The sequence below is a fragment of the Bombus pyrosoma genome, linkage group LG5, assembly GCF_014825855.1.
Source record: "Bombus pyrosoma isolate SC7728 linkage group LG5, ASM1482585v1, whole genome shotgun sequence".
In the NCBI taxonomy this organism is placed as follows: Eukaryota; Metazoa; Arthropoda; class Insecta; order Hymenoptera; family Apidae; genus Bombus; species Bombus pyrosoma.
Window position 1 is genome coordinate 4,043,079 of NC_057774.1, and position 121,896 is coordinate 4,164,974.

At 43.8% G+C, this 121,896-nt stretch overlaps 5 protein-coding genes across 17 annotated transcripts in view; 2 read left to right on the plus strand and 3 right to left on the minus strand.

The window, feature by feature from the left end:
* LOC122568011 (dual specificity protein phosphatase 10-like) overlaps positions 1 to 21,736 on the minus strand; it is a 58,584-nt gene extending 36,848 nt beyond the window's left edge. The window contains exons 1-3 of one of the 6 annotated variants that reach the window (XM_043727270.1): positions 21,477 to 21,736; positions 19,308 to 19,493; positions 6,469 to 7,362 (exon numbers count right to left, since the gene is read on the minus strand). In XM_043727270.1, coding sequence (XP_043583205.1) covers positions 6,469 to 7,362; positions 19,308 to 19,493; positions 21,477 to 21,597 — 1,201 coding nt within the window. In that variant the 5' untranslated portion in view covers positions 21,598 to 21,736. Of the gene's footprint in view, positions 1 to 6,468; positions 7,366 to 11,983; positions 12,122 to 12,591; positions 13,383 to 19,307; positions 19,494 to 21,476 lie in introns of those variants that run through there. The other 5 variants (XM_043727269.1, XM_043727273.1, XM_043727274.1 and 2 more) reach the window with 5 other exon arrangements.
* A 9,548-nt stretch (positions 21,737 to 31,284) lies between these two features.
* Positions 31,285 to 51,003, plus strand: LOC122568007 (protein unc-79 homolog). The gene is given in 48 exon segments (XM_043727256.1): positions 31,285 to 31,667; positions 31,732 to 31,851; positions 31,922 to 32,083; positions 32,141 to 32,311; positions 32,391 to 32,480; positions 32,577 to 32,762; positions 32,844 to 33,076; positions 33,195 to 33,409; positions 36,044 to 36,069; positions 36,124 to 36,348; positions 38,174 to 38,315; positions 38,446 to 38,622; positions 38,707 to 38,984; positions 39,078 to 39,220; positions 39,313 to 39,534; positions 39,636 to 39,779; positions 40,088 to 40,217; positions 40,612 to 40,784; positions 40,853 to 41,001; positions 41,212 to 41,369; positions 41,451 to 41,632; positions 41,714 to 41,915; positions 42,002 to 42,196; positions 42,742 to 42,855; positions 43,676 to 43,824; positions 43,910 to 44,031; positions 44,128 to 44,359; positions 44,436 to 44,577; positions 44,661 to 44,850; positions 45,454 to 45,727; positions 45,828 to 46,135; positions 46,216 to 46,523; positions 46,583 to 46,678; positions 46,798 to 46,974; positions 47,050 to 47,141; positions 47,210 to 47,457; positions 47,537 to 47,650; positions 47,727 to 47,867; positions 47,955 to 48,110; positions 48,112 to 48,262; positions 48,502 to 48,753; positions 49,145 to 49,372; positions 49,432 to 49,587; positions 49,673 to 49,848; positions 49,909 to 50,173; positions 50,244 to 50,384; positions 50,457 to 50,579; positions 50,671 to 51,003. Coding segments are annotated over 48 exon segments (8,289 nt in total). The 5' UTR covers positions 31,285 to 31,645; the 3' UTR covers positions 50,860 to 51,003.
* A 241-nt stretch (positions 51,004 to 51,244) lies between these two features.
* LOC122568015 (tyrosine-protein phosphatase non-receptor type 14) lies at positions 51,245 to 53,864 on the plus strand. Of its 5 annotated transcripts, none has more exons than XM_043727283.1 (7): positions 51,245 to 51,294; positions 52,088 to 52,454; positions 52,526 to 52,694; positions 52,770 to 52,931; positions 53,002 to 53,090; positions 53,160 to 53,361; positions 53,436 to 53,864. In XM_043727283.1, exons 1-7 carry the CDS (start codon positions 51,270 to 51,272, stop codon positions 53,757 to 53,759), a joined length of 1,338 nt encoding a protein of 445 aa, XP_043583218.1. In that variant the 5' UTR covers positions 51,245 to 51,269; the 3' UTR covers positions 53,760 to 53,864. The 5 variants fall into 5 exon arrangements, with proteins under 5 accessions (XP_043583218.1, XP_043583222.1, XP_043583219.1 ...); XM_043727287.1 differs by lacking the exon at positions 51,245 to 51,294 and adding an exon at positions 51,349 to 51,390; XM_043727284.1 differs by lacking the exon at positions 51,245 to 51,294 and adding an exon at positions 51,399 to 51,890.
* Positions 53,641 to 56,018, minus strand: LOC122568023 (uroporphyrinogen-III synthase). The gene is made up of 3 exons (XM_043727304.1): positions 55,578 to 56,018; positions 54,856 to 55,493; positions 53,641 to 53,777 (listed from the first exon to the last, which is right to left on the minus strand). The coding sequence occupies exons 1-2, from the start codon at positions 55,762 to 55,764 to the stop codon at positions 54,880 to 54,882; spliced, it is 801 nt and encodes a 266-aa protein (XP_043583239.1). The 5' UTR covers positions 55,765 to 56,018; the 3' UTR covers positions 53,641 to 53,777; positions 54,856 to 54,879.
* Positions 56,019 to 56,188: 170 nt separating this feature from the next.
* LOC122567917 lies at positions 56,189 to 121,551 on the minus strand. 4 transcript variants are annotated; one of them, XR_006316923.1, is made up of 6 exons: positions 121,217 to 121,545; positions 120,421 to 120,450; positions 87,917 to 89,746; positions 87,598 to 87,793; positions 72,126 to 72,252; positions 70,785 to 72,058 (listed from the first exon to the last, which is right to left on the minus strand). XR_006316923.1 is itself a non-coding variant. In XM_043727073.1 (5 exons), exons 3-4 carry the CDS (start codon positions 89,599 to 89,601, stop codon positions 87,601 to 87,603), a joined length of 1,878 nt encoding a protein of 625 aa, XP_043583008.1. In that variant the 5' UTR covers positions 89,602 to 89,746; positions 120,421 to 120,450; positions 121,217 to 121,541; the 3' UTR covers positions 56,189 to 58,982; positions 87,598 to 87,600. The 4 variants fall into 4 exon arrangements, 3 of the variants coding, with proteins under 3 accessions (XP_043583008.1, XP_043583009.1, XP_043583010.1); XM_043727073.1 differs by lacking the exons at positions 70,785 to 72,058; positions 72,126 to 72,252 and adding an exon at positions 56,189 to 58,982 and having other exon boundaries at positions 121,217 to 121,541; XM_043727074.1 differs by having other exon boundaries at positions 70,784 to 72,252.
* Positions 121,552 to 121,896: the final 345 nt, after the last annotated feature.

Below are 121,896 nucleotides of genomic sequence, written 5' to 3' on the forward strand. Positions count from 1 at the left end.
TGCGAAAGATAAATACATTGGTGATGCGACTGGCAGGGTACAACTATTTCAGGATCGCGACAAAGTTCAAGAGTCACGGTTAAACGATCGTAAACTCTAATACCATTTTAAAATACAGCGATTTTTAAAGTGGAATATGTAAAAATGTTGAACCGAGTAACGTTCGACGAGCATCCAAGCTTGAAAACCTTCGAGATCAGATACTTCTTATCTTATCATCAAACAACTGACACGAGGGAAAAGGAAAAGATCCATAATGTATCGTTTAACCTTTAGCCGACTGAAGTAACAGAATGTTCCTAGAAATTCGTAAATTCGAGAAAAAGAATTCGAATTTTATTTACTTGTTCGTTCTAAAAACAAAGATAATCGTCGCGATAGAAAAGGAGGATAGATGGTAATAGGCAAGCTAATCGCATTCACGACGCCGCGTGTAATACACAAGCTGCTTGCATAATTTACGACGAAGACGCACATGCAGCCGCGCGTGCACCGCGTGAACGAGATTCGAATCGCTACGTCCTTATCTGTGGAAGCGATATGGCGCGCGCCTCGCCGCATCGTTCGAGCCTGGTGGCGCTTAGTTCATCGGTGAATTTAGCCGATATTGGTCTCCCCGTCGCGTCTCGTCACCGCGACGTGTCGCTTTTGCGCGACCACGGAACGCGTTTTTTTAAGATGGGACTAGAGCCCAGCTGTTCAAGCGGCTCTACGACTACCATTTTGCGCCACGCTAATAGCATTTAGGTTCTAGATGCCACTTCCTCTTGAGTAATCGTTTTTTGGGACATCGAAATTGAATACATACATCGCATTTTCTAATGTTTTATGCAGTACAGATCGAAAGAAGTAGAGGGTCTCTCGTTATTAATACAAGCGACATAAAATTCTACCAATTTCTCAAACTTCCTATGCGAAGAGGTTTCAAAACGTTTAAAACTCGAACACGATTGGTTCACAAGCAGCACTATCCAGCTGTATTCATAACCTGACGTCTGCGTGGGATCGGTACGTCAATCAGAGAAACATGGAACCTCTGAGTTCGAAATTACAAATCTAGATCTTTTCCTCAATCGTCGATTTTTCCATGCGAGAAAATGTCGTTTTTTAACCCGATTTCGCAAAACGCATCTTCCACTCTTGTGATAAAATTATTTTAATGGAAAAAAAAATCAAGAAGATCGAAAGAACGTAAAAAACGTAATTCTGTTTCGCGAAACACGAACGAAGAAGATCCCAATTTTCTCTTCGACTAGGAATTTCTCGGTAAAATAGACAAACGGTTCGTAGAACGCGGAAGGAGTCCGAGCGTGCGCGTCTTTCTGTTTGTTGTGCTTTCCGCTGCGCGGACGCTTACTTCATCGCTAATTTAACCGGTCACCCTGCTTTCGTCATCCGGCGAAAAAGTCGTAATATCCTTCGCGCTTGAAATTACAGTCGATAACCTTTCCTCGTGGCTCGGTCGCCACAAGCAGATTCGTCTTTCGAATATTTATAATCGCGTCGTATCTCGAGCCTGGTCCGGGACGAAAAATCGGAAAAATCGGAAGAGGGAAGGTTGGAGGAACGAAACGTTGATGAAACAACAATCGTGGCGCGTACAAGGGAACTTCGGTCCGCGGTACGACCGGACGCTCAAACGCTTTTACTGGCAATAAACCGAAAGTGTGACGCAAATCGGAGATAAATTTAAACGACTCCCTGTGACGCGAGCTGCGAATTATTCCCCGGACCGACAGACGAGACACCGGCGAGCACGTGGATTAGGGGCATTTTAGAAAGGTGCCTTCTATTTTTTGCCCCAGCCATTAAGCGTCTTCGCGAGTTTCGTCGGATTTCAGAGAACTCGGCGAGTCTCTTTTTTTTTGTGGAACATCCTGACATTGCTTTCGATACGACGAGATTTTGATTTTAAAGTCGATGGAATTTTTTATTTTACTCTCTTACGTCGTTGATATATTACAGACATGTCGAGTGCCTAGGTTTCCAAGATTCGTAGATTTATTGGGCGTGAAATTCCGGCGATAGAGAATTGCGTACGAAATTGTCAAATTAAGAGTCACGGGTATTGAGCTATCAGCCATTGATAGCGAATAATACTATTATTAATCCGCAGTCAAGGTCACTGCCAATCGCAACAGTAGATAGCCGTATTCGTAAGCATGTTATCAAACGATAGTCGCGCTATGTATTGTATTTTCCAAGCAAATGCTCCATGTATTCGGTGATCGGCCAGGTAAAACGACAATAAAAATATAATAGCTAGGCATCTAATAAATTCTATAGTAAATCCTAGTACACCAATGATCGGGCACATCGTAGCATAAAAAGAAAGCGAAGGTGGAAAAACGATGCATTTTTTTAAGTAATTAAAGCACGATAATACTAAAAAAAATTGCACATTTTAAAGCACGATAAAGCTTTCAAACACTAAAAATGCTGAAATCGGGAAGGTAGTTGGTCAAAGTACGAATGTTCCAAGCCAATCGATCTTTTTAAATTCTATCGAGTCTATTATCATTTCGGTGGGAAAAATTTGCGACGATTGAATAAAAAAGATAGGCAGTTCGCGTTTGTCCCGCAAATATGACCCACTCCGATCATCGATAGATAACAATTAATTAATAACCGTACGATATCTAATAACATTCGGCAATGTTCACCTTGAGAACAATCGGTTATCGCGTATCTGTTTTCGCTCATCAACCGATCAAAATAAGAATAATCTAGCATGATCGAGTTCAAATCTTGCTTTTTATTAACCGCGAGACAGCGCGAATCGTGAAATTTCGTATAAAACCGCGATCTTACGACTTGTTTGACGGCAATACGTATCAACCAACGTTCATCGACCATCCTTTCTCTTTTACGATATAATCTTATCGGTGGATAAATCTCGCGGGTTCAACGAGAATTCTTATCAAAACACGTAGTACATATTCAAAAAAGTGGAATTTTTGCATTTTCTCTCGAGCGAACGTCGTAACGAGTTTCCAAAGAAATTTCTCTGACACAGCACATTTCCCAAGATCGTCCGTTTCTGGAGTAGCGAGGCTCGTTGATATTCCCTCGAGCAGAAAACGAGTCTCGTGATCGACTTCTACGCAAAGAAGTCGAAAGCAGAAGGCCGCGCAAGCGCGTGAGTCACGCGGTTTTTCATAATTCTAAGGCTACGAGTTTTTTCTCATCCGACATTCCGCGTATGCATTCCCGTCTAATGCGCAAATATTCGTCTCATAGGAGCCGGCCACGCTTACCTACGCGCGATCGCCACGGCCTTTCAGTTTTTCCAAGACGATTGATAAACCATTGATAGACTTATGTTCTCTAATCGCTGGAACTATCCTTCCGTCATGGGAAATCGTAAATAACCAACGATCGTCCCATTCGTCAAATTTCCTCTCTTCTCTCTCTCTCTCTCTCTCTCTTTCTTTTTTAATGGATTTTTGAAAATTCCACTCGTGGGTGGAAAAAAAACGTCCTCGAGGATGACGAGTAAAAAACAACACTCCGAAAATATCGGCGGTGACTAAGTGAGGCTTTCGAAAAGATCGCTCGATGTCGAAGGAGCGTATTAAATTCGGTTTTGCCAGGATAGAAGATAGTTGGCGAGAAAAAGAAGACACTTGACGAAGAATGATTGACAGCTGCGATTCAGGGTCACGCAATATTTTGTACTCTCGTAATTTTTTACACTCCGCGTTAATCTTAATTTTCATTTTCTCCCAAAAAAAGAGAGAAGAAAAAAAAAACAGAAAAAAAGGCGAAGACTCGAAAAGAATCTGTTCGAGCCTTGAAAACTCTGCGAATACGCTTCGACATAAAATCCTGAAAAAAAAGTGACAAAAAGACACGAGCTACAGCGTCGAAGGTGAGAAACTTGTTAAGCCTACTGGTGAGCGAGCAGCAGAAAGGAAAAGAGAGAGAAAGAGAAGGCGACGAACAGACAGAATACGCACGACATACGGCGATACACACGAGCCGCGGCAAAAGGTGGGGATCTATTCATAGGAATGACTCATGTCGGAGATGACGCCGCGAATAGTTGGCCAGAATTTGCGCACTACACTATGCCACCGGGCTCCCGTCCCTGATTCCGTTTGCCAAACGCCGAACATCGCGCCATACCAGAGGCGCAGCTCGTGCACGCGTCGTCACACTTTCCTCAACTTTGTTACCGCCACAAGGAGGAATAGCGTGTTCCCTACCACTCGCCATCAACTTCATCGCAATCCCCACTTGTACAGGTTACATCGATGAAGTTGCAAAATTTTGCCGCAACAGTTGGTCCGTTAGCTTTCACACGGCTTCGCGATGTCGTTCCCCTTTTTTCGCAAAATATTTCGAACTCTTGAATGTTCCAGCTGCTGCATACAGTTTGGTGAATTTATTTCATTGTTTCGGGAAAGTGAAATATTCGATATTGAAATATCCAAGCGTTTGTCTATAGAAGGTATAGTAAAGTAGGTGGAATAACAAAGCTTTGATTGTCTGATCGCGTTGAATTTCTTTTTCGCGAATCTAGTGAATCTTTATCGCTGATTTAAAATTTGCACATATTTTTAGTTTGTTCGTTCTAACGATTTAAACACTTCGTCCATTCGTTCGTACAATCGTTTCAATCGTCACGTTTTATGTATTTCGGTTTTAAAGAAGAAAACTCGTTGAAGAAATTTCATTCATTCTTCCTTGAAACTGAATGAATTTGCCAGTAGCCTTCGTACCACTTTCGTGTATTAAATCCCCCTCTATTTTCGCATTTTCCACGCAATCTTCCTCAACCCATCGCACGACCTTCCTGCAGAACTTCGAACTGCGTGCACTGTAATCCAATGCAGCCACGTGCATCGTAATGCACGCGAATAGGAATTAAGTTAACAACGGAATATTCGCCGGCATCTCGAAGCTTCATTTATGACGCGTGTCACTAACGCACGATCCATCCCAATGCAATTGCTAGAATCATGTTTATCGCGTTTCATCACAACGATCTCGTGCGATTCTGCGTCGTTTCTGCAGCCGTTATCGGGATGGCTAGATTCACGATGCGAACACAAGAGATGGAAAAATACGCGCGTTATCAATATCAGATGATCGACTAATTCTTGGCGACAGTTTGCCAGCGATACGATTGTTTCGTACGAAACGCTCGAACTTATTGCGGATGATTCGATCGAACGCGAACGATTCGATTCAATTTAATTGATAGACAGATCTAAGAATAAGGAGAATTTCATGGCATGATAAAACTGCAAAATGCAGCTTGGCGATTGGAGAATGCTTGACCCTGAAGACGCAACCTTTTCGTCAAGTGGACGTGTGACGTAGAGAAGAAAAATAGTTCTAAAAATAGAGATAAGTTTTCAATGGTTTTTTCAATTATCTAATTGCTCTTTTCAAAGGCTTCGGCAGAATTCTGTATTGAAAAAAATTTGTAAAAAGAAATATAAAATAAAGATATGACTTTTGAAAGTACGATGTTGGTAAATCTAAAAGAGAAAGATGAGCAGGAGAAATGGTGCGTACCAGACGAAGAAGGGAGGTTCAACGGCAGAGTCGACGTATACATCGGTAGCCGCACTCCGTAAAACGAGCACGTATCGGCGTATCTGGCCGGAACGAGGCGAGAAAACGCGTTTAGTGGAGTACAGAGTACTGTTACTCGAGCCTCGACAGAGAGGAGCACGAGCCATCGTTGATACGCCATCTTCCCACCCACGTTTCCATCATATTTTCCATTCAGTTTCCCGGTTGATTCACATGTTGCTCTTAATGAAACCAACGAGGCAATTTCAGTTCCCGTCTCTAAATTTTCATTTACGACAACATTTGAATCATTCTGCCTGGAAAAAGGAGTTTGAAATCTTGCTAGGTTAAATTGGAGATTTATATCTTATCTCGTTTACAAGAAATTCGCAAACGTCTAAAATTTTCCATAAGAAAAATAAGAAATTACGCAGCCCTCGATAGAGGTGACGTTTGAGAAATAGTGTGCCGATAAACGTACAAGTTACGCAAGGAATTCTTACGTGTTACGTAACGATGGTAATTGATAAAACACGAACGATTCGTAAGAAAATACATATCTGGCGGGGTAACGAAACTCGTAAATTTTTGGCTCGTGGTTAGCGTAAATAAAGTATCGCGATGATTCGGCATTTCGAGTGAAATATACAAAGGCAAAGGCGCGCAGAAGCGACTTTCGCGACGGTCGCATCATCGTTATTTCCGAAAGTCAGACGTTTCCACGTTATCTTATATAAACAACAAACAACACATATAACGAGAATTGTCATGTATTATTTTTTAACTTAATTAAAACGAAATATATAACGAGAAGTTTAAATCCGTTGCGCTTAATTGATCGTTGGTTACAGAACCAACTGCTTTTTTCGACGAATTAAGAAAGATTCGCCTATGCAAACCGAGTACGCGCGATTAAGATAATAAAAAATAAGAATCACTCACCCAAAAGAAGAGCGGGCTCCCTGTTATCGTCCAGCAACGCAACGAGCACGAGGAACAGCGGATGCTGAACGGGTAGTCGATCCACATCGTCGGTACAATCGTCGTACACGATCACCTCCCTGTAGTGCCTTCTACGCAACAGTTCTTTGCCTTCTCTAGTGTTCGCCAAATCGGCCAGACTCGCTTTACCCAATTGCAATCTTCTCCGGTTGAATCGATCCGAGCAATTCACATTGATGGCGCCCCTTACGTGGTTCACGTTGTACAAAATAAACGGTCGGCAATCGAGCAACACGGAACCACTGGGATCCCGTCCGAGGAGACGATTCGCCAGTTCATCGGCGGTGATGGTCTTAGTCCTCTGGAGTACCAGCTGTCTCTGCAGCGTGTTGTTTTCGGAGCACGGACTCGCTGGGAGGCTGACGGTCTCCACTTTGCAGCGTTTCGACGCGGACAGCTGGTGCTGATGAAAGTGGTGATGATGATGAAGATGATGGTAGTGACGATGAACGTCGGATAAAGGAAGGTCGCAGTCGGTACCGCTGCTTGAGCTACTACAGGCACTGATGCTACTTCCGCTGGCGTTCAAACTACACTCGGTGCCGTCGCTGGCTATGCAACTGTCGACACCGCTGCTGGTCGACGAGCTGGGCGATACCGTGGACGTCGGCGAGGACAGGAACGTAGACGCGCTCGCTGGTGGTCCTGGCTCGCTCAGACTGCGATTCAGAACCAGCTTCAGGTTGTCCCGGGAGCGTCCGGCCGAGACCGGCTCGCAGCACACCAGAGTCGACATCGGTGACAGCGACGATGCCTGCCGATGCTGCTGTTGTTGTTGGAGCGTGTACGTACTCCTGACGTCAGTCGTGGTTATATCGAGACGCGAGCTGGACGCTGCTGCGGATCAGAAGGGTGCTCTCGTCAGATGTTATGCGCTTTCTGACGCGCATTCGATGCTCAGGGAGGTTTATGAAGTTTCGGGAACAAGGTGGGAGTGGAAAATAGGAAATAGCGGTAATTCGGGTTTGTAGATTGGCGGTTTTCTAGAAAATCACAGGCTACAGAGAGGATCTTCGTCCAAGTTAATCTTACGAATGGTGTTTCAGAACACCGACAGAGCCCACTAGGCTTCATTAAACAAACATAAATGTTTTTGTTGCGTCTAAGACAGAGGCAGCAGTTGTCTCTAATCGTATGTTCCATAATAATCTAGCTAATTCGCTCGAATTTGAATCGTTTCCAAAACTCTTGCTTGCGTACGAGGCACGATGAATCAAAGACACAAGCACAATCATATAAATTCGTAGTCTAGTTTCAAGTAACTACTTAGGAGTCTCGTGTTCGCTAGAATTATCGCCGGCAGCCAGGACAGATCTAACGCGTGGGTCAACGATACTCCACGGGACGCGACGCGACTCGACTCGACTCGACTCGGAGAGAACGAAGATGGCGAGAAAGCCAGCGACCTTTAATCTTTCATGGAAAAGCGACAGCCCTCGATCGCGGTCCATGCCACGAATCTCTCGATAGTCGCGTAAGCCATCGTCCAATCAGTGAGTCACTTGTTTCGTTCTATGGCTTATGAAATCTCGTGCTTCCTTATTGCTACGTTTCCATGAAACGAGATAAAGCGTACACACGCCGTGCGCTCGGCATTATATCTGCTCGTTAACTCTGTCAATTTACGAGTGAAACGTTGCGAGGGAAGTTTCACGAGATAGGACGGATTAACGAACCGAGCACCGGGCTCCTGTATAGTTTTCCGTTCTGGTCTTGCGTACGATGCATTTCACGCGTGGACGTAAAGGTTAAAACGACTTCGATTGAGAAACTAGTTTGTTAAAGGAAAACAAGCCGAGGTAGCGTGAAGTGACACTTCAAAAGTGTCCTGGATAGACTCTATGGTCTAAGATAAATTTGGTCTTTAGCAATTTTGTTAAATATCAACGTCAAGAGTAGCAATACGATCACAGCGTTGTACAGACGCGACGATTCTTTTTGGAAGAAGGTAGAAGTAACTGTGACAGAAGACATTTCGGCGCGATATTTAATGGTACTGATCGTGAAAGCGAGTCTTGGCAGCGTGAAACGGTTTAAATTGTTCGTAGAATTATCGGGAGGCTAAGGTAAATACTGGGTTCGATACATCGGTCCGCGACGTTCGACGGTTTTAAATAGCGTTACGGAGCCGATGAGTCAAGCCACCGAAATACCCGTATTTGCGGTCGCTTTACGCAGATCACGTCGACCAAAATATTCCACGGCTTGCACAGGTGCTAAGACACTTATTATGTGATGTAAATGGGAGAACGCGACGCGTCTAGGTGATATATGGTGACGCCGAGCACTCGTATTATGCACCGATTCTCCTCTATCTTCCTTCTTCTTGTCTAATCTCTCTCGTTTTCGCGATAGTTTCGATCAAATATTTAAATAGGTGTCAAGAAATTCTACTTTAGAATATGACTGCTTCTGTTCTGATCGAATTTGCTCGTAATTTCTTTTACGATTCTTACGAAGCCTCGTTCCAATTAGCCAAGTTACCAGCATCGAAGTCTGTTTGAGAGTTTGAGTAACGTGACTTAAAGTGGATACAGGTAACGCAACGTTTAAATATTTTCTTGATACACTCCTTTGTCATCACGTCTTTCAGCAACGTGCCTATAAACGAACGGTAGCTGAAACAACGTCTGTCGTGACACGTGCTTCGCATCAGCCCAACAACCGTAACCGTGTTCTCGAGTCCGCTTAAGCGACACTTAATCCTTTATCAAGCGCGAGTAACTGGCATCGAGGCGAACGATTGACTCGATTAACCTTGGAGGATGTCGTTCATAAGCGAACCTGAAATAATGGCCGCGACTCCGGTTGCATAATAATCGACGCCGCGGCGTGGTTCGTTCGAGAGTGAAAGCACGTTCTCGCCGATGCGAGTCGGCCCGCATTAGAATCGTTGCCGGTTGCTGGTGAGCGCGACACCGTTACAAACCGCTCCGTAATCTACGTACGGTGCAGATAACGCGACGAAACGCAACCACCGGTCTACATTGCTTTTCCTCGCTGCCACGTTGCTCGCTCGTTTCTCGTGTACAACGATAAATCGGGTGAATAAACTCTGCTGGAATGTCAAACAACATTTTTACGTCCGCTGGACGAATTTTTCAAATTCGTAGGTAATTAATTTTTATGCCAGAATCGAGACAGATATTTTTTAAGCGATACTTTATTACTTCAGTTTCAATTGCTCGGGTTATTAAAAATTAGTTAGGTAAATGTGTAATATACTTATTATAATGTACGTAATAAGGTGTTATATAACAAGCAATGTTTCTATACGTTATTAAATTCTACGCGAGACACCATTGACAAATTTACCGAACTTATCGTGCCATTGTCGCGAGAGTGACAGATCGAGCTGTTCTAATTTGGAAGTTGGACGTCGACCAATGGTCCCGAAACGTTACGAAAGACACGCTGCAAGCACCACGCTGGCCCAACTTAGACGTTACGTGATGCCTCCACGATCCTGCAACGCCCTTTTTCGTTTTATCTGCCGCGAAATCGCGAGATCTGTCGGAGTGGCGATTCCGACAACCCGTGGACGTTCTCGACGATGGACGAGCGATGCATAGATATATTTAGAGTTCCGTTGACGTGGATCGAGCGAAAAGCAGCAACGTTTTCGACGTCTGTTTATCGAGCTGTCTTGGCGCGAACGAGAAACGCGTGAAAATCGTTGACGAGCCTTGTTGACTTTGGTCGTTCTTAACGCGATACCGAGAGAACTAGGTGAATTATGGATCTTTATTTTCTGATTTTACGAGAGCAATCGTCGTCTCTGTTATCGCTGTTTTGCAACTTTTCGCCGAGTCTGGTTTGAAATGCGATCAAACTGAATTGCCAGCTTATGTCGGAGATCGACCATTGCAGTTCGAAGCTGTTATTAAATCTCCCTGCCAACAATCGAAACCCCAATCCACGAATTACCAACATACGTCTCAACCACGAACATTCTTTCCAAATTCATTTCTCTCTCTCTCTCTCTCTCTCTCTCTCTCTCTCTCTCTCTATTTATCTATCTATCTAAAGATTCTCTGTGAGTTCTTGAACCAAAACCACCGCTATTGAACGCCTCTAACCAATGCCCGATGACGGAATCGTCAATTTTCGTTCAACAAACGTCGTCAAACACACGCAAACACGGTGAAATTGGGCTGGAAAATCCGTGGACTTCCGCACGAACTCGGCCAGGCATAGGGTTTCGTGTCAATGCCGTGGCAACGGACTCGAACGACACCGTCCGTCGAGGCGACGCACGCCGCGCCGTGCAGGAACGAATCGTAGTGAGTCATCCGACTAATATTAGAAGGTGAGGAAGCTGCTTTGGCCCAGTCCCTCTCGCTCTTTCATTCTTTCTTCTTCCGTTCCGGCGGCTAGCAGCGCCGCCACCGAGTTTCACTCGTCCCGGCCCCGGCGAGTCTTCGGGTTCGTTGTTTGGAATGAGTAAACGCCGTGGAATTCGACGCTTCGAGCGGCGAGCGGCGCGCACAACCTGGGCCCGGGTTCTCTCAGCCTGCGGACAGGTGTAGCGCCAGCACCTGCTGCCTCTGTTCCGCGATTCCTCTCGCTTTGGACCGCTTACACACGATATACCAACTGTCCGAGATTGTTTTCACCGGATGATAAAGAGATTTCCAAACACGATGGTTGAGCAGGTTTTCGAGGAAGTGGATTACTGATTTCTGATTCTTCCGTCGAGTTATCTTGTCTAAGAACGTTGGGACGCTTGCTTCATATTACTTTGGTTTCCTTGTTGCGTTTAGAGCATAGCATAACGACGAAAGTGGTTTCTAGCGACCGTACGCGATCGTTGATTACGTAGATTTAAAGGAAACGGAGTAAACTTGAAATTCTCAGGTGCTAGCTTAAAAATGGTGGAAACGTTTGTCGATATTCCTGATAAATAGATGATAATCGGCTATGGTTTAGGAACCAATCGTTTGCAAATGAGTAGGTTTTCGGGTTAGATGGTTATTACGGATGTGGGGTGTAAGTATTTTGATAGTTGCTCGGTATCTAGAGAGAGAATGAGAGAGAGAGAGAGGCGTTTTTTCAGCCACAGGGTCGATTGAGCAGTCACGAAGTTAACGATCATTGGGAAGGTTTGCCTGCCTGATAATTCAAGTTCGTTATGTCTAATGATGTAATAGTAACGATCGTGTGATTTCGTTCAGGGTTCAACGTGGTTAGCATACTCGGCAATAAAAACTCTTTTCGTCTTGTTAATCATCAACTATATTGACCGATTTAATATATAAAAGACAGACAGACAGACAGACACACAGACACACACACACACACACACACACACACACACACACATACACACACACACACACACGCACGCACACGCGCGCGCGTATGTAATGGAAAACTTTAAGGCAGGATAAAAAAGAAGGTGTTAACAAACATTGGAATTCACATGATTTCGATTGTTTAACAAAGTTATTATTACCCAAGTGAAATCAATTTTCACCGTGTGTAATCCCTGCGTGCATTCCACTTTCGTCATCTATTCCCTTGAAAAGTAGTTTTCAAATTTCTCTAGTCACTCTCTGCTATACGTTTATTTTGCCGCCAGGAAAACGAACGGAAAGAAAATAAACAGAAGAACCGACGCGTTTCGTAATATCGAAGGCGTGAGCGTGTCCTCCTAAGATGTTCCACGGAAGAACAACGGCTCCAAAAGCGTTCGAGGTAACGTAACGCTCCAGAATGATCTCAGCCCAGTCGAGAATGATCTCACTTATCCACGTTCCCGATTACGCTTGCAATTACACCGATCTCCCATCCAGATAAGTATCAGCAACTCCATCCAGTTCAATTAAAGGAAAGACCAGTCGCCGTTCAAGATTCACCAGTCTTTCAGCGAATCGTAACGTCGGCCGCAATCGTTTCAACGACTACCGAACACGCTTGTCGATCAGACGACCGAGAATCAACAGCGGTCAATGATAATAAACAGATGTGCTGGGAATACGTTAAAACGGCACATAGTTGGTTAAAGAAGGGAGGAAAAAATAGGTCCGAACGAAACGTTCCTGCTGGGTTCGTCAGACGCACCTACCTTTCCCGATCGATCGAACCGGTTCGCCTTTACGACGAAACCAACAGCCGCCTCACGAACCGTGCCGGTGACGCACCGTTGTCGTCGTTCGAGGCCTGTTCACCAACCCGTCGTGCACTCTGTATCCCGATAACAGTCGACGATAATCCACGTGCGACCGCATGGAACCACCACTGTCCTCACCGGCGGATTTCGAGGCACAACGTCCTCGAGGACGCGACCGATAACGAGAGGAAAGACTAGGCTGGTACACGGAGAAACAGGACCGAAAAAGAATGGAAAAAAAAGGTTAGGGGGGATTAGGAGAGAGAAAATTAATAAAAGGGAAGAAAGAAGTGACGAAGAAGGAAGGTAAAGTAAGGTGGTAATAGAGGGAGAAAAGAATGGAAACAAGAAAAGAAAAGAAAAAGAAGGAAAGGGAGGAGAAAAGAAGAAATAGGTTATTCTCGGTTACGAGAACGAGGTGTTCAGGAGAGCGTTGGCACGCGGGTGCGACGTCCCCCGTGCCTGGCTCGTTTCGTCAACATTTCCGGTTGCGCTGTGTTACCACGATAGGGGGCCGGAAGTAAACACGATGTTGACCGTGTGATCGACCGAGCGTGCTCGATAGATCCGTTCACGGCGGCCGACGAGCTGAGACTGAACGCCTCGTCCCCACGGAACGCCCGATCGCGATCTACGAGTACTACCAACGCGAGGCCACGGCCCGGCTTGGCCATCGTGTGAGTGCCTTTCTATACGAACTTACTCGTGTGAGTGAGTGAGCGTACGGACCATCGCATCGGGAGGACTTGCCGAGGTACTCGGAGGCGCGCGCGCGCCATCAACATCGAGCAGGTACGTACACTAATGTTCAGCGCAATCGTTCGACCGGATTTTCCAAACTATTCGAAATTTTTTTCAATTTCTTGCTATTCGCCCCGTTTTTTAATTTGTTCGGTCAAGGAAGACCAGCTGGTTTAGTCGTAGTGTTTTGTGCTGCGCAATGAGCTCTTATCTTAGAATTAATTTCGAGACAATTCTTTTAAATATACTTGTCACGTTCCTTCGCACATGACATGTTCAATAAATTTTCGAAGACGTATGTCGACAGATTCCATTTGGCCAGGAAGAAACAATAACTTGGTATTTCGGTAACACGCGCTTGTTAAGTTTCCTGCAACGAAAATGCTCGACGGGGTCAAAGAACCGTCGTTAATCATTTTCCTAACGTTCAAAGCCCGAAGATCGGAAGCTCGACTAATTCCGTCGACGAATCACAGAAAATTGATCATTACTACGACAGTCTGATCATCAATCCTCGTTTTCGTTGCGCGAAAAAAAAAAAAGAAAGTTACCGACAACTTTTGTTCATCCTCCCACGTAGTCCCGATTATATCAGTCTCGTCATAATGCGTGCTGATGTATTTGTTTTGCACACGTGTAACAGAAATTAGTAACTACTTAGCGAGTCTGCTCCACGAACGTATTAATAGATTCATGTATACTTGGTTTCAGATAAAATAAACACTCGAACAGAACGGACACCTTGTCTGTTGGTTAATTCTGTCCAGTCGACTATCGCACGCTTCAACTTTTTTAAACACGACATTCCCGTAAATTTCTTTTATCTACATCACGTTTCACCTTAAAATTTATCACTTCGAACCCACCTTAAAATTATACCTAAAGTCCATGTTTGTAAAACTTTCAATCCTGTACAATTATTTAAAATAAAAGAATACATCCCCGATATTTTAAGTACAATAATTTCTTTCCGATGTCCAACGATCGAACCAGCAAAAGTTCTATCGACGGCGATCGACTCGAAAGCAAAAGTGATTCACCTCGACTAGCACACAATAAGTGAAATCTTTGATTCGCGTTATGTCAGATCAGTAAACGATAAGCATTATCGACGTTACCAAGAATTTCGCGATTTTTTCCAAACGAACCACGATGCTCGTACGGCACTGTAAGGCGAGGCATCCGTGTGTGCATCGAGCGTACGTACAAATGCAGTCACGTACACGTGGAGACACGTACACGTGACTGAGAGCCAGCCAATGAGTCACCTCTCGTTAGTAACACGCGCGCGCGAGTTCGCTGTCGTGAAGCTTCCTTTTTTCTTTTTTTTTTTTTTTTTTTTGAAGGATCAATGACGAATTTTCCATTGATAAGAACGATATCGCGACAATAAACAATAAGTTGATTGATCGTACAATCGTCTCGATTCTAAGAGATATTAACCCCGTCACGTGAAACGTCGGATGTCGATCTGGAATTGGTAAGAATACCATTCTAAGTGTTCCATATCGTACCGATTGTCTACAATTTCTCACAATTTCCGAAATTATGTTTGTGAGATGAACATTTTATTAAAATTTATTTATTAAAATAATTTCCGTTAAACTTTCGAATGAGTACACATTCCGACGTGAAAATCACCGAAGTTCGCACCAAACGACCTCCGCGTAAGTCGACTGGTTGTTTGTGAAAAATCTTCGTGTAAAATCGCGAGTTAATACTCGGATTCGCGAAATACCAGACGATCGAGTTTACAAAAATTCGCTGAGCACGCGTCGACGCTACCCGACAAAAATTATTGCAAGATCGATGTTGTCACCTGCGTTTCTGTCTCGTGCGACGCGGTGAAAGTTCACGCGACGTCCATCCATTCGGACGACTCGAAATCGTCGCGTCCCGAACCAAGCGTCTCTCTCCATTTACTCAACGTGGCGCCGACCAATACGCTATTATTATCGTCCGTGCTGTTTTCTTTTCTGCCTCGTTTCTGCCAATGGCGATTTTTCCGATCGTGGCCATGAATTATTCATCCAACGATCAACCAACGATCAACCAACGATACTTTTTGTCGGTTTGATGATTCTTAAACCGTGACACTTACAATTAGAGTTTATTAGCTCGAGTTAGATGTTGGTGTAATTGACGGTATTTAAAAGACGCAGAAATATATATAGCGATTCTATCTTTAGTTTCTTTTTCAATTGTTTGTATTCCATTTTTGGAATCATAAGCGAGAATTGTAAAGCGACTGTTTAAAAAGAAACTGTTTCTCGTACCATCGTAGAAGGTTGTCTTTGTTTTACGATCGTTTTACGGTTCGCGTGAAAAGCGATTTCTCACGGATCGTACGAGATTGTTCCGATGAATCGAGTCACGGTAATGCGCTAACACGAATTGTTTTTGTTCAGATGAAATTGAGAATCGTTGTCTTGACTCATCGATAACTGGGTTGCCTCAATTTTACAAGAATGTTCTATACTTCGATTAAAAATAACTTCCTTATCTTGCTTTATATATTAATCGTTCTATAATTAGATTAACTAGAAGACTGGTGTAAGTTGAAAAGAACCAGATAATTTCCGAACGAAATCTCGATTTACATTAAGATTCTTTCTTACGGCGCTCTAAATCAGGTTTTGTCGATCTGTTATCGATCGGTGTAAACTTCTTTTCTCGGACCGGTATCGGACGAGAAAAGAACGAAAAATCAGAAAACGGAAATTTCATCAGACATTCGTCACATGGTTCTAATCGATTCGAACAGTGGTGTATCGCTACTGTATTTTCTGTTTAAATTTATCCACCGACCACATCGAATTATCGTTATCAAATTATGGAGTTGTCAAGTTTAATCGATGCGCTTATAAATTCTTGATCAAACCATTCGTTTAGATAAGATTGTCCGTATCGGTGTACTTGTACATAAAATCCTCGTCTATCGAACGAAAGAATCGTTGTACGTGAAAGATAAAAATTTTCGAAATCACATCACGAATTTAGGTAGAGAAAGAGAATCTTAGATTGCGTAGTCGGTTGCGCGAAATGTGCACGTTTGCACGATTGCGTCGAATATCTGTGAAACGAAAAACACGCTGCAGATGAGGAAAAGCAGAAGTAAACGCGAATGACGCGATGCGTCTCTGTCATTTTCACGGTATGACGTTCCTTGGTAACAAATATTCTACAGAATATAATGGTACATGGTGTAATCATTTTCCTATGTACTTGCGCCATTAAAACAATACAAATAACCTATACAAATGTAGAGATAAACGTGTCTCCATAGATCAATCAACCATTCGAACGAAAGTATCCATTTTGATCATAATCGCAAAGCTATATTTTTATCTTGAAATTTTATTTCACGAGTTCTTGCGTCTATCTTTACACCTTTCTTGCCTCGAAATCATTGAAAGCGTTTTGCCCATTTATCAAATTCATTGACAAATCTTCACCTGATCTTAAATCGTCTAATGAAATTGGCGTTAGGCGAATTTCATCGAGATATCCGTATGTATGCGCAGATGTGCAACCCGGTTTCGCCGTGGTCATCTACTCCGCGCCAAAGATAGAGTCTGACATCATACACAGAAGCATCACTCGGGTCGAACGAGCGATAAACATACTTGCACACACGATACCTCTGCACGCGGAAGGTTTACGTTGTCTGTTAGAACTGTCTCAATTGACATCTTCCAATGCACTCTGATGTTTCGTGAGAAATCGTCGAAATAACGAAAATTGGCACTTTACGGGCGAAGATGGCGGAGAATCGTAGAGAAATCGTAGAGATGGTTGGAAAGCAACAAATTTCCATTTATAAGTAGGATATCATGTCGAAAACTCGGCTATGAGATGGTGAAAATTCTAAATGCGTTTTGAAACGAAAGGTATTCGATGAAGGAGGTTTGAAATTTTAATGGATTTTAATGGATTTTGATGGATTGAAACAGAACGATAGATGGATCGATTTCGAATCAAAAGCGCGATCATGTTTCTTCGTTCATCTTGGTTTCACGAATTTCACTTTCGATCGTTCGAACTTATCGAACCGAAACAGAATCGAACACGGTAAATTTAGAAAGACCGTATCTTTGCCACGATTTTGTTTTATTATTTGTCGCCTGCTTAAGCCGTATAGTAGCTCGTAACACTTGCCGCTACTCCGATAACGCACAGAGTATACAGCCTCGATCGCGTGTAAACATGCGTCTTTGTACTATCAACCTGACGTCACCTAGCGTACAGTGTACAGATAATAAAAGAATGGATTTGATGGATGCCTTCACGGCATTACGTTGAATTCTTTTTTTCGTAGATCATCAAACAAAGTGGCTCATGAATTATTTATGCGCCCCACTAAATCAAACAACGTTGACAAATATTGTAACAACGAGGATCCTAAATGCAGTCGACGAATTACAAGATACGACCCACGCAACTTCCTCATTCACACTTCGCTTTCCAACCAATTGCCTTTATCGAATGAGCCAAGCTCGATTATATCAAACTTCATCATCTGTGTCTAAAAAAAAAAAAAAAAAGAAAATAAACGCTAATCGTCCACTGTGATACTAAAGTTAAGAAATTTTTCAAGAATGCAGTTAGTCGGTTTAGCTTTTCACTTGGCTTAACGTTAATATCGCAATGGTTAAAATTCGAGTCGCTTAAAATTCGCTCTAGGAATTCACTCGAATGGCTGAATCGACGGAAAAAGAAAGAAGTGAAGACGTAAAGAATACGAGTTCCAGAAACGCTGATGAAGATCGATGGTCAAGCAACGCGATCGATATGATGAAACGACGAATCGCTTCGTTCTTTTTCTTTCTTCTTTTTCTTTTCTTTTTTTTTTCGACTAAAGAACGTTTACAACCGAGTCATCGATAGTCGAACGACAAGCGGAATGCCGCGAGCGCGAACGTGGTCGATAGAAAGTGGTTCTCGAAGCGGCGCGGCGGAGTGGCGTCACACACAACTTGACTCACCGATTCTGCGTGTCGTAGCTCGACTCGCTTGCCCAACGGTCGACCGCGGTATTTATATTTATGCCGTTGACCAGCCGGCCCGTATACTATTTCCGCGGTAATTACGTATTCGAACCGCGTCCGAGTTTCATTACGCGACAGTCTGATCGACAATTCGCGAATATAGGCTGCGGATATCGATCGATACGGATCGATATGGGTGCAGTGTGCTTACTTAGGACGCGATCGAGGATCGATCACTTTGTTCTTCTTCGTGCTTGATCTCGTGCATTTCAGAAAGCTCAGTCACTTTACGCTTACATGAATGGAGTTGATATTCAGATAAGATTCGAACGGCAACACTCATTCGGTTCTTTGAATATTATCGATAAGCTGATAATCCTTGGGCAATTTCAACATACAATGTAACCATTAAGTGTCACACGAGAAGGAAAAATGCACCATTCGAATGAATCACAAGCTGAATTTCGCACGACATTGTCATGCTTCTAATTAACCCGAGACTGACGTTATCTATTAAAAATCACGCAGGGGTATCCCCGACCCGTAACGAACTTCCTTGTAACTAAATACGAGTTCATCATCTTTCTACGTAATCTTTAAGGCCATATATATTATAATATTAAGGCTATATAGTTGATCTACCTGATAACAATAACTGTCCATTAATAGAAAAGAAATTGAAAATAATTTACGTTCCTATAAATTATACATTTGGTAGAAGAAAAAAAATTCTAGGGAAGCATTTTATCAAATATCCACGAAAGAATTCTATTAATATCAAAATCAGATTTAGCCTCAGATCGAATAAATCTTAAATCCTGAGCAACCGATTTAAAGTATTTTATCGTAAAATAAATAATATTAAGAGATACGCGACGGAAATCCAACTTGATAAAATATCGAAGGAAAAGAAGAAATGTGAAAGTAGCCCGACTCACCGAAGGAGGCGAATTTGAATCTCTTGATCCTCGGCAGCGTCGCAGTAGTGTAACCGCGCGTCAAGGCTGGCATGGTGCTCTCTCTCTTCAACAGCGTGTTTGGACGTGATAAGCTGGACGATCCTTCCACTTCTGGGACAGCGGCTCGTTTGACGACTCTTTCCTCGGTGCCAGTCACCTCTACGGCTAATGAACGCATCCTTCGTTCACTCGTGTAATCTCGTGACGCATACGGTGCGTGTCGTTAAGCTGCACGAATCGTGCGTCATTAGGGAATTGCAAAATTTCCCCGGTCCACCGTAACAGGTGGCCACGCGAACCAATTCAGGAACTAATCGTTTCGAAGTAATTTTGCTACGGTTATTTTTCTGCATTTTATGACCTACTGAAGCACGGTGGAATTTTAATTGAATAGATACTAAATACATAATCGTATAAAAATGTTTGTTTGCCTGTTTCGTTGTGTCGAAATTTTTATTTAAAAAGAGAAAGGATAGATATTTGATTGTACAGAATATAACGTTACTGTGAACTATTGCTCGTTCGAAGAATCTTACAGAGAACTAGGTATATTTTAACTTCTGAATTTTGTACTTCAAATGATTTGATTGGATTAATCCTTAAAACACGCGCATTAAAATCTTTCAATTTAAACGCTGCTCGTCTGCTTTTGCTAAAATCACTGAAGAATCGATTACTTATGGCAACATTACACACGTCTGCCACCAGAGGGGCTATTGTTCGCGCAAGTTCTTGCTCTACCATCGATTCTTTCGTATATAACTTTCCTTAGTCATAGCTAGACTCGTTCCAGTCAATACTTTGACGTATTTCTAGACTACTTAGCCAACTTTAACTTCACTAACGTTGGAATTTTCTCGAATCGGAGACCCCGCCGCCTTAGTTATGTTATTAATAAATTTATCAACAGGTCTACGAGGAAGTAAATCTCCTATATTCAACGTTTTCTTTCTGCTCACGAAATACTGATGCTTGCATTGCGAAATGTATCGCGACGAAAGAATTTGTTGATCTAAGGATTTCCACGTGAAAGCAAGTTCGGCTGGATGTTTGCTTATTCGACGATGACACGCTCGATCGTCGGACGCGAACGAAAACGAAAGCACTGTAGCGTATTTTCGGCAAGGGAACGACCTCGAAATGAAATTTACTCGACTTCGAGGTTGGATCGTCATTGAGAAGGCACGTGAGACGCAGATGTTGCAGCTGAACTTGTTATAGAAATGCATACGCATGGAAGTCACTTCGGTGGATTTTGATTTATCGTCATCCAAACATTTCCATCCATTTGAAATTTCTACTCAGGTATCGTGACACGTATACTTTCGTTACGCGTACAAAATGTCAATCGATTATTCATCGAGTTATGATTGAACGTTAGTTGCGATCTGAAGAATGACTGTGCGATGCCCAGTACGATGCTTGCTTTAGATAATACGTTCTATTTTCTAAATATGACCAACCGTTTTGTTTTCGAAACATTGAAACTACTACGTCAATTTGCAACGTCATCCGCTGTAAACGAGAACTGGATTCTTCATTTGTTTTAAAGAATTCTCATCTATTTGACGCATTTTTAGACGATGACTGGGGGAATCAAGCGTGAGGCAATCAATATAAAAACAAGAGTGAAAAATATACGTACTTACGTAATATCGCGTTATCTATGGTGACGGAAGCGGTAAACACTATCGAATTCACAGATACGAATATTCTAATAGATTGGAACAAAACATTCCAACAAAGATTCACGCTCTTTCATTATTTTATATAAAAATATATAAAAATTCAAGATACTCTAATTAATTAACGCTGACGATATTTTGTGTATTTCCGAAAAGCTCTTTATCGATAAATAAAGATTTATAATTCCCAGCAGACCAGAAATTATTCTTCGGAAAAATTTTCCATCATATCGTCAACTAATTATTCTTTATAAACATGAAATACACGTTTTCTACTATCTAAAATATTATAAATGTAAAGTTACGATTCCAAACAGATCGAAAACTACTCGCCACGAAATCATGCTCAAATAGTCAAAACGATAGTCGCGACAATTTGTCAAACACGTTTGAGTTCGCGGCTTAACGACGCACACGGCACATCACGGTCCACGTGGACCGCTATAGTACTCGCAGGACTTACTCATCGACGACGGCCTCTTGACAGACTTTCCGGCGAGCAACAGCCCCGACGATGCTTTGCCACGATGGTTGACCGGCGACTGCGCCGCTCCACGGCTCGCGAGGGATATCTTTGCACTCATCCTCGCGGAGGCTACCGTTTCCTGCGATCCTGACTCACGTACCGGGAAGTGGAGCTCGGAGGTCGCGCTGGCATGCCACCTCGTTAAATCAAGCTAGACCTTCTGGTCGCTGTCGTTGTTCGATCCGGCCACTGATATGTTTTTCTCGGTCCTCCGTTGTTCTCCTCGACGCTACTTGAGGATCTACAAATGAGCGGCGTAAGACTCTGCCTTGAAATGATACTATTTTGGTGAGGTTAGAGATTCGAACGTTGTAGCATGACAAATGAATCATGTGTACCATTGTTCGAGTTCACTTATTCGAACGTGAACTTGTATTATTTGAACAGCAAATCACTGAGATTCTACCATATAAATTTCAGTAATTCGAACTTCGTTCTTTGAGATCAACGATCTCGAACAAATGAAGTTCTATCGTAACGGTAGCAAGAACAGTTGTAGAATTCAAAGAAGAAACGTGTGTTAAATCGTTTTGCCAATCTTCTAGAATAGTAATTGCAAACGTGGTAATCTGCTCAGGAAATCTGACAGCCCCGATACTAAACAAGTGCACGTAACCACGAAGCTCATGAAAATCACGCTGACACGTTTCTTGAGAAGTCTAGGGTCAGCTTCAAACGCGGTTTATTTAACCAGAAATCATTCGATGTTAACACCTACCAGGAAGACGAGATCAAACGTTTGCCAGACATGTTCCGACGTTGTCCAAACGAAAGTTGTTCGAAAAGGCACACAGATCTTGGTCGATCTGAAACTAATACGCATTCTGGTTATTAGAATCACCATCCATCGCTCGAAAATTGAGATGCAAGAGTTTGACGGATGGTAATAGGCTTTTTCATCGATATTTACCGATTTGTAAATTGACTACGGAATCACGTACAGGGAAGTCGGAAATTGGAGGCCAGACGGCTTGAAATCACGACGGGCTTTCCGTTAACGATCCTTTAGCTGGTCCCTGTTCAGGAATCACCATATTTGACGTATTAACCCTGGACCAGACTTCCTGTCTACCAGCGTTCTCTTACCTCGCTCGCTTATCTGAAAGAATTGGACACGTGGTCTTCTTTCACACAGTTCCAAGAACTTATCTATGATCTACGATCGATTTACACGTTACTGATGCTGTTGGCGTTTTGCTGACACCGATCTAATTCGTTAACGAGTTGAAGATGTTTTTTTAATGATTATTATATCGAGAAGCCTCCGGCTTTTTTAAAACTCGTTTTTTTGGAAATATTCTTCGTGTTTTCACCGAGAGAAAGACTAGATAAATTGTCGAGTGAAAGCTATCTATTAATAACATAACATTAATTTAACGAACAACTATAGCTATCTATACGTGATGCAAATTTGCGTGTGGTCAGCGGAACACTTTCAGACACGAATTTCTAGTCGTAATGATTCATCGATTACAAACAATGTGTGGATAAACACGACTTACTTTGACTCATACTCTTTGAATAGATTAATCAAACTAAATACTCATCGCTTGTTATTGAGTAATCGCTTTTTTCTTTGGACTCTCGACAAATAAATAAAAAGCTCATTCAGATCAGACTCGTTTTGCGTCATTATTTATTAACCAATAATGTCAGTGAATCGACAGATAATAAGTTTTACGATTGTGTGTAAATATTATTCACAGTTCTAGCTTGAAAAATGACGAATCGTAAGATTTTTCCTTCGATAAGATTATGTAAGAGGGGCCAGATGCCAAATATGAAATAAAACAGTCTCTGTATTTTTACGAGCAGGTGTGAAGCAAAACAGGAAGAATGTTTCATTCTTTCATCCGGTTTACGACCAAATAAGGAAAGATCGGTTGATTCTCTGGATGGTCGAATTCCATCCGGCCATGAGAACGCGTCAGGTCACCGGGAACAATGTCCGCGGGTGATCTGTGCAAGAATAACATCGACAACGGAAAAACACGACGAGGGACAGCAGCCGGGAGCGCGTTGACTCGCTTGACTCAGACGTCGGCCACCGGCGGACCTTGAAGAGGGAACAGGAACTTGACAGGCTCCGCGCCAAGGCGAGCCAGAATCCCGCGCGTCTCTTTGTCCCAACTTTCTGTAGCATTAACGCAGCGTCCGCGAGTTTATCTCCATTATTTTTGTTAAGTGCCGCAGACACGAACCGATCGAAAGAACCTGATTAACAGCGTGTTCGGAAAAAGATACAACTCGTATCGGAGATCTTTCTTTTGCTGGCCAATGGAGGAGAGCAGGAAGTAGAAGTTTCAAAGGTAGCCTTATGAGCGAAGATTTATGCTTTTTCGTGTATTTTACGGTATATTTGTGGTGGTTCGACAAGATGGTTTTGTAAGGAGAATTTGGTACGTGTTTGGAGATATAAGTTTAGATAAGTTCGGAGAAAGGCCAGATTTCACAATTACGAGAACGTGTGTCGATGAGGAGCCAAGTTAGATCTGCATCAGGCAACGAGTTATCTTTTCAATTACATGTTTAAACTAATTTGATCTAGTCAATAAACGATGGCGATTGTATTCAACCAATTAATTTTTATTTACTCTTCCTCGCTCGATATTCGTACAAATTGTTTAAATCCAAATATAAATGATAATCCCAAACGACAAACTACCTTTTCAAGCGAATCAACGATGAAACCACTCGACGACAAAGAGTTGGGAAGATCGATCGTTTAATAAACCACATCGTCGATTATTTTAGCGTAGAAAGATGAAAATATCAGCGGAAATCACGGACAACGCGGAGAAGTCGAGTGAAAGAGGCGGTCAGGGAACAAAAGGACAGCGTGGAGCGTAGAAAGAGCGAGTAGAAATGCCGCCAGTTCTACAGGCCCCCCACCCAAGGGTCGCGCGCTCTGTGCCGCGTATTTAAATAGAATTCAAGCCTCAAGGAGAAAACGCAAGGCTGTGGCAAGGACTCCGACTGTTTTATGCTTCGCGCCGGATCACTGCCACCGGTGAAACGGGCTTAAACGCGGCCATCTAAACGCGCGAAAGTAACTCATACATAATTAATCCCGCTGGCCGACAACCGGCCGAGAGATCGAGATCACGCGGCGACGTTCGGCCGCCTCCCGTATTCCTGTCTCCCGGTTCGATTTATGCTCCTCGTTGAATAATTATCGATACCAACGTGTATGTGATATTTTACAAGATAAACAGCCGTATTAACGATAAGTGGGAAACAAAATGAGAAAGTAATTCGGAGTGTTGGAAAATTCGGGATAATTTTGAGATAGAGTTTCGCAAGATTTTTTCGAAAGAAACGATCGAATTTCGTATAATCGGGATCGATAAAGTGTTTTCGATCTTTAGGCTACCATAACCGTATGGAAATCGAGCATGATACAATAATTTCTTGGCTAAATTGCGGCACGACGAATTCATTAGCGTCTCGTTCCCACAATTAACGCGTTTGCAGTGGCATTTTAGCGCGTCGTGATTAACATGTCCATTGTGACGGCGATTAACATCGAGATGCATATTCTCGCGATTGCACAACAATATCGAACGGTGTGCAGCATAACTTCGGACGAATCAATACCGAAGACAAAACTGCCAGCCGCGACGATATCGAGCGGCAACGGTTTCGCGTAACTGGACACTGAGTGCACACCTTAAGGCCACTTTATAACGCAACAGAACCCTGCCACTACCGCATTACTAGGTATGCACAGTGCCGCAGCCAGTTCACCGGGCTATTACTTACCGATACTGTTATTACCGCGCAACCAAAGCGAAACCCCCGTCATCCGCTTAATGATTTACCACCTTAACGAACGATAACCGGAATCCCGAGAGGCCATCGCGAATTGCCATTTAGAATTCGACCGGATCTTCTTGTTCCGGTAATTTTTATGATTAATGCTATATTTTTGGAAATACGATCGACCAACTATGTATAGAAATTCATTTGCAGTTGATACGTAACTCTGTTACTGTACTGTAAATGTCGTCGGATAGGGTAGAATGAAGTTACTCGAAGGAGACTATTTTAAGTTGAATGTCGCACGGTATACTTCGTGGGTAAAACAGGTAAAGGCGAGGTCACAGACCTTTGACACGAAGCAGTGTTTAAGGTCACGTGCGGAACGTCGCAGCGGCCTTGGAGGTGCACCTAATGTCGACGGCGGTCGGGATGTTTGCTTAGACTTTCAAGCTTCAACTTTTTCATAAGATACCCTTTGAAGATCTTTCGTTAACGATCGTTCATCTGTTTTATGAAGACAATCGATTCTTCGATAATGGCAATAAATAAAACGAAGAACAAAAATTGCACGATAAAGTCATTGTTTCGTTGAAGATCATAATACAAAAGTCAAGTTAAGAAATAGAAGTCACTAATATGAAAGATTGAAATGTTGCGCAACGTTTGTCTTTCATGAGTTAATTGGGGCTCGATTATGTTAATCTCCTCGTAAAGTTCGCCTCTCGTGGAAGGATCAGCAACGACACCAATTATTCTGCCTAATAAATACAGCCGTAATAAATCCGGCAGTTTACAAGCGGTGCAGCTCCACCGTCGAGGGTGGAATTCCACGATTAATGGGTTAACGTGGCGCGCGTATCTCTGGCCCGCATCTGCGTCCACGACACGCATTGCGAACACGCATTGCACAGAAGACGCGTTTCGCGTAGCGAACCATCTATCTCGAAAAATCTCAAGAGCGTATCGAAGATGAAAATCTTTTTTCTGGCGAACGCAAGCTAATTTCAGTTCGCAAATCAACCTCTTTCCATTGTAGATCACAGCCGGTTGATCGTACGCCGACCAAACGTTTTCGTCGTGTACTAACTCGATTAGGGCAACCGATTTTCGCGATAGAGTTCGTAAGGCGAATTGGGGACAATTTTGAAGTGTTTATGAATCGTTGGATGGGTTTTCGTCAACTTCTTTTTTCTCTAAACGAGTGCACGGTTCCACGTTTCATGAATTTTTGATAACAGATTTAGCGAGGCATTTTTTTTAACGGTCTAAACTTCGCGAGTACGTTACATCTTTTTTAGTAAAATTACATCTTAACGGTGTATAAAGAATGGTTGAAGATGGCCTGTGTGAAAAGCTGAGAGCCACTGAGAATCTATATTTGCATTTCACATCCCTATGCGGCGTGGCAGCTCTATAATTCGTTGAACTAAATAATTGAGCTCGAAACCGAGGCGACAAATTTAATTCGCCAACATCGTTAGCTAGCATGCACGTCGCTTATCGATTGTAGATCGAAACGGATACGAGTCGAACGATAGTTTAACGAAACGATCGCTGTTTAAGTGATTCAGTTTCGAAGTGGAACAGCGGAGAAATTTTCTGGAGCATCGAGAAGGCTAAATATATTAACGAGCAACCAAAGACCTTCGCTACGTTATCGCCCGATCTCTGATATTTCTAACGATCATCATGACGTCATGAAACGAGATTGCATGCGAATCTTCTAATTGTAACGCTGGTTAGACGCCGTCATGACGCCAATAATAATTCTGACATCATCGTTCGCTTTTTATCTCTACCAAGGTGGCGTAACAATTAATTTAGTTTCAACTAGCATACGCGATAATATCGATCATTGCTTGGACTGCGGACAATTGTGCAATCTCTGCAGGTGAAATGCAGTTGGAACACGTTTTTGTAAAGAAACAATGATTTATCGAGGCGGGGGTAAGGTGGAGGATAGCGGAAACGACAGCCTTAAGGAGGTTCGTCTGGATCGATACATCGAAGCTTTCGACGACCACTTTCGACCTTCCCAAGTTAGGGACGTTTGACGATGCTTCTTGTACGAGTTAAGTTGTTGGACTTTGCGAGTTGCGCTCGTAAAATATTATATATCGCGGAATATTTCTAAGAATAGTCGTATAGTTCATTATCGACATGATCCTGTTTACGTAAATTAAAGTTCGTGAAAACTTCACTCGAGGAAGTTAACCGAGCTAGCCTCGATCTTTTCTTTTACAGAAAAATGAAATAAAATAATAAAAGACGGAGAATTATTGACCAATTTACAAAAGAAAGAAATATCTTCTGAAAATGTTACATAGTCGAGCAATTAATAAGTTACTACTTCGAGCTTCCTAATTCGAAACGATTTTCCGAAAAAGTCCCTTTTTCTAGCTGCGTCGCCCTTCCAGCAACTTGGCGATATTACCTTGTACGATTTTACGATGGAATAAAATTGGCCGTTTCCAAGAGGAAAAATAAACAAGTTACCCTTGAACGAGCTACCGTAAATTCTTCCAGCGAATCGGATTCCTGCGCGATCGTTGCGCAAGTATCGCGTCGTGGGGGGCTGGCCGCAGCAATTAGGGTGGCATACGGAGCGTATTACCAACATAATCAAATCACATGGACCCTTGCAGCTCCGTTATGCCCGTTGACAGGCTACAAAAGGGGGATGGCCACCCTCTCGAGCCCCCGAACCGGGTCCTGGCCGCCTCCGCCTATTGGCCTTGAATGCCGGTTGATTCATCTGTTTGCTTTTTATTATCTCGCCGACCACCGGAAAGCACCAGCTATCTAGCCGAGGGTGGCATTAATCAATTGATGGGATCAGCCACGGTGATGACGAATGCGAGTGCATAAACGATGATCGCGTCCCGAAACGATTTTCGATCGACCGGAAAGAATTATCGAGCAGAAATCGACGATTCGTTCGTTTGGACAGATTTCCTACGCATCGATCGTTTCTCTCTCTCTCTTTCTCTCTCTCTCTCTTTCGTTTTCCTTTACAGAATTGAATTTTTGAAGATATAATTAAATTTCTTACAAAAAGAATTATGAGATAATCGAAATCCCTTCAGGATCAAAATTTGCAGTTAGAGTTCGTAATGAGGAAACGAAACGCAAAGCTGAACCTTACAAATGAAAACTATCTTAAATACGTTCGTCTTTGAGATCGAATTTTTCGAATATTTCCTTGCACTATCCATCTTCGTAACTTGCCTTTCGATATAAAACTAACGCGACAACGTAGGATCAAAACGTTCTACTTGTTCCTCGATCATATTAAAAATAACTTGTACCAGTTAAAAATAATTCCATTTCATCGATGCAGTGGAAGATAACAAGCAAAACAAATTTCGTTACCTTTCTAAATTTCGAACGACACTACGTTTCAATTTTCTACTTTTAAATCGTCATTTGTTCCGAGATTTCTAATGTCTACACACGCGCGCTGAGAGATTTCTCGTACCTTTCTCGTGTGAGTATCGAAGCGTGACGGAGCGCGGTTCACCGCACGACTTTCGATGTGGCCTGCCCCGCGAGCACTGTTTTCTAAGACAGCACGATAGGCCGAGGGTTGCGCGGCATTCCACCCCCATCGCGTCCCGTGACGTCGTAACGCGAACGTGGTGTCCATGTGGTGTCCTAGGCAACCCGGCATTCGTGTGTATATCCATTCTACCATCTTTTTCCCACTTCTTTTGCCCTCTTTGTCTTGCTTTAACCCTCTTTCACCCCATCGCGAAGTCTGTATCTTCTGTTTTCGTTTGCTGCCGTACGTCTCATCTAGACGATTCAATTTTGTCTTTTATTCTCCCTTTCCTTTTTCTGCCTCTTTATTGCCTCTTTCTTTTTAATTTTTCACGTTTCATCCTTTTCACATTCGTAGCGATGCTTATTCTCGTGCTCTTTCAGCTTCTCTTCTTTTCTTGCCACGTGTTCTTCGTTGTTTAATACTTTTTTGGATTCTTAAGATGGAATTTTGTAGTATTTCGTTTTTCGGTGTTTTTTCCTTTTTATATCTTTTTAAATAGCTCTGTCGAGGCGAAGCACGCGATCTCGCGTGGATTCGCGTCTGCGTCACTGCTGCAACCATTCGAACACAGGCGCGCGCCAGATAGAGAAATCGATCCAGTCACCTGCCTTCGCACCCCTCGCGATTACGTCCCCTTTATCGCGAAGTTGCAGTCCTACACTGGTCCCTTCTTCTCCTCCAAACATACCAGAAACATTTATCAGGTAAAATACGTTTCTACTATCGTTTTATCGACCTCCACGCGCGTTTGTTTAATTTCAATCACACCGCTACCCTAAAGCAATTTTGTAATTTAATTGGGTACACGGCTTTTTTTCATATCGATTCGATCGTTTCGTCTTTCGTCCCTGCGAATATTCGAAAATTACCGATCGAGATATCGTTTCCTCTATAATTCGCCTCCCTTTCAACAGTTACTTTCTTCAATCTCGCAACAATTCTTTTGGCTATCAAGATATTAAATTTTTATTTCCATTCTTCTACATTATCAGAAAATAAAAATTCTCGAAAGAATACGTGTTAGCCACGTTTCCACGTAAACGACGTGGCGACGTCACAATGTACAGATTGCTTTGATTCGATTGTTATGACACGTTGACGGGTCGAAGGCAGGTGTCGACGAGATCGATCGGCCTAGCGCGTATTACAGGACACGGAAGGTATATTTAAAGGTGGGTTCCGGTGTCGTCGTAGATATATTTCGATTAACAAGCGGCGCGGCGTAGCGATCGAACATCAGCGCGCAAAGTGCACGTATTCCGGAGAATGACTTCACCGCTCGCAAGTGTGCATCGTATTTAGATGATATCGATTGCGAGTCGTACGTCATAGGTCGGCCTAGAATCGACCCCTCGTGACACAGTTACAGCCTGGTTCACGGTGCTTTAGCACGAAAGTCACTACGAAATCCGTGGGATTGTTTAGCTCGACAACTGTTGCGGATGATCAAGGAACGATTTTTTACAGCTACGAATCCAACAGAGTAATTTCCTTCTTCCCTCCCTCTCAGATTTCCTTTCCCCTGATCCCATCCTTTCTATCTTCCCTCCCTCAGTTCCGGAAAAATGGGTTCCATTAACCTGGCTCTTTAAATAGATACAGTGACGTAACACACAAAGATCATACGAGAAAAATAGGGCAGGTACACTTCTCTTTGTTTCCTGACTTTGCTTTATTCACTCGGTTTTATTATTCAATCGCTTTATGATCAGAGAATCTTAATATGGCATAATCGTAGAATAAAAATAACCGGTTAGGTTGAAGGATGTAAAGTAAGGAAATTATAGAATCTCGAATCACCGATTCAGGGTCGCATATCTAAAATTTAGAGTAGACCACTTAATCACCAGTGTAGACACGTGACTATCTTATCAACGTTTCGAAACGTTTTCCGAAACGAAGTAACGATAACAGGTAACGATCTGGAAGGCTCGTTTACTAATGCAGCTCTGTCGTAAATTCCACGGTACCTGGTAATCTCTTAAAGACCGTAATTGCAGCTCATTGGATCAAGGATAATGATATTACGGAATAATTGTCAAACCTCATGCGATCGAAGTTACGTGATCGCACGGAAGCTTCTTACATAACGCGTCTTCAGACGGCTTTCCGTCATTAGACGACGATAAATATCTCGTTTAACGAGCATCGGTCGACGGATTCTATTTCTTGTTGGTCGGAATGAATTCCCAAACGCGCCAACATCGCTCGATCGAAACGATGATATCAGCGATTTAAAAAATGATAAAGAATAAAATGATTATATAATTTTCATCGTGAAAAGATTACTCAACGAACATTGGTAGCATCGTGTTCGATTTCATTAAGGTAGATCCGTCGCTACCTCTGATTGATTATTATAAATCGAATCTACGTTACAACATCGATATCAGCTATGAAGATTTTTCAGTAGTTTGCAAATTTGTTCGTGTCTCTTAGATTTTCCCGGGAACTGAGCTCTGCCCCGGAAGGGGATGAAAAGATGAGAGGGCGCCGCTCTCCCAAACAGGTCGATACGACCTGCGCGCTCATTCTCCATCGACGACTGTGCTGGAATGGACCCGTGCTGATTCTGCAGTTGCAAAACATATCACGAACAGAGGTCTCGCGTTTTATGTCGTTCATCCTAGTCGCGGCGATCAAACGAGGAAAAATCCAGAAATAAAACGAGGAAATGCAGGTGGTTGACAGTGGCGTGACGTGAAATTCGTGGTGTTTTGATTATCATCTGTATACAGTGGCCTTGTCATTTTAGCAACTAAAATCGAGTAAAGTACAAAAGGAGTAAAAAATACAGAAAATGGGGACCAGATTCGCAGCATGTGAGTACTAGAAAAATGACGCGATGTTTTATATATTTATTTACGTATAACTGCCCTTTTTCAGATTCATTGAAGTTAACTAATCTCCACGACTACTATCAGAGACTTCTTCACGGTAGTCAACCTGTACCTTCTGGTCTCGACATGGCAAACACAGTCAAATTCTTCTCTCAAATGCTGCTGTGTAATAATCGCAATATCGTTTTGTTCGTGTCTGTTAAAAATCGTTTGATAATTTATGCTTTGTTTCACAGCTCTGTTAAAAGAAGTTCGCGAAGCACCTTTTGAAATGATCAAGTCTCAGAAGTACGACGCAGAACGTATGGCTCTTTACCCGAATTTGGATTACAAGCAGCTGTACAACGCGCTCACTCAGCTGATCGATGTTGTTTCCTCCATTCACACCGGTTTGCAAGGTCTGTCCTATATTTTGTTTTTATTCGATCGTTTGCAATTCAAAATCCACGTTTCAGTGTTTGGACAGGCATTGCTTCAGTGTCTCGCGTGTCTCTTGCCATTTTTGGACCACGATATGATCGACAATGTACCTTATCTCACGGCCAGCTCGATCTCGGTACTTCCAGTGGAACTTCATCAAGATATCGTCAACTATCTCTGTTTCTACATTCTACCATTCACCATCAGTAGGTGTCTTCGTTTCGTGCAATAGATGCAGAGACTAAAACATGTTTGATTATTTCAAATATGTTCCTTCAATTATAGCAAGGAAAACCGAGGATGGGACGGAGAACGCAGCTAGCCAGTCGATAGCAGCCGTTATCATGATGATCTTTCAATACTCCACTAACCCAGGTTCTAATTTTCATCGTTACATTTTTATAAGATGCAGAGATGTATTTGTAATTAAAGATTACAAAAAAAATTGTCTGAACGTCTATGATTGTTTAGCTCACCATTGTCAACTTTTGGAATGTCTAATGGCACTGAAACCAGGCGTGGTAAAAGACATTCTTTGCGTGGTTGCTTACGGCACGGCACCGGCAAGAGCTTCAGCAGCTAAATTACTGTTCTACTACTGGCCATCGTTCAATCCGAATCTCTTCGATCGCAGGGCGGTTCTAATGAAATTCGCAAGTGCGTTTCCCCACGGGGTTTTGATAATATCGCTGAAACCTTCGTTCGGTAAAATACAAAATATGAATTTAACATATGCAGATGATTTGGCACCATTCGTCTGTCAAAGAGATTCTTGTCCAAACGCGGGCAACGCCGAAGCTGGCAAAGTTTGTTACGATCATCGAATATCTATCACATTCGCTACAGAAACACCACCACCTATGTATCTGTGTATCGAATGCGCGAATGAAATACACAGGGCGCATCCTAATCAAATGTTCTACGACATTTTGCATCCCATGCAACAGGTGTCGATGATATGCGAAAATAAGGTGAGTCGAATGGTTTTTAGTTGAAAATTAATTTAATATAAATTCAGACACGATAACAGGTCTTTCTATCGAGAATTTAATCCCTTTCACACGTTTCAATATTTCTAAATTACGTCAGAACTGTAAAGCCACAGACAAGTCGGCGATCAGCGTCTGCTTCTCCACCGAATGCGCCAGCTACAACGGAAACCATCCGATTCGCTATTGTCAGAAATGTCACACTAATCGACACGATAAAGGCCGAGGTGAGGACCACGTGTATCATACGGCGTTGCCTCACATATCGAAATTGGATCCTCAGACCCAGACCTATATGGTACAAGCGATCGTCAGGTGAGACACCTAACTTCCAACCCATTTTCTATTTGCTAAAAGATCCTGTATCGCTTAACGTTCGAAAGATATCGGAACAAGGATGGGGACTATGGTTGGGACAAGGGACACTAACAGTCGTTGTAATTTGCACGAGTTTAATGAGACGTTGTCGCAACTAGAGACGAGAGATTCGCTCACACGGATCTCTGATACGTTTAAACACTGAGAATTTCAATCGATTAAATATCCTAAATTTTGAGCGTATGCTTATCTAAATATAGTAAGAAAGATACAGAGTCTCTTGTCTCTAGCGTATCGTCGATGTCAAAGTCCTTTCTGCGACAGAAGCGTTTTTTGATGACGTGAACGTATGCGACGCACGTTGATGCAATTCGATTGGTTTCATTCGTGTTTACCAACCCACAGATCGCGACCATGATCGTACGTTATGTATTAACTATGTGTTAATTTCTGATATACACGGTAACTCTAAAAAATTTAACGGTAAAAAATTTCCATTGAAAAGAAGAAAAATTTATCGTTAAAAATTGTAGTTAACGGGACAGTTAATTATTTATTTAGCGGTAACAGGTCGCATCCAAACGATGGTTGTTAATCACTATCCACGATGTCCAATCTTCGATGTGTTCGAAAGTAACACGATGACGCGTACTAACGAATGATCGCAGGATCATTGTTGCTTTGCGTGTTTGTTCGTGCTGGTCCATCCTGCTTGGTAAGACATTATGCTGTAACTACGTTCAATGGAAACTTAGGATACATCGAAGCAACTCTTCTGATATATTTTCGTGTAGCATAAATTGTCGATATTCGATTACTGTAATTTCCATTAAACGTGGTTAATCGATGCTCCATATTATTGTGTTTGAATATTCACAGAAACGGTCGAGATGTCGCATGTCACCCTATTCCGATCAAGAATGTATCTTCCACGTTCCTTTTTATCGTATAAATAAATTGTTTCGCGCACATCTCGATCCGTCATAGACGCTAAAGCCTCCAGACTTCGAAAATCTCTATAGATTCATCGGGGATATAATCTCAGAATAAGAAATTTGCCTTTGCAAAAATTTCAAAATTCTAGAGATTTTAGAGCCAGCGTTAACGTGATTCGCCGACTCGCGAATTAAAGGAGTCGAGATGCGATAACCAACGTGAACAAACTTTCACTAAATCGCTTCTATCGACTATTGAAAACGTTGAATGAAAAGTGCAGCACCGAAGTCGCCTCGAAAATCGTGGAGAGCGTTCGAAACCGGATGGCGGCTAGCGTGGACAAGTTTTTCTTCGAGTTATCCACAAGCGAAAGACACGTGACTCCGAAGCATTCAGCCTCACAGTAGAGAGCATAGGAAAAGTGCACCTTAAAGTTGCAATGCGAGGACACCACGCCGTATCACGTCCTGGATACGACGCACCAGCAGCTTGGTACCGTTTCTACAAATAAAAACGGACCCACTGGTGCAGGCTTGAATAGATACCCATTACCCGAGACACACTGGTATGCTGCACGAACAGAGACACTCTCTTAACGGGATATCCGGGGATCTGTTCTTTCTCTGTTTTTTTTTTTTTTTTCTTCAATTGTTATTTTCATAATAGAATCGCGGACTCTATGAAACACTGAAATCTTTTTTTTCTGATATTCTTGATATCTTCTATTCACTGATATTTCTTTCTTTTTCCTTTTCTTTCTTTTTTTTTTTTATATAGTTTAGAATGTTACTTCTCGAATGTCGACACATCAATACTGCATGTAGTTTTGATATCTTGAAAGTAGCATGAGTCCCCGTAGTTAGAATTATAGAACACGGAACAGTGAATTACATTTGCTGTCATTTGAGATAGGAATTCTTTCAAGATTTCTCTCGACGATCTAATTGTCTATATACTATTATAAATGGATATAATTTGTTATGGTGAGCACGATCTAAAGTCGCGTCTGATCGAACAGACGTTGTGGTCGACGTAGATTAATCGGATTTCTATTTTGGAACATTTGTAACACAGAATGTCCGAATAGTAGATCGACATTGTCGTTGTTTAATATAGAATTTTATGAACTGTTTCACGATCGATACCGTCACACGATTCTTTATTATCTTTTGTGATACAAAAGGGTGTGACATTTTGCCAAGTATAAGTAAGAAAAGGATCGTGAAGGAATTCAAATCATCATTGAACGTGGAAGCTTCGATTCTTCGACGTTCGGTGCTCTTTCATTTTCTGGCTCGCCTGAAATCGTTAGTGGAAGCTTCGAATCGCAGCACAATCAAGATTAGAAACAACGTCGAAAGTAATAGTTGCACCGAAATTTGTTCCTTTATTTGCGTTTTCGTAAATCTCACTTCCGATCAAATTCGCTCTTTCTCTTATTATTGCCATAACTCGAGATACGAACGAAACTATTTATCGGGTAATATTTCAATATAAAACAACGAGAACCTTCGTCTATCGATTCCAAGTGATAGATTTAACCGAGAGAGTGTCGATCTCAGTTAAAAATCATATTTAACGATCTGTTGAAAAAATTATCGTGTGAAAAATTGCCGGTGTTTAGCCGACCACAACCAGACGTGGCCGTAGATCGCGTTTGACATCCCACTGACCAGGTTTCCTCTCTACTTGCAGCCTGCTTAAGGAAGCTGAACCGCTAAGTATGGATAGTAACCGAGACATCTTGGAAATAAATACTAATAAGGGAAGCGCAGGATTCCCAGGGAGCGGCGGTGGGAGCAGCGGGGGTGGTTCTGGTAGCGGGAGCGGTGGGCAATTCGATTCGGCTACCTTGGAGGAGAGACAGCTACTTGGAAGATACGGTGTCTGGCTGCTGGTCGGACTTTGCACGCCGAATCAAGAAACCTCGATCGAAATACTCGGCCGTTTATTGTCAATGCTATTTCATTGGTTTCATGTTACTGCCTACTCTTTCGATGGTACTAAAAAAAGCCTTATGCACCTTATCTTTTCTGTTGGTAATTTAACACTTCGCATATTTATACACTTAATGAACGTAGAACGTAGATGAGCGGTGAATGGGCGGCGGAAGGTCTTGGATAATGTCGAGTAACGACGGTGATGTCACGATGTTGCTTCGAATCTTTTAAAGGGATTGCTAAATTTCAAATAATTGCGAAACGATATGAATTCCTTTCTTTGACATTTTGAAGGATTTTTAGTTTCTTTAAAACTTTTCTTTCTTTTTTATTAGAACGTGGTTACGGTAAATACATGTTGCGACGAATTGTCCTTCTGACAAATACGTCCAATATAGATTCTTACGAGTGTACGCATTTCGGCGTTCAGATGTTGTTCATCGGTGAGAACAACAGCTCGTCCACTGTAACTGTAGCTTGAGTCGAAGCAACACGAGACACGAGCGTCGCACTCGACGAGATTCGAAGCATCTCGAGCCCATCACTAGACCGTAGGTAGTGTTTGGCCGCGATCGTAGGCACATTCGAGCGGATCGCCGATTTTTCCATTGGTTTTCGTTCTTTTTCTTTCGCTTTGTCTTCAGATGCTTTCGACACAATTACTACTCCATGTTTTACACTCGATACGATGTTTAACGTTAGACAAAGTGGTGACTAGAAAAGAACGAAACAGAGAAAATGAATAATCCTCATGGTTAGGTAGAAAGACAATTCACATGTTACACATTTGTTAGTGTTTGTTTTGACAAGAGCTTAATCGTGAACACTATCGCCGTTCTTCATGTTCCAATTGAATAGCTTTCAATGTTGCCTTCCTGTTTCTCTTTCTAAATTCTCCCTATTTTTTTTTTTTGTGTGTGTGTCTATAAATTGTATCAGTAAATCAATGTATTCGATGTCTCCTGCGTTGAACTCGTTGTCGTAGAGGCGTCAGCTTTGCAGCTGTTCCAGCTTGTTTCTCCAATCTTTCTATATTTCATTTCTTATCGTTTCAGAGTTTATTCCCTTACTGTATAGTTTGAAATACACCTATAGAATTTTCTTCTCTCATAGATAGAATTGATATTTGATGTTACGCGAATAGACAGCCCTCGGCCATCGAGTTTGGACGATTCAAATCTTGTAATAGCAAGTTGAACAGCATGAAGAAAAGAGTATAATTTGCTGTTTGTAACATAGTACTGTTGCTTGGAAAAATGACATTTTTTACATTCGATGGTCAGGGACTGTAGAAAATTCTTGATATTCGACGACGATCTGCTAGGTTGACGCCTATGCGTTAAGTTGTCTTTACGTGTGCATGTCACACACACACACACACACATACACACGAAGAGCTTCCACTGAAATCTCAGAAATAAGGAACAAGAGTGCGTCTGCGTCGCGGCTGATCGAGTCTCTCAAAGATCGATGCATAGAATGACGACGCTGAAAGAATATCGTGCGAAGTTTCTATGCATCGAAGTAGTGATTCTTTCTCGAGAATAGCCATGTTAAAACTCGCGAAGAATTTTCCAAATAAGAATACAATTCGCCCGATCGGTTTCTCAAAATTCCTTCGAGTCGGTGATCGATTCAGAGATTCAACGATACTTTCTGCATGCTGTCGAAGTAACACTGCTAATACAGATTCAATAGCTTTGTACCTTCCACGTGTTTGCTGTGTGATCCAAAATTCCGCTTTTGTATCGTTTCCATTCGAAAACACACGAACTGATAAAGTACCGGGTTTCTACGGTAAATTCGACCAGTGATATTCTCAAACGTACTTTAAGAGGTGTTTTCTTAGGAACAACGTCTGATCTATCGTGATGTTTTACTATAGGGCAAGCAGAGAGTGCATTGGAGAAATTGAAAACCGAATACGTCTGTGGATGGCTGTCGGAAGTGATGAAAACTCATTACGAAGTTTTCATTTCCTGTCTTCTTCCACATCCGGCGGACTACGTTCGAGTTGGAGGACACTGGTGCGAATGTTGAAAATTCTTGTTAGGAATTCGAGGAATAATAAAATTAATTTAGCCATAGAAATTAATTAAAAAAAAAAAAAGATATCTAGATAAAGCTGATTTTGACAAACGAATGATTGCAATTAAGGGAAACATTGGCCTCGAGGACGTCGCACTTGAAAGATGGCCTAAATCGCTTGTTCTGCTTAGTCCCCTACGAAGTAATTACCCCAGACGTTTGGGACTACGTGATGCCACACTGGATGGAGGCCATGGTGAACGACGTACCGGAGTACGAGCTGCACGAATTAAAGATGATTTTATGGTACGAAATACTTCGCTCAAGAACGATTCTTGCCTGGAAAATTCTTGGTGAAAATTTTGAAAACTATTCGATTATCATCTCCAGTAAAATTTTGGATCGGGACATGAGTCCTCTAGGCTTCGACGCTAAGAAGATGTACAATTTCGTGGCGAAACGATTTGTCAACACTTGCGCAAAGGTTCAAGAACAAGCTCTGAATTGGCTGCAAACGCTAACTATGTTGGAGATCAGCATTCCTCTGTGCCAACTGTTTTCCATGTTCAGCGATGGCGTGGCTGTTATGGGTACCATGAACATTGCCGAGTCTGAGCAGAAGCCTAGTAAAGGAAAGAAGAAGAAGGACGAGGAAGGAAATACTATTTGTACGTCGAAATGACAATTACCGATTCGTAAAGGAAGTGAATTTTTCACGTTTTCATGATAGTGAAGGTTTTACTAATGTGTAATATGTACAGGTTCTGTGGTCGAAAACGAATCAGGAAAATCGACGCCATTGTCCGACGATGTTGTCCCAACACCGAGACACATGGAATTCACTACCAATTCGGAGTTGAATTTATCCTGTTGCATTCTTATGCTCGATATATTATTAAAACAGGTGCATCCATTTTTGCGGATACAAATCTAAGAGTAGGATATGATTACGAAGGAATGAACGAGGAATCTAATGAAATGTATCGAATATTACAGATGGAATTGCAGAACATAGATAAGCACACAGGGATTAACACGTGGGTTTGCAGGGACGCGTGTCGATTGATGAAATCGATCGTTGCCTCGAATTGGAACAACTGCCACGTGTGCAACGCGGTCGCCGAGTGTACTTACTGTGAATCTAGCGTGATCTGGCATCAATTATGCCTGCAATTGGTCACTTACATGGCACCGGAAAATCCAGCTTATCCGCCTGACGTGAGTCCCTTACGCTAACATTCGGTGATGATCAGATAACTAGATCGCTTAAAGTCTTTTTGTAATTTTCTGTTTAAATTCAACTGTCTTCTAACGTTCAGAAAATCGTCGACGAAAGTGCGGAGGATCATGGACGTAAAAGTCCAGAGACAGCGCGAAAAGGAGACTCAAAATCCGACGTGGTAATTAGTATGCCAGTGCCGGAAATGCACTCGGTCGGTGGCGTTCTTGCACACATGCCTCAGGTATACTGCCATAATAAACTTCACTCGTTGACAAAATTGAGATGTTCTATTATCTTGTTACACGATCTTGTTACACTGCCTAAGAGACACAGCGTCTTTCTTTCTATCTCTCTGTGCGAAACACTTTCTGCAACAACAAAATACGCAGCATGCTGTTCGTCTAACAAAAACAAAAACAAAAAAAAATACAAACTGTGTGTGCCTCTCTCTGTCTCTCTTCTTCTACTGCAAAATGGCGTTGTGTGAACCATTAACACGGTAGGCTAATCTATGTGACCTGAGGTAGCTACTTTGATCGTTTATATCAGTTCTTCGAACAGATCATGACAGCCACTGTAGAGACAGTTTCGGAGCAGCTGGATCTCGCAGCTATCATGCCAACGGAAAAGGTTATGTCAGCTGTTGCTCGTGCAGTTACCCTTTCTGAGACTGACGTAGGTAAGAAAACAATTCGCCTGGTTCTATCTTTCGTATTTTTGAAATCGATCGAACGTGGTTAATCGAAAAATAATTATCAAATTTCGAATATCGAGTTCGATGTCGAATTTTAAAATTACTAAAAATCATGTAAAATTGCAGTGAACGTAGAATTAACTTAAATTATTTGAAGGCGAATTTTCTGAATTACGTCGATACCTTCGATCAACGCAACTTTGAATTTATTGACCAAGGGAAATCGTGCGTTTGATGCCTGACCAAGCACGGGTTTATTCCACTTCGGTTCGCGAAATATTCGAATCCCATAAATCCACAGATTTAATATTTGCCTATCGTACCAATCTCTCCATAGACATCAAGGACCTTTCGTAAGGATCAGGAATCTCTGTTGTAGCCACAGCCACCGTGAGCGTAGCCAAACCTCGATTGATAGGAGAAAATGATCAACCATTGAACCTAAGTCCAGAAAATGAGGCGGACGACTTCTGGCACACCTCCGTTGGAAAGTTTCGATTTAATATCGAAGATCTTCCTGAACAGCTACAGTATATACACAAACTTTTGAAGGTACAGTACTTGTAAAAACTGATAATATTTTAGCAGATGAAACGGTTTTCTATTTCTCCGATTCATAGGAGATAATGACGATTGACAAGCCTGACATACTCTACTATATGCTTCAATGTCTAAACGTGATGTGCCTTTACGGAGATGCTTTCAACATGGCGGTGAAGGATCATCAAGGATTCTTCATATGGTGCCAAGAAAATTTATTGATAAAAAAGTAAGTAAGATTATTCCTTACGAATCTTAATATGTGAATATAACATCTTCCATGAAAGATGACATTTATCTATTCCTTATCAACAACATCTTTATACTTCCAGATGAATAGAAACATCAGGTATTCGTTGCATCTCAGCAACAATATTTCTCCGTTTTAGTGATTTTAAATGATTTTCTTGAACTAAATTGTGCTTCTTTCCTTCTACAGTCTATGGGAACTCCTAAACGCCGAACACTCTCACATAGCCCAGGTCACCGTGCCGTTGTTACTCCACTGCGTGACTTTACCGTGTGGAACGGACACTTTCTGGCGTCTGATTCAGGAAGAATTCCATAATTCGGATTGGCGCGTCCGATTCGTGGCAGGTATAACGATTAAACACTGTAGGACGAAGGAGGTCGGCTAACTGAAAGAAATCAATTCCTCAATTTATTAACGCTCAACAGTCGAAAGAGTCACACTAATAGCTAGATTCATGGACTCCACTCCTCTAAGAAATGTTATGAGTCTGCAAGCTGCTCTAGCAAACGCGTTCTGTTATCTGGTCGCGAGTATGGACGACAGCAACGTTTATGTTGCTCAGAGAGCCACCTTGTACCTTGGTACCATCCATGATACAGCTATGAGAGTAAGATTTACATACGTAACTAGTCGTATCTATTAATTTATTCTGACACAATATTTATTCCTTTAATTTAAATATCTCTAGTCTCTGATTCTCTGCTTGGAAACTCAGTTCGATACAGTGATAGTCGATCGTCCAATGGTACTCCAATCACTGTATCAGTTACATAATAGCCTCAGCGACAGACATGTTTTAACTTGGGAGTTTTTCTTGAATCGTTTCGATGCTTTGTTTCTCGAGGCTCAAATTAATTTGGAACGATCCGGAGATGTACCCTATCTACGCGGTCAGTTTGTAAACTCAGCTGTAAAATCGAATTTGCCGAAGTGGTCTTAGTACACTATGTATATTAATCGATGAATCGATTCGCAGATCTCAGAAACACGGACCTGAACAGCGAAATCTTCATGAAGAAGGTGCACAGAGCGCAGGAAGCTCTGTCCCAGTCGGATGGAAGCGGGACAAACTCTATAAAGACGCTGAGCGCGAGTTTTGGCACGAAATGGCCCTACAAACGCACTATGTCAGCGCCGGCGTCGATGATTCCGCGACAGGACACTAAACAAGGTACACGAATCTCACGGTTCATGAACGACATATCGTGATTGACTTCAAATTGATTATTATCGACGATGAATCATGAAAGTCTAAAGGATAAAGTAAAGAGTCGGACTCGAAGACATAGGAGTCCGAGTCAGAGAATGTCCCTCTGATCTTGACTTGCGAAGTTGACAATCACGTCAGATTACAGAGTTATCAGGTTCTTTCAGAATACCGTTAAAGTCGAATGAATCCTTAAAGAGAGCTGGGGATTCCGATATTTGTAGAATTATAGTCCTTACACAGAGTATGATCCATGTGATCGATCTGTCGAGATCTTTCGAGACATCCTGTACATTCCAACATTCTATTACCAAAGGAGAATCCCTAACTCTCGAAGGACTTTACAATCGACAATTCGCGATCTTTATCGACTCTCTTGCTGGCTACTTAGCTTTAGAGTCACAGAAAGCTAGTCGATCGTCCATGTAAAAACCACGTCTAAAACCACTTCACGTCCTGACCTGTCACACGCGTTTTTCAATTGTGTTGCACTGTGTCGAACCGCGCAGAAAAGGAGAAGGTGTACAGCCGGCAATACTCGGCGCCTATCCTGAAGCGCAAGAGCTCCAGATTCGGACTGGGTCAGTTGCTGGGGTCCACCCCACCTAATAACAGTATACCAGGTAGAGTAGCGTTGCTGATGTTAGCCTTAGACGTGGCCGTTCTCCTCTGTGTTATCTATGTTCTCACGTATACACGTACACATATACACTCCCTTTGCCCCCTCTGTGTACGCGAAACGCGATAATGTTTGGGGATGTTCGATGTGGAACCTTTGTGGTAAGTTTGATGGTTCGTCAGCCTCCTTTTAAGGAGCTCGCTTTAGACATTTTCTTTTTATATATGAACTAACTAAACTAAAAGGGTTAAAGGTGTTTCCTTTGTCGTGATGATCGATTTGATTATACGGGAATTTGGTTCTTGTATTGCGTAGGTTTTGTGCTATGAAGCTAACTGTAAGCGATGAGTTTCGTTCGAGGGAAATGACAATTTCAGAATTGAGAGTATTCTTTTGTTCCCCCGTTGTTTTGAGCATAGTTTGTCCGTAAGACCGATGATTTTGATTGAGATTTTTAGAAGTTGAAAGAGAATGTTTTCTGTGTAGTTGTAGCGAGTAGAAATTAGCGTGTAGTTTCTTTGGACAATTTATCTGTTGATCGATGGATTTCTTCTTCTTGGTAGTGGGTAGATCGCTTACCCTAATAACTGTGAATGTTCGTAGATAGTTTCCCGGTGTTGACCAACGTAAGGTAGATTTGTAACCTTAGAAATTCGATGATGACATCGAGAGAGGCTTTGCTTGTGCATGATCGCAGATAACGAAAGTCTTAGAAAATTTTAAAATGCAAGCGATGGTGGTAAGATTTCTATGAACTTCGATCGTTTTATTTCACTCGATTAGCTTTGATTAAGGACCATATTTACTAGATTTCGATATTACAGATGGTCATGTTCATTCTTTAAATATGGTGGACGAGGCTAGCGCGTTACCAGGATACACCCACAGAATTGTGGATTTGGAAGAAGCTGACAAAGAAACCATGCATTTGCTGGTCTTCTTGTTGATGCAATTCCTTTCTAGACAGGACCAGGTAAATGAACAATTGTTTTTTTTTTTTTCTTTCACTGATTCATCCAAAATCCTTCGTTATTAATGAAAAATATTGATAAACACAGGCTTATCCAACGGATGAGAAACCCCTGTCAAAAACGCAAGGGATCGTACTACGCCATTTGTATCTTCTACTAGGTTACAACCAAACTGAACGCACTTTTCATACTTCTCCACAACGATTAAGGTATTCAATAATAATAATAATAAGAAGAAGAAGAAGGAAAATAGAAAGAAGAAGCAAGATCAATTACCAAAGTAACAATTCCGTGGTTCTCTTCAGAGTTTCCCCTGTATTCAACGTTTTCATCGCGAATCTTCCTCAACTACTAGACCAGAATCACGTGATGGGATGGGTGATGACACCTCCGGTTCTAGCTATCCTTCAACATTGTCCTTGTCCACCGCAAGGTGTGCCTCCATCTGATCATCAAACACCAACTTACAGTCTTTGGTACCTCGAACCCCATAACAGACGATCTTGGTTAATGTCTCTTCTCGTCATACTGTACAAGGTGAGATGGACAACCTTTTAAACATCTTTCTATCCTTTTCATCGAATTCATTGTATTCATTTCGCATTGTGCCTAGTGTCAGTATGGCCAGCAACCGTGGTGTAGCCAGTTGCAAGTGTTGATCAAGATCGTATTAAACACCCTGGACACGCAGCATCATCAATGCAAAAGAATTCCAGCTACCGTAGTGATGGGTGGTCCGCCATCCAGATCACGTGGTATACACAGATAATAGTTCCGAAATAAAAAGTACATTCCTACAAGAAAACTGGACTTCACAAAACATTCTGTTGAATTTCAGATGTGTCACAACCGTCTCTAGGCGTAGACCATGAGTTAATGGGTATGGGGGATATGAACACCGAGAGTCCTCCAATGAGGACACCCATGGTATCCGTTCATCAACGGAGTCCAGGACCGACGCATGGCCAGATGGAGACTCATTGGGAAGAAAGCACAACGACCTGCCGTTACACGAACAAACACTCCAGGTTATTTGATCTACACATTTCCTAGTTCTTAGCAACACTGCATCCTAGTCAATATCATAGATTCCCCATGGAAAGGTAGAGCATTAGGCTACTTCAGCTTGGAATGTTTCACGTTGACGTCTTTGCGAATTCTGCACTTCTTGAATTCTTTTTCAGATTTTTATCATCATCATCTCATTTAGAATGATCATGTTCTTTTAAGAATAGATGAAGCAAGTTATCATAAGATTATTCAAAATTTATTTTTTACTTTATATAGTGATCTTAGAATCATTTTCACGATACGACTCAAGACCAGGGGAACAAAGATATCGATACTTCCACCATTCTCTCGTATTTTACTATAGGCATGAAACGAAGTAGCAATAACAAAAGCTGAGAGATACAACCTGTGAGGTGGCCTTTCTTACATCAAGTAGAATTTCCTTCCCTTCTTTTAATCGAATAGTGAATCTAGCAGATTCTAGGCTCTAGAGTTACCTAGAGTATCTTGAGAATATACAGTCCAGGACCCAGAGAGAATTACATCATGACACATCTGTGCCTGTGCTTACACCAGTAGCTGCTTGTTACAATTTCCGCTATTGTGAATGCTCTGCAAAGCTACTCGATCAATGCGGATGATACGGAGTCCGAGCTGGCTGCAATACCCGAGAGCCCAAAATCTGACAGCACCTTGCATGGCAGCAGTGGTGGATCGCTCGGCGAACTGGAGGAAACCCCGACTGCTGTTACCAGAAGTGTTTCGCTTCATGGATCTAGAACCACCACCGACGTCTTGACGAAAATGGATTGGAACAATCAGAACGTCATCAGGAAATCTGAAGGGATCAGCCGACCCACTTGGTTTCTTGGTAGCGAGGAGGATTCTCATCAGGTATTTAGAAGATTCACCTTAAAATAATTCAGAATGTCATTTCTTTTGCCACCAATAAACGTTCTTTGACGCTAATTAGCTTTCTATTATTTTTCTATAGAGTACAAAAACTGGTCCCCAAAAGAAGTGGAGCGTTCACGAGGGCGTAAAAATGATGGTGACGAGTACTTTGCTAAGTGGTCAACCAGATCTACAAAGGTACTCTCCCGTATCGAGAATCGAGAAAATGCCAGAAAGAGCAGAGAAAGGGATTCTAGAGAAAGCGATTCCAGAGAAGCCAGCGCCAGAGAAAGCAGCCCAAGAAAGAAACATCACTGTACAGATAGCTTTCAACGGAGACACTGCTTCCTCGAAGCCTTTTGAGTTATGCAGCGCTCTCGCAACCACTCTACCAGCTCAAGTTCAAAAGTAAAATTATCCATTTCGTTACTATAACACGTCACTGTATCATTCTCGTACTGACGAAGATGAATGTGATTACGCTACAGATTCGAGCTCCAAAAAGAAAAGACACCCCCAACAGGCTCCGGTAATTCAGATTCGCCAAATACTAAACAACTGGGTCGTCAGAAGCGTATAGAGCAAAGTGTGACCATAGCTTCGCCTGTGTCTCCAAGTCAAGTGGTTACAGTCACGAGCAGTGACCAGTCGAGCTCTCCAGCAGTCAGTTCGATATCTTCGCAAGTCACGAGCACCGACAATGGCCAGCAGCCGAGCTGGCACGGGCCTCCCCATCCCTTAACCACGCCAACGGTTGAAAGACTTCTACCAATTGGAACTACCATTCGTCCAGTCGGTAAGTATCTTTGTTAACAAAAGACAAATGGAATTTTCATCGATTCGATAATTTTATAGTTCCGCGACCAAGCGTAGGTCAACGAATTCTACGTTGCGATGATACTTACGGTTCGCCTGAATCACCTTTGTCCAAGATGGACGTGTTAACAGTTAGTGAGTATTTGTAAATTTTCAAACGCTATACTGCTTCACAATTCTAGCTACTATTTCGAAGATATACAAAAAAAAAAAACACAATGTCGAATAAGAAAAAAATAAAATAACTTTTTCAGGTTCCTCGTTCGATCAGGATAGTGAAACGTGTATGTCCAGCGACATAACGAGTCCTAGAAGCATATCACAGCTGGAATTTCCTATGCCTGAACGATTGTTACCTATCGGGCCTCACAGAGACTTCAGTGGCTTGGTTGAGCACGTTCGTCAGGCGCTCGGTGTCCAAGAAATCGGCGGTAAAATTATATTATTCAATAGAAAAAGTCAGTATAATTTTTATATTGACAATAATACCCTGTCAAATTTGTCAGATTCCAATAGATTTAGCAATAACAATGAAAATGATAAAGGCGAAGGTTCACAGCCACCGGTGAAGCAAGATAGCACAACGTCTGAGAATATGGTAAAAAGTACTTTTCATTAGGCAAGTCCTACTATCTACACAAAAAATAAGAAATGCCAATTTTTCAGTCGGCATCTCTAGTTCCAACGTCGAACGAGATACACTCAAGTAGATCAGCGAGTCCGAGAAGACTGACCAAGCAGGTAGCTCTAGAATCGCCGCCTCCAGCGATGGAATCCTCAGATTACCCTTCTCGAGTGTTCGATCCTGATCGAAGAGGCAGAGTAAAGGATCACGTTCGTATTCAACGAGACAGGCCTCGAAAGGATAGTATCAGTGGACACGATGGCCCATTATCCAGACGTACAGACTCTTGGTAAACTTTAGAAGACACTCCTAACACTTTTATTCGAGATTTAAGATCGTACATTACGATCTTCTTTTATCGTTCATAGGTCTGGTGCTCAACTGCAACCTAACTTCGATGTCGCATCCCAACAAGCCTACCACGCTGATTTTAGCTTGAAGCAAAGTTTATTCCGCATCGGAGACGATTGCATTTACGAGAGGTAGCTTTTAGTTTGGTGTTAATAATAAATGTTTATTTTTGCATGATGCATAATTTGATTTCTACATTTGTCGTAGGTGTTCGGAATGTGGGACGATAAAGGAGGAATATTCCGACGAGGAACTCGGTTTATGCATCATCAACCTAGGCACGTTCATCCATCGTGAACCATCCTTGGCAGCTCCGCTCTTGCCAGAAATCCTACGTGTCGTGACAAAGTCTGACTCGAATTTTATTTTACCGTTCTATTTCCAAATAACATGACACTGCAAAAACGTGTCTCGATGATATATCTTCGTTTGCAGGGTGGCCCTCAATGCGATGTACCCTTGGCAAAGTGAGACCAACATGCATTTGCCCGGTGGCGCAATCAGCGTTGCGCATCAGTTCCTCCGTTGTGTTCTACATCAACTGGCGCCTAATGGAGTTTTCTTGCAGATGTTCCAAACGCATTTAAATGGTGCGAAGATTTTACAACCTCTTCTATGGAACCTATGACAATCCATTTCATTTTCCAGAATCTACAAGAATGCAGTTCTTCAAGAGTGTTACTCAGGCCTTGGTCGATTTCAACGAACTAAACCCGATAGCACCTCTGCAATTATTGCTCGAGGTACTTTTATGCGTAATCCAAGTCTGCAAGTTTGCTATAAACGTCATGACTAACACAATTTATGCGAGAAATCGCACCTTGGTCATAAAATTCACAAAAGGAGATTGAGACTAAAATCGATAAGACAATCTTTTACGAAACATGTATCCAGATATGAGTGCTTGTTACGATCAATAAGAATTGCCACTGATCGCTATCAACCTATAATGATCACGAATGATCGTATCCTCGTATTTCAGGCCCTAAACGCAAAGAAATCTCTGCCAATGGAGCGCCTGCCTATAATACTATACAACATAGCGTGCTACCTGGACTGTCTGCCGCTAGAAGCAGGTCTGGGTCCAGGTGCAGCAACCTGGAGCGGTCTTCTGACGCAGTTCGATGGCCTGTTCCGTAGGCTGGTGCTGATGCTCTCATCCATCGAAGACACCACTTCGTTATTAAGGATCATGATTTCTTTATTGAAGGTCCCGAGCATTCAACAGTCGAAGGTCAGCTGTTCGCCGCTCGTAAATAACCTGTCCGTGGATGTTCGCGATTATTATCGTTGCGGCGCGATCGTCGTCGCTATAGGGAAGACGTAAATGTGCCGGAGGATTTATTCCTTTTGGCTGGCCGATGCAATGATCGGGAATTTTCGATGACTAAGAGATCGTTTGATGCTCGTTCGAGACAGATTTATGATACGGTTTTACAGCGAGTTTCTATTTTATGATCTTGGGTCTGGTTTAGCTAAATTATTTGGAAACTCGAGTTTTCATTCACAAAATATCAATTTTTTCACCTAACAAGGTCAAGGTTAAACAGTGGCCCAGGAAGGAATTTTTTTAAATGCTTTATAGATCTCTGTTGCAAAAATATCTAGTTGGGATACGTTTACAGGGCATGCTGGATCCCTTTGCCAAGGTATTGAGCTACGCCATTCAGAATTCTACTATAAAGTATAGTTACCTGACGGATCTGTGCTACCTCTGTCACAGAGCCTTCACTAGAGACAGAGACAAACACTTCTTTGGGAGAACCATCGTGTTCGAGTTAATTCAAGCCATCAAATTCAAAACCACGATACCAGATTCGAATTTTCTGTTGCTTCTGCACTTTGTGCTTCAGGTAAGGGGAAAGGTTGTTAAAAAATAATGATCGGATAATTTATGGTTCAATATGGTTAGGACATTGGAGGCTCGTTACCTAACACGATCGCTTTGGAGAACGTCCAAACGGACGTATCGCCAATTTACAATACGAACGCCTCCGAGTCACTGAAGAATCAGCTGTCAGATGTGCTCGATTTCTTGGCAGACTTTCACACTTTGAGTAAAGTGAAGGTAGTCGAAATAACATTAAATAATAGTCGTATCCACGACAAATAACGAGACTGATAATTTTTAAATGAATTTTCTGATGGTGTAGAGCTACAGCAAGGGAATGCAGGCTGGATTAAACGAGGATACATTGGGTGGCATATTGAAATGTGGTCTCGCGCAATATGTAGCGATAGAAATTACTAGAGGCAATAATATAGAGAACAGAGCTGTCGCTCGATATCTTCCATGGCTCTATAGCGCACCTTCGATGATACAACAAGGGTAATTAAAGATGAATTACTAAGATGTCTTCAAGAACGCTGAAGTTAATGTCATTTTCAGAGCTCGAGAGTACGTAGACTGTATAGGACACATCAGATTACTATCCTGGCTCTTATTAGGCTCTCTCACGCACACTGCAATGTATGCTGGCAATAATAATACGCACACCCACGGGCCATCGATTCCATCTGCGCAACCGATACCGCAGGAAGTATCTTGCCATGTCGCAGATCACGTGCAAGTCATATTCTCTGGATTCCCAGAACAATCTAAAGCATCGGTCTTACACATGTCTTCGTTGTTTCATGCTTTCATATTGTGTCAAGTACGTATCTGTGTATATTAATTAACATCTATGGATACAATTCGACAGTATCGTTGTTGTTTATATTTAGTTGTGGACAATGTATTTGGAGGAGTTGTCGAAAAACAATCCATCGAATAGCGAGGGCCATAATATTACGATGAATATTTTATTGGAGTTCTGGGGCAAGATAACGCCCTGTATATTGGAATTGATTCAATTCTCAAAAGTAGTAAGTGAACAGTTCATAAAAGTCTTCAGAAATAGGGCTCCTCTTTTATCAAATAAAAAACTGTCTTTGTAGCTGGCTGAGATGGTGAATTTGCATTTCCTGAGTCTACTCGAGGCTCTTCTTGAGTGTGGGTCCATCCTGTTAAGTAAATTGTTACCCCTTTGGAGTCCCATACTACATTCGCATCATGTTCAGGTGAGACGAATTATTAAAACGGCTTGTTTTCAGTTCCAATAATTCCGTTTTTGAAAGATGATCTTTACATGAAAAATTTATATATAATTAGCTACCAGGACATTTACAAGTGCGTTTGCAAAATTGTCGAGACTTTCCACCCAACAAAATGTCCGAACACTTTGCCTCCTCTCGTCGAGAATCAAATGCCACGCTCTTACGATGGCTGCATCGATTACAGTTCAAGATGGGGCAAATAGAAATGCAATCTTCTACGGCCACGCAATTTTATTCCATTTAAAAGAGATAAGTCGAAGAAAATAAACTGTCTAGTTGATCGGAAAGTGTTTTATAAAGTACGTTTTCGAAAACGTTGATTCCTATATTATTTTAGATGAATGTTGCATTCTGTATAACAATAATAATTTGTTAATTGTTACAAAATATATTTATTATATTAAAATTTCGTAGTCATTTGTTTATTCCATATAATGGAAATTTTGATTATTGCAAATAAGACACGTAGGTACGACGCAAAAACTTTACCAAGTGGAATTTTGCACGCGTCACGTTCCCCTTATCACGAGACTCGTAATTTTATTCGATCCAACGCGATAACAGAATTTTCAATAAAAGGCAAGCGATTAATTTTGATAAGACCATTAGTCATCGTGTACATATTACGTCCAAGGAATTTGAGTTACTTGCATAATGAGATGTTTAGGGAATTTTTTCGGTAACTAGACCTAGTGATATTTATTTCTAGTGAAAACCAGTAGAATTTTACTCTAGTGTATAAGTTTTCGATTTAATATATCGATTTATCCATAACGTAAACAACTTCCAACAATTTCAGCCTAAATTTAACTGACTTTCTAATAAAAAATATAACACTGATCGTGTTTTTCACTTAGATATCAAAAATACGACCAATCTAGTTGGACAATATTTGGAGAACATATCACTTTCGATAAAACTACTTTTATTCATAATCTATATGCTAATTTTATGCGTTTTACGCATTTGATGTATTTCTTATGAAGTTTCTGATGCTATCTTTAATTTGTTTTAAACGAGAAATCCATCGTTTTAACTTCTCGTGTCATAGTAGTTCGGTTTAGGAACTGTATATATACCACAGTTTTGTAACTAGCATTAATGACGTGAAAAACGAGGTTAGAAATGCTTTCGATTTATTAAACGTGAAAAATTATACATTTCTCATGCTCGACAGAGTGGAATGTATACAGTACGTGTATGCATATATATTTCAATTAAAAGTAAAAGTACCGTGGAATGTGAAGCATTTCAGTGTTTGGTCGTAGTTATACGGTACTTATTTTTCTCTCGCGGTCTTAATAAAAGCGCGTCATTGCTGCAATCTTTTGTATTTTATTCGTTTCTCTTTCATTGTTAAATTGTTATCTCCAGCATAAGTCTTTCATTGAAAAATACTTTCCAATATTCGAATAAAAAAATTCGATTTCTATAATTTTGTTTAATATTATACCAATGCTGTCTTTTTCCAGTTAAACGCGTTATTACAATGCCGTTTAAGTTTCATTTGAAGAAAAGTCGACAATATAATGTGGTCTCCAAAAATCAGTATGTGATCTGCATAGAATTGTTGGATACCACCTCCATAGAATGCACACTGAGTATTGATAGCCTTGGTCAGGAGTGTTTGGACAATGTGACTCAACGTTTAGGATTAGGACAGCCTGAATTCTTTGGTTTACGTTATATTTCGAGGCATGATTCTCCATCTCCAAGATGGGTTGACATGGACAAACCATTGAAAAAACAATTGGAAAAAGAAGCCAAAAACTTCAGTCTATATTTAAGGGTCATGTACTATGTTACTGATGTGCAACTCATTCAAGATGAAATGACAAGGTATGTAATATCTTAGATATTTCTATATCATTTAACTATTTCCATTTATTTCTTTAATATCGTGTTTTTAGGTATCATTATTATCTTCAATTGAAAAGCGATGTTTTGGAAAGTAGATTTCAGTGTAATTCTAGGCAAGCAACTCTTTTAGCAAGTTACTTGATGCAAGCAGAATTTGGTAACTATGATGCAGAACGACATACAATGGAGTGCTTGCAACAATGTACATTATTTCCCAAGGTAATTAAAGAGAGCTACCAATAAAAGAATTATTAGATATGCCTTATTTGATTCTTACTTCATTTTATTATTCAGGATGTTATTCAAGCAGATCCTGGAGGACCAGATTCTCTTTTGCATACTGCAGTATGTCAATACAAGAATCTGGTTGGTGTTACTCAGCCTGCAGCAGAGGAACTATACATTTCTATTGTTATGCAGTTAGAGGGATATGGAAATGAAACATTTTCTACTAAGGTATTCACATTGATCCTATAGTTTGCATAGTCTTTAACACAACAACAAGATTGAGGACTTTGACTTACAGGACAATGGAAATAATGAAGTGATACTAGGAATATCTGTCAATGGGATTATGGTCATCTATCCTAACACACAGACAACACAATTCTATAGGTATTTATTTCGTAAAAATATATTACATACTGAATTAGCAACTATAGTGGAGATTTATATATGCTTCAGATGGAAAGATATAAGCAATGTGATCAATCACAAAAAGACGTTTAGAATAGAATGTCAAGCTGAAGGCGAGGAGCCAAAGCAATTCATATTTACCGAATCGCGCAATGCAAAATATGTGTGGCGTTTATGTATAGCACAGCACACATTTTACATGCAACATCAAGAATCTCGGCCAATGGAGAGATCAACTAATGGTTATTTCGTAAGTATTATTTCATTCAAGCGCAACATTGCGCCAAGAGCACGTCCAAGTAAAATCTCTGTAACGTATTTTAGGACAGCGACACGAACGATTCGGGAGATCATGCGGTATCGGTAAATTTGGATAACAGAAATGCAGAGGGTCACACAAGATGGACTAGTTACAATGATCTCTCAACGTCACCGTATCCCGTTGTATCCGTGTCGTCTACAGACATCAACAACTTACGTGCCTTACTTCCGTCCTATAGACCAGCACCTGATTATGAAACTGCTGTCCAAATGAAATATAATAACGGAGGAAATCCACCCCAGCCTTATTACGCTAATCAATCCACGATTGTGGGAGCAGATATTTCGTGCCTTCTTGGTAACGTAGTCAATCGAAGTAGATATTGAAGTTACGAATTACGAGTTCTATCATCCAAGATCATACGAGATGAGAAACATAATCGTCCGAGTATTATAAATGTTTTTAAGAAGCAGTATTTTCTAATAATTATTCACATACAAACACACCTTCATGAGAAATAACAGAAAATCCTACATTCTGGATTAACACTTTACTGACTGCTAGCGATTCGACAGCATACGTACGTCCGACCGGCAGCTCAGGCGCAGATTCTCCCTGGCGCCGGCTCTGTTTCGGTTTAGACTCTCCAATATCATTCTTTTCGTTCATCGCGAACGGTAGATTTTTCAAATTCTAAAACTGTGGGAGCTTACAAAGCAACGCAACTGACTCAATTGCTGAAGGTACCTTAGTACTAAATAACAAATTACTGCTCAAATAATGAGAAAGATGATCGACAACAAAAAGCCGATTAATAGGCTATCGATCGGTAAGCGTCGACGACAAAAAACCGATTAATCGGCTATCGGTCGATAAAGTGTTAATGGTTAAGACTGACACGCACAATTTTACAAACTATTTGTTCTTTCACTCCTATATATTAAAACATACTACTTTTAAATATTAATATTTTGCGTAGCGCAGTTTCATTATGTTCACAAATAATTCCCTTTATTATAGATGGGAAAGTGATCTTTCTGATTATATCAGTTTTTTGACATAAACATTGTTATAATTTATAGCATATAGTAATGTATAGAGTGTCATATAAGAGCAAGATATCATACTGTAAATAAATGGTAATCTTATTTTTTTTAAATCAGTATGTTAAATAAAATAAGATATATTTATTATTATAAACAAAATAAAGTTTACTGATATCTATCAATCTATGAACTGATTGAATTTACTAAATAAATATTCCAACAAATATTCTATAGAAATAGATTATATATAGATTATGTAAAGATGATAAATACTAACAAAAACATATTTTAATCTATTGAGGCCACATTATCGTATTTGTAATATGTAATTCTGGATCATGGATAAAATGACTATTATCACTTTTTATCTCCTTAATAGTATAATATCAACAAATTAAATACAATTTCGATAGATTAATAACAATTATATACTTACATAGCACAATAATAAATAATTTCTTCATTCAGTCTTTTCATCAAGTCCACTTTTCTCAGCATCACTAATGGCCTTCAATAGAGATATTGGATCAGGTTTGTTCGCAGTAGCAAATACTTTCAGACCAGCATGGACTAGTGCTTGCTCAGTCACAGGTCCAATAGCAACAGCTTTTATATTATTCATATCGTATAATTTCTTTTTCAATAGAGCTACTATATGTTCTACTATCGATGGACTAAAGAAAACAAATATTTTGGGCATATTGTCCATGAATTTTAATAAATCATGCTCCAAAGTTTCACTAGGCAGAGTTCTATAAACAACTATTTTATGGACTTTTATGTCATTTTCATTAAGGGTCTTTTCAATTGTTTCTCGCCCTATCTCGCTACAAGGATATAGTAAGGGCTTTGATTTCTCTGCAACAGAAGCCACTAACAATTCAGCTAATTCTTTAGCATTGCCAGCTTCTTTACCAAAACAGTTGTCTGAACTTAAGTAAGTTTTAGCAAAAGATTCGGTTGCTGGTCCCACACAATACACTGGCAAAATTCTCCAGGGGTGTAGAATGTTATCGTCTTCCTTTGCAGAAAGTTTAATTGCCTCTGCAGCACGTTGGCTTGTTAATATCAACCCTATGAATGCATAGAAGAAGATAATGAGATGAATGAAGATAAGTCACATATAAAAGGCACTAAAATCATATGCAATATTACTACCATAGTATGAATACGATGATAGAAGGCATGCTCTGAACTCCGATATATTCACGAATTCGAAACGTAAAGTAGGCAAACAGTCGCACGAATAACCTGCCGTTTTCAACGTTTTTACGTAAGCCTCTTGCGAATCATTCTTTTCAGACAAGCCACGACATAAAATTATTTTTTCGTAACACGGTGCCATATTTGTGAATTTTCCCTTCGTCACACGCGCTAAAAAACGTAATTGTCGCACACCGATAATTCATACGGAAATAAACGTTCATAATTATTCCGATATATCAACGGAAACGGACGCAAGTAACTACATGACGCGTTGACGGATATTTAAGGATACTCATTTGCAAAAATACGAGACAATTCGTTGGGATTATTTTGAAAAAATGACTAATAAATTACGCGCCAAAACAGCAATTCGTATCCCGGCACGACAGCCATTTTGGTTAGTGTAGTACGATCGTCCGCCACCAGAGGCTAAATTTGCTTTTGATTATCGAAACTGCTGTTACTTTCGATAATCGAATTTTCAAATAAACGAGTAAGTTGAGCTGACAATAAGCGAATGCGTTAAAAGTGATATCTTTGGCGAAGGAAAGACAGGATCGGAATTGATTTCATTGTCACTTTTATTGAAACACTCTTTAGGGTACACAAGCTATCCTAGATAAGCATTAAGGAAAGTATAAAAAAAACATTGAACAACTGCTTACGAAATCACAAAGTGGATGTCTGTTCTTACGATCGATAAACGTATCATTCGAACGCGTGCATTCGAAGGCACAACGATCCTCGACCCTTACGCATCGAGTATTTCGCCATGAAAACACGAATCGTATGATGAAAACCGACGTGCCGCCTTGTGATGCTGAAACATCTTTTTACGTCAATCAGGCGCAACATGAAGACGCGGACAATGATACACCCAATGCCCTGTAAAGAACTAGACTTAACAAAGAAAGGACACGAGGAAAAAAGGACAAAGTTATGTATAGGATAAAATATAATATGGATATTATATCATATAAGATGGTCGAGTGGAAAAAGGAAAAAAGTAGGGAGTTTTACGCGCTAAACACTGGCAGCACTGCAATCTGTTCTCCTGGCAAAATCTCGGCGAACGTCGATATACGAAATATTCGTTTTCGGTTTACGAACGATTATAGCGCACAGAGTTCCATCGTAAAGGGGACCGAGTGCCTTCTTACTCGGATTCATTACGCAAAATAGAATGTTTATCATGAGAATCCAGAAACTTCTTAACATTACAACTAGTGAAACTTATGTTACAGAGAACTGTGACAGCTATTATGACAGATTAAAACGTATTCTTATTATGAAACTATTTTTCAAATCAGCATTTGAATCGAATTCTCTTCCGGTTCTATCTTGCCTTTCCTCCGAAATCGAGAGGAAAATGGTCACTCTTAGCGGGATATTCGAATCGTATAAATGCACGACTCTTATCTCGCTTATGATTCTTTGAATATTCACGAGCTCTATCATCATTATTATTTGTTCAAATATTTATAACTACGCTCGTCTCGTCGACATGGTTCGTTGATTACTTCCGCTCGTAAAATTTCATCGATGAAAAAAGAATAAGAGTAAAAGGAAAATTTTTTAAAGAAACATTGTAAAAAGCCTAGCCTAACCTAGAGTACGCTTAATATCTACTTAAATAATAATCACAAATGTGAGACCAAGGTCCAGAGCGCGCAGTCTGGCCAGGACCATTATCCGGCAGGCGGTCTCGATACCTGATTTCCGATAAAGAATTTGTCAAACAGTTCCTTTACGCAATCTCGGGTGTCACAGGCCTTCGTCGACTTTGTTCGAAACGCTGGACGCAGAAATGAATGTAAATTGAAGAAAAAAATTGTAAACCAATCGATTACCCGTCCGAATTTTTACTCGATAATTATCCGAGACTGAAAAAATGAGAGTCGGAAGGGTACTTCGTTAATATTTCACTGTTCTGTAAGTAACGGGTAGAATATTCGTCGAACCTCAAACCGGAGCTGTGACAAATGACTGGTGATTTGTCAAACTCTCGTTCGTTCGAAAGGTGAACAACGTCTGTCAGAAAGAAGTTTCCTTTTAATGAGAAAGAAAGGAGAAAAATAAAAATTAGAATTCATTTAGCCTCTGTCCAGTGAGTCGACGACTATCGTCACGGAATCTTCCGGTACCGGGAACCATCGAAATAAAAAAAAAAAAAAACAAAAAACAAAAGAAGATGTAGAAATAAATGCCTAGCAATTAACTTGAAGACACTCCGATAGTGAAATATTATGCAACTTACATACTTAATTGGCCTTAAACGTAAACAGTAAAGTGTAAAGTTATGACTTAAGTACAACCACAAGAAGTTAGTCATTATTATGGCATTCATAATCCTTAACTACGCTCCCTATTAGATTAACTAACGGCGCGTGTTAACGTAAATCTCTCTGCTAATCGTGTGCCTGATGATTTTTCGCAATCTCTGCATCGCGAGAAGCGCTTCCGTAATCGACCACCTTATCCTCTACCGCCTACTACATTCGCTATTTTTTGTTCCCTTCCTTTAGAGGCGATCTCGTAATTTCATAAAACCATCCTCGGATACTATTTTCATTGATCGTTCTGGATCCAATCGATTATTCTTCTCGTTTCGAAGACGACGCAGCTCTATTTTTCCACGAATCACCTCTCAGTAATTTCTCGAGATCTCTGTAATTACAAAAGTCGCTCAAACTTTGGTAGAGCGAGTTTCCTAAATCGTACTCCGAGTCTCTTGACGTTTACGTAAAAACAGATCAATCAGATTTTCATCTATCTTATTCCTCTAGATTACAATTTGTCCTTTTTTTTTCTTTTTTTATAAAATCGTTCCCTGAGTCTCCTTGATCTTTAACCTTGTTTCTTATTGTTACTTAATTAAGTATGTCAGATATTCAGATTTATTCTACTCTAAAGCTACAGAGATCTTGCTGGTAGATCGCGAGTCGTGAGCGCCGTCTTTCGAGTACCATTTCCGGTTCCTTCAGGTCATCCAGTTAGCGTCGTCACAGCCTCGTCTTCGAGATGAAAGTTGAATGCAAATCTTCGAGTGATAATCGCAGAAAGCACGCGGTATTCTGTTGCGATTCTTGCTCTTTTCTCGTTCTAACCGTCTCTCGCGGTTCGATGCGAGAATGATTCAAAAGGTTAGGTTTTCGAATGGCTGTCGCGGCTGCGAGGAATTAAAAAAGAAAAGAAAGAAAAAGGGACAAATGGTGGGATCATCGACGGACTCTGGATCCGTCCCTCCATCGTTGCTTCAGCTCTGGCTACGAGTTTTGATTAATCGAAGACATCGGAGATCCTTGACGTCCCATCCGGACCGCTCTTTGCCTTCTTCAGCCCTTCGTCGGTTCGAATCTGAAATCAAAAGCTGATACGTTAATCGAGTCGCGTTGATTTATCGATTATTCGTATAGAAAGCAAGTTTAATAGGATAAAATTGGGAAGATGTTGTTTCTAGGGAACGATGTAGAAATAATAATCTACTTTATTATGAAAATATTATTATTTATTACTCCCCTCGGGAAAATGAACTTTCTTACATCTAATTTCGCTCTCGTTTCCGTCCCTTTCTCTTTCCGTCTTAACAGGAATGGTGTCAGGATAGACCGATAGACGGATGGTAGATCGGCAAAGAGCCGTGTCCAAGAGCATGAAGATCTCAGCTACCACCACGTGCTGGTTTCCCGCGGTAATCGAGGAAAAGGAGAACGATCCCTGGCGGTCGAACGAGCAGCCCCGATAATCGACCCTTCGAGCGTACCAATAATTTGACGTAATTTAATAAACGCGACCCTGGCGTTCGTCGTACGTGCGCCGGGTCGCGCGACTATCATTACCGACAGTTTGATCGTATCTGGTCAGTGCGTAATGACGATGCACCTAGTCCACCGTCAGTGCACCAGTGCTCGATCATCGGTCATGCAAATTGCCGATGCAGAATGCAGGCCTGCCCTCCGCGATACTGACCATCTTCTCTCTTTTACGTGGGAAACAATGTATCGTGGTGCATACAGGAGAATCCAAGGGATTTCTCGATTCGTTGATGATTCGTGTCTTGAAAACGGAGCTAAGATCGCACATAGATATTCCTTCAGGGGAGTGTCTAATCTGTCGAAAATTTCCGAAAACTGGAACGCGTTGTAAAAAAGGGATAGTTTCAGAGAAACATCAAGATATTTTGTACGAAGTTATATTTTCTTTAAATTCAGATGTTCGCTATATTTTCGTTTAGTCAGAGGAGACACGAAGGCACTCGAGCTCATCCGAGTTTTCGAGGCTGGCGTTCATTTCCTGCCGCCACTCGTATATTCCCGCGCACCACTCGGCTACCGCCACGGCCACAGGCTGCGCGTTCGTAATTTCCTTCGGTGCCATAATAAACGGCCAGACGAATACACCAGCCATCCTGTGCTCGCGTTCTCTTATACATATACACGCGTCTTGAAGATGGTTAGCGGCGCTTTACGCTCCGTTTGAAATTCAATTGAAACATCAAGAATTTCAGTGGCGGTTTGCAGTGTTAAAACGACCGCTTTATTATTCGCGGAGGACGTGCGGCGACCCGTGCGGGATAGGTCATGATCGAATAAGTAATGAAATACGCCGATTCCATCGCACAAGTGGATCGTTATCAAGATGATTCATGAGAAAGATGACGGGGGAAGGTAAAGAGGGCAGAAAATGCCTTCGTTTACAGCTGTTCCAGACGTTTACCTCACGACTAATAATATCTAAAAATATCCGAGCGTTTTATACAATTGGTAATTAAAATTTCACGACGATTTATTATCGCCGCAAAATAATACCGGTGGCGTAATAATGTGCTTTTAATAATGGTAAATGGCGCCCACAGGCTTCCACTCGCTCGACTACCTGAATATTTCTAATCTCTGTCTATACTTATCTTTTTTATCAATTTCTTATTATCGAAGTAAGAAAAGAGAAAAGTAAGCGCATAAAATATATTTTGAAACGCAGCTTTCTTCTTGGTTTTACTTCGGTTGGGCGAATGCTTCAGCACGCCCTCACGATGGCGTTCCACCTAGCCTGTTGCGTTCAACGTCCCCCCCAGACGGAGGATTCACGGCGAAGAGTTACGAGCCTTCAGACTGATTATTATTAAGCCCCGAAGATTTAAAGCACCGCTTTGTATACCTGGCTAGCGCGGCGAACGAAATTCATTTAGCGATCGAACAACTGCGACGCGCTCGACGTTTTAATCAATCAAACGGGTCAATAGCTTCTCTCCTCCTTCTTCTCTTCTCACATGGCCCTCGCCTCAGTTCTCCGTTATCTTTCGAACCTAGTCTTTTCAATCAACAAAGTTTCAAACGATTCGAAAAGCAACTTGTTAGAAAAGATTTGTTCCTTTGACGGAATAGAAATCACATTGTCTTTCGACTCGGATTTTTCATGTTTCCATCAACAGACATGTTTCATCCATCTGAGGTTTTAGTACGAAGCTTAAACAACGATTATTTTCGACAAACTGAAGCGATAAATCTTATCAGCGAAAGCACATCGGTGATTGTCTACCATCGATAGAAGAAGATGGAACAACTAATAGAGCGGTGTATGGACGTACGCGCGGAAAAAAGGAGCAAGACAAAGGATGCAAGGTATTCAAGGTCGCGTTTGTGAAACGGCAATCGAACGAATCGATAAATCTCCAGGCGACTATCGATACCGCGAGCCCGCCCCTATGTACAATGTTGTCATTGCGCGGTGCGGCATATTTGCAAATTATTTATCACTCGACGGTACGTAGCAATTACTACGAGAGCCTCAGCTGAGGTATTTCATTCGACGATAATCGTGCGAAATTCGCGTTCGACGACGGTCGAGGCTTTCGCGTCGCTATTAATAATCGTAAACGATCATTAATTTTGCGTCTGATGTTAAATCGAAAACGTGATTTTTCCTTTTTCTTTCTCTTTTTTCGCCTCCTTTTATTTGCATCGAAAGCAGGCAAGAGGCAAATTGAAACGCGAGAGGAATCTCTGCGTAAGATCGATTCTAAATATAGACCGCACATTTTATTTTCTATTCGAGTTAAACGCAAACCGTATTGCGTCGTTATCGTACCGTAACCGTACGCTAAAGAATAGGCTGAACAACGATAAACTGGAAGATGTAACGTTTGCGAAGTGTGACGAATGATACGTGAAACAGTTTGAAGAACCCTCAAAGGGTTAAGGAAAGTTTCAACTACTCTTCCAAGAATCCTTTTCAACAAGATATTTTCGTCGAGAGTGAAAAGAAGTTGGCTTTTGCAGCTTTTGCAGTCTCTTTCGTGGCGTTGTATCGCGTCGAGTGAATGACACGACACGAGTCGCCGCGCATGGTACGCCATACGTTGGAACAAAAACCCTTCTGCCGTTGTTCCATCGTGCGTGGCCGCACAATGACCGTGCATGTATTTATTTTTCGGCGACTGTGTGTGATCACCGCATCCAACCAAAAGAAAATTATACCTCGCAAATTCGAAAAAAGGAAATATTACAAACTGGTACGAGTTTCAGAATAATCTAATCTCTCGCTTCGATCGTTCTATCGTCTCCAAAGCCATAAATATTAGCACGCCGATAAAATAGTAATATTTTCATAGCTTACTAACGCATCGTATTATAAATTGTTGAAGAACGATTTTTAAACGTCGACAAAAATTCTTCGTGTTAGAATCGACGTTTGCTCGGTGCACGTGTACTTTTCGCAAAGGCCGGTGCCGCGGTCCGGCCGTCGGTGTGCAGAGGTCACCGACCCGGACCCCTTCGCCGGCCCAGGATTCGCTAAGGGGGCCCAAGCTGGTCCAAACTTTCGGTAATGAACCCATTGTTGTACCTGCCACCGTTTATCATGTTGAAGTCGCGTGAAACTTCTTTCGCTGAAAGAACTTTGTCGAACCAAACCACTATATTCGATTCAAACACGCTATGCAGTTATTTCATGGAAAAAGCATGGAAAATGAAAAATTTGTAAGCTGTTGCAACCGAGACGGTAGAATTCTTAAGCCTTCGTCTTTGGAACGCGACGTCCTCGAAACATTTTACGATAATTTTTTAAGTTACAGTAGAATGGTCGTTTGAGAGGGGAAACGTTTGAAAGGTTGGAAAACAAAGAATGGTTACAGTGGCCCGTTTCCGTGCGGACAGCTGCGACCAGGTACTTACAGCAGGCTTCATAAAGGAGGACCTTTATTGGCAGTCGACGTCGCTTCGTCGCGTGGCTACAAAAAAGCCACGCTGCAATCCAGCCGCGAAAAAATTCGCTCTCGCTATTGTCCCAGTGCTGAAATGCCCTTACACTCGCGTATGAATATGACTATGATGATACCCGTAGCAGCGTGGGTCGCTTTGTTCCTCCTCCTCGCTCTTTCTTACCCCGCAGTGGCGTAGGATTCGCCAGGATCCGTATGCCACACGAAAATCGAACGCAGCTGATGCTTTCCCCTTTTATCGAATTTTAATTACTTCCTTTCTGCTATTATATGCCGACTGTCGTGCCACGAAGCAATGGGAAGGTTTAACGTTTAACGATAATAATCGTAGTGACGGCTGTAAAATTTTATGGTAACCGTGAATGCTATTGTTCACAATTTTCTTACGAAGAAATATCCTCCTTTAATACCATATTCAAGAATGGTTGAACAATACGAGAACTTGGAATTTCAAATGATTACTCGACGAAGTAGAAATTTCATAAATTCGGGGAATACCGTATTTTACAAACAGCGATATCAAACTTATCCAAATATAAAGTTCCAAAAAAGAACCCCAAGAGCTTGGCACTCAAAATTTCTTTGATAGAGACAAATTTCAGAGCGTGCTACAGGCTCGAAATAGCCCGAAGCGGAGGATGCTCAAATTCCAGACAGGCAAATGTCGGCCAGTGAAATTTGCACGTCCCATCGTTGGGGAGTAACGCTACAAGAACGATTCGCGGTTCAACGACCGATCGTTTGCGAAGCCCTTCAAAGCCTGGCAGCCAGTCGGACGTCATATCTCAGCCGCGATCGTCTCGAAGGAAACACTTCGCTTTGGGATTCGCTTTGCTGCTAACACACAGCTTTCGTCTCTCTTTTCCAGCAACTCTGCGTTCCTCTTACTTTCTTTCTTTTCCTCTTTTTCTCCGTTCGCCAATAACGTCGAAACCCGAGGATATTTTCCACGAGACGTTGTCGGCCCTCGTAAAGATGGGTCTTAACATAATATCGCTTGTGTAAACTGGCGTAAACTAGCGTAAACGAGCGTGACGCGATTGCCAAGCAAAGTGGGTTTCCCCCCCCCCCCTCCCCCGTACTCGATGGTACGCCGCTTCCTCTTCGACGATTTTGGTGAACTGTCGCGCGTGCCACTTCTGGCGAACAGTTCTCCTCTGGTGTTCGTAATTAAATAAAAAATAAAAATCAGCCAATTGACAAATTTGTCAAACGGTATTTCACAGTTCTAAGTCTCAGCTTTCTGGAAAAGCTCCAGCGGTAGAATTATTCCAAGTTCGCTGAGAAAACGATGATCGAGCCGGTTAAGTAAATTCTCTTATCGGTAATCGGAATTTTTCCCGAAGTTTTTGCATCGTGACCAAGTAGAACGAAGGATGGAGCAAGACGGTGAGAATATTCCGCACTTGCGGCGTCTAGCTGGTGGAACGAGTCAGCTCGTGGCCACGGCCTTGTTTCCCGATCAGAGGTCATACAGGAAGTCCTTTTGCAGAGTTCATACCCATAAGTTACTTGAGCGGCCTTTGTCGCCGTCTCATGTACCGTTCTCAACCATGTTATGCTACTCAGCCGTACTAATACGAGAATCTTAGTTAAATCTTGGCCGCTTATCGAGAATGAAATTCGTGGGAAGAGCGTAGCCTGGCGAGACTCGCGGTACGTGGAAGGGAAAAATCGAGCTGTAAAACCTTTCTTTCCCGTTCGATTGTTTGATACCTTTCGGGTTAACGTACGTATACTTGGCGAAAGAATTCTAAAGCTGACGCTTTAAAAGTTTATTATTTTTACTCTTCCACGATTGCATCTATTTTCTACTTGGAAATTTTTATTCGCAACAATTCCAATATTTGTCATGTACGGAAAATAGACGTATCGCCATAGCTCACTGCGATAAGACCAATAAATTCAAATGATAAGGGTAGCGAATACGACATGAAGCCGCGTAACGGTAACGTAAGGCGCGAGTCCAGAGGTGTTTCAAAGGGACATTCAAACTAGATTCAGTTTGTCGAAGGGAGAAAATGTAACAACAAATAGCAGGGAACGAATGAGCCAACTGCATGACACGTGCACGTAGGCGAGCAGCCAGCTATTTTCCGATGCACACGTAGATCGTACCTTCCTTCCTTCGCTGCACGCGCTGCACAAAGCGCATTGTTAGCAATCGGCCGACCCAGATCGCTTCGCTCCATTCGGCTTGACCGTGGTCGACCGGAAAAGAATTTCGAATTCTGCGAACTCCGATCTAACCTCCAAATCCTGTAAAGCTGGTTTTATCGCGATGGCAAAGTCGGGAGGACACCCTGACACAATTGTTTAAAATACAAATTTGTCAGTTTAATTTCTTTTCTGTTCGATAAAATTTTGGAGAATTTAGATGGGAAAGATGGACGAGGTTTAGATCAGCGATTGAACGTGCAGCTTTGAAACGCCCTGTATGCAGATACATCACACTTATCACGCGCAAGCAGGCATCATTCCTCTTCGTCTCCTTTTTAGGATACCGCAATTTTATCCTGTCATCGTCTTATTGGATAGATTCTTCTTCTTTTTTCCTTTTTTGCACAATCAAGAAACCCTATGTCATAATCTTTTTCCTTTCGTGACAGATGCTGACAAAATACAAATCTCGAATCAGCCTCGAGTCGAAACAAATGACGACCGAGCGTAAAACAAATCTCTATGATAATCCAAAATACGATCAAGTATAACCCGACAGTTTCCTAAATTACATCTGCCTACATGGTACAGTTTGTTTCTCGCGTAGCTTCTTTCATGAATATCCATTCTCTTGGAACGATGGTTTATCGAGAGAAGCATGACGAGCCAGAAGGTGAACGTTGCCAACGATGAAAATCGTTACGTACAGGTTGCACAGCTTGGCAATTGCACAGACTGGATTTTCGCGCGTACTTGATGCGGTGGGTAATTATTATCGGAAAGGATCGCGCTCGGTATCGATCGGTATTAATTGGCCGCGCACTTTCACTCGGTGACCTTTATAATCGACCGGCCGCAATAGACGCCCGACACAATTTATCATTGTCGCCCGGAGAAAACTTAATTGGTGCCGATGCAACGTATACCCCTAATTGATTTCCAACCATCACGCCTCGTTCTCTAGCCCTCTGGTTGCGCAACCAGCTCCGTGATCTTCCGTGATTTCCGCAGGTGTTGCGGTCAACGTCTGTTTCGCAGCAACAGGTAACGAGCAGCGTACGTCGAATGTTCGAGATATCGTGGCTACAGAAAGTATTTACCTATCGTTCGAAAGCATCCTGATCGCAATGTAAAAAGTCGGTATCGGCAAGACGATATTCATAAAGGTTAATTTTTTTGTTGAGAGATATCTTTTAATGCGGACGCAGAAGCTCACGCGGAAAAGATAATGTTGCTCTTTTCCCTGAGAAAGTTAATTTCGGAAGATTATGTCCGATTTTTGCTTTTTTTTTTTTTAGGAAAAATTAAAGTGACAACTTTCAAGAACGTGGAGACCGAAAGGAAAATTAGAGAAACAAGTCCATTTGTTTTGGCAATCGATCCACGTAATCGATAGTTAGTTTCTCAAATCAGTTGTTTGTTTCTTTATCTATCTTGTTCGGAGCGCAAGCAGTCAAAGATCTTGACGCGATTTGCATTGCCACGCATGCAAGGGACTCCCCTATTTGCAAATATAATTGCACCCTTTCCTTCTAAGTGCAGGATACGCAAGCTTTTCCACCCAACGTCGACCTCGATCGCGCACATGATTATTATGGTGATTCCTTAATCGAGGCAATTAATCGAGGCGTCCGTCGGAAATGCCTGGAAAAGGGTCTCGATGGCCGACGTTTTCTTCCAGTGAATATTTTGACGCAACTTAAAGATCAGTTTCGAGTTACGGTTATGGGAAGAGATTGCCGGTATCGTTACGAGATATCGATTTTAAGTTTCTCACGATTATGTTACGCAAACGAAAGTAAATGGAAGAAGGTAAATGAAATAGGTGGAAAGAAAGTTCGATTATGAAGGAAATCGATTTTAAGACTGTGAGAAAATATTTTTTCACTTGTTCTACTACTTCATATCATCTTTTTTTTTCATATTACAAATAGAAAAGATCAAGGAATGTCCATGGACGTAACAAAATTACAAAGAGGAGAGTGACTACCGACGCTGTTCGAAGCAGGGGAAGCGACCTTGACAATCTATTTCGCTCGGACTACAGGACCAACATTAGGACTGACGTATGGAACCAATGTTTTGCATCGATCACAGCATTCAACTATCAACTATAAGCAAGTACACGTTGGCCATTATCGTGAACACGATTCGAACACGAGTTACACGATCGTACAAATTTCAAACAGCAGTCAGCATCGAGGTAGTCGGACCACCCTGTACATAAATAGAAGGAGGTTATGTTCGCGTACGAGTGTTCGTCCGAGTTTCTACGTTCGCCAGAGCGGCGAAGGTCATAGTTAATCGACCGAGAGATACATAGTCACTCTGGTTACAGCGGGAAAAGTAACGACTGCTATAATTGTGGCCCTTCGTTTCCGTTTCACCAACGTATACCAGCAACGCACAATTTCCAACGGTGAAACGATCGAGCCTCGAACGATCGTTCCTCCTAGTACGGAAAGAAGAAAAGAATAGACGAAAGAAGAAAAGAAGTAACGAAGGGCTCTGGCGCGTTCCAGTAGCGAACGCGATTTTCTCACGCGGAGAACACGATTTTCCATGTAGAACGAATCGAAAGTGGAAATCCGTGAGATCGAGCATCTATTTCCAAGCTGAAGAAGAGGATGTTCGATGATGGAAGAAAACGCGTAGAGAAAAGCAGGCAGAGATTGAGATATGGGAAGGGGAGGAGGAGGAGGAGGAGGAGGAGACAAGGGAAACGGCACCGTTATCGACACTCGTTTCTTTGTCTCGTCACGTAAAAATGCTCGTCCGCTCTGATAGCAGAGGACGAATGTACGAACCGTCCGATAGAGCCACGGTGAAACTAGTTTTTGATTCTCGGTACGCGGGACCTTTTAAACAGGCAGTTGTATCTTTCTAAGAAGCTTCGCTTGGCACGATGCGACGTTGCAATGTTTTAACGTTTATCGCGTTTCGTCGCAAAAGTGCCAAGTGCTTCCTATTTCAATCCGTAAATTAACATTGCTAGAATCTTCTTCCATCGTTATCAAATATTAATCTTCGCTTCGTATCGTTGGATCATAGGTCTTTTATTAGAATTAGATCTTTTAGCTGGAGATCGATTTCGAGTAGATTAATGGGAAATAGAGAAACCCGTAGGTCAACCATACCGACGTTTACACGAGTAGTATCGTTCCCGTGGTCGGAAAATCGATCACCGTTAGCAGCACCGTGAACGGGCGCGGGTTTCGCGCGGTCGTGAGGCTGAATCGGGCGGCGCGCGGCGTCGATTCGTACGTGAGAGAGGATAACGATAACGGGAGTGCAACACACAGACACACGCCTGGGAAAACGATCCGCGCGTTCCTTCGTCTTCCGTGAGATGCGGAGATCGGCGACGGTGTGTAATACAATGTTATTTATTTAGCAGCCGAGAGGGTTACCGATTAAAGCGATCTCATGGCCTGCAGGCGAGCAGCTCTCGATGACGAGTTTCTCTTTCTCCTCGGATCGCGTCGTAATCGGCCCCCACCCCCCTGCTTTCTTGATCGCTACTTGCTCGCTTTTTACTTCGCTCGGTATCGGAACGGAAGCTCGATGAGTCTATTAATTCGCGTCTATACCATATGGTCGCGGGAACGCTGAGATTCTACTCATTTTCTTTGGTTCTTCGTTTAGAGATAGCTCGAGTATTTGTTTATCGAATTATTTTCGGATTTAACGACGCTTTGATTCGATTTTTTGGTATCGTGCTCTAAATCGTTTGGCGAATCTTAAAATCCTAAATCGCTTATTTTTTAAAAAGTTCAAAGTTAATCATTTAGAGGGACAAGTTTCAGGGAAAAAATCAATCGGTAGAGTCGACGAATTTTCGCCGGATGTCTTTGTAAAGTTTGCAGGCGCGTTACGAATGGCGAATGATCGGTTGTAAGTGGAAAACACGGAGGTTTTGAATTTCGCGGGCAATTAACCGCGCGTAATGCTCTGTATATCAGAGCGAGCAAGCGCGTTGCTAATGTTCCGTTCGATTTTTATGGTCACGCAAATAGTTTACGAGGCTCTCGTGCCCGTGCTCCGCTATCGAGGCACGTTCGAGCGAATCGCGTTGCCGCAATGCAACTCGCTCGGATTCGCTCTCACGCGGCGCGCTTACTCGCCTGGAAAATTATCCACTAACCCAGTGACACTGTGAGAAGCGGCGGAATCTTTCGTCAATCGCTACACCTCGATACGTGATAGTCGGTAGCCTGTCTAAACCTTCTCAAGCTTTCGAACCTTTCAGCTGGAAGATAAGTTCGTTTCTTCCTTTAGCTTTCAGAATTTTTGCAACTTTCCACGCGTTCGATTAAAAGCGTACGTCGTTTTCAAAGAAGTCTGCTTTATTTTTGACTCGTATCACTTTTCGACAAAGATTTCTGCATTTTGCTCTTTCAACTTTTTATTTTTCTTCCGTGTTTCCTGTTTGGACAGGCTTAGGACAAAGATCGCGCGAGTTTTAATTCGAGATTGCATTCGCGGCTGAATTTAAAATAGGGGAAACACGTGCTCGATACGCTGGCGACTCAATTAACGACGATAAAGGTTCGATCGTGAATGGAATGTCGGCGAGTAGCCGCGGCTGCTGTCGCGATTGCTGGTCTGGAAAATTTTCCAGTAACCCAGTGACACCGTGCTCGAGACCTTCGTGGAGTTGTTCCCATCCGCGTAACGCTCGTTTGCGAACGATACGATCTCGAGGGTATTAACTTAATCTGCTGGCGTGACCGGCGACACGCGTAGTGTGTCAATTTTTTTCTCGCGATTCCGTGAAACCTTCCTCTAAGTGTATTTTAATTATTCAGGAAATAGCTAAGGTATCTAAACGTCTTCTAATCTGAAGAAGGTTACAGCTTTCTTCATTTTTTTTTTTTTTTTTTCATAATACTCGATGAAATCTATTTGTACCTGAATCTTTGGATTCCTCTAACAGGACAGGAGATTGTATCTTGTATTCTGAACGAAAATGCAGCTTTGTCAAATGCCAATCATTTGGTAGCGCACGGCGATACCTACGTATCTGTACGTCTGCGAATTCCCTCGATTATTCAGCAAATGGTATCCTCCATTCTAAAACGAGTTGCAGCTTTTTTAGAAGCTGATCTTTTTGTAATGCTTTTACGAAACTTATCTGTGCGTTCAACGAGTTCGTCTGAATCCTCAGAGATGAAATATCTAACCGTAATCCTCAAAATTCAACCATTTCGTCTGAATTCCCAGCGAAAGTCATTTCTCCTTGATAAAACGTTTGAAAATTGCCTGTATTCCTCGATGCTTGTTGCCAGTGTTTCTCGAGAAGGCAAACGCATCGGAATATCTCGAATCAGAGCGTGAAAGGCCAGAGCGTGAAGAGCATCGAGAGTTGTTGGAAGAGTCGCGTGTTCGCGAGTGCTCGAGCGTCAGAGGGATCACGTGAATCGCGGATCGCCGGTGCTAGAGGTGAAAGAGGACGAGGGGGCGGAAGGGGGCGAGGGAGGCAAGGGGCACGGACCCGTCGATATATTAGTTATGCTCGAGGCGAGGTGAGGCGAAGAAGCGGAGGCGAACTCTCCACTGCCAAGGCGGCGCAAGGCGTGGTCTGTCCCTTTACTTTGCCTTCGCCTGCTTTCTTCTTCTCCTCTGCTCTCTTCTGGCGCTGTGCTCGCCTTCCACTCGGCACAAGCACAGGGTGTTCCTCTCGGAACGATTTTCATCGAATTCTTCTACTTTTCGGGCATTTCTTCTTCGTCCGCAAGAATTTCTTTAGCTCTCTGTGTGGAAATCGAAACCATCTTTCATTCTTCCATCAGGCGTCTTCCATATCGGCGTTCTCAGAGTACAAAGTTCACTCAGAGTTCTGTTAAAACGATAGAATACTTTGCAGAAGGTAGATAATGTAGGTAACAGATAGCTTTCGAAGCGGAGGTCGCATATCTATTGTGAAATTTGTTAGCATCTTAAGTACAGTCTTCGGTATTTCTCAATTCTTATTTGATACCTCCAGGTATCCATAGAAGGTAAGGAAAGGAAATAAAAATAGTACAAGCGTCGTTTTCATAATACACAGTAGGCAGTTTTTCGTAATAAACTTTTCGAACATACAGAGATCGTTCTATCAGAGTTTAGCATTAACAATGGATTTCTGATAAGAGTACGGAATACGATATAGCTACGTAGAGCCTGAAGAAAGTAACGTTTCTACTAACTTTTCAAATGCACTTCTGACAAAAACCTTTGGGACAGTCGCGATAATCGGTTCGAAGGGAAACACCCAGTATAAGAGTAGGTTCGACTGGTTCACCTCCGCGGCTGGCAACAACTAACGAGCAGCTGTCGGTAAGGGTCCCGGCGACAATAACCCGTGCATTTTATATGTTCCCTGGTCGTGGCTGTATTCATCGATGCATCGATCTCGGCCGAGGCTTTTCTCGCGAGCCGCCGATAAGCGGTCAACGTCGCCTAACTGTTCGTCATTAACGTTATCGATGTTCCCCGATTCGTACAATCGTCTATATTTCAACGCTCACACGTGGATCTTTTTTTAATTTCGAAATAGCAACGCAAACTCTTCAACATGAAACCTACAAAAGTATTTTAAAGATCGAATTCTTTGAACGTGAGATCTCTAACAAGAGAAGGGATACTTTACACCTTCGTAAAAATGAATCGTGTAAATAAGATCTGTTACTCAAGAAAAAGCGTGGTTGTCACAACAATTCAAAGCTTCAGCAAGCAGGAATAATTGGCGCCGACAGCCCCGAGGCAGCCGTCACGGTCAAAGTCGGCGCCGAAACCTTGAGGCCTCGACATCCGGTCGAAGCGCAGGAGATCCTCGATTTGAGATAATGCGTTCTTTCCTCGCCGGCTGCCGCGCTGAATTTCGCCTCGATTGTTCTCGCGTGAGTTGCTGCCGAAGGGAAGAAGGTCGCCGCGAGGTCGTCGCCGTCAGCCGCATCGCGAAACCCCCGTGAATTCGTCGCGTAATTCCGGATTATGCAACGTCGACAATTATGCTTCCGCTGACACATTAACTTTTGCAAGAAACTCGAGTCTCTCGACTCGAACCTCGAAGCTGTAAGTTAGAGGCTTGGTTTTCTGAAAGTTTAACGACTTTGGTAGCAGAATAATCTCTCTTCTACCTCTACTTGTCAAACATCGACTCATAGAAAGCACGCATCGACACAGTCCGTGTACAAGCCAGTATCCACAGAAGAAGCGATCCTCTGGGTTCTCCAAGTTTCCCGAAGCGTGAAATGATAAAAGGCGCTGGAAAAAGAAAGGAGACAGCCGGATAATTCCAAGTGGCCGGCATTCAAATGCAAAACGCATCGTACTTCCCTAGGAGAGCTGCTCGAAGAGAGGATCCGATGGATTCCGAGGCTGGGAGGAGCAGAGATTCGAAACGCAGCCACGGTGAACTTAACCGGCCGGCAAAAGCGCGGATTCGCAGGGGCCGCGGCGAAACCCTGAATAATTCATGATCGTCTGGCAAGGGTGTGACGAAAGTGGCGAAAGGGCGCAAATGATCTGCAGTCGGTAAAGCGCGGATTCCGCGAACGAACGGCCGCGAAGCGTCGGTAAAATTCAAATAACGCGTTCGTGCGTTTCTCCCGTGTTGTAGCCGTGCCGCGCCAATCCTCCGGATGAATTCCTTCGAGGCCATTCGATATGAAGTGGCCTCGAGACTCTGTGTACATTATATCATCTATCAACTTTTTTTTTATATTTTTGCTACGAGTGATAAACATTTTTCTTTCTATCTCTTTAAATGATAAGTTGAAAAGTTGGAACTACCGTACTGGTGACTGTCAGACGTACTACGAATGAAACTAAAGTCGAGTTCTCCGTACATATTATAATTGTAACGATCTATTACAGGATCTCTCTGCTTCGAAATGTCTTACTGATTCTAAAGCTGTGAAATATACAGCCGTTCCTGTTTCAAATACACGCGTTAATGCTCTTCTGACATGTATACACCTACTGGCTGTCTTCCAGTTCCTTTATCGTAATGCGCATAAGTCGTTGAAGAGCTCCTGAAGCAACATCTTTTAAAATTCTATTCTGAAGGAGCGCAAATAGTCCCAGAGAATGATCTTTGTCAGCTAATTTGTCTTGAAAGCGTCTAAAGAATTCTTCCATTTCAGAAGCAGCTCGAAAGATACCGCTCGCCGTGAGAATCGAGCTTCAACCGAGAATCAATTCCCACACGAAACCATCGCTGTATTGAAATCAATATTCAGAGGAGGAAAAAAAAACAGTGGAACTGAGTACGGTCGTTGTTGGATCGGACAGTTAGTTTCCTCGTGGCCTCGACGACGCGTTCAGGCCTCGTCGATGATTATCATCGGCCAGGAAGAAGCACAAGTGGCCCGTTATGAGCGGATATTACGTTCAAAGAGGCCCGCGGCATCGATTAACCGATTAGAATATCGATTAATATCGGCACCGCGACGTTATCATCGTTCGATCGACCGCACCTGGCCTCGTATGGGAGGCCATTCGAAGACCCTGCAGATGCAACCATCCCGAACAACACGGTAGGAGGAAGTGCAACGCTATGATTGTATGCTAAACGATATGCCATATACGAAGTACCAGAAAGAAAAGTCAGACGAAAGAACACGTACGAGCTTTTCTACGTTTCGCTGGCTTCTTTCCAAGCGCGAAACATCGTGAAGAATCGATGGTCGATCGAGATTCAAATGGGATTGAAAAGACCGAGAAGGAAATGGGCGTCGGACGATATCGAACACCAAGGAGATCGATCAGTGTTAGGTAAGTCATAACGGATATGTCTGATCGTGAAGATACGAAAGCTCGAGCTTTGAAAAATACGCGGTTCGAACGTGCCGTCGCTGAAATTAAAAGAATTTCTAAATCGCGTGCTCTTGTCTGAGAAACGTTGAACGTGAGCTTCGATATGTGCGAGATTCAAGCATATAATAATTGCCATGGAACGAAACATAAAATCTGCAAGGTCAGGTTAAAAAGTAACTGGATTTTAAAAGCTCAGCTTTCAATAAATTCACGTTACAAGTCTACAATTATAGCGGCTGTATACGCTCCTTTGTTAATTTATACCCCTTTGTAATATCATTCTACTACTGTAATTACGTCAGCTCAGTATCTTGTTTCATTCCATAACATTACACTTCCTTAGTACCACTATCATAACGCTATTAGCCTGTAACATCGCGATCTTCCATGCTACCGCTATTCTCTTTTCAAACGCTTAAATATTTTTTCCCTTGTACGATCGACACCGCACAAGCATCTGAAAAACTGGCCGATTTCCCATAAGGAAGCGGCGAGAGCGTGGACGCGCGATGCTGTTGGGGTTGTACATAAGAGGAAGCATTTAAATTAATTGGATGAGGTGGTGAAAACGCGGAAAAATCTATGTTTTTTTGCGGTCACGGGGGAGGATGGTTATCATGAAACGAAGGCAGAAGAGAAGCTACGGCGGCAGGAAATTAAGGGGAAGGCGTATAAACCGACGGAAAAAACTGGTTGCGCCTGGTGCACGAGGATATAGAAGCGAACCGATAAGAGTTAATTGAATAAAAGGACGTAGATGACGTGGCTACGTTTCCCAACAACTTTGGAAACGTAGCTCCGAACATCTGTGTAAACATCCATTTCAAACATCTAAATGCCTTTACGATCTTTTATATTTTATCCTTTACCAGCAAACAAATTTTCTCCCGTCAAAACTCCCGGCAATTTCAACTCCTCTTTAAATCCAACTCGACGGATCCTTGTTATTGCTAGCTACTTAACGATTCTACGGGCAGGATGGTACTTTTTTCTTTAATTATCAAGCAGTCGAGTCATTCGTAACATCTGCGTAAATGCACGTTATCAAGTCTATCGAATTGACTGGCAATGAGAAAGGATTCAGGCTGGTTTCAAAGTAGCGATATCTTGAAAGGTTCGATCACAGGACTGCATCGAAAAGGAAAAAGCGAAAAGGGACAACGGATCCAGTATAGGAGAAAAAAGCGTTGCGCAAACGTCGTAAATCACGGACAGAGTTAGAGCCGCATAGGTGAAAGTAGTCCAAACGGTTAATACATCATTCGAAAGCGGATAGGGCGCGCGTTGTTCGATCGAAATCCGTCGACGGTACTGGAAATCTAACGATGATAATTACGATATGAAAATTTCGCTATTGAAACCGAGCGAGATACGGATCATCGGAATTAACGATATTTCTTTTGCGCGATTGCCTGTGTCGCCCCTTTATAATTTGAAAGGTAAAAACGCTGCCTAACGAGATCAATGAATCGTTCTTGTCGTTCCACTCGAAACGTTGCCAGTTTGTTCTCGTTTCAAAAGGGATCAGAATCCGTGATGCTCCACCTTTGATCTTAATTGAAAACGGATTATCTACATTATAGCATTACATTCTTAACTTCGTAGCCGCATTCTGCGCTGGTTTTAATTAATCCTATCAGGAAGTCGAACGCGTTACGATATCTAAGAATGAGATGCTTGAAACGCTCGCGTTTCATTAGGTAACCAAGTATTTCAAGTCGGCGAAGGCTGGATTTAATTATTTATTTATTTGTTTGTTTATTTAAGACGAATATAAGAACCATCATACGTCGAAGAAGGAAACAAAATTTATACGAAGGAAACAAAAATATACGATATGAGATAAAAATAGAATGTTTCGAGCAGAAGTGTATCTCATTTTGGATCAATTGAACGTTGTATATAGTGATCGAAGGATGAGATAGGGATAGGAAGAACTATGATACAAGATAGGATCTTCTTGCGTACCAAATCAAATTCTCATCTTCCAAAAATAGTATTGCGAAGGGTATCGGCGGCTTTCCGTGATGAAAAAACGTGTACGATACGATCGTAAGATCAATCTCGATGGGTCATGTCACTCACATCAGCGATATCTGATAGAATATGCATGACACGATGTAAACAATGTCTATATAACACCGGACGAGATTCGAAAGAACAAGTAACGACGAAACAAACGAGCTACCATCCTTTATTCCTAGTGTTAGAAGTTGCTGAAAGTGGTTGAGCACAGAAGCTGCTTCGTTGTACGCGTTTGCTCTAGGGCACGGAACGATCTCGGCCTAGAGTCTAGAGAACGGCTCCTAGAGCGCACGCGCTTTCACTTACGGCGGGAATCTACTTTGAGGCCAGGTGGACACGTGGCTTGATGAACGAGGTGATCGCGATTTCTGACCACGCCTCGGAAGCTTTTCTCCGCGTTGCTAGGATTGCGCAACCAAAGGACTGTAGCCTGCGATGCGTTCGTTTCCACGTATACCAGCCACCGTATTGCTTGAAATCGAATCTATGAAAGCTTTGAACTTTGTCCATTAGAATCTTATTTAATCTGCTCCAGGTTAATTCAAATCCCAACTTCATCTTTCACACATTGCATCCGATTCATATTACTTCAAACTTATGAACTACGGAATCTTCAGGTTCGTCCATTGCAATCTGCTCCAGGTTAATTCAAATCCCAACTTCATCTTCCACACATTCCATCCGATTCATATTACTTCAAACTTATGAACTACGGAATCTTCAAGTTCGTTCATTGCAGTTTTGTTGGAGATAGGGAAAACTTCTGCGACGTTCGATTCCAAGAAAGAACGAAGAGTGGTTGTATAACCAATATATCGAATATAGAAACGAGAAAGAAAGCTCGAGGTCGGTGAGTTTGATCGTTGGTCGATAGAGAAGCTGAGGCTGCTGGACGAAGCTGACGAACCTAGGTCTTCGACCCTGCGGGCGCCACGAAGGAGTATGGCTCTCTCGCTATGGCGTACAGCCACTTTGCCACGACACAGCCATAAACATCTCTGAATGGAGACCACCCACCGACCTGCACACTTCTCGGAACCGCACTCGCGCATTTCACAAGAACACCGAACGCCGCTCGCAACGCCGAGCACCTCCACTCCGCTTCCACTTTTGCGTGGCTCTCTGCCGTTCCTGCTCGAAAAACCGCGCTGGCTATTCCGCGTCGAATAGCGCACGCCAGACCTCACAGGGTCATCGATCTTTTTTCCCCCCTCGTATCGATACTACGCGCAGGGAAACGGAGTTTATTCGAAGATTCTACTCGACACAGTCTTCTCGGAGAAGTTTGTATGGATTTAGAAGTTTTGAGGGGGATTTTTAGGTTCTTTGCTCTCGAATTTACACTTCGTATCGGAGTGTTGAGCTGTGAATTTATCAATGCAAAGGGTGTAGGTTTCAACAAACGTTTGAAGATGTTTGTGAAAGTTTGCGAATGTATTGACAAATATTCGTATCTTCAGCTCTTTTACGAACTAAATTAGTGGATTTGTCTACGTTTCCTCCAGTTGCTAATGCGACTCTTTCATGCGATTTTCCGACGGAATACAATTTCGTTCCACGGAATGTTCTTTCTTTCTTCTCCTACTATGTTCTCCTTTTTCAAAGAAAAGCTCCATTGTGCGGCGAACGACGAGGAGCAATCGCGAAGCAGGGCTCGCGGAAGTAAAGCAAAGAAAAACAAGGAGAAAGAAGAAACCAGCAGGAAGGAAACAATATGCGGAGAGGCGGTCGCAAGCGGCGTGCAAACACCGGCCAGTCCGATTTCACGGTTAGTCGTAAAACACTGGGCTCTCGGCCGATTCCGCGGAGATGCTCGGTTATGCAGGTGCTTTCGGTCCCGCAGAGGTGCACGCCTGCGTGCATTTTATACGCGGTTGCGCGCGTACGATGAAAAAGGGGATCACCTCTTCTGTTCTATCGAAACTACGAGCAACCGACAGGAGGAAAGAGAGATCGGATCGTAAAGCAGCCTCACCCTCGTCCCTCTGTAACATGGAACACAGCTACCAGATCACGAGCATCGAGGGATCGTTAACGAAACTATCGATGGAAAAGCGAATTTCTCTGTCGTCTTTCGAATTTTCTTGTTCATCTCGCACTGTGAGAAGAAATGGGAAGCATTCTACGTTAGAAATTCGTTTCTTCGATTACGAGAGCTTCCTGAACTGACGGAACTTGCGCCAGTAAACCCCATCAAGGACGTTACGAATTATAAATTGAGACTTAACTGTGAATCTGCATAGTTTGCTGAGCGTCGTTTCGTCAAAGGTACAGCTATCCCACGATGCCATGTAGAAGCTTGTACGTTTGAAAACGGCCCGAACGGCTCATCGATATATACCTTGGCGTGAAGCCGGTTGAATTTTTGTACGAGGCAGCGAGCAATGATCGCGGCGCGATTAGAAACGAAGAAACTGCGTGGTGCGGCCCGTGAAACGGTGTAATCTAGCCAACAAGTATTACGTAACAGAAGATATACGAGCATCATGTGTATTATGCGATGACCAAGGCGGTCTTCAGCCGCGAATGTTGCAAGTCCGGTTAGGTGGCCGCCGCTGGTTAACACGAGGTAGATTCGTAACGGAACTCGCGCGCGCGCACAATTTCAGCGTTGTAGGATTATAAATTCGCCCGGCCGAGAGCCGCAATCTACAATGTGCACACTGTGTCCACCGTGTCTCGGCCGTAAATTTATTATTTGCTGCCCGTCCACCTGTGATAAGTGCCCACGAACCTCGAAACTCTACCATTTCTCTTCTTCCACCGGTCCATCGTTCTCTCTCTCCCTCCTTCCCTCCCTCCCTCCCTCCCTCCCTCCCTCTCTCTCTCTCTCTTCGACTCGTTATCCATGCTTACGTCTATTTTTGTCGGTCAATTGTTGCATACTTCACAGCCCGTGACTTTAATTGAATTTATATCCGACCTGTGTCATATTTACCGTTTTATACCGGGATTAGAGTTTATTCAGTCTCGAGGGACGTTAAGTAGTATCGCTGAAGGGTGGCGAGAAAGTTGATGAAGTTCAAGATGTGTTTTAATGGCGTTGTTCGATGGCTATTCAGCGGTGATTCGAGAACGAGATTTAGAATGTCGATCGAAGGTGATACGAATCACTTTCGCTTGTGCTACGTTACGGAACAGAGGCTCAGGGGGTGTGGACGTGGTCTTATACTTGGATCGAAGAGTTACTGGAGCTACAGTCGAAGCGTGAGCTATCGACTGTGCAAGGCTACCGTCCCCACTACGAGTCACGCGCTACGAGCGATTCCCGCTCTTGTGTCTCAGCCACGTGGTTTCCGGTCGATATAGATGGAATTCTACGAATCGTCTTCTACTTCCTGTACTCTAGGCTGTGCGTTATTTTATCGTTCAACAACGGGGGTGTTACTTATTTTGGACCGAGAATCTTGCACTTTGATCTTCGTCCTTTACATTGTTCAGAGATCAGATACACGGTGTAGGAATGCTGATGAAACTCTGTTCGCGCGTAGCAGAAGAAACGATAGAAGAAAACGTCCTTCAACCCGAGGCACCTCCGATGCAACAATTTCCTCTCACGATCTTCGCTACTGCGAACTAGACTGCTTCTCTGAAACGCGCTCGATCCTCGAACGAAGCGCAACGATGTTGTAGAAACCTCCCTTGCCAGTCGTCCTTCCGCCAGCCAGTTGAAGAAGAATCGCACAGGGAAGACGGCCGACATATCCGCATTGCTGGTCGAGCGCGTTTCTCCGCGTTCCCCGCGTTGATCTCCAAGACGAATGCGTAGCGTGGCGTACGCTTGATCGGGGCAAGTGTAATAAACCTTGGACCGGACACACGCGAGCGTTGTACGCTCGCAACAGCGTAGAGAACACGGGGCCAGGAGTAATGCGCGCCAGTGCATAGTAGTAATAATAAAGTGGTAGTGGTTGGCACGTCACGGTCCAACAGGCCGATCAACCGGCCGTGCGGCCAGCCGGCTACTGGTCTCCGCCCACGCACAAATATGCACGTAAGTACACGGAGCTACGAATCGTCGTTGCACGGAGGAGGGCCGAGCAGGAGAAACGCCGTGCATGCACGGCCAACATTGTGATAATGCGTATTGTAACGCGAAACTTGTCGACTAGAGAACCGCGATCAACGAAAAGGATCATCGTGAAACTGGTGTAACTGAAATGTTTCGAATACCGAAGCTCGAAACCGTAGACTCGAAATTGTTATATTAAACGTGGCAAATATTCAAATTGATAATACTCTGTTTGAAAACTTCGTCGTAAACTCGAGATGTAAAATTGTACTTTTAGATTTGCGATCCTCGGAATGCGGACAGTGTCACGAACCACATAGATCACCCTACGCGAGCTATTGGCCATTTTCCCTTTAACTGATCTTTCTATCAAACTGGATTGCTGAGCTCCATCTCATAATTCGTTAGCCACAATCGAGTCGCATTTCCCCGTAGAAGCTGGTACTTCTACGAAAGAAGCAGAGATGACTCGTAGCGTAGAACAGAGAAAAAAGAGATAGGCTCCGATTAACCACGATTCCTGTGGAGGCCAATTACGTTCGCGGCGCGCAAGGATACCGGACAATTTCGCCACGAACCGAGAGTCGTCGTCTTATCCCCGTTGCGGTTACACGTTACACATACTACGTGTGCATTGGCGCCACACGCGTGGCCACACTCGCGTCGAATAATCCATAGGCGTGTTCGTGTTCGCCACGCCGATAGTAGCTACTTGAAAGACGTCCACCTTTTGCCAAGCTAACGCGTGCGATGAGAATATTGCGAGTGCGAACTTTGTAGTTGGAAGAAGAAAAAAAAAATTTCACCGACTATCCGTCCGAAAGAAATTCGATCTCTTTCTGCGGATTCGTCCATGTGGACGATGGAATGTAATTGTGAAACGTCACTGGAAACGATGATACTTATTTTACGACGACTAGACTCATCTCAAATAACACTATATGTACCTTATACCCGTTTCATTAGGCCTCTATTTATCGCATTCCTTTATTTTTAACAAATTTAATGTTAACAAATCAGTAGAATTTGTTTTTACATGATATTCTAATTCTAATTCATATTTGACAAAAATTTAATCAATAAACGTTTACGTTAGAGATAGTTTGCAAATAATAAAAGTATTCCATCTGTAAATTTATCTACGTAACAGATGGGAAATAAGTATAATAACATGTATCTTATTAACGAGACACTTTGACAGACGTCTCGTCGAAGCGACAATAAGATAGAAAGTTAGTAGTCACGCCCCCGTATTGAGTATCCCCACTCTGAGCTACGTCGATTACGCCACTGTCGTCGATGGCATAACGGCCTGACCATGCACTGGGATTTCTACTGGTCTTTCTTCTCTTATTTTCCGCGTGTCGGTGCCGCGTGACTGCCGTCGCGATATAAGAGGCAACAATAAGCAACCTCGACGCGTACAAGCTGCACGCGTTGTTTTTGCAACCGTGTTTCTAGAACAGATTTATGCGAACGAGTTTGCACTTGATGCAATTTCTACTCGCAACTTGTCGCGTTATCGGTTGAAAAACTGGCGGATAAGCGTGTTAGGGCGTTATAAGTAGCATCAATCGGAATTTCCCCGCTGATAACTTGTAATCGCCGTGAAAACGGCGGAACGAACCGAAATTATCGAGCAATTAGCTCGTAACGATCGAATAAGATATTCGTTTATACGTTAACAAGCCACGAATAAAAGCAGCCTTCTAATTTAGACACGTCGATGGCTGAGTTCGTTTATCAACGAACAAATAATTATTAATGGTAGCAATGTTAGAAAGACAGCTTGTAGTCGATAGATGGCCTGAAGTCTGCTTAGAAGCTCAAGTTCGCGTTTTTGTGACGTCTCGCGAGCGCGGAGATCGTCCGACTATGCACGGATGGTTCTACTTGCCGATTTTTCGTACGGTTAAGACCATCGTCCTCCATCGATCGAATTCGTATACGAAATCGTGGAGGACGAGGTATGCATTTTTGAAGTATCTCGTGCACGCGATCGTTTGAGGCAAACTGACAATACGTGTGTGGGCGTGAAGTACGATACGCGTTACTATTACATATCTACATATATCAGACTCGACTTGTAGTCGATTGGTCTTGGAAAGCTGGAATGTCGATACTATTCCTCTTACGTAATTTCATTTCTATTTCTTCTTCGTATCGATATAAAGTGAAAAAGAACGAGGAAATTTTCTAATTTTCATCTAATAAAACTTAGATAAACGTCTCTCCTCCCATCTAATAATTAGTAGATGTTTCTTCTAATAATTACATAAGAAAGATATTATCTACGGTAGGAACCACTGAAGCGTTACACGACTCCCAGAAGACACTCGATTACCTCGATCTCTATTATCGATACTCGCAACGGTACCCTCTTCCCAAACTCCTCTCTGTCGTGCACCCACGTTCGTACACGGAGAAAAGTTCGTCTAAATTCGTAGGTGGAATCTTCTCCGTCTGCCTGTCGTCGTCTTCCTGTTATTCTATTCTTCTTCCTGCATCGAGACGGTCGAACGACCAGTGGCTTCGGTAAATGGGTGAAAAAGTCACATGACTCAAGGGGGAATCGGGCCGCGGTGAACTATGCCACGATGGCGTCCACTTCGGGGGAATGTGGGCAGACAATGGGACGAAGTGTGTGCCCACCGGGTAACGAGCTAGAGGACTCGTCCGTAATTTGCATGCAATGCAGCCGGTAATGCGATAAATATGCATGAATTCGGGCACAAGAGCGAAAACACAGCTGCGCAGATACTGGGACCAGGATTGCAACATGCTGTCGATCATTCTAACCCGCGTGCCTTTACGTTTAGAGAGGTATCTGTATCGGTAGGTGGTCCGCGCAGCGATTTCTCGGTATGGAAATCGATTGGGCTCGACTAACATTGCGGTCGAACGAGGCGATAGAGGGATGGACGATGGTTGGCGAATTTCAGTTTCAGGATGTTTTAGGTGAAAGAAGAACGTCTATGTTATTACGCGGCGAGAGGAGTATTTGATGTTCTGTGTGAAATTTTTAGAATTACAGTTCACCTGTACCAGTTATATGAGCGAAAATAAGTTGTACGATTCTCAAATTTTTTAAGAAAAATAGCCGATATTGTTGAATCTGTATCTGTATCTGTAAGGAATTCAAAGTTAGCGCTACCAGAACACGGCTTCGTCGTCCCACTAACTGCAAACCTGAGTTGGGAGGCGTTGCTCGTAAAATCGTTTCATAGACACAAGCATTCTATCGATAGAATATTGGTCATTTACGAGGTAATTACTTAATCGAACGTTCCGATACTACCGAATGGTGTACGCTTACGGCTGTTAAGCAAAGGCGCGCAAGAAAACATTGTTCTTTTAGCAATATCACGGTATCGCTGTGTTTATTTCGATTACAGGAACTCAGCATCTGGCAAGGAACTGGAAAAAACTTTATCTCGGTTGATCGATGATTTAGTAATTAATGGGCTAACGCTACGCTGTTCTCTTGCTCTTGTAATTATTTTTCAAGAATCCGGTTCTTTAACTTTCTTGGGACAAATCACGTTCCGGTCGACGATAATCGAGCAATTTGTAAGATCGAAACGGCGCCACGCGTTTCCTCAATAAACGATCAGCGCCGTTGATCTTCGTGGTCAATACAGTTGCTTTCGATGATTGGATCGGCATCGTTTACCTCGATAAACCGACTACGAGCTCGCTATTAAGGATGTTGAGCGGAGATCCATGAAATCCGCAGCTCCGGTAAAGCTAGGAGAGACGCGGATGCAACGGAAGCAGGATCGCTGGAAAATATAGATCGCGGTCAATAATATCGAGCGTGGAGTCTGTCGGGACTCAGGATCAAGCAATTTCCATCGTAATGCCAGCGTTCAGAATTCCGGAAAGATCCTCGGGCACGGGTAATCGCAGGAACGTGTCGTAGAATTTGTTGATATTAATCAACGTCGGTACACGGTTCCGCCCGCGGTCAATTCAGCCAACGATTTCCGAGATCGTGCTTCTGGCTTCTGGACTGGATGGTCCTTCGATATTGAACGAGATCGTTGTTTTTTTTTTTTTTTAATAGAAACATGCCGTTCTTTGTTTAATTTTTGAGAAATTTTATGGATTTTATGGACGAAGTTGCAAATCGTATTGGAAGATTTTAAATTTCCGCGTTCTGTCAGATAATTCAAACTGGATCAAGGATGCAACGGATTACATTTTTTAGCGAACCTTAATGTATCATTATAAAACAAAACGAATGTAACTCGTTCTTAAGACCACGAAAGGCTATAATCACTGCTATTCACGGGTCGGAAAACTTCGCCTTAACCTTCACCTTCTAATGGAAGGACTATCCTGACTCCCGATCTCGGACAACAGCCCTTCAGCATCGAATAATCGTAGCTGATGAATGTTCATAAAAGGAGAACACGAGACGGGTCTCGTATTAGAAAGATGAACGGTTCCGTGTGTGTATCGCATTACGCAAGACCGTCTGTAATAATAAATCAGCTTCGTAAATGTCGGTAGTTAATCCGACATCAATCAAGGGACAGTGTGATTTCCGACCATGTCCATCGCCATTCGTTTCATCATTGTCCATTTTTTTTTCTCGTTTCTTTTTTGGTTATTAATTTTCTGATGCGAGACTGAACCAGCTCCGAGCACGAGCTGGTTATTATCGGTCGGCACGCGAATTCGATATCATAATCCCGCGGAAACGTCCTTCTCGCGAGCGAGAAACACTCGCAGTTCATCCACCGTTTAACTTCGAGCGAGCGTGGCTTACGTGACCACGTCTCCATTATGCTAATGACGAAATCGACTGTGAAAAACTCTGCCAGGCGAATCGATCATGCCTCTGGTTTATTATCATTAACGACGAGATCTGAAAATATTTCTTCTTTTTTACCTTGAAAATAAGATGAAAAAGGAAACTTTTATTTATAGAGGGTGAAAGGATTGAAAAGTTTTTAGACTTTGAAATATTATTGCGTTTTCGATCTAGCAAATACCATCGTCGAAAGGGAATCGAGAATACTTTCTTCAGAATCTAGAAATCCGCGAAGCAGAAAGGAGAGGAGTGTTTTACACTTTGAAACATGGAAATAGCTTTCGTTATAATAATAGTTATAATCGAAACTGATGATTCCAAGAGTTTGCAGTTTCGCAATGAAGATATACGCGAGAGCGCAAGCCCAAACCTGACACGAACAAGGGAACGTGGTTACTTTCCTCCGACAGCAACCTACCACAGATCCATCTTGTTCACTCATCAATCATGAGACAGCACCACCCAGACTTCGCGTCGCGATATAGCAACTTTGGTTTACGCAAACGCTCCGCTACGTCTCACTTAGAGCATCCTATGCAAATTTGTTAATCTCGTAACGACTACCTGCGCATCTTGCGCGAATTTGAAAATTTCTTACCCGTTACATACATACCATACGCGTTAATAGCGATATTACAAGTAGATAAAGAATGTATTTTCTATTAATTTCCCATTGCATCTTATTTTTTCTACGACGAACGGAAATACCAAAGTTGGAGGTCCTAAGGTGGTTGATTCCAGTGGTTTTAAGGAGCATTCAAGCACTATCCCAGTGTTTTATGCGAAATTGCCGGACGTATGCTTGTCACTTGCGGCTAGCCGCAGGCGCTTCACGGCCTGGATGCGTGCACGCGCATAATCAAACCGCGACAGTTGAAAATTACCAAGTGTCCCTTGGTCGAAACGCAGGGGAGGCCAGGCGATGCTCGCCTGGTTAATTAATTAAGCAGGAAACGCTGACCTCGAGCATCCATCGCGAGCCTTGACTGCATTCGACCGAGCAAAGGGATCGTTGAGAAGAGGAGAAGTCGCGTGGTGCCTTTCTTTCTAAAACGAACGACTATCATTTACGAGTTCGTCTACAAATTGCGATACGCGCCGATAACAGGCGAAGATCTTTTACACGCAAAAATTTAAGAAAATTCTAACTCATCCGTCCGGCTAATCGAAAATTCAGTTCGCGAACGAAGAAGTCACCATTGCCAAGTTTGAGTTTATTGCGAGAGGGGTAAACGCGGACGATCGACGAGGAACACCGACCGGAAGCCACGGTTTGTTCAGCCGTTGAACCTGCTCTCGTTTAATTCCGCTCACGGAGCGGCTTCGAGGCAAACCAGGGCTATTATATCGCCGCGGCGAGCGAGGATGACGTTACGTATCCCCGGGCTGTCCGCTTGCTCGATCCACCGACTATCTTCACCGTCCGTCTTTCTCTCGTTTTCCGATTCCCTCATTATCTCCTCACCGTCTCCGTTCCACCTGCGACGTCCTCCTCATCTTCGTCCGCTGCTCCCTTTCCCGCCCCCTTTAGCCTGGCGTTTTCTTTCGCTCGTTCGAACGGAACTAGCCGAGAGGAGGGTTAGGACACGCCAGATTAACCCGCCTAGACCTCGCTAATTTCCACAACTCAGGATACGCCGGAAGCGTTCTTGCCCTCGCCCCCCAGCGCCCCAAGAAAGGGATCATACACGCGTCCAGGACTTACCCGTTTTTTTAACAGTTCTTATTCCCATAGAATAGAAAGAACTGTGTCGAAGCAGTGTCGATATCTTGCAGTTCTTACGAGATATATCGAGATATCACTGGTTAGATTTACGGCTGATTTTTAACGATTACAAGACTCTTGATATTTACATGTTCGTGGAAAATTTTGAAGGTGCAAAAGCATAGTGGCACGCAAATGCAGGAATTCGTTTGAATATAATAAACCCCTATGTAGATTAAGTTAAACGGAGATGGGATCTGCATTCCAGTTGAATAACATGGTTGTCGCGTAGGGTGCATAATAATAATCAAGTATGATTAAACGTTGTACGCACACAGTTAAATTCAGGCAAGACCCAAATGTATTTTTGAATCGTATACCCACCGCACGAATAGACTTTACCCGAATAGACTTTGATGTTCGATAAAAATAATTGGATACGTAGTTACGCTCAACACACGTTGTTTCCGATTAGAAATAAAAAAGAAATACTCAAGGGATATGCATTGCGTGGACCTTGCATTAGCCAGAGAATCAGAACGAAAGGAAGCTCGAGGCTGCGGCGTGAATTCGTTACGTTCCGGTTAATTGGTAAAACGGGCAAAGTAGCAAAAGTTACCATTTCAACGAGATGCAGGCACGTCAGGATAACAACAATAATTCGCAAGAGGATCTGGCTGCTGCTTCCTGGATGGCGCAGATGCATTTCCAAGACGCCAGATTATGACGAGAGCGCAGGGGACGGGATTAAACGTATAAGGAGTCGCGGCCAATAGGGAAACAATCGCCCACCTCTTATAACGGCCAGTAAAGCGCTTCGTTAATGCCTCGACCCGGCCTACGATCTTGTAAATTTAACGATTCCCGGACAAATTACGTTCTAACTGCGCTGTAATCAGTGCACGTCTGTTCCTGCCAGCCTTTTTCTATCCCAGTCGTCATCGACGTTACGTGAATGGATATACTAGAAGTGGAATACGCAGATGGAAGTATTTATACGTTCGAACAACGTTCTTTTGTTAGAACGTTCTTTCAGCAAGTTCGATCAGGAGATGACAGTTTGGCTTTCAACGCTAGGGGTGATTGATCGAATTAGATTGGCGATCGTTCGGTCCGGAACTGTGCAGATTTAAGCCGACAACCCTGTTCCGAAGCGCTGAAGCCTGTTAATTATTTATTGGATGGGTCTATGGCGAGGACGAAAAGTTGGTAAGAAGAAACGGTACTCACGAGTTAGAGGTAGAGCGTGCCAACACGCCGGGGTGCCACAACGGTGACAGCTAAACGTGGTCCACATTTAGTCGGCGGCAACGGTGCTGCTGTGGCTGGTGGCGGGGTTTCTGGTCTCGCGCAGCCAAGGCCACTTCCGCCGCGGAGCTCCCACACTAAATTCGTGAGCGAGCGTGGTCTACTCAAACGCCGCGATCTGAGCGAACGATAAGACAATTTCTGATTACCCCGTTGCGAATTCTCGACACAATTCTCGATTCTTACTTTTACCCTACCTTCGCTTACCTCGTTAACAAGCTATTGGAAAAATTGCTCGTACCTCTTTTCCGGTAGCTTAGCACCAGCACCAGAGTCCCCCGATGTTCTTCCCCCGGAATGGCTCGAGTCCAACGTTCCGTCCAGCTCCATGGCTTGCTGCAGGTTCGTCAAACTCTTGTATCTGATGTTAAAAAGCGGAGATCCACCCTTGTATCCTGGTGGCGTTTCTTTCAACGGCGACGCGCTCTTCTGCCTCATCAAAGGACGTCCCCTCTGAGTTCCGCTGTTCTTCACGTAGAGCTTCGCCAGCGGCGGCTTCTCGACTCTCGGCTGTGGAGCCTCCTTGACGGCGCGTCTGGTCCTCTTCTCTGCCTGGATCTTCTTGGTCGGTATGGTCTCTATGGGAGGTGGTTCTGGTCTGTCGTCGAGCAGAGGGGCGATCGTTACCGTGACCGGCGTCAGAGGTGGACTGGACCCCTGTGCCCCTGGCAACGGGCTCTCGTAAGGGGACCTGACGCTCTTCGGTAGCGGTGCGAACCCGCGGACATAGTCGTAAATCTGATCGATCTCGTCGTACTCCTCCGTGCAAGCGGACGGTGGCACACGATTCTCGTCCCGGTAGCCCGCGTGTCCAGAGGACGCCTGGTGTCCATTGCTGTGATAGTGATGATGATGATGGTGATGGCTGGCGTTGTTCCGGTGGTGACTCGGTGGCCCGTTATCCGAATTGGTCGACGATCGCCTGAGGAAACCGGATCCGCTTCTAGTCTGCCTGGAAGGCTTGCTCTCGCCCAGTCGGCCGTCCAGCACGTGCGCGCGATCGGCCACGTCGGCAACGAGACGCGACGCGCGCTCTACCAGCCTCGTGAACTCCTGCATCGATCTCAGAGCTTCCTCGTTTCGCGCTTTGACCAGCTTCAACGGAGCGGCCAGAGGTAACGCCACGGCAGCCCCTTCTCTCTGTAACGGCAAGGCGAATACGTGTTCTTCCTCGAAGGTCGATAACAGCCTCAGCTCCGGAACGAATTGCGACGATGATTTCAATCCCCTCGGTGGTTGACCGTGCACCAGTCTGACCGTCAACGGCAAACGCTTGCTCAGCAACGCTCGAGCCGTGTGCACGCCGCTGATATTGTCCTCGCGCGCCAGGGCGCTGAAACGTCCGCGCAACTCCATACCCAGGAGGACGCTCTCTCCTCGACAGTCGACGCAGCGCAGAAATCTACCGCGACCGGGCAGACTAACCTCGCCAGCTGTTACAATCGTCTCTCCGGCAGCCAGGGTTCTCGTTCCTTCCGGAACCACTATACCGGAGTCGTCGTCCACTCTGCAAGCTATTCCACGCACGGTCTCCCGGACCAGAGCTCCTTCCTCTGGACATCTTCGACACAGCTCGTTCACGGACTCTATCCCGCGAACGGCTCTACCTTCCTCGCTCAGTATCTCGAAGTAGCCGGCATAAGAGTCTGGGATGGCCAGCCTCGGCCCTACGCCCACTACTCTGCGTCCCTCCTTGATCTTCACCGCTTGCGCGACGATCTTTCGTCGACGTCCAGCGGATACCAGGAGGGCCGTACTCTGGAGGCTGGGCGCTGGAAGCGTCGGGACACCCAGGCCACCGTACTGACCTTTCGTGATCTTGATCACCGCCGGAAGACGATATTTGGAAACGAATTCGCGCAAGTACGTCGCTTCCTCGGCCCAGCGTGCCGCCGCAACGACGATCTGACCGTCAGTCGCGGCCATCGCGGCGCTGCAACGCCGCCCAGCTTTCTCGCGAGCACGGGCCCCGATGCCGACGTCCCCGGACTGAGGGCCCGCTCAGGGCCCCGACGATCGAGTATCGCTACTGATGCTCCTGCTGATCGGACACCGCGCCTCTATGCTCCATCTGTAACAGAAATCGACGTCGATACGTCAGAATTGGTTCCGTTATGGGTTTCCGAGCAGATATCGCTCTTACGAAGTATACAAATTCTTGTGTCGAAGTTCAATCGTGAACTTTTAACGCTGCTATATCGATACAAAACGTAAAAACCGTGCTCGGGATTTTGAGTGGCCGTACGTGTATGGCTTGGCCAGCAGCAGCGGCTGGTGGACAGAATCAGCGATATACTAAGTCAGTCGTCATCAGAACATCGTACCATGCGGGTGAAATATTTCATTCTCAACAAGATCTTACAGCTGCTGTGTTCATAACATCCAACCTTACTTTTGTACAACAAGTGCAAATAAAGTGCTAAATTACACTAACTCTCGATCTATTAAACTTCCTCCACCTTGAGCGTTAAGTCATTCAAGGTACGCGATATCGACCGATCGGTTTGATCTGACCGGTTGCTCTTTAGTTGATAATTCGCAAGAAGCCGCAAACTCGAACAAATCGGACCGTCTTCGAGAAACGTTTCCAGCTGGATGATTAAAAGCGACGCCTGCAGGGATAATACACGCGTCCGTGACCAATCGAAAGACGGCTTGGCCCGGAGAGTCGAACTGGAACAACGAAACAGGCCGCGATCGTGGGTCCGTTTCCCGTTACTTCCTCGTAGGGCCGTATCATCGGTGTAACCGACGATTAACGCGGTCGAACGATAGGCACCGTATCTCAAAGCCAGGTTACCTAACGAGTGTACGTATATAGCTGGGCGGAGTCGTCGATTGTTTCGGATTTCACGAAAGTACGTAGAGATGGCGAGGAAGGGGCACACCGATCGTGACCGAGCGATCGAGCATCGCGTTAAAAGCGATTCCCTCGGACGAATTGCTTCACGGTTATGCCGCGCGATCGCCACGGAAATTCCGCGGTGTCGTAACGCTTGGGAACGGGCGTACTCCGACAGAAGTACCCTCGCGCCGATGCTTCCGTGTTACCTCTCGTTGCGACGTGTATATCGGATAACCCGAAGGATTATATAAATCACCGTTTGGTCCGGTTCGATTCGGGTCGACGGAACGCTTGGCGATGCCAATTATCCTTTTCGTCTAGGTAGATCGGTGTGGTGAAATTAGCCTTAGGAGTGGAATAGTTGAGTTACATTCTGTTTCACGTTTAGGGGTTGCTTTTACCATATTATTTTGTCCGAATTGGGCGTTCTCTGTCACTGTTTTCCATATATATCTTATGCACCAAGTTTCTTTCTCCGTGGAACGACTCGTTGCCAAATGTTAATCTACACCTATGAAGGATCCTTCATTCCCTAGTCGAGAGGAGTTTCACAATTTTGCAAATTTCGCTGTTCATCCTCGGAGGCAAGGGCTATATGGTGGACACACGGAAGTGACGCACTGGTTCCAGATGCCGGATCGTTGTAACACCGCGATCCTTGGTCGCAATTTATCGCCTGGCCGTGTGAAAGGCCCATTCAGAGTGGCGAGAAGCGTACGTGGCATGGATCGAGGGATAATGAAATCGCGCGGTGAAAATCGAGCCGTCTGAAAGGGGGCCTCCGAGATGGCCCGCAGCCAGCCGCAGATAAGCACCGGGTGACCAATGACCCGGGGCGTCGTGACAGGCGCGCCTCTAGGAAGTTATTCGACACACTCCTCCTGTCCTGCATTCTCTTACACGACCGCACCGCGCTTTCTCCGTCTCACTCTTTCACCCGTTTGTATTTCATTACTGTCTCTATTTCCCTGTTGGTCGAACGAGAATCTCCTTCCAGTGTACTACACACATAAGCTTTCACGGTGGATTTCTAGCGGGCGCGAGAGCAGCTCGATGCAAATTTGTATTGGAATTTTTTCCTCTTGGAACGGTGCTTGTGCTTTGATCGAACGCAGGAAACCGTTATGTTCGTTCGCCGGCGTGCGTGTTCCCGTGATAAGGCGATTACGCGATACGGGAACAGACGGATCGCATTGTATCTGATACACACCGAAGCCAGCCGCGATCCTCCTCTCTTTCGAACCGATGGGAGTGTACGTGTACGGTTCTGAAGGAATCTGCCCGTTTAGAACCGTGGAAGAGACATCTTTCTCAGGGATGTTATGTACGCGAGAATAGCGCTGTTTTACGTAGCTATCTATACGTATACGGCTACTGGTTGTACCTAGTTCGAGTAAATCGTGGCCCGATTTTTTGATATTTTCCAATTTCTAATCGAATCACACTCTTCGCTATCTCTACCTCTTCATCCGAAGCAGCAGAAGAACCTATTCACAGTGATACACTAATTTTAATCGGTTTTTATCACGAGGTATTTGTTATTTGCCACGTGGAATTTACATCGAAGAATGGAAAGAACATTATCGACAGAGTATCTCGTAAAAATAACGAAGAATATCAAGTATTTTCTATTTTCTAATCGAAGCAATGTTTCACGATACGAGACTTAGGAATTATCTTGGAAAATTCGAACAATAGAGCGATCGGAAGGAGTTATGGCGGATCAATGGAAGGGCAAGATTCATCGAGCAGATACGAATCGTTTCTTGAAATACGATTAAAGATTCCAAGGTGGACTTTGTGTTCGAAGGGATCGGGAGGTTCACGATAGTCTGCTACGATACTTATCAGGCTCGATGACGATATACAGCACGGGTGACGCCTACGAGCGGGCAAACGGTCGCAAACTCGGAAACACGGCGTCTAATCGTAATGTTTTATTGTTACACGGCCTTCGGTGCGTGGCGAGGAATTAGTACGCGAGTATGTAGTCGGCGAACGGCATTCCGTGTATTATGGAGGTCGACGGACCGCGTTAAAACGATAACCACGCATTCAGATACTTCGAATTTTCTCCAGAATTGGCTCAAATAAATTTGAAAATTTTTATCGACAATTGGTACCTGAAAATTGGTATTCTCATAAAAAGAAATCTATATGCTTTCAAATATTAATTTCAAAGCTCGAAACTTCCATATCGAAAAACTTAAACTGCCACACCTTCTACTCTACAAAAAGAAAAAGAAAGAAGCAAAAGATTGTAAAACCGAAAAAACGCTTTCGAAACCATCGCACAGTCCCAAAGGCAGCGCCCTCGAATATCGTGGCGAGCCGCGATCAACGCGGTACTCGATCACTCGTGATACATGCAGGACGCCCACGAATAGACGAGCGTGTGTCGTAACGCATGGCGCGCCGCGGCGTCTCTCCGCGTTCTTCGTCGATCTCCCTCCCCTACGATCGATCCTCTCGTTCTGGTGTACGCGAACACGAGCTGATTTATCGACATGCCCTCGAATTATACGCCACGGCCCGAGCCAGCTTTCACCGTGCTCGAGTCTGTCTTAGCTACCACCGCGTCCCTCTACGATCCTTTTGTTTCCTCCGTGAGATTTCAACACCAGCCATCGCAACGCGACGATTGTCCCCGCGACAACCGACAACGCACCAGACTCTTTGACCCTTTGCTCCAGCCCTAGACCACGTCGACTTCATCGGGAACAAGGCGTCCGTAAAAGTCAGGGTGGTTTAATGGTGCGTACGTTGGTTCGCGGGGATCGTGATATCGTTGTACGTTAGGCAGAGATAAGATCTTTGAGGAAAATGAATGTTTCAAAGAGGATTAGGCGGCTGCGTTTGCGGCGAATTCACGTTTCGATGAATTATCCGAATACCGTGATGCACACACTCGTAAAAATGTATGCAGGTGTGGACTTGATCGCTGCGACGTATCGTAGTTTTCAAAGTCGACACGCCCGAATTTTCTCCTCTGATTCACGACGTAATTGGTCTGGTTCGAATTTCTGATCGAAATTAAACGGCCAAAGGAGTATTCGCGTACTGAAGAAACGATGTCGAGACTCGTCAAGATTCGCTTGATAACACGCTGAAAATTCCCAAGGCCGATACGCATTAGTCTTCGTTCCAGTAATCACATTTCGAGCCACGCCTGTAGGGTATTACCATAATCGTATCTTCCCTCGGTCTCTCTTTCTATTCCCAGCCTCTTTTTCGACTCTCACGCGAGTAACGCGCGCACGTATCCATTTTCGAAATGATTTACACGCTGGCTCGTCCCGTGAGCGGACGGTCAGAGAGATTCGCAGAAGGGTTTGGGTCAATGCGAGGGTACAAGAAGAGGAGAACGTCGAGAGAAGCGAAGTCAACAGAAAAAAAAGAGAAGAAAAAGAAGACAAATTTTATTCTTAATGACGAAATTAATGAGAAATTATGCGAGAAAGAAGAGAGTAGTGAGAAATTAAAAAAGATGAAATATGTCGATGGATGGATTATCGATCTCTAAATATATTATTGTACTATAAGAGAAATGCTAATTTTCTAAGGAAACGAATTAACAGTACAAATAAATAGTATAAAATCGCGAACTCGTTAATTCGAAGGAGCGGACTGTGACGACGATCGGCCGTGTTGGATCGTCTTCGACAACAAAGAACCAAAATGGCGATCGGAAGAAGGAGAGAGCCGGGCTAGAGGAGGCAACGAGGGAGCAACAAGAGGGTATAGAAAGAGAAAGAGAGAGAGAGAGAGAAAGGATAAGAGGAAGAAAGATAGGCTGCTCGTACGTGACAAGTCGTTCGCACCCGGCCTGTCGGGCCTTAATTAACCCTCGTGGCGTTCTCACGAAAAAGTTGTCGTATCCGCGGCGCTGGCTGCCGCCGCCTCGCTTTCTTAATCCAATTTCGCGGCGTATTAATCTAATTACGGCTGGGCACGTATGCCGCGAGTCTGACGTGAAATTATGCCAGCTGGTGGCTTTCGCAATCGCGAGAAACACCGATCGAGACGAAGCTCTCTTCTCCGAGAGCTTCTGGGTTCGTACGTTGTAGGATGGATGCGATGCTTGATAATTCCGATTATGTAAAGCGTCGTCAACGAGAAAATCAGTGGTTTCGATGCAAGGGGAAATGACAGAAAAAACATTTAACGACGTTGGACAATTAGAATTAGAGTCGGCGAAGATGGCTAGAAATAAGATAGAAATAAAATGGGGAGTTTCAGCAGGATGATTGCAGTGTCGAACTAGGATTACCTTTTATAACGCGGAAACTGCACGCAAGTGTCGACTTGGAGGATATCGCATACCCGTTGATAGAATAAAGTTGAATTAAAGTTGACAATCTCTTTTCCTAGAATATCATCGACTGGTAATTACGAACCGAAATTACGAACTATTTACGATAACGTGAAATTTGATAGCTCACGATGTCTATAATAATCGTGGCTCCACCTCGCGAATAAAATCCTATCACCGGTGTCAGACGAGAAAAGGACACGGCGGTAGCATCGTGGGTAAAACGATGGAAGAGGTGCTTTGAACCGCGAGTCACGGATATTCAAATCACGCGGCACGCCATCAAGAATCGGGATTTATATCGATGAGGTGTCAGCAGTCAGCGGACATTCTCAAGGCCTTGATCGTCGCCTATGAACGACCTATTTATAAATCATCACGAACGACGCGAAATTCCAGTTTCGCGCGGTCGAGCAACGGGAACGGCGCTCGTTAATTCAACCAGTTATCGCGACAAAATGCTGACCAGGCTACATTGTAAACGACGCTCGCTGGAAATCATACAGTTTTCGTCTATCCCGCTTCCGCCAACGTGCAATTATAAGCTGCTTCGCACGACTTTGCCTCGTTCGATAACCTATGATTAAATTCTAGTCTTTTTGCGATCGATCGGTTGTTTTCATTTCATCGAGAAGCGAGTGATTTTGATTTTGTCGTTTTTTCCAACGCCAGTCCTGAGAAAATGAGCGCTACTTGCAAGAAGTTCGATCATAACGAACGTCGATTAGCGAGATTAAGAATTCCCGAAAGCTCCGAAATAACAACAAATTTCCATCACTTTCGCTTTGATCTCTCGAATCGTTTGTTCTCCTTTAAATAAAATTAAATCACGGAAGATCAATTCCATCCGGCAGTAGGATAAGAAAGTCCATTCAATGAGACGTAAGAAAAAGGGGTTCGTCGATCGGACGCGAGATTGCCGGGGCTCGTTAACCAATTACTCGAAGCGCAGTAAGAGGGAGCAGAGGCTGTTTTCGAGGGAGTTTCAGGGGCCCTGCATGCTCGACATTCTGTGTTTTTTTCACGGGACATGACTAGCCTCGGCTCGCGCGAACCAGTAATAACTTCCTCACGAACCGAGCAAGAACAGACAGTCATCCATCATACTTGGACCAGAGTTCTGAAAGTTCGCTGATGGCTCTTGTTCCTGGTTCCGCGATGATTGTGATGCATTAACCGAGAACACGGCAGAAGACGGGCTGTGCCGTTCGAAGAAGACGCGCCGTGACACGTGGAACCGTCTCACGCGTCTGCCCGCTTCGTAATCTTCTCTCCTACCTGCTCTTACATATACGTACCAGGGGAACGTTCACGGTCAGCATTCGTGATCTATGTTGCTCACGTGATTCTTGAAACCTTTCAATGAACGATTCGATCCCAGCTCTTAAGGTGAATTTAATGTTTAGTGGCTCGGACGAGCTTGCACGAAAGGAACGTAAATCGAGGTAAATTGTTCTTTAAATCGATATTTTCTCCATCAGAGTTTCTTGGCATCCCAGGCTGAAGAACCTTTCCACATCGAGTTTAACTATTTCCATGCTGAACTTTTCAGGGTAATTCTCTTTATCGTTACGATGGCCAATTTCATTCGAACGTTTGGTCCGGACGCAATTAAAGGCAGTCAGCGTCGACGAAGTTTTTCACGCGACAAGTTTCGAGATAGCGACGATCCGCCCGCGGACGTGTCCTTCTTAAGATTCCGTGGCGATCGCCGAAACGTCTCAATAATTGCTAATTGGAAGGTGGCACGAGTTTAAAAAGTGGTCGCACGTCGTCCATCTCGAATCAGTCTTTTCGCGGCAATTGCCTCCTTTTCTCTCTACGTTCTTCGCGACCACCAATCTCTGCTTTTATACCTCGTCCTCGTCCTTTTCTCTCCTTCCTGCAATATCTACGTTTACCTTCCTATGTCTGCCGAAGATTAGAAATACTTGAACAGACACGAATGCAAATATTTTCGGACAGTTTGTAAACCTTGCAAGTATGTATAATCGAGAAGGAAAGTTTCCAGGAAATTGTCCTAGCTCTTAACTGGCGCGCTCTCGTCGCTGCCTAATCCAAAAGCTAAAGAAGCCCGTACATCAACCTCTCGACGAAGCCAGAAAATCAGACTCCGACTAGAGATCCTTCTTTCTCCCCGTGGATCTCCTTTCTCCCAATTCATTCCATCACGTAGGCGGTGGCTAGGGCGAAAGAGACAGAGAAAAACGATGCATCTCGACGGTGCAGTGGTTGTGGCTGGGTGTATCGTTCGCGAGATGCGCCGCCGGTAAAAGGTTTCTCTCTTCTTCTTCTCGTTCCACTCTGTTTCGCTTCTTCTCTCCTGTTCTGCGGATCTCCTTTTCACCAAGACGCGAGGCTCGCGCGTTCTCCATCTACCTGACCACCTCCCCCTTTCCCTTTCGTGCCTCGCCGTCACTGTCAATAAGTTATGTAGCGGCGCACGTGCGCGCTCGCTAATAGAAGCACAAAGCCCGGCTGGAAAGCCTAGTAGGAAAGCAGCTACCGTGGCAGCGGCGAGGCCTCGACGAGTGACCGCAGAATCATCGTTCCCCGGTACACGGACGCTGACAGCCTTTCCAATTGTGCAAGCCAGCCAGATGCAACCGAGGGATCGATCGACCGACCGGCGGAATTTAATGCCGCGGATTGTTAACGTCTGGTTAACACTGCTGCTCCCCGGACCGTCTCGACGGCCGACTGTTTGCTTTCAATTTATTACCACACAGCTTTTTTTTTCTTTTTCACTTTTCCTTTTCATTCCGTTTTAGAGACTTCGAGTGAGATTTTTTTTTTTTGGAGAGAGATTAAAAATTTAGGGGTAAAAATGTAGAGACGTTAATGGGAAACTTAACATACAAATGTATAGGTTTACGAGTTGATGTACTTTGTATCTTGGCAAAAGTATCGAGTAAATGCAAGTGTCTACCGTAAATGTATTTGCTTACTAAACGATTGACATATTCGCTGCAACACACTGGCAGTGTAACGTAGTCACTAGTAAATTAAATGTTTACGCGTACTTTTACTAAACCTTGTCGATCTTTGATGATTCAATAAGGTGGATAATTCGAAAGGGCGATCAATGTTCCTGGGATAGCCGTTCCAAAGTACAAATTTGAAGGCTTAATTTCCTGCTCGAATTACCAACCAGCATCTGTGTAATCTCGTCCGATTGCAAACATGCCATTAGAAAAGAACAAAAGGTGTCATTAACTTCCATATAAATCTCAAGCCGATCGTTTGAAACGTCACGTAAGAAAACTGGCTATTAACAAGCTATTGCTCGGCCAAACGAATAAACAACGAAATTACTCCGCAAACCGGTGCGCAGAGATTCTCGGATGCCTGGTTTATCGACCGAGTCTCAACCAGACACCTCATCACCATGAATAATTAAGCAGCCCTCGGGGGATTAATCTACCGTCCCGAACGAGAGCACCGGTTCACCTTGATCCCGAAATTTATTAATGACCAGGCACAATGGTCTCCGGCACGTCCGACCGATATCTCGGCTCTGTAGCGGTTCCGCAGATAGCGTCGCTACGATTTTATCGGTGTCGTGGGTGCATTAAGGACGCGTTCCGGGATACACCGCCTAACCTCATGGCTGCTGTCACGCGTCAGGACCTTGTTAAGAGAGCACAGATTTATCCAACCGTTTATTTCGAACGACGCTGCATTAATATCCGATGTTATTCCAGCTGGTAATTGCGTCGACCAATTTTCACTCAATAAATGGCTAATCTTTGTCGCTTGGACAGCGTGTGTTTTACTCTTCGGGGCGGTAACCACTCGATATTTAACAACGAAGTATCCGAATCGATCGGGCTTTCCTCCTTTCTGTCGTCTGCTGTCGCTTCTACTAAGCGAAACTCGAATTTTATTTGTGAACTGAAGCGGTTTTAGAATATTCACTGGATTATCCGACTTCGTTTGCTCGATGACTCAGAAATTTCGAATACATAACACGCTGCGTTCACAAATTTCAAACGTGTAATACAGAGATCGTCCGCAACACGGTCGCTTGGAGAAACACGAAGGGAGAAAATCGAGTTCTCGTTCCATTACGTTGGTCTGCGGTTCGGCAAGCGTGCACACGTATCGAGGAGATCGATCGATCGTCGCATTATCGGGCCCACTGTTCCGTGCAACATTGTCTCCAGAGCAGAGCAACGTCGGCACCAAGAAGAAACGGGGCCAGAACTCGGGCGAAGGAGCGCACGGGCATTTCGCTTTCAAGCCTATTTCATAACAAAGCCGCAGTTTCGCTGGGGTCTGCGGTCTCGACGAAAGCAGAAGAAAAAGACGAAACGAAAGGGAAGAAATAAAAAAGAAGTGGAAGAGAACGCGGTTCCGTGCACGAGGTTACCTGCAGTCCGCGACCTCGCGCCTTTTGCCGACTTTTCAACGCTGTCTGTCGCTTACGTAAGGATTTTCTCCCTTTTACGATTCGTCTCTCCTTTTACGAATCGTCTCTCCTTTTACGATCGTGTCAGGAAGTTCGCAGCGTGGTTTTTACGTCCGCGCGAGCCTCAGCTGTAACTTCTCCGATTGTAAATCGTAAACGTGTGATGGAAAAATTTATTGCCGAATTCTGGCTTGGTAATCTAAAGTTTGGTAAACATCAACTGGCTGGATTATGGTTGGGTTATACGTTGCATCACCGACAACATCCTATAATATCTTGATATTATACCACAGTTCGAGCTACGTTACTTCGTTTTAAGACGTTAGAAAAGCCGAAAGTATCGTTACGTGTAAAACGACGTGCTTCAATGTTATCGATCGAAGATAATAATAATATTGAAGAAAATAATAATTTTATAAACGTACAAACGTTTTTTCAAAGGTAGAAATCATGCGTTCTTCTCGAATATAAAGTGGTTTGTATTCTTATCGTAAAGCTACGAACGGCAGGTTTATAATGCAACGAAGTCTGGACGTGTTCTAAGAATCCAATAACGAGACGAGCAGCGTTCCGTGGAGGGTATAGAAAGCCGGGATTCGATCGCGGATCGACAAGAAGGCGTTACCGTTCCTGTCCAGTTGAGATCTAAACGGTGCAACGACGGCGACCAGCGTCCAACTGTCTCGGTCGAATGATCGAAAGTAAACACGATTACCTTCCGCGAATACGAAGCATTTACCAATTGTCGCTTAACGAGTACGCCTGCTGCCAAGAAATCTGATCGTGGGAAATCGTTTATCAGAAAAAGAAGAAAACGCGCTCCTCGTCGGTACACGAATCGTTGAAAGAACAGGATTTAGGTGAAGGGAATTGATCTTCGTCCTCTAGAAACTTCGAACATGTAACTCCCGAGATTAGAGTTTTCTGACGGTAGGCTCGCAAGGCTAGAGATTTTGTGCCATTGAATTTTCAAGTTTAGAGTACCTTGCAAAGTCTTTTCCCGATCGAGCTTGTTGATATTTTGCTATCGAGCTTTCAAGATCGAAGCTTCTCGCTCTATTTATTTTCGAGATTTACTGTCGCATTATATGTTCTTCCGCGTCAAATCTTCGTTGCGTCGAGCTTCCGAGATCGAAACCCTTTTTTACTGCGAAGATTTCGAGATCGACGCGTTTCAGAGCCAGGCGTTGCTTCTCTTCGAGTTTCTAGAATTCTGAATGCTTCCATAATTAGCAGCGAGAAAGCGGTTGAAACAAGGTGGAGTTAAAACCGAGCAGAACAAAAGAAACAGCGATTACAGCTTGGCTAAGAGTTAACGTCGCTCGCGAGCAACGTTTTACGATTTTTCACGTTCTATGTTCCATCCTCGACCAACTCCTCAAACGAACGACTCGTCGAACACACTCAGCGTCTCACTTATCTACTGCATGTGCTCGTAACAATGCTTTCATCCTTAAGCCTTCTCGAAAAACCTTCGTCCACGTGCGTAGGAATCGGATAGTCGGGTTCGAAGCGACAAGGTTTCACCGATCCGCGCGTTATTTTCACTCTCGATAGTCGCAACACCCGCGGCACGAGGGGAACTAGCTAATCTGATGCGGACGATTTGAATGAAATTGTATCGTACGTGACGGGGCTACGCATTACGGTGCAACGTTCTTGGAAAACGCACGATCAGCGTCTGTCATTTGCCGGTGCTTTCTCATTCCGCCGGCATTAACATTAATAAGTCGTTAGATCGGTCGCCCGTCACGTCACGGCTATCGCGATTCTACCCTGTGATCGTGGTATACGTCCTTTTTCTTCGAGGGTCATTAGAGAATAACAGAAAACGTGACTTTCAAGCGAACACTGTTCGATGATGATTCGCAATTTAAATGCAGTTTAATCGCTTTCTTTTTGCTCCAACAGACGGAGTTACGCGACACACGCGATTTCGATTAGCCAGCAATCTTGTAGGATTTTCATCCGTCTTCCATTTACAGAGTTTGCAGATTGAAAGGGAGATTGTCGCGCGATAATTCAACGACGTTCAAATATCGACGCGAGTTTTTCCAATCGTCGTAGTAATTATATATTCTAATCGTAACTTTGAGCAGATGGAAGCGAGATGGTGGAAATGCGAAGAATTCGACGACCGCGAGTCGATCAATCTCCCCGACACGAGTTCGAGGCGCGTCTCGATACGTAGAGCACGAAAAAGGAATCGCGGTTTCCCGCTACCGGACAACTCGTTTCTGCTTCCTTTTACCGGCGATCGCGTCTATATTAAGAACCCTGTATGAAGGGGATCTGCAACTAAGTGGATTGCATCTACATTGCAGATGTTTTCTTGTACCGTCCCGCCTCTTAATTGCGGACACTCATCGACTTCTTTCCTGCGCGGAATAAGCACCGTGAACACCGGCCCAAGTGCACTGTCGTGTTGCGTTGCGTTGCGGTTCTTCCATTTCATTCTGCGATTCTGTTAGCCTTGTGGCGTAACCAGCGTTAATTGAAACCAAGCAACTCCGACAGCAGCCCTTCTGGAACCATATTCGAGAAAAGTCGGAAATTCTACGTAATTTCCAAGCATTCGAGCTGAATAATATGGCAGTTTCAACTTTGATTTCAAGGCTGTTAACTTCGTCTCCGGTTTTATAGCTTTTTCCGCGCTTTTTTCTTCCCACGTAACGCTCGAATCCCCAACTTTGGCGCGGCACATGCGGCAAGTTTTTTCCGCTTCGTAAATTGCTACTATACGGGTGCAGATTGCCGCGATACAGGTGTGCCACATCGGTGAAGAGTTTTCAGCTATTTACTCGAACGGAATATTCGGGAAATTTCAGGCAAAATTTATAGCAAATTCATAATTCATATCAATATTTTATTTCTTATTAGATTTTTGGGGATTCGAGCGATTTTGTAAAGATATAGGAGGAATTCGGAAATACAAATAATTTCCTTTATTTAGCACACAACAGTTATACATATATCTTATACTCCGAAGACCTCGAAAACCTACTTGCACATACGCTTGTTGTCAACCGACTCTTCCAGACGCTTCTAACAGTTTCCAATTGTCTTTTGTCCCAACTAAGGTCTGGACACCCTCTGACGCTTACACACACATTCACATGTACAGCGTAAATGTATCATCTTCCTAACAGATTTTTTGTAAACTTTTTGGATAAAATATTTTATATCTTTTCAGGTATCCATCGCTTGGATTTCTTCGACGCTTTTACGCTCTGACGATCGGTAGGTCTAACGTTAAACGAATTTGGTACGTGTTTCGAAGTTTCTTCGAGCCACGTCATCTAAGAAAGGAGTAGAGCAACGAGGATAGGACGGTAGATTGCGGTCGTTCGGGCGACCGAACGTCTCGCCCGAAGCCGATATCATCGCCGGTTCGACTACATCCGATTCGCGGAGGTGGATTCTTCGACGGGTTTCCCACGAGCAGAAAAGAAGGAAGAGTACGACGGTCGACTTGGTTTCGCTCGACATTGTTACCGGGACGCTGCATGCAAAGTACGATCGTCATTGTGCCGTCCCATTAGTAAGAAATTAACAGTACTTCCTGGCTGATGGAGATCCAAGCGATTCCAGCGATGCTATCGTGACATTTAGAATTCGTTCCGCCGGTCGCGATCAGGGAAACTGTCCCGGTGAACACGTTCCGGTGCTTGCTTGCCATTTTGATACTTGAGAAATACACACGGACGAGTGGATTCCAAACAATCATCAGCGCTTTTAACGTCGATTAATTTTCCTACATTTATCTTTGAATATTTCGAAGATCTAGTTGAGAAGCGAGAATACTCGAGACTTGTAAAAATATTGACCACAGTATTATAAAACATTGTTCGAAGATACAGGTAATGGAATATCGAGAATGACGATGTAACGGTATTAATTGCAACGGTAGTAATTGGCCGACAGTGGATATCGATAGTATCGGAGATTCTTAAGGCAACGGAAATGGTCGAAAATTCGTCGAAAATTCGTCGAGGATGCCGACGAAATTGCGAGAAGAGACCGCGTCGCGTATGTTTCAGCTACTTATCTCCGATCGGTCGATTCCCGTCTCCATTAAGAAGGTCCAATTGAATAAGATCGGCCGATCGCGGAGAATTCACGAGGGAGCCCGACAAAAAACGACCAACTTCCTTGATGCCTTGATCAGCCAATTAAGAGCCGAACTGCGCGGCCCTCGAGAGGTGCGTGACTGTTTCGTTCTTGTCCACCGACGAATAAAACGCTTTAGCGAGACCGCTTTGCGTTTCGGTCTTCCGTATCCGATCGTGTCTCTAGCTTTGTCTCTTCTTTACGTAGAAAAACAGCACCTGCATTCTCCCTATACGTACAGTACATGATATTATTCCCTGGTTTGATAACCGTAGACAAATCTTTTGAACTCGTTATCGCTCTCGACATCGCAACTCCCAGTCTCAATCGATAGAATTTTAACGAAATACCGTCTAACAGATCGAAAGAGAATCACCGCACAGAGAAAAACATTGTATCGACGAAGCAACTGAATCTCGACCGAGTACTTTGAAAAGCTCTGTGAAATAAAGGACGAGAACAGCCGCGTCCTCGCGTTTACGACGTCGGAGGATCGTATCGGGACGAGATGTTCGGTGCTCTAAACGGGCCTCGATCTCCCGCAGGATCTCTCCCGCTGTGGAATCGCGCGAGGTGAGCCGGGGAGGGTGGCAACGGGTGTGATGCCCGACTAAATGTAAAACAAGAAGCACGAAGCCGGTCAGCGCGAATCTAAATATAACTACGACGCGGAGGCGCCCACTGCTTCCTCCCGTGTCCAAGAGTGAGAAGGAGAGAGGGATGCAGCGTCTGCCGGCGATCTTCCGCTGGCGCATAGCCGCGATTCCGTGCACTCGAGCCACCTCTGCCCTCTGCTGAACGAGCAACAACGAGAAAAGACGAGGCACAGGCCGATCAGAATCCGACCATAGGCAAAGGGACGCTGGAGATGGCCGGATCGATGAACCAAAGAGATTAGCAGATTCGAAAAATATCATGGGTATTCGCGCCTGATGGTGAGCAACCTATCTCTGGACAGCGAGCATTTGTTTTCTAACGCGTTTGTTAAAAACGAATTACACGCGTAACTCGAACGAGTCTACCGAGCCAAACGACCAACATCCATCAAACGTAAGGACGTACAATTTCGACATCGCGTCTTCCAGCGCAACCTAACAAACCTAACTTTCAACTTCCTGCTTTCTCCATTCACGCTTCATCAGTCACCTTCACGCTTCAGAAACTCGACGTTAAGAAACGGATGTTCCCGCGTGCCGTTCGGTCGAAAATCGCGCTGTTCGTAGCCAGGAAACTCGTACGCCGGTAACCGTCAAGCCACCGGTAGCCATCTTTTCCAACGAGATAAATAATCGGACGCAGCTAGGCGAATTTTTCACGATTGACCGCGTGCACGCGGCACGAACGCAATCGACCGACCGCGTTATTACCTTCGATTAGAGGCTATTAATTTTGCCGGTGCGATAATCGTTTTCAATCGCTGGACAGGCGTTCGCGCGCGATACACCGCCGGATCGAATTAACGTTTCACGCGTGCTTCTGCCTGTCGAAACTAAATCGCGAAACGCACGGAAACCAAAAGGCTAAAAGAGGATTGCCTCTTGCGCAACGTCCCTCCAACTAGATTGATGATGGCCCTCGGGTCCGTTGGGTTCCGAACGAGTGATCGATCGTGTTTAGAAGAGAGAAACCAGAGGATTTACAATTAGACGTCAGCTCGGATTACCGTGCGTAAAATTAAGTAAAAGCAACGCTTTCCATGCTGTGGCAACGAGCATCCCGGTGGGTAACCGACTCGTGAACTGATTCTAATCTCGTTTCCTCGCTGTAATCTTTATCAGATACCACTGATTAGCTACTGTTCCTGGTCCTTACGCCGGGGCTGGTCTCAGGAGGCGGACTACCGGTTATCTCGCGGCACCAGTCTTTCCACTTTAATTCTCCGTTATCTATGGGCTCCTAGTAACGCGTCGGCATGTATCATATCAGCGAACTGCGAGGTCTTCTTTCGTGCTGGATCTACTTACACGATGCTCGAGCAGAAACGGAATGGCGGTAGCCCGCGTCGATACGGAAAGCAAATGGAAAATTACTCTCTCCATCGTCGAGTCACAGCCGTGCAAACTCTCGCGCGACTTCGTACTCTGCAACGTCACATCGAACATTAGCGACTGAAGCGACGGAAGAAGGACGAAGACCTCGACAATCCTCGCCAAATTCATCAGCGACACGGTAAAAACGCCTCGCTATCAGCGCGTAGAACGTAGAGGAAGAGGCGAGGAGATCGAGAGTGGTAGAAGACGAAGACGAGAGTCAGCCAGGCGGACGAGCCAGCCAGGCAGCCTAAGGAGCGTATTTTACGATCGAATCGATTATCCACGGCTCTGCACGTGGGTAAGTTCGCCGACGAACGTGTGTCGGACACGAGCAGTGTCAAGGTCTCCTCTCCACGGGCTCTCTGAAACTGCTCGCGGATTTAGTTACGGCCCGTTTCTGTATCCTCGCTTCCTCTGCTGCGTGTTGGCCGTTCGAAGAACGGGAGGAGGATGCAGAAGCAACCTTAATCCCTCTTCGAGCGTGCACCGTGAATTCTCCAACATTTGTCGGACGTGGAATCGCCGCTCGGAACTGGATGCTGACAAGTGGCTGATATTTCTTTCGCGTCGTTACACCCCGCCCGTCGCGAACCTCGATTTCGAGCTGCCTTTCATGGGCTGGGTTGCTGATGGGACAAACACCACGCAATGGGAATGATGTTCGGCTGCCAGCAACAGCGTTTTGTTCTAATAAATCTTCCACGGTGTTGAATTCGCGCGAGCTTCCCTTATGGCGTTGAATATTTTAGATAAATTACTAAAAATTCGTTCTTGCGTGTTAGGAAAAGCGTGGAAAATATATTCCGACTCTTGAATTCGACGCGTGTATCTCGCCAGATTATCGTCTGTCGCTCTTCGTATTTCTTCCACGGTACTCGGAAAGTTTGCTTTCCTCCTCGAAACGAATTCAATTTGGTTCCATCTCCGTGACCCTTCAGAGCAAAGTTTCCAACTCTGTAACGCTTTTTCGTAGAACTGATTCCGTAGAATATCGGATGTTATCGATTATCCATGATCGTGGATACGCTTAGGGGAAAATTTCGAGTGCCCGGAGCGTGTGTCAGGGGAACGCACGCGCACACTTCAAGGTCGAAGCATCGTCGCGACGGTGGATTTAGTTACGACCCGTTATCCTCGTCGTTGCTGTTGTTGTTGTTGCCTGCAATGCGGCTACAGTCTCGTTGTGCAACATCGAACGCGGCTATTGAGCAGCGAGCGAACCCTTCGGGGGCTGAAACAAAGAGCCATGGACCTGATCCAGGAGAGTTCACTGACACGAATAAACAACAAGCTCCGGCCTCGTCTAGGATAACCGGAAACCGGCGTTCATTTGCAAGCGACGCGCTATACCAACGTTCTTTGTCGTGGAAAATTGATCGTTAGTCCAAAAGTTTGTTCTGAACGTTTGGGAATTGCTGATATGTAGAGACGAAGCGTCTTGTATTCTAGAAACGTGACGCTTTAAGCGCTTAGAAAAGAATGATATCGTTACGATTATTTTATTCCTTCAATGTAAAGAAAACCGACAAATAAGTTCAACGGCGATCGTTTGCTAAAATTCACCGCAACTTTTCTCTTACATCAACCTTTCCGACGAAGATGTCCAAATGTAAAATTCTCGAGTTGTCCAAAAAAGAGATACGACGCGAGCCAGGATATGGAGCAATGGTGAAGAATCGTCGATTATCGATCGTCTTCGAAACGATCGTCGTTGTTGGAGATCGACTCCGCTACCTAGAGAACTTATTACACCGGGTAATTTACAATCGACTGGCAGCGAGTATAGCCGGTAATCCTTCTTTAACAGTTAGATCGTAATTTACATAAACACACGCGTAACAGACGAGCGTTCTCGCCAGAGACAGACTCGCCGTTCACCCCGAGAGTTATCCTGTATTAGAAATTCGCGTCGGGAAACAAATTACCACGAGCAGAGTGCGCGCGCCTTTCTCTCCAAGGGAGAGACGTCCACTTTGCCAACTCTTTGACAATTTACAGTGCAATATAACCGGTAACCACTGGCTGTCCGAACGAAGCTTTCTTCCCTTCGAGAATCGATCGCGTTGCGAAATTCGAAGACCTCGAGGTATAACTCGCCAGTTTAACGCTACAGCTACCGAAAGCAAACCTATCGAAATTTCTGTGTCTCTTCTACGATTACCGCGAACGAATCTTCTCGTCGAGATGATTGAAAATGATCTAATTTTTCTAAATATCGTTGCTTTAAAATGGAAAAAAATGTGGTTGTATTTTTTTAAGATGCTCCGCATTTGATTCGTTGATAATTACGCTTGGTGTTCGTGTACCACGAGCGAAGGAAAGCGACACAAAGGGTAATCAGCAGATCAGAAAAGAGCGTGTAATTATCCAGAGCAGCGGGTCGACGCTATAAACCATTAAGAAGTCACTCAACGCGCGTTGTCGCATAAATTTTTTCGTTGCGATCCCTCGTCGATTCATCCCCAAGCTAATTTCACGCATCCTGTGCCGCACAGCCGGGAAAATATTTCCTGGCGTAGCAGGTGCGCGATTTCTTTTATGGCAACACTCGCGAAATACGTTCCAACGAATGTAAATGGCGAACGAACGAGAACGCCGTAAAAGTCGAAAAAAGATGGGAATGGAACGGAACGACGGAGAGGAAAAGTGTGCGGTTTATTGTTCAAGGGCGTCGACGAACCGTCTGAACGTTACACATGAACCGTATACTTAGCAGTCATATAAGAATGCAGAGAACACGGTGGTACCGTAACGAATGCATCACCGTTAAAGGAAAGAAGACTACGAACACGAGTAAAAATATCGTCTAACTGTACCGATCGCAGCATCTTCGCCGCTATTTTCCATCGAACATGGAAAAAGTATATCGGAGAAGGAACTGGAAATGAACCAGGTAGATTAGCATGGCGAATTAGGTGTAAACGTAGCAGAAGGAAGCGTAGAGACGTAAGTAGATTGCGGTAAATGTTTATGCATTTAACGAGTGTAAATGATACGCTCTAGTTTTCGATAGAGCGATGATCGCCAATGTAGCGATGGCTCTGTTTGAATTGATAATTGAGTTTTCCAGATCTAAATTGTACGCATGGTTATCGTTGCTGTATGAGACACGATAATTTTATTCGAAGTTTCAGCAGCGATAAATCTCGCTGCTTTTTCTTTTAATCGTCTCCGAGGTAAAATATATTTTTAGACATTAAGCAGAAAGCGTAATCGCGAAGATTATCAAAGATACCAGACCTTTGGAGCTGATCGAATAAAACCAGATCGGTTTAATCGCGAGGAACTACCAGAATCTTCGAGGTCCGCGAACCATCTTCAAGGGCGATATACGATTTCAATAATTCACCGTGGCTGCGAGTCGCAGCGAAGCGTCCGATTCCAAGATATCGACGATTAACCCGGCGATTTTTCAGCTTTATAATTGACCGGCACGAGCGATGCAATTATCTCGCAGTTTTTCCACCGCGTTCGTTAAACTACGACGATTTATAACGGGTTATATTTATGAAGACAAGTTCCTCCGTGGCGCAGTTTACGCTGATCCTGTGATTTTAACTGGTACCGTCGGCGATTCCTACCTATTTCACTCGATATTTAACTCGTCTTCGCTCGACCAGGCTTTACCGAGACTTTGCAATTTGCCAGCGAAATAACGTTCCCGATCGACGATCCCAGAACCGAAAGGGTGGAAAGACGAATAAAGGAAAATAGGGGAAGCGAGCGACACGTTTTTCCCTTTGATAAGTCGCTCGTGAGAAAGTGGAAAGTGAACGGCTACGCCCACTCCTCATAATTAATTCACGCGATCGTTCGAGGGAACCAAAGGCGAGTCTTTTTTTCCTTCCATTCCATTTGCTTCTGAATGAAAATAATACGCGCGTATATTTATCGAGACGCGTTTGTAGAAGTTGACAAAGCAGATAATAAACGATACTAAATAACGTTCGTTTAGATCATGTAATTAACGAGCAGAATTTTCTGCGCTTGGTATCGAAAGAGATCTGAAAGACCCAGAGAAAAAACGGCGCATCCGATTTTCACATGTACGCGAAAGCTTCTCTTAATGAAGCACTAAAACCAACCAACCACCTTTTGAACGATTCGCTCGGCGCTTTCAAAAGAACTCGGAGGGAGAGAGAGAGAGATAGATAGATAGAGAGAGAGAGAGAGAGAGAGGGAGAGAGCAGAGCTCGCGGAAGCAACGACGCTCGCAAATTAAACCAAAGACACAACAAGAGAGGCAAGAAGATGCTTTCCACGGTTTTTGCGATTTTTCAGCGGGCGCGCAGGAAAGAGCGCATGGTCCCCCGGACGCGAAGGGTGCATCGACCCGGTCCCGGCCGCTTGACGATTTTAATTGCAGGCTTGCCGTCGTGGTTTTTCTAGCGCGCCGCTGAGGAAGCGAATTACAATCGCAAAAAGGCCTGCCGTGGGCCCGCCAGGACCGGCAATGAATTCATCGAGCGCGGGAAATATCAGGAAATCCCTGCGACGTGCGCCTGCCGCGCTTCCCCTCTCTCGCTAACTTCTACCTTAATTAACAGATGAAAGGAGAGTCATTTCTTTGCTTCTTATCGCGACCGAACGCCACGGTTCGATCCAATCAACGCGATTTCTCTCGGTTTCTCGGCTCGTTGGCGTTGCTGATCTTTGTGCCTGACCTCCAGGGAACCGAGCAACGGGAAGTGGAAAAGGCACGTCGTCCAAGCGGATCGGTCTATTGGCCAATGTCCACCGCGTTCACTTCCGACATTTTTATCAAGTTGCAAGCGGAAGAACAAGGAACATGTATTTATGAACAATTTTACACTCGTCTACGGGTAGAAACTTGATTAATTTAACGTTCGAAATGGCGGCTTCGGAACTTTTGATCTATCAATTGTTATAGACACGTCCATAATAGTACTTTTTATGTCTTGTATTCTATGAAAAGGTTTTGAAACGAGAATGAGAGAAATCGAAGGCTACCAACGTTGAAAGGCACGTGACAATCACGAGGCGCTCTGGTTAACTGTATCTGATCGAACCGCGTACGGTTCGAGGTCACGTTCACACGAAACCCACTTGCGAGTACTTATTAATTCGCTAATTCTAATCAATATTAATGGCAGACAGGTGTCGGAGGAGGCTCGCTGGCATCGTGTCAAAACGAATATTCGTATGTTTGCGAGAGTCGAATATTAAATTTCGAGCAGAGGAGAGAACACTTTCCAAAGAGACTGTTGATCGACTGTTTCCGTTCATCAATCTTCTTCGTTTTCATCCATAAATTTCTTCCATTTCAAATGTTCTACTTTTTGTAATTTAAAAGATTCTTGCTTTTGCATTTCCGCTCAAATACCAAGTTTTATCATCGTTGGAACCGCGAACCAATTATCGAAGCAACGTTATCTGGCGTGGCCAGAGGACGAAATTAAAACGGTCACCGAAAGAACGATCTTCTTGCTGGTTCGGCACGATTCATCTTCCGATTACCATAATTGCCTTTTTACGGTTGTCGGCCGGAAAAAAAGCCAGGTAACCGGCGATGGGGATCCACTCCCGCGATCACAAGGCCAGCTTTATCGATACTGAACGTCGAAAACTCACGAGGGTTCAACGTGGTATCGACGTTTACGCGATGAAAAAAAAGGTCGGCCGGTGGCAGTTACTTTTCGGCTACCTTTACGACGTTCTTTTATTTCGCTTTTATTTATTTCATATCGTCGGAATGTTAACGGTGCTCCAGACGATCTGCTGATTTTGCCAGTTTGCCCGAGTAACGTACGAAAATATATGATATTTATCGAAAAACTGGCTGTAACACATCTTCGTACAAATTCAACCTTTTCGCTTTTGTCCAGAAAAATGCGAGTCTCCATAAAAATCCACCATCTACTCACTGGCAGGCAGTGGTAACGTTTTATCTTTACCTGAAACTGTAATCAGATCCGTGATAAACCGCGTATCTTTGACCAAATTTACTTTGAATTTCTTACTTTACATGTGGCTAAGGCCTCGTAAAAGCTGAAAGTCCCGTTCGAATGTCCATGGCAAGGTCCTAACGACGCGCCTCGTTACCGGAACAAACATTTCCATACAGAGCGATCAGAATGGAATATGAATCGGCGTTAGAGCTCGAACGAACTGTGTTATCGATCTTGCAGCACCGGACGGAGACATGGGACGAACCTATTTGGCCAGCTGGCCCGTTATCTCGGACGACGTGACAGCGAGGCTCATCGGCAGGTCTGTCATCGTGCGACGAGTCGCGTGTTCCGGCTTGCGATTCACTTTGCATTAATGACGCGATTTATCGATGCTTATCGGCCGATTGATCGAGGGCGAGAGACCACGCGAACCGGAAGAACGCGTCGCGTGAAAATCATCGATCGCGCGACGGACCCTCTCTATGTCCACGATCAATGGGGACCGATTTAACGGAACTCAAGCGCAACCACTGAATATCAAGTGTTGAGGACCTTTTACGGCGTCGAGTTGCAACGCGGACACACGGCGCTCGTATGGGAGCGTCGTTTGGTAACTTGAACGCCGTTTCACCGACTCGCTGACTATTCCGAGGGGTCGATTTACGGGGTTCGATTTACGGGGGTCGCTGTGTGAAAGTTTCTCATTTGCTTTGGGATATGTTTTGCGCGTGGGAAAAATAAGTATCGCGAGAACGAAAAAAAAAAAAGAAAAATAGAAGTTTGATCGTAGCGTTGTAAAAAATGTAAAACAAATATTGTTATCGTCGTAGGAAAGCGTGAAAAGAAAAGTAAGGTTGTCGATATTTTTTCGCTTTTCCGAGACAAGAAACGAACGGAAAGAACGCTGGATATGGATTTCCCAAATCGCATGCCATCCCATCCATGAAAAGTATCAATCGGCACCGCATACCACGACTTGGCTCCTATCGATTCTCCTTTTCTTAAATAACCTTGAAATCCCATGTCAGCCTCTTCGTGGCTCGTTGCCACGGCCAGGCGAAACCTGTTACATCAGATGACCACGAGCACACCGGTACTAGAGAGGGAGATTGCTAAAATCGGTCGACCGTTCTGCCGTAATCCTTGGCCAAGGAAGGTCGTATCGCGAACGCCGGTTACGTTCAACAGAACGAGCCCAGAAATTGCAGGTTCCGAGGAACTTGCCTCCATAAATCCAGGAATTACCAAAAGATCCGATTCAACTACCCGAATCCAACTACCACGCTTCTGGGTTTAACTGTAAATCTCTTCGAGGACTTTTCCACGGACACAACCATTGATCGCGCTTCGCCTAACAGAATCAAACGGAGGTAAAATCTATGAAAGTTTTCATCGGTAGAATGGGCGTCGCTTCGATCGTCTCAACGCGCGCGATGAGCGAGTGGGATTAGATACGAAGGGGCAATCGTTGAAGATAAAATTCGAACATTACGAGCGAGGATCGAGTGGAATTTCAGCGAAAGAATGGAAGACTGTCTAGGGACGAAGCCACCCAATTAGCCAGAAAATTGTCAACTCGAATCTTGCAGCATCAGCGAGTCGCGTTCGAGAGTCTGTCCAAGTCATCGACCTTGTGCCGCGACGGAGAGAAACGTGTACCGATCGATCACGTCCCTGAGATTTCGTACGGCAGGGATCCATTTAATTCGTCCGTCAAGAGTCGCTGTTGGAAAGCTCGGTTCTCGGTAACGCTGGAATATCCCAGCGAGGACCGGCTGGAAAGACAACAAAACCTCGCCGTAAGGTCGAAAAACGAACATCCGAACGGACGACCGGGCAGCGAACGAAGAGGACGAGCTGAAAGGTAAGAAGAAGAGACAGAAGAAGCAGCGGCAGAGCAACGACCAAGAAGAGCCAGAAGGATGAGTAGAAGAGGGCGGAACCTAAAAAAAAGGGTGGCCAGCGAAGGGAAAAAATGAGAAGAAACGAAAACCGCGGGTGAAGGCGGGTGTCGTCCTAGTGTACACACAGAACGTGTATTAATGTGCGTTAAGACGCTGCGAAACGACGTGGCAGGCACACGGGTATAGGATGACACTTGGCTCGGGCCCTCGATCGGTCCGCCGCTCCCCATCACCAGGCCCCTGGCGTCCCCCACTCCATCAACGTTCAGCCAGTCGAAGAGGGACTCGAGCGCGGTCGGCCGTACTCGGTTCGGGCCTGTCGGTCGTCTTCGCGAGAGCTCGGCTTCCCTCGGTTCGACCTTGAACGGGCCCTGTATGGTCTATGCCACTGACACGGACCAAGGACGGGGGGCCCCCACGTTGCTTGGGTACCGGCGTGCTGTTGTCCCGAAACGCGGTCGTGGAACTCCGCGCGCGGAGCGCTGGAAAGTGTTCGCCCGATGGCAAACTCTTTTTCGTGCTCCGTGCGCCTCTTCCCTTCGCGTCTGCCATTGGCGTAAGGCCCTTCGATTCGTGAGAAGCCCGGGCAATTTGACGGAACAGGGGTGGAACCGACACGACCGGACTTTGATTCGTAGGTATAGACACCTACCATCTGGTGAGAGGCCCTCGTTGGAGGATCGTGTTGCCGGCACTCGTGGAAATGGACGTTTCGCTCGATGAGCAACATGCAAAGGCAAAGGCGTTTCTCGCGGACATTGCAGCGATACTCCCATCGGCGGATAGGACGACCCGTAGCGTCTATAATTTCGTAGCGAATGATTTTAAGATTTAGAAAAGTATTTTCCATGATTGAATTACAATTCACGGGGATGCGCGTCCCCTTCCCGCTAAGGAATTCAATCGAGTTCGAGGAAAATTTCTATCCTGTTCACGATTATTAGACGGGATACACGAGATGCAGCGTGCAGCAGGCAGAAATGCCGCAATGGCTCTTGCGTGATCCGCACCGACCTGGCCGACGAGGGTCAGGAATCGCGTCGATGGGGTCTAGAGAAGCGAGTAACCCTCGGCATACACTTTCGATGGAATTTTGTATGCAGATCGACTCGTACAACGTGGGAACTCTGCAAAGTACGCTCGGTACACTAGCTATGCTGATTGCTGCCGTTCGGATCCTTCTGTTTCCTGTTTGTTTGCTCGGAAACGGTGGCACGGTGTATTCTTGGACACCTGACGACGTTGAGAACGGAAATACCTATAACAGGTCTGTTCCAAAGACGGTTGCGTGATAATTTCTTCGGACCATCCCCAACTAGACAGCGTCGTAATCGCGTAATTCCATTTTTCACGATTACGAGGCAAATCTCGATCGAAACGAATCGAGATCGTTGCTTCAAGTGGTCGCCTTGAACTTCTTGGTCACGCCTATGGCATCGTCCGGGCCTAAACCTGCGAACCTACTCAGCTGCCCTCTCGCCGGATTCCGTCCCGTGTCCACGTGTGTAAAAAAGGAGCAACAGGACCAGGATCAGGCTCTGGGCGTTGGCCCTAAATCTAACGAAATACTCGCCCATTCCCCGCATCCACACAGGCCATAATATATCTCGCGAGAGAGGCCGTTCTTCACCATCTCGTTCCAGCTATTTCTCGTATTCTATTCCCCGCCGGTGATAACTTCCACCGACACTCTTGCCAAAATCAATATTTACAGAGTGGTAACACCAATGGCGGACATATTCTACTTATCGTTCTTTCTCATTTTATACCGGCTGTTTCAAATGGTTGACCCTTGAAATCCCTTTGGAACACAACGTTGTAAATCACGGTTTTCGGATTTCTATAGGAGGAAAATAATCATTTTTCGTAGGATTTTAAACTGAAAGAGATAGTAGAATGCCTTGAGCCGCTGTGTTAGCCATCCTAAGACCACGGCAGTTATTCTAACCGGCTTCTTTCGGCGAGTGCATCGACCTGGAAGCCACCCTTTCTATTCGTTTTGGTGGCAAGGCTGTAGGGGCGGTCTACGGTGAAATTTCACTGGCATAAACACAACTGACAGTCTCTTTCCTCTGGAATGGCACCGTGTACCTTTCATCCTTCGGCAACGCGGGACAAGCCGGCTTTCTTCGACGTGACGCCTGTAGAATAGTTGCCCCGATTACCGAGCATTAACTAGTAACATCGTAACGAGAGCAAATAGTTCGTTACGATGTAACTTTAACGGTGTACGTGATCGTCGATTAATTTTCGTATCACGCGTGGATTTTTCTCCTTTTCATTCGAAATGAATCCGACGTGACGGCTATTAACTGGCCAACGGTGACAAGGGTTTGAGGATGGAACACCGTCTGAACTTTATCCAAGGACAATCCGAGGCTCCGGTTAGCCACTGGTTTAACCGAGCCTTCATTTTCACTGACAACATCGTGGCTCGATGGGGCCCCTGGTACTGACGAGCTACGACCTTGGGAAGGCTTTATTAAAACTACCTTCGAGAAGTATGAATATCTCACGAGCGGATGGTTACGATGCCGAGGCGTATTGCTCGAGGAAAGCCATAGGGTGAGGACGGTGAAGAAGGCGTGGAAATAAGACGATTGTCCGCGCCAGCAACGATATATTGTATAATTTGAATGATATACTTGAAGTAATACACAGGTAAAAAATAACCTAAGTATCTTCTTTCCGTTCCTCCTCAGGGATGCAAGAAATCTTGGTGATAAATAATTATTTTCTCAGTTATTCGTTTTGTATTCTCATCGACGTAAACGTTGCATCCTCCAACTGTACTTTCGCTAGTATCGAGAAATTGTAAAATGTTGGGAATTTAGCATGCGAGAAATAGCACGAGTAAAAAGACGCCAAGTGAAAACGTCTGGTAGGAGAACTTGGCGAGAGAGACTTACAAGAACAGACTGCTCCCGAAAAAACCGTACAACCAGCCATGAACAACGTCCGGTACGCGATATGTAACTGCCATACGAGTACAAGAACATCAGGAGCGGACCTCGAAGACGGTACAAATATGACACGAAGTCGGTAGTCCAACGTGACGCGATTCTAGCGTAACGCAAGAGCAACATAACGACGCGACACGAGTATAACCAGACGTACCATTCGACGCAGCCTCGTTACAGCTGCCCATAGAGCAGAATCGCATTTTCATTCGACAAAACACGCTGATATGACAGCTTAATGACAGCTGTCTTAAATGAAACACGATGGTTCACCCACTCGCATTCCCTAACATCGCAATTCCGCTAATGGAATCAGCCTGAATTCACGCCCACGCTCCCACGAGATTCTACCAAACTTGCAATTAACGTTGCTTCCACCTAGGACCGGTATCTCGCGTGAGTCGAATAATTCTATCCGATACAGTCAGCCGGGTGTTACTGCGAATATCTTGCCGAAAAATACTCACAGTCACGCGAGATTCGTGGCGTGTCGCGATCGAAGATGGCCTGTTAACGTAAAAATTACCAGGATAGCTGAAACGATCAATTTGTAATTTTTCGCAGAAATTTCAATGATCCTTAGCGGGTCATTTTTTGGGGGGACAAAGGCTTGTTCTTCTCCTTGCAATTCTAGCGCTACTACGATTCTACTGCTGGGCTTAATAATTCCATTAGTTTTCTGTTTTTTTTTCTTTTTCCAGATTAAAACGATATTCCCATCGGCCTTTTTTATTCCTCTCTATACGTGTAACCTTCTTTCCAATTTCACGGAGGAATTCCTGTGGTTTGACGGTGAACCGCGGAGAAAAAACCTGGACAAGTTATACCGAGCTTGTACGACGATTCTTAACACTTTTCTTCGCCAAGAAGGCAAGAAACATGCTTCTGGAAAAAATCGCGCCGCAAAGGCACGAGCGATGGATCGTATTTCAGATCACGCGACTTTTTGCCACCGAAATTTCGTAACTCCTATACGCAATCTGTAGCGAAGAGAGGCCGAATGCAAGAAGGATCCGATCGCGCGAAATGGCGCAAGATGTGTCTCAAATACATCTTATGACAGCAAAGATGTTACTCGCGATGTTACGATGGAACACTTTGAATTTAAATTCTTGCAAGGAATTTAAAGCTCAGTGTACAAATTTACAGTTTACGACTAATTCTAAAGTTCCAGATATAAATGAAGGAAGCAAGAAAGGTGGACGAAAGGTGGATTCGCCGAACGCAGAACGGTTATCTTCCCACCGAAAGCTAATGCAATTTTCCAGCAAGTTTAGCACGGGCCGTAGCCACTCGAGACGAAACAAACGAAGCTCTGTTCATCGAGAATATCAACGACCTGCGTACAGTCGCGTGACACCGTCTCGAACAGGGTGAGATCACTTCTCTGAAATCCAGCGTTTCAAAACTGGACGTGAATCATGCGAGAAGCATGCGTTTTCATTCCAGTTACACAGAGAAGTTGAGGAGCGTGATTATCTGACGACTGGAACCGAACGAAAGCGAAAGAACTCACCCCATAGCTGATCGAATCCTCTCGAGAAGTGAATATATTTAAAAAAAAAGGAAAGAAAGGTAGGCAATCGACAGTGGAAATACGTATATTAAACGTATAAGAATTAGTAAGGAACGATCTGGTGAAAATAATGATGGAGCGTGCGAGTGTACGCGTGAAACGCGGGAAATCTTTATTCTCCGGTTAATTGGAACTTTTTCGAGCCACGCAGCATTTGAATTGCTTACGCGCAGTAATAAAACTAATTAAACGTAATTACAAAGTGCAACAAAGGGAATAAGTAATCGTTCGCGGTTACCATAGCAACGAAGGTGGCCCGACTGGGAAAACTAGGAAATACTAATTGGCACGCGGCAAACCACCACTTCTGCTGCCTTTTACAAAAAATTCAGCCATTTCTTGCCGCGTGACGACACGCTAAACCGTCGTATTTTACCTGGTGACTTGCAGAAATTTGCATCAAGACTGTACTTCAAAGCGTTCCCCTTCCAGTCTCTTTCAGTTCCGCGATTTTTATTTCATCGCTGGTACCGAGAATTACTTAACATCGCTCTATGTTGATATGATTTAATAATTCATCCAAGATCAACGTTGTCCCGTTCCAACGCAACATTCTATGGTTCACAGTCCATGAGAGATTCTTAATCTCTTGCGTCGAACTCACCCCGAAAACTACCGACCAAACCTACGAAGACTCAGGCGTCGTCCGAGGAAGGTACCCGGGACGAAGTCGGGCGCGACGTTAATGCAACGAGCCATTACAGGAGCAGCACTCATTACCACGCGACGAACGCATAAAAACGGGACAGTCGATCGATCTTGCGCGGGAAACGAGCGGTTTCGGCTCTCTGATTGCTCGCTACGTTCGCGGAACACCTTCCTGGATCGCGTTAATGGATGCGCGACCGTTTCTCTTCATGGAAACGTATTAATTATTTTCGTTGAAACTCGCTTAAATCAGAACATGCCACCGACTTTTCTTCTGTTACTGAAAACCCTTCGGCTCTCTCCTTCTTTCTCTGTCCTCGCATGCGAACTCGCCGAGAAATTCTATCCCATTCGTTAGAAACAATCTTTCCACGAGTGGTTCTGATTTATCACCGACGTTTCGCCACTTCTTCGTGGTCGGTGAATTATTTTCTTCCTTTAAAATTAATAAGGAGACTCGCACGATTCCAGTTTACTGGCAAACTTCGCCCTTTACCGATTATTCCCGCATTCTTCGCATTAGTCACTCGAGACTACTGTCTTGTCACCGAAGAATGACGTCAAAAAGTACATCTTTCCTCGTAAAGTCGAAAGATCGACGAGAGATTCGTGTAATTATAAATATAAGAATGGTATAAAATTTCCAAGAAAATCCACGCTTGGTCATCAATGCGATATCTCGTAGCTCGTCGTCGATCGATTATACCTCGTTCTAAGCATTCAGCTGGATAGAAATCCTGACGCGAGTCATTCTTTCGTGAAGCGGTGTCGGCGAAAACAATAAAAACCGACATTACTGTCAACGGAACGTGGTATTAAGCCGAACGTAATTCGTGCAAAAGGGTGCACAGCAGAACGAGAAGCGAAATGCATCTTTTCTGATTGCAAGCTGTACACACAGTCGCATTTTTCCTGGGAAAGAAGGCCGATTTGTACGGCAAAACCGTCCGGCGGTGCACGATCAACTGGCTGCCGAGAGCCAGATCGCCTGCTTTTCTTTATACAAGTACAAAGTTGTCCCATGAACATACGTTTTTTCGATCGCAAGCAATGGCTCAAGAATAGCTTAATTTCCGAACGCATTATCGAATAGCATCGAAAATCAGCTATATACGAAGAATCGCTACAGCCGAAAATTCGTATTTCCACCGGTTTTCTTTGTAACGCTTACTGAGCTTCATCTTGACCCATCACCGGTATCAGTATCGAGAAGTATATCTAAGTATCGTTATCGTTATCGTTATCGCCACAATTAGGCAAATAATTAACGTAGAACAATGAATTGTTCGAAACTTGCGAGCGGCTCGAACCCATCGCTACGAATTTGAGTTTCGAGGGCGATAGCGTAAACAGCGCACGTGGGGAGATGATTATACCGTAATTACTGTGTTTAGTTCAGTCAGTGGGCCGTCGATGACTCACGTTTCCACTTTTTTTTTCTCGCGACCCAGGCTAAACTTCCTAATTAAATCCTCTCGACGTGTTTCAATGTTATTATCGTGATTTTTGCTTTTCTGGTTACAATGTTCGATGTAATTAATACTCGGCAGGTGATCGGTGAGCCACGCAGCCACAAGAAGCAATCGATCGATCTACGATCCGTAGCTAATCTCTTTCTCATAGCGTCCCCACCACCTCTTCTCCATAAGAATAACATTCTGCACCGTTGCAGGGTATCACGGAGTTGCGAATAATTGCGATGCGCAGTTTGGTCGCTTCGTTGTGGATCGTCGATGATGTACGGCGCGATGCCTTTCGCCACGATCGGTTTCATTGTTCGAAACAACGTTATGTTTGTTACTGTTATCTTAACGTGGGTCATCGACTGGCGGCAAAAGCCAAGTAACAATCTATTAATGAAACGTTGCGAAAGCTATTGTTCGAGCCTGATAATTCTCGGCGACGCGTATTTAAATTCTACAATGCAACGGCAACGTTACACGATATTTCTGTAACGCGAACGTTCCTTAAAATCTACATAGACCTCACTAGATTGAAACGTAATATTTTACATAAACTCGTTCTAGTACTCACTTGTTGTTTTTCGTCCTGTGTGTCCCGAATCTGCAACAAAAATGACAAAATTGTTAGGAGGATGATACATTTACACTGTACATGTGAATGTGTGTGTAAGCGTCAGAGGGCGTCCAGACCTTAGTTGGGACAAAAGACAATTGGAAACTGTTAGAAGCGTCTGGAAGAGTCGGTTGACAACAAGCGTATGTGCAAGTAAGTTTTCGAGGTCTTCAGAATATAAGATATATGTACAACTGTTGTGTGCTAAATAAAGGAAATTATTTGTATTTCCGAATCCCTCCTATACCTTTACAAAAATACCTATAGACTTGTCCGGTGTTTTTCTCTTTTAATCCAACGGTTTCGATTTATGTGATCTATACAAATGTTCGTCGCTAAGCGATCACAACCGCTTTGCATCGAGAGCTTTCCGCGGAATAACCAGCAACTTTCTTTTATATTCCGTGCTACACGTTTAATGTTTGACTTGCTTTTCGCATTAAGAAACCTCTCATTTCTCGCAAAGTGTACGAAAATCAGTAGGTACAGTATTGGTATGTAATCTGTCGCGCCTTCGGGCGATACTTCAAGTAAGACAGCAGACGTTGCCTGCGTCTGAGCGGCGCGGCGTGCTTCGAAATGCAAGAGGTTAAGAAACTCGTGGATCGTCGATAATCCGCGACGTCTAGCGACAGCACGAATTCTGACAAACATATTCTCTCGTTCGATATTCGAATAAAAAGCAAATACACTTCGTTCGTCTCTCGTTAAATGTCACGCAAATATACAAAGCGAAAGATACATCGCAACGTACCTCGATATTCCAATTTTGATTTCAAGACTAAAATATCGCGTTCCTTTTCCTCGTTACTAAGATATATGACCGCTATATCGTACGGAAAAGTTACGAGCACTTGTTGAACGCGCGAGAAACGCAAGAGGCCAAGGTTAGCTTTTGCAACGAACCGTCCGTCGTACGCACTGCAACAGCGAGCCGAAAATCACCACGGGCAAGCGTGAACAAACATCGAAAAGCGAACGATCGCTCGCCTCCCTTCCGCCTTCTATCGCGCGCGCAGCTCACGCGTTTAGTCGCCAGCCCGACACATTTCCTGTTTCCTTCCTCGCCGCCTGACCTGCCAACTCAAACCGGAAGATCCACGAAACCCGTGACCGCCTATCGCATATGATTTATTATTAACGTCCGCTATAACGAATCGCTCTGTTCCGGAACGTAAGAACGCGATTACAGATAAACGAAGGTTCGAATCGATGTTAATTAGGTCGATTTTAATCCTTGAAAATACGAATATCATTTCCGAGCAAGCGAAATACGTAATGAGACGTCCGAAATATTTGAAAGGCGAAATTTCTAAATAGTAACGTCTACAACGTCTCCATTGTCTGGTATTTTCAAATTCTTTTTCCTATAGAAATTTAGCTTTTCGATTGTGTGCTTGGCGACGAATTCCAGCGGCCTTTTCGCGTTACGTT

What these genes read in the sequence shown, in the direction of transcription:
- LOC122568015 (XM_043727283.1), top strand. Translation starts at nt 51,270, where the DNA reads ATGAGATGTTTAGGGAATTTTTTCG. An exon ending in ATTCAAGATGAAATGACAAG is followed by an intron (nt 52,455 to 52,525) that starts GTATGTAATATC and finishes TCGTGTTTTTAG; the next exon opens with GTATCATTATTATCTTCAAT. An exon ending in CAGACAACACAATTCTATAG is followed by an intron (nt 53,091 to 53,159) that starts GTATTTATTTCG and finishes TATATGCTTCAG; the next exon opens with ATGGAAAGATATAAGCAATG.
- LOC122568023 (XM_043727304.1), bottom strand. Translation starts at nt 55,764, where the DNA reads ATGGCACCGTGTTACGAAAAAATAATTTTATGTCGTGGCTTGTCTGAA. An exon ending in ATCATCGTATTCATACTATG is followed by an intron (nt 55,494 to 55,577) that starts GTAGTAATATTG and finishes ATGCATTCATAG; the next exon opens with GGTTGATATTAACAAGCCAA.
- LOC122567917 (XM_043727073.1), bottom strand. Translation starts at nt 89,601, where the DNA reads ATGGCCGCGACTGACGGTCAGATCGTCGTTGCGGCGGCACGCTGGGCC. An exon ending in GCTAAGCTACCGGAAAAGAG is followed by an intron (nt 87,794 to 87,916) that starts GTACGAGCAATT and finishes TCGTTCGCTCAG; the next exon opens with ATCGCGGCGTTTGAGTAGAC.